Source organism: Spermophilus citellus (assembly GCF_964194105.1).
Source record: "Spermophilus citellus genome assembly, chromosome: 15".
Lineage (NCBI taxonomy): Eukaryota > Metazoa > Chordata > Mammalia > Rodentia > Sciuridae > Spermophilus > Spermophilus citellus.
The window spans coordinates 52,499,296-52,642,416 of NC_138195.1; the positions used below are offsets into that span (position 1 = coordinate 52,499,296).

General features: G+C 44.0%; 3 protein-coding genes and 1 long non-coding RNA gene across 8 annotated transcripts; 2 read left to right on the plus strand and 2 right to left on the minus strand.

Moving 5' to 3' along the window:
- Positions 1 to 1,711: 1,711 nt before the first annotated feature.
- On the plus strand, positions 1,712 to 47,288 carry ANXA11 (annexin A11). Of its 4 annotated transcripts, XM_081268850.1 has the most exons (16): positions 1,712 to 1,934; positions 25,645 to 25,768; positions 29,530 to 29,592; positions 31,266 to 31,378; positions 32,852 to 33,238; positions 34,772 to 34,859; positions 35,116 to 35,210; positions 35,922 to 36,035; positions 37,906 to 37,996; positions 38,359 to 38,438; positions 38,558 to 38,614; positions 40,481 to 40,574; positions 43,698 to 43,793; positions 45,014 to 45,072; positions 45,270 to 45,392; positions 46,485 to 47,288. In XM_081268850.1, the coding sequence occupies exons 2-16, from the start codon at positions 25,714 to 25,716 to the stop codon at positions 46,542 to 46,544; spliced, it is 1,575 nt and encodes a 524-aa protein (XP_081124976.1). In that variant the 5' UTR covers positions 1,712 to 1,934; positions 25,645 to 25,713; the 3' UTR covers positions 46,545 to 47,288. The 4 variants fall into 4 exon arrangements, with proteins under 4 accessions (XP_081124976.1, XP_081124979.1, XP_081124977.1 ...); XM_081268853.1 differs by lacking the exon at positions 25,645 to 25,768 and having other exon boundaries at positions 1,751 to 1,934; XM_081268851.1 differs by lacking the exons at positions 1,712 to 1,934; positions 25,645 to 25,768 and adding an exon at positions 5,407 to 5,758.
- A 6,274-nt stretch (positions 47,289 to 53,562) lies between these two features.
- Positions 53,563 to 64,646, minus strand: PLAC9 (placenta associated 9). The gene is made up of 4 exons (XM_081268856.1): positions 64,407 to 64,646; positions 55,507 to 55,604; positions 54,181 to 54,304; positions 53,563 to 53,686 (listed from the first exon to the last, which is right to left on the minus strand). Exons 1-4 carry the CDS (start codon positions 64,468 to 64,470, stop codon positions 53,676 to 53,678), a joined length of 297 nt encoding a protein of 98 aa, XP_081124982.1. The 5' UTR covers positions 64,471 to 64,646; the 3' UTR covers positions 53,563 to 53,675.
- On the plus strand, positions 57,547 to 112,578 carry LOC308634779. Its single transcript, XR_014019085.1, has 3 exons — positions 57,547 to 60,107; positions 109,768 to 109,961; positions 110,960 to 112,578. It is a non-coding gene; the product is annotated as an uncharacterized lncRNA (long non-coding RNA).
- TMEM254 (transmembrane protein 254) lies at positions 88,285 to 98,087 on the minus strand. 2 transcript variants are annotated; one of them, XM_081268855.1, is made up of 4 exons: positions 97,796 to 98,087; positions 95,621 to 95,724; positions 95,355 to 95,414; positions 88,285 to 89,869 (listed from the first exon to the last, which is right to left on the minus strand). In XM_081268855.1, the coding sequence occupies exons 1-4, from the start codon at positions 97,883 to 97,885 to the stop codon at positions 89,749 to 89,751; spliced, it is 375 nt and encodes a 124-aa protein (XP_081124981.1). In that variant the 5' UTR covers positions 97,886 to 98,087; the 3' UTR covers positions 88,285 to 89,748. The 2 variants fall into 2 exon arrangements, with proteins under 2 accessions (XP_081124981.1, XP_081124980.1); XM_081268854.1 differs by lacking the exon at positions 97,796 to 98,087 and adding an exon at positions 97,419 to 97,789.
- Positions 112,579 to 143,121: the final 30,543 nt, after the last annotated feature.

The window sequence follows — 143,121 nt, forward strand, 5'->3', positions numbered from 1 at the left end:
CTCAGCTCTGGGGGAGTCTTTCCTGTTCCCTTTGACCTTCTCTGTTCCTGGAGGCGTTTTCTCAGAGCTGCTCTGGAGCCTTTAGCCTGAGTTTCACCTCTCACCCTCCTATTCAGGTCCAGTCCCTAAGAAGAGCCCTCCTCCACCTGGAGGGGTGCGCGCGTGTGCGCGCTTGTGTCCGCGTGTGCGCGCGTGTGTGTGAGTACTGACAGACCGCAGAGAATGAATGGGCCCCGAGGGTACGATGTGTGTGGCTCAGCGGCCAGGCTCTGGAAGGTGCGTTCCCGAAAGGCGTGCTTGCATCAGCACCGCTGCCAGCGAAGGGCCAGCGCAAGACAGAGGCCAGAGCCTGCCAACAGCCCTCTCCCCGCCTCCCTCTCGCTCGCGGTGGTCCTTCTAGTTCTTGTTGTCTGTGCGCTCTCGAAATGCAAATAGGATCAGCTGCTTGTTTGCATCAGTCAAAAATATGCAAAACATAAATGTCCTTCAGTAAGGAGCTAGATAATAAAGAATGATGACTGTGTGATGGCGCACACTATTCAATCCTTAGAAATAACCAGGTCGATTCAGGTATGCCTGCCTGGAAAGACCCTCCAAGATATAGTGAGTGAAAACAGACTACTGTTGTTGCAACTATTCCAACACCGTTTTATAAACAATACAGTTATGTAAGTATGCATGTGTGCACTCTGAGTGTTTTAGGGAGATTTGGAAGGACGCACGAAAAAATGGGGAGGAAGTGAAGAGCAAATATTTTTTAGTTTTGAATATTTTATAATTACCATATATTCATATATCACGTGAGTGACTTTTTTAACAAATAACTTTATTTTTAGAACAATTTTAGATTTATAGAAAAATGAGAATATAGAGAGTTCTCATAAACCAGGATTTCTCCCATTATTAACATTTTATCTATTAGCATGATGCTTTTGCTAAATGGATGAGCCAATATTGATGCATTATAATTACTTAAAAGCCACACTTATTCAGATGTCTTTAGCTTTTTCCTAATGTTCTTTTTCCAGAATTCCATCCAGAAAACATTTAGTTTTCATATTTCCTCAAATTCTTCTGGCTGTAACAGCTTCTCAGACTTTCCTTGTTTTTCAGATGATCTTGAGAGTTTTGAGCGGTGCTCCCATGCATTCTGGGGACTGCTCCTCAGTTAGGGTTCCTATGATATTTTTGCATGTTATGTATACTATAATATGATTTATCACTGTTGATGATAACCTTGATCCTTGGCTGAGGTTGTCAGTTTTATTCACTATGAACCTACCTCTTCGCCGTTCCATACTGGTTGTAACCAGTATGAATAACCAGTATGGATATTTTTCAAATATTTACTTATTTTAGTTTTAGGAGGACACAATATCTTTAGTTAATTTTTATGTGGTGCTGAAGATCGAACCCAGTGCCTCATGCATGCTAGGAGAGCACTTTACCCTTGAGCCACAACGCCAGCCCTTGAGTGTGACCTTTTTGATGTAGAAAGTTTTCTTCCTCTTAGAGGCATTAATGACCTACACTAGGCTGAAGAGGGCATTGGGAAATGCTTTCCTTCTTGGACACCAGTGCGGGGCGGGGCTGGATCGGGTCAGGAGCGCAGCTGCCGGGCTCCAGGACCTGTCCTGGCCTCGAGAGGGCCCAGGCTTCCGCCTCCAGCTAGCAGAGGCCATTTTCTCCGTCCGCTGCGAGTCCTGGGCCTCACCTGGGGGCGGGGCCACTGTCTGAGAGTCTCCTCCCCCGGGCGCGTGGGGACTGCCGCGCCCGCGGAGTTTTCCGCCTAGTGGGCTCCTCCTCCTGCCCCGCCCAGACGGCTCGGCGCCCGCAGATCCCCGAGAGTGCCGGAGAGCGAGAGTGGGACGGAGCTCCAGGGAGAGCCCAGGTGCTCGCAGAGAGAGCCGCTGTAGCCCGTGTCCCCCTGCCAGGTGAGAGTCCGGGGCTGGCCGCGTGTCTGGGGCGCGGGGGGGTGGGGGGCGGCAGTGCGCTGCGTCCCCTGGTGGAGGCCCAGAACTGCCCCGCGTGCGTCCCGGGTCGGTCTCACTCTTCCTGGTTGCACCGCCTGGGGCAGGAGTGGGTCCGGGTCCCCCGGCCGCGGTATGGGGAGGGTGTTGCCTTTCTAATGAGTTTGGGGTACACAGGCCACCCCCCACCCCCGCCAACCAAATCGGCGCACGTGATTATGCAGCGTAGTCGGTTCAGTAGCTGTGCCTCGGCTTGGTAGGGCTTAGGGTCGTGAACCTGCGACCAGAAGACAACTGGATGGTATGAGGGATGGCTGGTGGCCCGGCTCCTGGGATTCCAACTGAGTTCTCCAGAGTGTGGGTGCCCATCCGGACAGGGCTTGTGCGGTGGAGAGCCAGTAGAGAAGGCTGCCTTCAGGAACTTTCCTCCGGAACTGGGAGGACGCAATTCCTGGGAGCTGCCACCGTTGCAGTTTATTTATAAGGCACTCTCCCAAGTAATTGAGAGAATGCGGGATCCAGCCTAGGTGCTGTCCCCACAACCCGCAGTCCTTATGCCAACTTCGGGAGGGATTATTGGACTTGACTGTCCCCTGGGGCTCAAGCCAGCCCTCTGAAGGCTAAAAATGGTAAAAGCGGTTCTGTTAGTTTAAAGGAGAGAGTGAAGTTCCTCATTTAGAGACTGAAGGGCAAAGCTAGGGTAGCCAGAGCTAACTGAAGCTGAGAACGTTCTCCTCAGGACATTTGTGTCCCCGCCCTCCAAATCTGTGACCTCTCTGGGGAGATGAGCATCTGTGGGCAGACCCTGACTATCCTGGTAGCCTGCCCCTCTGCTCCTTCCAGTGGCCTTCATGTGCGGTCCCTGCAGCCCTGCCCACATAATAGACACTACAGGCTTTCAGGGCAGGGCTTTCAGGGCAGGGCGGATTATCTTGCTCACCAGGCACTCATTGTGTTCCTTCATTCCTTCCTTGCTGCACTCAGTTGTTGGGGATTCCAGGATTAACAGGTCCTCTTCCCTCAGGGCACTGTCTGTGCTGCAAGGTGTTCCTTGACGAGAGAGGCCAGAAGAGGTATTGCCCTTGCCTTGTGTTAAAGGAGCAGGCATCTGATGACTAGCCCACCTTGGGCTCCTGCTCCCCTCCCAAATCTCTCTAGACTCTGTGCTTTGGTTTTCTCATCTGTAAAATGGGGATCATTCTGATTCCTTCCTGACAGGCTTATTGTGGGGATTCAGTGAATTAATATTTTTAACAACTGTGGAGTGCTCATGTCCTGACCCGTCAGAACAGGTGGAAACTGGTGCACTGTACCTGTGTGTTCCAGGTAGGTGTCACTCAGGCATAAAGTGTGCAAAGTAGGGCCTAGCCGAAGTAATCAGATCTAGGTGCTGTTGAATAATATAATAATAGCTATTACTGCCATCATGCAGTGGACGGTTCAGCTAAGTTGAACTGCCTTTCTGATGTGCCTCCCTGTCTTCTGTCTTGGCTCATGCATCTCTGCTCTCTTGAATGCCCTCCTTCCCTGATTTTGCCCATTATTCACTAGTCATTAGATGCCTGCTCCCCAGCAGACAGGAGAGGACTGGCTTGCACTTTTCCTCCTCTACTCCTCTGACACTGAGTGAATCCACGCTGAGTTCTCTTCTCATTTGATCTGGTACATAGTATTTCTTTGGTCCTGAATATTGAACCCAGAGGCATTTAACACTGAGTCACATTCCTACCACCCCCCCCCCCCACTTTTTTAAAATTTTGAAACAGGGCTTCACTAAGTTGCTGAGACTGGCCTTGAACTTGCAACCTCCTGACTCAGCCCCCCCCCCCCCCCCCCCCCCCGAGTTGCTGGGATTACAGGCATGTGCCATTGGCCCTGGTGGTAGATAATATTTGTATGACCATGTGTCTTACCCTTGCCCTGTTCTGTCTTTGGAGGGTGGGGACTGTGTTTCTGATTCATCTTTTGGTCTCTGGTAGCACCCAGGATAGGCCTTGCCTTATTAGGTGCTCAGGAAATATTAGTTGAATGAGAAGCAGGAAGGAAGTAGTTTCTCTGTGGTTAAAGTACTGGATATACAGAATAGGTAGAGAAAAGCAGGGAGGGTGAGCTGGCAGGAAATCCAGACTGAAAGGTGGGAGAGAAGCTGAGAGGCCAGCTTTGACCATTTGACCCCTTTATTTAGCCAGGACAAGGTTAACAGAAAGGGTCCATCCTGGTTACTCTATCCAAAAGGACATGATTGAGCAGTGATGCTTTGGTCATATGACTCAGGAAAATAATCTGGAGGTTGGGATGATAGTAGGAACTTTGTGCAGAACAGAGAAGAGGAACCAGTGCTGGCAGAAATCCACGCTGAGTTCTGAGTCTTCAGGGACCCAGGAGCTTGGCTTCCTCTCTTCCTCGATGCCTTCTTCCCTCTGAAACCTGGTGCAGTTCCTGGCAGTTGGTCGCACAGGGAGTCCTGGGGGAGTTTGGCGTGAGTGTGCTTTGCAGTCAGGGGAGCCGACTCTGGTCTCTCTGGGCCTTTCTTTACAACACCCCCTGATTCCATTGTTCCTAGAGCATCAGGAATTTGAGCCATATCTAGATAGGAAAGTTCTTGGGGTAAATGAAGCAATAGGTGGGAGTTTGTGTTTGTAAAAGGAGTTGTTGAATTCCTTATGGAACTGTCTCATAATCACTGACACCATTCCACAGTAGACTTACTGGCCCTAATCCCTGTAATACATGTTGTTTGTTATAGGGATGATCCTACAGCCTGGGTAGTGACCAGAGCCCCAGCTGGCCCTGCCCCTGCTGATGTGAGAAAGTAATGGAACCAAGGAATTAGGGGACAGAGTTCTCTTCTGGGCTGGGTAACCTGGGACAAACCATTTAGCCACATGGCCCCAGTGTTCCCGATGACAAACTGCTGCCTCAAGTGGAGAATCAGATAACAAGAGGTTTGAAGAAGGGGTTTGAGATCAGTCAGGGAGTGGCAGTGATCTTGTTGATATAGTGGGTGTGTTACAGCCAGAATTCCGAAGCTAGGGCATCAGTGTGTGCTGATGAAGCCTGACACTTATCACTTGGTGCTAGTTTTCTGGGGGCTTATGCTCCTGAGGATTCCACTGCTAAGCAGAAAAGAAACAGGTGATTAAGGAGGAAATCAGAGTCCCCTCCCCCTCACCCCTGGGGCAGGGGGCAGCTGGCTTGGAGGACAGTGGGGAGAGAGCAGTCTGGGTGAGGCCAGAGAAGCTGGAGGCTGCTCACAGGGAGGCCAGGGGCGTGGTACTCTGGGGTGGGGGGAGCTTGGGGCCAGCTGGTGATAGCACACGTGAGCTTGTTGTGTCCACCACAAAGGTCATGGCTATTTTTACAGAGTAGGTGATAGGCACGTTTCTGTTGAACTCGTCATTAGTGAATCCCTACTTGCCTGGGCTTGTGCTGTGTCCACAGAAGGAGAGGCCCCTACTTCCCACCTGTGTGCTCATCCTTCTAGATGTCCCCAAAGCTGGGTGCTGGGTGAGAACCCAGCTTGCAGCAGGGGAGGTTTGAATCAGTTTGGGCTGTGCTGTGTTCAGGGTGCCTCTGAGACACCAAGTAGGCTGGTGGGTCTGGGGCTCAGGAGGTGTCTGGGCCAGACAGATGTTTTTGTCTAGGTTATATTTATATTTGAAGTCAAGGACACAGTGATATTGAACTCTAACAGCCAACTAAAGGAAGATGAGCCTGTACTGGAGATGGCAAGAGAGCAGCCTGAGAGGGGACCTGAGAGCCAGGTAGACCTGTAACACAGGATCCAGGTGAGCCTGCTTCAGTAGGAGCAAGTGGACAGTGGTGGCATTGCTGCCCTTGTCAGTGGCGGTAGTCTTAGCAGCTGCTGTTTGGTGGGACTATGGGAATAGAGGCCAGATTGGAACAAATGGGTGAGGGAAAGAGGAGGTGAGCATCCTGGGGTGTGGGTGTAGGTAGACTGTGAAAGGTGGGCTAGCACAGAGAGTTGATTCTGCCTCCTCAACTCACCGAGGAGTTGGCATGTGGCTGTCAGCAGCCTGGATTGCTCCCTTCTCTCTTCCTGCCCCTGCGTCATGGGCACCCACAAAGTTTTGCTCCGTTCACAAATTGAATTTGTGCTGTGCAACTTATTCTCTATCTTATGTGTGTGACTTGTTTATTGCTGACAGTAGCTCTTGGTTCCTGGGATGCCAGGTCAGCAGCTGTGGAATGTTCTATAGTACGGAATTACCATAATTTATTCAACCTTGCCCTCACTGAGGGTACTGAGAGCATTTACTATTTTTTTTTTTTTTTTTTTAGAGAGAGAGAGAATTTTTCAATATTTATTTTTTAGTTCTCAGCAGACACAACATCTTTATTTTTATTTTTATGTGGTGCTGAGGGTCAAACCCAGCGCCCTGCGAATGCCAGGTGAGCGCGCTACCACTTGAGCCATATCTCCAGCCCCTCATATACTGTTTTTATTGACTTGAATCAGTATTGGAGTAAACAACCCAGAAGGATCCTCCCTGCTTGGAATGTTCCCACTGTGTTTACTTAGGAAGAGTTGATGTTTTTAACGCTATTCCCCAAATTGAGGCCAGACTGCAAGCCTTGTGGTGTGTTCTTATTATATGTTATGAATGGGATTCTAACAGGATGTGCTGGAATTTAAATGTATCATTACATTAATTTTTTATTCTTTCTGCTTTTCTCCCCCCATTCATTGACTATTAACTCCGGCCTTTGTCCATTTCTTCTTACTTGTACTGTTTTGTGGTTCTACTTTCACTATAAATGATTTCATTTATTTTTGGTCTTTTAATCTAAAAAGCATATAATGTTCAACATCTTCCTTGAGTATAGTTGTAGCTGGTGGGCTTTAGAAGAAAGTGCTCATTTTTCCAATATTTTCTGGTCCCTTTCTAAATCACTTTTGGTCTGAGAATTATTTAGCAGGTAGGATCCTGAATTTCCAAGTGGATCGTGTTATGGAGAGTATCATGCTGTCTTATTGTTGAGTGCTAGTTTTCTTGGGTTAGTGAATGTTATCTGCAAATATTCTCTTCTTATGGGACTTTATTAAATTTCCTTTGTGGCGAACTATACCATCCATATCAAAGTGGGTGGTGAACTTGAAAGAAGAAGATCTGTATTCTCTGAGGGACATAGACTTTAGAAATGTCTTTTAACTTGAGCTTGCTCTTTATGGCTGTGCTTGTCCATCTGTCAAATTCTGAGCAATGTATAAAAAATTCTCACTATAATTTTTTTCTAAGCCAAGTTATATTTGTGTTGGTGGGAATCCCAGCTCTGTGAACTTGGCTTTCGTGTTTGGTGCTTACAGGTTTATCATGTTTACCTTGTGGATCATACCTTGTTTCATTTTTTTGCTTATTTAATGATTTGGTCTTTTGACCTTAAATTTCATCATCTGTTTGGGGAGAATGTTCAGGCAAGGATCTGGGAGAATCCCTTTTCTTTACAGTCCTAAAATTAATAAGTAAGTACACTTTATAAGACATTAAGGGCCAGAAATTGAGAGGCAGATATCAGTGGGAAGGCATTCAAACCCTGTCTGCTCTTCATGTGGAGTAGTTGGTGATAAGGTCTTGCTTATAGTCATGGGCTCCCCTTCATGGCTGTCCCAGTGATCTGCCAGGCTTTTAGGAGGAATTAAGATGAGAATTGCCTGCAACCTCTATTGATGTGGCCTAGTCTATTCTGTTACTATAACAAAATACCTGAGGCTAGAATTTTATAAAGAAGTTTATTTAGCTCACAATTTTATAGTTCCAAGAGCATGGCATGGCATCTGCTTGGCTTCTGCTGAGGGCCTCAGGCTGTGTCACAATATGGCAGAGAAAAAGCAAGCATGGCAAAGAGGAGGCATGCATGGGGGAGAGAGTGGATAAAAGAGGCTGATCTGTTTTATAACAACCAATTCTCGCAGTAACTCATCCAGTCACCTGATCTAGTCACTTCCCTCTAGGCCCCACTTCTTAAAAGGTCCCATCACCTCTCAATACTGTTAACTTTAGCACCACATGTGAACCTGTTAGGGACGAACCATCTTCAAACCATGGCAGAACCTCTTCTCTCCCTTTGCTGCTCAGGCCCCTTCCTTAGGTTCAAGGATTTGGGCAGCTCTCACTTGCACTTGATATTTCTGTCCTCCTTTGAGCCACCAAGATGGGTTGTCTTTGTTCTTTTACTTGGGCCAGGGGAGTACTGGAGATTGCACACAGGGGCACTTGGCCACTGAGCCAAATCTCAGCCCTATTTTGTATTTTTATTTAGAGACAGGGTTTCACTGAGTTGCTTAGCGCCTTGCTTTTGGTGATCCTCCTGCCTCAGCCTCCTGAGCCTCTGGGATTACAGGTGTACACCCCTGTGCCCAGCTGTTTTGAAGCAGTGAATATGCAAGAATTTATGAGGGACAGGCGTCCCATATAGACATTCAGACCTTAGTGTGCTTCAGGTTTCATAAACAGTCTCAACCGACTGGAGTCGTCTCAGCCTTGTTGGACCTTCAGAGCTTAGTGGTTTTCCAAGTCCTCTGTTTCCAAATAAAGGCAAATGACTGAAAAGAAGTCCTTGGCCTGCTGAGTCAGGGTTATCAAAAAGTCCTCAACTTATTTATTTTTTAGTTTTTTGGTATCAAGGATTGAACCCAGGATTCTCAACCACTAAGCCACATCCCAGCATTTTTTGGTGTTTTATTTAGAGGCAGGGTCTCACTGAGTTGCTTAGCAACTCCCTGAGTTTCGGAGGCTGGCTTTGAATTTGCGATCTTCCTGCCTCAGCCTCCTGAGCTGCTGGGATTACAGGTGAGCATCACTGCACCTGGCCTCAACTTACTTTTAATATTAATACTTCCACCTCAGTTTTTTCTTTCCAATCTTCCTTTGCTCAGCCTTCGATTTCGAGTCCTTCTCACTTAAAAATTTGTTTCTCTTATAATCAGCACGAGGCAGGAGCAAACCTGACTTGGTGCTTTCCATCTTTGACGGAGGACTTGGACTGCTCACATGGGGGTTATGCTTGACTTTATTCCTTGTGTCTTCCTTACTTAGTACCCTGGGAGGCTGTTCTCTCCTCTAATCTTTGCTTGGTGGCTGAGTTTCTTTTCGTCCCTCCTCCCCAGCCCAGCTGGATTAGGATTTGGGTTTGGCTGTGAAGTGAGGGAGCCCCTCCCCTGCCTTTAGAAACCAGAGCCAGGCTCCAAGAGTCTGTTTCCTGAGGTTTCCAGGCACCAGGCCCCTTGTGTCATGTTGCTCCTGGCATCCTCCAGTCTGTGCTTCTCGGACTTGAGCAACACGTTTCCTTTTAGTGAGACCCAGGCTCAAAATAAAAAGTGCTGAGTGTAGCTCAGAGGTGGCTTGCTTGACGAGCATCACATGCTCAAAGCCCTGGTTCCATCCCCAGTTCTACAAAACAAACAAACAAAAATAACCCAAGAAACAAACAAAAACCCCAGTTTCCCAAGTCCCTGTCCTAAGGGTTCTGATCTGGGAATCTCTGATGGGGCCTGAGAATTAGCTTCTAGTAGGCCTGGGATGTGCCGATGCTGCCAGTATGGGGGTCACGCTTAGGACAGCACTGTCTAGGTGCCCCCCTTGTGGCCCAAGACAGCCACAGATAGGGCCCTGCTGAGCTGGTAGGGAGGCTGGGGACGTGGTCCTTACTCGGGGCTTCTGTGTGCCAGGCTACAGCAAGTATTCTGTTACTAAAGCAAGCAGGGGCAGAAGGTTGAGGGGAGGCAGCCAGAAGTTTCCAGAACACCACCCACTACTCTCCTTCATTTGAAGCTGTTCCTGTGTTTATCAGCCTTTCCATTGGCCGAGCCTGTATTCCTCAGGTTAGGAAGTGGGACCCATGTTTGGTGGCAGTGGCAAGCTGGCAGGCAGTGTGTGCAGGGCAGCTCTGTCCCTAAGGATTCCTCTGTACTCCAAATGCCAGAGCACAGGGCATTGAGTTTTTATTTCTAAAAAGTGTCTTTCAGAACCTGCTGGCTCAGGTTGGGGCTGTTGGTCACCGTGGAGACTACCCGAGGCCATTCCTGGCCTGCTTTGCCTTGAATTTCTCCAGGCTGGGCTGCCCCAGGTGCCAGCCTTGGGAGGGCAGAGTCTGAAGCACAGCCTGGCTAATGATTGACAGAGACACTACTGTTTTTAATTCCTGATGTGTAGGTGGGAGCTGAATGCTCCACAGCACCTTCTGTAGGCTTTTTTTGTAGTGCCTGGGAAAATAGGGTCCTTGTTGGTGAGATGCTGTCCTGGGGCTCTCTGGCTGGCCTTGGTGACTTAATATTACCTGTGACCCACCAGGGCAAGGCCTGGGGCTCTGTAGCCCCTGCCCTACAGTCAGGGCCACTCATACGCCCTCTCACCTCACATCCTGCTTGGGGGTAGGAGGGAGAGGGAAATGTCCTAATGTGTCTTCCCTGCCCCCAGAATTCCTGAAACCTACACACCAGACACAGGCAGCCATCTGGGCGTGGAAGAGATGAGTCAGGGTACACTGGTCAGGGTACAGGTGTTCCTGGTGGGATTCTGTGTATAGAGGACCTTGTGGTGCCAGCCCCGTGCCTGGTGGTGGGGAACAGAGAGGAGAGGCCTGTCCTGCGGCCTGCAGCACTGCCTGTCTCACTGGAAGGCTTAGAAAAAGGAGTCCTGGTTCTGACCTCACTGGGGTGTGACCTTTGAGTGCTAGCTAGGTCCCTTGCTGAGCCCTAGGTCTCTTGCTTATAAAATGAGGTGATGATGCATCTCCAGCAGAATCGCTGTGTAGGTTGACGAGGTGATGCGGGATGTGTCATGCCCATCCTGGAAATGAGAAAAGGGGGAGCATGATTGGAACAATGGAGGACATTTTAGGCCAAGTGTTGGGGGGATTCCTGGAAGGGTCTTCATTGTGGGTGGGGAGACCAAGGTGGGTTTACTAAAGGAGGTGGGACTCTGTCTAGCCTCAGGCAAGGCCAGGAGACCAGAGGAGGGATAAGCCACAGGGTCTTCCAGACAGAACTTTAAAGATGGAAGTTGCTGGGCTTGGCTGAGTGAAGGGCATGTATTTCCTGCTCTTCTTTCTGTCACACACATTCCTTGGGGGGGCCTCCTGTCTTGCCATCCCTCAGTGCCCCAGTATAACTCTTGGTACAGGTTGCTTTGCCATAGCCCAGGATGCCAACTGAAGGGCATCAGCCCATGCCCGGGCCCTAAGAGAGAATCTTTCTTTCCATTGTGACCTGTGGGTTCTCCAGGGGTTTCCTTTCGGCTTCCAGCATGCATGACTGGCTGGGGGCCTTCCACAGTTGGAAGAGGGGCTGTGGATCAGGGGCATTTGAAGGAGAGGTTCCCAGGCTTCTAGGCAGGGCGAGAAGGCATCGGCCCTGTGGCCCTCGGGTCCAGCAGGCCTGAGGACTGGGCGGCTGCAGTTCAGGGCCTCCCTGCTGCCTGCAGACTCCATTCTCACCCTCCACCCCTCTGCCCTCAGCTGTTTCGAGACTTCTGTGATACTTTCCTGTGAAGGTGAGGTGGCTCGCCACCTCTTACCTGGAGTGCCCCTGTCCCTGCTGTTCCCTTTTTAAAAAGATCTTAGTCACAGTCTTTCGTAACCCCTGTCCTCCAGCCCCCTCCAAGGAAATTACTGTGTGTGAGTTACAGAATCTTCCTGTTGTGACCACAAAACCTTCGTGGGACCCCAGGTACCAAGAAAGGTGAGGCGGAGAAACCTGGGAGAGGCTTAGAGCGAAGCCAGTTTCCCCAGCGCCCCTGGCTCAGCTTCCAAGACCACCTTTCTCACTTCTTAGTTCTGCACCTCCTGGGAACTGCTCTGGAGTATTGTTGTGTGTTTTCCGGAAGTGCACAGGCCTTACCTCCCAACGGAGGGAAAACCTGCTGCAGGCTGGGGCCCTACTGTGATCTCCTCTGTCCTGGGGAGTCTAGACCACCCCCAGGGCCTCTGTGACTAGGCACAGCACTGTGAATGCTCAGGCCCCAACCAGGCTATGGGAAGGGCCCTGTCAGTGAGACCATAAGTCATCTGGCTTTATAAAGTTTGCAGAAAGCAAAGTGTTTTGCATTCATTTTCTTTTCTTAATGAATGAATTAAATGAATACAAAATCTCATGACCCACAAACCTTGGAGCTACCTCGATGGATGATGATTAAAAACAAAAACACCCAGAGACTTGTTGGAAGAAAGCAACACTGGAAGCAAAAGGTATTTCAACTTTTAGAAAAAAACACAAAGTTAATTTTTTTTTCCACAAAGTAGTTGATTTTACTATGACCAATAATAACAATAATCTATTTTTTGTTTGTTTGTTTTTGGTATCAGGGATTTAATTTAGGGGCACTCAACCACTGAGCCACATCCCCAGCCCTATTTTGTATTTTATTTAGAGACAGAGTCTCACTGAGTTGCTTGGTGCCTTGCCATTGCTGAGGCTGGCTTTGAACTCACTATCTTCCTGTCTCAGCCTCCTGAGCCGCTGGGATTACAGGTGTGCGCCATGTCCCTGGTGTAATTTGTTTATTGGCTAGATGATAAAGGGTGCTGATTTTATTATTGTGCTTTTTAACTCATACACATGTTGTATTTAAAATATCATGAATATTATAAAATCACAAAATACTATAAAATATTTTGTAATTAAAAAATGAGAAAAATGATGGGCTGGGGATGTGGATCAGTGGTAGAGCGCTCGCCTTGCACGCATGAGACCGTGGGTTTGATCCTCGGCACCACATAAAAATAAATAAGTGAAGTAAAGGTATTGTGTTCAACTAAAAAATAAATATTAAAAAAATGAGAAAAATGAAATATAATGATCTGAAAGGCTATAATAAAACCAGTTGTCCTTCCCTTTTTCTAACTCTCCACAGTTTTCCTGTCTTTAAGAAGCTCTTTATCTTTAAATAATAGGTTCCTATTACTGTTTCTTAATTTCTTAGACATTGTGTATTGACTTCCTGTTTGGATTCATAAGAATCAATACATATTATTGACCATAAATTATATTGGTCAGTGTTGTGCCAACTAATCCACTGTGGTTAGACATTCAGGAGTTCAAACCCTCGTTTTTCCTTATTCCTGAAGTGAATAGTTTTCCTCTTTTTTTTTTTTTTTTAACTTAGTGTTCTGCGTACCTGTTGCTCCATACTAGACAAGTTGTCCCCAGGTCTGCTGATCAGCTGTCATTTGAGAACTTCCTTTTACAATTTCTGTTGGTTTTCTATGCTAGATTCCCCATGTTTCTGGGGTCCTTATTTCATTTCTTTTTAAAAAACTTTTCCTTTTGCTGGAGTGCTTTAGAAGTTCCTAAAGAGTGCATGAAAGGTCGGGGATTTTGGTTTGTTTTTGAGTCTTGTGGAAAAGTCTGTTCCATTTTCTCCATCAGCAGATAATTTAGCCAGGTATGGAATTAACCCTTCATTCAGAATGGTGAAGGCATAGTTCTGTTGTCTTCTACTTTCCAATGTGGCTGTTAAGAGGTTCAGTGTCATTCTGCTTCCCCCCAAAAGACTTTTGTTCCTTTTTTTTTTTCCTGAGAAATTTCAGTGTCTCTTCTTTGCCTCTCTCAAATTTCACAGTGATAAGCTTTGCTGATGGTCTTTCTCCAGCCATTGGACTGCCACTAGGTTTCACAATATTTAATTATAAAATGTTTTATAATGTAGCAATAACTATAATAATCAATATGGAAGTTTATTTCAGTGTTTATCAACATACTTGTATTTTAACTGAAAATTTTCCTGCCTCTGTTTTTACTCCATCCTTTCATTTTTGATCATTTTTTTTTTCCCAGTGCTGGGTGATTGAATGCAGGGCTCATGTGTGCTAGCAAGCCCTGTGCCACTAAGCTGCATCACGGCCCTTTTTAAAGGTTTATTTTCAGGCAGGGTCTCACTCAGTTGCCCAGGTTGGCCTCTATCTTTGCAATCCTCCTGCCTCAGTCACCTGAGTAGCTGGGATTACAGGCATGTGCCACCACACCTGGCCATTTTCTAATTCTTTTTTTGATCTGTATGATTTTTTGTTTGTATTTCTGTTTTTTTTTTCTGAATTTTCCCTGACTTGGTCTTTAATCTTTCGGTTGCCTATTTTATTTCAGTCCTCTGTCTTCAGTTTCTGAAGGCACTTTACTGCTGGCTAATTGTTCCACTTTTGAACATCTTTTTGTTTCCTCAGGCCTCTGAGGATATTGATTGTAGTTTTCCTCTCCTGCCCACAAATGTTTCTGTTCCCTGGTCCTTTTCCTGTGTGTTCACCTCGCCCTTTCTTGCTGGAGACCCTCCCGGGATGATCTGGCATCCTTGGTATGTTAATACGGAGAGGGAGGGGGGAGGCTGGTGAGAGGCTCAGGGTCCATAGTTGGAGTGGCAGGAGGAGGCGGGGATTTTACGACACCTCCGTCTCCTCTGGTTTCTCCTGAAGGCTGTCATTCCTGGTACTGCAGAACTCATCTCTGCTCAGCCCTGAACTTCTGTCCCAACATTGCCTCAGGCAGCGGGCCAGGCCAGAGCTCCCTGGCTGCAGAGCCCCTCTGCAGAAGGATCCAAAAGACGCATCCTGGAGCAGGGGGCTTCCGTCCCCTGGACACCCTTTGCTGTGCCGTGCCCTGTCTTTGGGATGTCGAGCTCTTGACATAGGAGGTGGGAGGCTCTGGGGCAGCCACCCTAGGATCTTGCTGTATCACCTTGGCCTGCCAGTCCCCCTCCCTGGCTGTCAGTTTCCCCACTGAATCAGGAGGAGGTGGGTGGGTGGGTCTGGGCTTGCCCACCTCTCCTGGGCATGCTTGGCCCATCAGGCATGACTGCCCGGCCTGTGCCTGGCGGAGCGCTCACCCTTGCCCTCCTCCAGAGTATTTGCATTGCTGCCCGGGTGTGTCTTGCTTAGCCACACGGAAACTATCCTTGGGCCCGAGTCTCACCATGGTGACTCATGGTGACCAGGGTGACCATGGCAACCATGGCGACCGGTTTGACCTATAATACAAGTGAGCAAACCTTTGTTGAGCCTTTCCCCAGATGCATGGGAGAGCGAGCACCTGGTCCCTCTTCATTGGGGAGTGCTGTTTTGTAGTCTGGTGGTTTGATGCTTCCTCATCACAGAAGGCTGCTGAGCGAGGCAGGCTGGTTTATGGCCGTCTCTCACACAGGGCAGAGGCTGCTTCAAGAACCCCATGGAAGGCTCTGGGGGACGGAGAGGAGGAATGGTCACTGAATAAAAGAGTTTTCTTTTCCTATGGTAACCGATTATAACAAACTTGTGGCTTACAGCCACGTGACTTTTTGTGAAAAATTATACACAACCTCAAATTGACACTCTTAACCATTTTTAGGTGTGAGGTTCAGTGGCATTAAATACATTCACAGGGTCATACGACTGTCACAGTCATCTGCCTCCAGGATTTTTTCTTCTTCCCCAACTGACTGTGCTCACTCCTCTCTCTGGCCTCTGGCCTCAAGATGCGCCTTCCTGTCTATGACTTCCACCACTCTAGATGCCTCGTATAAAGGGAACCCTGCGATAATTCGCATCTGTGACTGCTTATTTCACTTGGCATGATGTGCTTAAGGTTCATCTAGGTGCTAGCAGGTGTCAGAACTTCCTCCCTTTCGAGGGCTGAGTAGTATTCCACAGTGTGGGTCTCTGGCACATTTTGTTCCATCCAGGGACATTGACGTTGCCACCACCTTGGTTACTGTGAATAATGCTGCTATGACTGTGGGTGCGCAGGTATCCATTTGAGGCTCCCGTTGCCTTTGGGAATGACAGTGGGATTACAGGGCATCTGTAGCGGTGCAGTCAGCTGCTTGAGGAGCCCCCAGGGTTTCCCACGCCAGCTGACCATTTAACCCAGTGACTTTCTCATCTTACAGTTCTTCTCATAGTCTGGTGACAATGCTGCGGTCGGTCAGGATGTTGGCAGGGTTGTCATTCCTGAGGCTCGAGGGCTCCGTGTCCTCTCCTTTTCCTGCCTCAGTGGTGTCTGCATTCCTTGGCCAGGTCCCCTTCCTCCCCAGGGGTGCCCCCTTGGCCAGGGCCTCTTCCTCCCAGGAGCCTCCTCCTGCCTGTTTGATGCACCCCACCTGAAGGACTCCTGGAACTGGCCGGTTCACCTGGGAGTCCTTCCCGCACATGGTTCACCTTCCCGCACATGGCTGGTGGCCTTCATTCCATCTGGATGGTCCCTTTTGCCAGTCGTAGGGTCACACGTTCTTGGGTTCTGGGGACCAGGGTGTGGACCATCTGTGTTTTTTCCAAGTGTGGAACCCGATGGTGGCTTCATCTCGGGCTTTGGGAAGTCCTCCCCTCTACCCTTCCTGACCAACTTGGTCCCGAGGCCCTGTGACCTTGGCAGTTGGTTCGGCACGGCCCTCACTGCATGGATTGGTCAACTGGAGGGCAGACACTTGGCATCTCTGATCCTTTTATTCCTCTCCAAATGTCACAGCCTGCCCTCTTTGGCCACTTGAGAGAGAATGGCACTTGGCAAGCTGGTCACAGGGAAGATAGCTATTCCAGTACTTTACAAAGTTCATTCTTATTACTACATTTAATCATCATAGTAATCCAAGGTGAGTGGACTAAGTCATTTCTAGGCAGAAAGCATGGAGTTTCAGAGACGTTAAGTTGCCCAGGGAGGGTCATACAGCTAGGGGCACAGTTAGAACCTAGACCTTGGTTCCCAAGCTAATGCTTTTTAAGGAATGAGTTAAGATTATTAACATATAGTGCCTACCAAATGCTAATCAGCTATCATGGGGAGTAGCTTTATATATGATATTAATTAGTACCTGACTCCCCACAGCCAGAGTAAGATGGATGTGTTTTCCCCTATTTTGCAGGTGAGGAGAAAGGCTCAGAGAGATCCAGCAGTGTGCCCAAGATCACACAGCCAGTGAGGGATTGAGCTAGAATTGGAGTCACTGTGTTTGGACTCCAGACCCTGTATGTCACTGTCACGGCCCAGCAGCAGTGTTAGATGATAACAAAGTTGTGTGGGCTGTGGGGAAATTTCATTTAGCAGAATAGAGAAGTCTCTCGTGACAGTCCTGTGACTTTTGCGGCTCTTGATGGGGGATCATGGGCTGTGTGAAGGTGGGGGAACTGGCTGAGGGTGTGGGAGGAATAAGTGGGGGTGGTTGAAAGACTGGCAAGCATCTGTGGTCGGGTGTCAGGAGCCATTTTGGTGACACTCAGGCTGCATGGCCTGGAATGAGACTCCGCTACCCTGTCCCCACCCAGGTGAGGGCAGGGTCTAGAGGAGAGGTTCCCCTCGGTCCCTTCTCTCTGAGCCTCTGGAAGGGGTGCTTTGTGCAGGCTGAGTGGCTGCTGCAGGGTTAGGAGTGTGGAGCGTCCCTGTGGTCAGGCGACCTGGAGAAGCCAGGGTGGGCTTGGCAGCGTGGAGAGCTGTGGTAGCCACTGGGCCCGACATGTGGGGACCTGTGCACATCACTGTCAGCTGCCACTTCTGCTCGGTGGTCCCGTTTATTGAGCTTCTCCAGCTGTTTGGGCTCTGCTTGTGCAAAAGGTGATGACACAGAAACAGACCTCTCTGCCCTGGCTGGGCGGCGCAATCTCCCTTTGGGGGGGGGGTGTCCTTAGGTCATCTTACCAGCGTGCACTGCTGTAGCAAAACACCATGGGCCAGGTGGCTTGGACAACAGAAATCTGCTGCTTCCGGTTGGAGAGCTGGAAGTCTGAAGGTCAAGGTGCCAGCAGATTTGGTGTCTGGTGAGGGTCCGCTTTCAGGTTCACAGACACACCATCTCCCTCTCCTCCTGTGGTGGTCTCTCTGGGCTTTCTATTATAGGTGATTAATCCTGTTCCCGAGAGATCCACAGGACTTCCTCAGATCCTCCTCCATCAAGGAAAGGTTAGGTGAAATAATGAGAGCGAACTTGACATTACTAACTATTTCCATTCTTCAGATCTGGGAAACTGAGGCCCAGAAAAGTTAACCTGCCCAAGATCAGAGAGCTAGCAGGGAGCGGAGCTGGGGTTTGAACCTGTGCAGTCTGGTTTCAGAGGCTGTATTCTTCCTACCAACCTTCACGGCCTTCGAGGAAGTCCAGGGTTACGCTGTGACAGCTGGACGTAGAAACCAGCTTGCTTGTGCTGATTCCTGTTCCCATGCTGTTCGTCACACCCAGGTTTCCAAAGCTCAATCCGTGAGACACTGTCCTGGGGTCACTGGGCTCTTGAGAGGGAGATGGCATGGTGGTGAGTGCTGGGTTTTGGTGCTGGCCTGCCTAGGTGTGAATTCTGCCGCAGCCACTTGCTCCAGGGGGCCTCTGTCTCCTCTGCAAGGAGGAAGCTGGTGGGAGCTCCTGTCTAGGGTTGTCGTGACCTTAAATTCCACATAAAGCTCTTGCTGCCGTACCTGGCTCGTGGTTAGTGTAGGCAATGGGTGGCTGTGACTATGGCCTGCTATGTTTGGGAAGTTGGAGGGTGGAGACAGGCAGGCTTCTTTGTCACGGGGCTTCTCAGAGCTTTTACTCTGTGCTCCTGGGAGTCAGCGGTTTCCTGGAGGGGGAGGTCTTAGTGGCAGCGTAACTGTGTGTTAGGCAGCATTTCCTGAAGTGTTTGGACAGTGAATCTGTCTTCTGAAGCTGCGATCTGGCTGACTTCACAGTTTGCAGGATGCTAAGTTGGTGAGAACACAGTTGGGGCAGCGCTGAGCTGCAGGTCACGCTGTCCGCTTCTGCCCTTGGCATCCTTGGCTGGGGACGGTGGCCGGGTTGGACCTGAGAAAGATGGTGGATGATCAGAAGTGAGCAGGTTTACAGTGAAAATAGACTCCATGCCTGGAGGGAAGATCAGGATCAGATGGCTCTAGGTCCCTGTAGCTGTGTGGCTGCCATCAGTCAGCGGTGTTACCCGCCAGACAGGTCCTGCCCTACAGAGCACTGGGATGCAGAATTCGAGTCAGTTTATCGTTTTTGCCAAGAGCCTTGGATTAATTGTGCTGTTTCTTGCCCTGCCTGTGCGGGCCACATGCCTCTTATTTGATGCTCACACGGTCTTAGGAGCAAGTGAGGGAAAATGTTATAAAGGAGAGTCTAGGTGGAGGGGTATTGGTGGCGGGGCCAGGCTCACTCAGCCACCAATCAGCAGAGCACATGCCGGGCCCCAGACCTCATTCAGCCTTCCACCCACGCTGCATTTATGGGGTACACATTAAGCCAGATGCAGGATGATGGGGGTGAACAAGGCTGCTGCCGTGTGTCTACCGGTGCCAACCTATGGTTGGCAGCATTGCCACCAGGTAAGAGCTCTCTGGTCCAGGGACTGGGAAAGTCCTGGGGAGGCTGTTTTTGGGGACTCCTTATATTGACAGGTGTCTTCAAGCATTCCAAGCTCTACTTCTCCTAGGATGAGTTGGTGCCTGAGCGCTGTTGGCACAGAAACCTGGTTATTACTGGAGAGTTCCGCTGATGCGTGCATGTGTGTGTCTACTTCAAGTTCATGGCATTTAGAGAGGTGAAAAATTACAGGTGAAGTAATATACAGTGTCTGGGCTTTTCTTCTAAATAATACAGGGGAGCAGGCAGGGTCCAGATGAATCAGGATTGGCCTCGGGAAGGTGCTTCACGGAATCCCAGTGGTGAGCGTCTATGCACTGTTCTGCTCTATGCATATTCTCCACAAGACAAAGCTGTAAAGGATGCCAGTCATTGTCCATCAGTGTTTTCCCTACTCTGGTTTACTCCTGGGAGCGCTCTTGCTCACAGGGTGAGCTGCAGCTTGCTTGAGTGAGTGTGGCAGGTGTGAGCGGAGTCTGGCCCCCTCCTGCCTGGAGCCAGGGCCATGGGTGTAAGTGTTGACAGTGTGGGGTGGGGTGAGCTGAGGCCCTGGGGCTCCTGGACCCCCCAATAGGAGGAATGGCCTTGCAGAGCCCTTTCTAAACACATCCGTGCTGTCTCTTGCCCGTGGAGGAGGGGTCTTCAGACTGTCATGGCAGGAGCAGCTGCAACCACTGAACAGGCTGGCCAGCTTGGGATGGGGCAGGAAGGAGCAGCAGTGCAGGGAGGAGGCAGGTTCTGTCTCCAGCAGGCCACGTGGTGCCACGGACTGCCTCCAGAGCGCCTGCTGGACCCAGGGAGGTGGGACCCACATAGTCTCCAAGATCGCCTCCAGGGTGGAAATCATTTTGTGAGGCTTCAGGGTAGAAGCTCTTCAGAAGTCCTAAGATCCAAGAAGAAGGAAGAGCCACAAGAGGCGACCCCCTCTCACCACCCCCATAGGACAAGTGAGAGGGACTTGCCTCTCGGTCACTGGGTGAGGTCCTTGCTGCTGGGATTCTTGGGCTGGGCCCAGAAGACATTTCTCCTAGCCTTGGGTTTCTGTCTTGCTGCTTGGGCTCCAGCCCCACCTGCCCAGGCTCTGGGTTGCCGCCTCCACTCCCCTGCCCACCCACTGGGGGCCAGTAAGCACCCACTGCTCCCAGGTGTCACATGGACGCCAGGAGTTTCTCAGACGGCTCAAGGCCAGATCTCCATCTCCTCAAACCCCACCAGAAGGCCACCAGGTTGGAAATGTGGCCTGAAGAGAAATAAAAGCAGACTGTTTCCCTCTGGACTCACACCACTCTCCTCTCCGTGACCAGGTTCTGGGCCTTTTGTACATGACCTTTTCTCCATCCCCAGCCGCCTGTTCTACAGTTCAGCTCAGCTCAGACCCAAACTGGAGTTTGGCAGACCCTGTTGTAGGGACAAACGAGGCAAGGCACCGAAGAGAGCAGGAAACAGTTTTATTTGGCTGCAGCCAGGTTCAGAGGGCACAGCTTTTGCTGTAATCAATCAATCCATCCCCTGAACCCGAGTTCAGGGAGTTTCAGAGTTTTATACCCAGCATGTAAGGGGAGGGGCTCAGAAGTTCACAGTCTGCAGAAGTTCACACAAAAGCAGCTTTTTCTTTCACTGTTCTGGGCAAGTTAACTCTTCAAGGATAACACCTGAGAAGGGGGGAGCTTCTTCTCCCCTTTCTTTCCTCCCCCTGCCAGCTGTTACCATGGAGCCCAGTTGTAACTTATCTTAAAAATGTAGACATCTCTGTGAAGCCCAGCTCAAGGCCAGAAGCCTTGTTTGTACATTTCTTCAAAGTACTATACTGGATATGTTTGTGAAAAACTAGTAAGGGGGTGTCCAGCACCTGGAGTGCTGGTATCTTCTCGGCCAGTGGCCAAGTAAACAGGGCAACACGAAAATAGGAAGTTTATCTACAATGGACTCTTTCTCAGAGACTCTTGCTGACAGTCCTAAAATCAGCCATGGTGAAGAGGGCTTTTCTGTGGAGAAAGGGGGTGCCACTTCAACCCCACAGGTTCAGTGCCACAAGTTGCTGGAAATGTGTGTCTGGTTGTATGTGACAGTATCGCATGGACCAGAGCCTGACTTTGTTCTGGAGTGAAGAGAGTTTGCAGATGTGCAAACACATCTTTCCTGTTTCCAGATCAAATGTACATAGGAACACACATGAATTATTGATGCTTGTTCATTTTTATATAAATATACGTGTGTGTGTGTGTCTTTTGACCCAGTGGAGCTTTACCACAGAGCCACTTCCCCAAGCTCCCCCGCCTTTTTAAGTATGTTTTTAGTTGTAGATGGACACAATATCTTTATTCATGTTTCTATATGATGCTGAGGAAGTGCTCCACTGAGCCCCAGCCCCAGCCCCCCCAACCCTTTTTATTTTTTATTTTAAAACAAGGTCTTAGAGCCTTGCTCAGTTGTTGAGGCTGGCCTTAAACTTGCAATCCTCCTGCCTCGGCCTCCCGAGTTGCTGGGATTACACGTATGCGCCACTGCTCCTGGCGTGTGTGTGTGTCTTGGACTGTGCATTTGTGTGTGTATGTGGTTGGGAGAGGAGATAGAGGTGCTCTGTCATTCTGAATTTCCGTACAGTATGCATATATTCCTTTTATTTATTATTATTTTTTTATTGGTTGTTCAAAACATTACAAAGCTCTTGGCATATCATTTTTCATACATTTGATTCAAGTGGGTTATGAACTCCCATTTTTACCCCGAATACAGATTGCAGAATCACATCGGTTACACATCCACGTTTTTACATAATGCCATACTAGTGACTGTTGTATTCTGCTACCTTTCCTATCCTCTACTGTCCCCCCTCCCCTCCCCTCCCCTCCCATCTTCTCTCTCTACCCCATCTGCTGTAATTCAATTCTCTCCCTAGTTTTTTTTCCCCTTTCCCCTCACATCCTCTTATATGTAATTTTGTATAACAATGAGGGTCTCCTTCCATTTCCTTGCAATTTCCCTTCTTTCTCCCTTTCCCTCCCTTTCCCTCCCACCTCTCGTCCCTGTTTAATGTTAACCTTTTCCTCATGCTCTTCCTCCCTGCTCTGTTTTTTGTTGCTTTTCTTATATCAAAGAAGACATTTGGCATTTGTTTTTTAGGGATTGGCTAGCTTCACTTAGCATAATCTGCTCTAATGCCATCCATTTCCCTGCAAATGCCATGATTTTGTCATTTTTTTAGTGCTGCGTAATACTCCATTGTGTATAAATGCCACATTTTTTTATCCATTCATCTATTGAAGGGTATCTAGGTTGGTTCCACAGTCTAGCTATTGTGAATTGTGCTGCTATGAACATTGATGTGGCAGTATCCCTATAGTACGCTCTTTTAAGGTCTTCAGGGAATAGTCCGAGAAGGGCAATAGCTGGGTCAAATGGTGGTTCCATTCCCAGCTTTCCCAGGAATCTCCAAACTGCTTTCCAAATTGGCCGCACCAATTTGCAGTCCCACCAGCAATGTACAAGTGTACCCTTTTCCCCACATCCTCACCAGCACTTTTTGTTATTTGACTTCATAATGGCTGCCAATCTTACTGGAGTGAGATGGTATCTTAGGGTGGTTTTGATTTGCATTTCTCTGACTGCTAGAGATGGTGAGCATTTTTTCATGTACTCTGAGAAGTGTCTGTTCAGGTCCTTGGCCCATTTGTTGATTGGGTTATTTGTTATCTTATTGTCTAATTTTTTGAGTTCTTTGTATACTCTGGATATTAGAGCTCTATCTGAAGTGTGAGGAGTAAAAATTTGTTCCCAGGATGTAGGCTCCCTATTTACCTCTCTTATTGTTTTTCTTGCTGAGAAAAAACTTTTTAGTTTAAGTAAGTCCCATTTGTTGATTCTTGTTATTAACTCTTATGCTATGGGTGTCCTATTAAGGAATTTGGAGCCCGACCCCACAATATGTAGATCGGAGCCAACTTTTTCTTCTGTCAGACGCAGATTCTCTGATTTGATATCAAGCTCTTTGATCCATTTTGAGTTAACTTTTGTGCATGGCGAGAGAAAGGGATTCAGTTTCATTTTGTTGCATATGGATTTCCAGTTTTCCCAGCACCATTTTATTATTTTTAATTAAAAAAATGTGTTTTTTAGGGCAGTTTTAGATTTCACAGCAGAAGTAAGCAGAAACTGCACAGTTCTCACGTGCTCTCTGCCCCCATGCATGCACGGCCTTCCCATTCTCACCCCGCAGTGGCACAGGATTAACAGGAGCACGCCATTACCACAGCCCTCAGGCACATTAGGGTTTGCTGTGGTGGTGTGTGCTCGGGGGGTCCTGACTGGTGTATAACGGCGTATTCGCCATGCAGGGTCACTCAAGGCCTCTGCGTCACTCCCTCCCCTGACGGCTGCCAGCCTCTCATCATTTTATACCTTGGTCTTGCCTTTTCCAGAATGTCTTATATTTTGAAACATACGATACGTAGCTTTTCCAGAATGGCTTCTTTCACTTAATAATATGTGTTTGGCGTGCCTTTGTCCACGTGTTTTATGGCTCGATAGCTCATTTCTTTTTAATGTAGAGCACCACTCCACTGCCTAGTGGCACCAGTATGGGCTTATCCATTCACCTACTGAGGGACATCTTGGTTCCTTCTGAGTCTACCAGTTTTGAGTAAAATACCATAAACATTGCTAAGTTGGGTCTGAAATTATCCCCAAAGGCCCCTTTGTCCCAGCCTGTGGCACTGCTTTAAGAGATGGGGCCCACTTTGAGGAAGTTAGGTCATCAGAGATGTTCCTGTGAAGGAGGCCTTGGAACCTGGACCCTCCTCTCTCACTTTCTGCTTCCTGGTCACCATGGGTGAGCAGCTTGGCTCCATCGTGTGCTCCCCACCATCATGTCCTGCCTCACGTGGACGGGAAAGCAATGGGCCAATAAGCCATGGACTGGATCCTCTGACATCATGAGCCAAAACAAACCTTTCCTTTTTATAAGTTTATCTCAGGTATTTTGTCACAGTGTGGAAAGCTAACACAAGCATCTATGTGCAGGTTTTTGTGTGTGGCTAAGTCTTCAGCTCATGTGGATAAATATCAAGAGCATCATGAGGCTGAATTGTTTGTAAAATTATGCTTGGTTTTGTCTCTTCCAAAGTGGATGTACCATTTTGTATTCCTCCCAGCAATGAACAAGCTGTTAACTCCACATCCTCTCCAACATGTGGTGCTGTCAGTGTTTTGGACCATGGCCATGTAACAGGCCTGTGGTGGCATTGCATTGTTTTAATTGGCAATTCCTTATTGGCATGTTGTCTTTTCATATCCTTCTTTGTCATGTGTAGATCTTTCATTGGTGACGTGTCTGTCTGTCCAGGTCTTTTGCCCACTTTTTAAAAAATTATGTGTTTAGTTTTCTTGTTGAGTTTTAATAGTTCTGTGTATATTTTGGCTAACAATCTGTCAGAGGTGTCTTTTGCAGATATTTTCTGTTGTTCTGTGGCTTCTTTTTCTTTTCTTTTTTGAGACAGGGTCTCTCTGTTTTTCCAGGCTGGCCTCATACCCCTGCGTTCCAGGGATCCCCCTGCCTAAGCCTCCTGAGTAGCTGGGATTAGGGGATGTGTGCTGTTCCTTTTCTTTTACAGAACAGAGCATCGAGGATTATCAGAACACTATGGTTTGAACTATCCATATTTAAATTTTGTGTAAAAGCAGGTTAAAGATTTAATATTTAAAAAACAAATGGATAAATGAATATTCCCACAGGCCCAGGAAGGTCAGTGGAGGGTCATCCCAGGAAGGCATCCCTTCTCGTCTGTCCGGGCCTCTCAGCATTAACCCAGTGTAGGTTCTGTCCTGTGTGAGCCTTTGCTGCTCCTCCAGGCAGGCCATCTCTATACTCATGCCAGGCAAGGTACTGCCACCACATGATGTGCACAGGCCAGCCCTGCTGCTGGCTGGAGGCCTGGTGTCCATCTCCCCATTGTGGGGGGGACGGCCAGGAGTGGGAAGCAAACTCCCTCTGGGTGGTTCAGCCTCCTGCACAACATGCATTTCTGGCTTCCTGTGTATGAGGACTGGAGAGTGTCTGTGTGGGGCCCTTGAAATTTACTGGTGTACTTGAGCACCTATTCACAGTTGCAGGGAACAGGCCCTTTGCTAGTCCCTTCGACGCCCCCAACTCTTTCCTTCGACTTTCACGAGTGCCCTGGAGTTTGGTTCTGCTGGGATGAGTGTGTCTTCTCAGTCTGCTGCTGGAAGAGAAAGCACATGGTACAGGCCAGAAAGGTCAGGTACCTTGAAGGAAGGAGCATTTTCCAGCATGTGGACCACAGAACCAACTCATCAGAACCTGGGGCTTCGGGTTGGTGTGTGCATGTTTACATTTCATATCCTTGGGCCCACCTCAGGTTCAAGGGCCCCGGGTGCCTGGCGCGGAGGCACCAGTGTTTCCCGAGTTCTCCTGGTGATGCTCACGCATGGGGAAGCAGTGTCGCTCCAGTGTGGCCCATGGTCCAGCAGCATCACATGGAAGTATGTCTGTCGCACATGCAGCTTCTTGGGCCCTGCCCCAGACTTGCTGATGCTGGATTATGGCAATGGGACCCAGCAGTCGGGGGTGGGGGTGGTGGTAACAGGCCCCACCGGTGACTGTTTTATTGAGGCAAACTCTTACCTACAGTGGCCACAGCTTAATGAAATCAGTGCACAGTTGCAGGAAGGAAGGGGGTGTTTGTGCTGCAAAGTCCTCCAGAGAGTCAGGACCAGAGGCTGGAGATTTCCCAAAGGCAGGTTCTAAAAATTGGAGCAGTTCTGCCAGGCGTGTTGGCCCACACCTGTAATCTCAGCAACTCAGGAAGTTGAGGCAGGAGAAGTACAAGTTCAAGGTCAGCCTCAGCAATTTAGCCAGACTCTCTCTCAACATAAATAAAGAGGACTGGGCCTATAGCTTAGTGGTAAAGAACTTCTGGGTCTCCAGGACCAAAAAAAAAAAAAAAAAAAGAATTGAAGCTGGAGGTCAGCCTCAAGAGGTCAGCTGCCTGGTAGGTGGGAGAACCTCTCCAGTGAGGCCCCATGTCTGGGTGCTGTGATCATATGTGGGCATATAGAAGGAGGGACCTTCCCTGGCTAGCAGACTCACTCAGTAATGTGAAGCATGTCCCCAGGTTCATGCACCTCCCTCCCTTTCCTTTCTTCCCTACCCCTCTGCCTCTTCTTCCTCCTCCTCCTCTTTCTTCTCCTTACACTGGGGATTGAACCCCAGGGCTCACTCATGCTAGGCAAGCACACTACCACTGAGCCACAGCCCAGTCCCCAGGCACCTTTTTTCTTTGCTCAAGGACAGGAGAGAGGCCTAGGTCCAGGAGGCAGGGTGATCCTCATGAATGTGGGAGAGAGGCAGGTCTGCTGCTTGGAGCTCACAGTGCTGTTTTCTGTGGCTGTCCTCTGAAACGGAGACTGGGGGCCAGATGGGTGGGAGGTGAGGTCCAAGGTGAGGCCTAAAGGCCACCCCAGGCCATCTGGCCACTTTATGTTTCCCCTGCTTCCCCTGCAACTGTCAGAGAGATAAGCTGCTACAGCCTTCATCTGAACGTGGTGGGGATGTGGGCTGGGTTGTGACACCTTTAGGGGGGCACTGGGTCCCCGTGTCTGATACCATGGTGGGGAGTTGTCAGCATGATGGGTCAGGAAGTGGCTGGCCCCTGTTCCTGGGAAGAAGAGCACAGGTGCCACTCCCATCAGATCTGCAGCTGGGAAGTGAAGGGAGCAAGAGCTGAGGTGTGATGTGGGTCAGGATGCAGGGTTTCTCAGTGGACTGGAGCCATGGCAGGATCTACAAGGGAAATTTAACAGGAATCCCGTACGGGCTCCATCACCCAGGAAAACCCATGCATGGCCATCCAGAGAGGTGGGCAGTGCTGTGTGGCTGACAGGCCTGGAGTCCTGATGCCAAGTCTGAGTGTCCCTATGTGAGTTATTTTAATCTTGGAAGAACAGCCATGAATCTGTGTGGCAGGAAGGAGTGGCCTGATGTGTGGTCAGAAGTGCCCGCCTGCATTAAGCCCTTTTCAAAGCTGTGTTTTGGTGGGTAGTACATGTGTGGCAGAAATGCAGAGGGTGCGTGCGGGAACAGCAAGCCTCACTTCCAGTCCCCGCTTTCCCCTCCAGAGGCAACCAGGGTTCCCAGAGTCTTGTTCATCACTCCAGAGGTGGTCTGGGTTCGTGTACTTACCGGCATCACTTAGTTTGTGTGTTTCTGGTTTCTTGATTACCAGTTTGCCCTGTACCTTGGTGAATAGTGGGGACATGAAATGATCCCCATAGAGAGACAGCTGGCTAAATCTGAAGGGTGTGTTGTAGGACTCTGTTGTGTTTTATGTTTGACCAGATGTTGGGTGGTGAGGGGTTTTCTGTTGTTACAGGTAATACCACAGTAAATCCATGGCCCTACATCATTTCCTACAGGGCCAAGTGCTTCTGGGAGATAAATGTCTAGTGGAATTACTGGGTTAAAGCAGGTGCTATTTTTAATTTTGGTATCTCTGCTGCTTTTCTTAGCACCTTTTGAAGGCGAACGCGTTTCATCCACATCATTTCAATTTTTCTAATGGTTATTGGTCTCTTCTTTTTTGTTTTGAGATGGGGGTCTCCTGTGTTTTCCATGCTGGCCTTGAACTCAAACCACAGCCTCCTGAGTAGCTGGCTTTTTTTAATTGTATAACTTCTCCATAAGTTAATCATTTATTATGTCTTTAGGTTGTTTCTGATAATGCAGAAGCTCTATTTTGTGACTTTGGGATTTAGGACTGCTGCTTACGGTTTAAATCTCCAGCCTAGTGAACATTTATTTGGTGTAAGGAAGAGGAATAGAAGAATACAGTTGTGCTTTGGTGCCCTGAAGTCCTGTCCAGTGCTATCTCTGGAGGGGCAGATGCCAAGTGACCATTGCAACTCATCCTGCTGCAGGCAGCTCCTTACAGTCAGAAGGTTCCTGGGTCACCTGTCCCCACCCAGGCTCCCTCCTCCCTGGGAGGCCTGAGGGTCCCATCAGAATCTGGGTTGAAGGAGCAGGTTGAAGGCAGGACCAGCGGGGCTTCCTGCTGATAGGTCACCTGGCTGCTGGGTGATGACTCATACCATGCCCCAGGCAGTGCATGGGCCAGATGTTCAGAGAGATGGTAAACTGCACGGGGAAGGGTCATCTGGACCAGATGGTAAACTGCAAGGTGCAGGTAGCAGTTCCAGCTCTCTCCAAGACCTCTAAAGCACCACCTGACTTCCCATTGCTTTGCCTCTGGTCACTTCTGGACCCACTGAGCAAATCAAGCGACCACACCCAATGGCTGAGAACCTGGATCGCCTTCTGGGGACCCGTGGCACCTTGAGAGCCCTTCAGTTCCTTAAAAACAGCATGTCTGGTTCTTCAGAGTGGATAAAGGGGAACTGAGTCTTTTGAGTGGCTGGTGTGGCGGCTGATCTGTGTCCCTCCTAGGCAATGGGCATTGCCAAGGGTCTGTGTATGGAGGGGCTGTGAGAACAGGTGTCCTGCAGCTGTCATGGGTTCCAGACTCTCTCCTCCCCTTACTATCTTATCAGCAAGTAAGTCACTTACTCGAAGTGACCTGCAATGGCCTCATCATCATGAACAGAAGGGCATTGTCCCCTCTGCCCTGATTTTGGGCTCCACAACAGGTAAAATCCCCGTGCAGGGCCCTTCTGTTTCTAGGAAGGACAGTTCTGTACTGGCCAGGTCCCTTGCCTGATGAACTAGTGGTTGGAAACTGGAAGGTGTAGCCTCAGTCAGACCCAAGATGGGAGTAGCAGTGGACAGCTGGGGGTTGTAGGCTGGCCACAGGGAGACGGGGTCCTCTGACTTCCCCTGTTGCTGGAGGGATGGTGATAAAGGCACAGGAAGAGGAAGACACCTGGACCTGGAGCCCTGAAAAGGAGACGGTCTCTTCTCTGTCACTTGAGGTCAGAGGACAGGTCCAGACACACGCTGCACCTTTGTCCCCTGAGGCTGGAGGGAAATGTGGGTGAGAGGGCTGTCCAGGATTTGAGAAGATTCCAGGTGGTGAGTCTTCCTGTGGCCTAGGCTCGGGGCCTGGCCCACAGTCCGAGCTTGAGGCCCAGCTCTGAGGCCCCACAGGGAGCGAGTAAGCTGGGTTGTGCCACCAGCCTGATGCAACTCCTGCAGCTGTGGCCATGGCTGCTGTCCTCTCGTAGCTGACCAGCAAGCCTGCTTGGTGAGGACGCCCAGGACACACCTGAGTGTGCTTTCTCTTCTCTTTCAGATCTAGCCATGAGCTACCCAGGCTATCCCCCACCTCCTGGTGGCTACCCCCCAGTTGCACCAGGTAAGAGGGGCGGGGTGGGGTGGGCCAGGAGTGGGGAAGGAGGAATGGGACTTTCCTCACTCCCTGTCCTCCCCTGAGCACAACCTGCAGGAGGCGAGGACAACAGAGGGGACCTCCCCAGGGCGGGCAGGGCCTAGAGAGGACCCACGCTGAGGCTTGGGGAAGCCTGGGTTTGAAACTGGGTCTGGAAGGCCCTGGGCCACACCAGGACTGTCTCTAACCTTATTAGCTGATAAAGACAAATGCCTTTATTTTTCTGAGACTCCATTTTCTCCTTTGCAAAGTGACTTCAAAGATCTCTCCTTCTTTTGGGGCTGGGGATGTGGCTCAAGCGGTAGCGCGCTCGCCTCGCATGCGTGCGGCCCGGGTTCGATCCTCAGCACCACATACCAACAAAGATGTTGTGTCCGCCGAGAACTAAAAAATAAATATTAAAATTCTCTCTCTCTCTCCCTCTCTCTCTTAAAAAAAAAAAAAAAAGATCTCTCCTTCTCTGGGCTACTAATGACAGACTCACCATATACCCAGTTGCTCATGAGCCTGGCAGGCAAAGGCTCTGGCTGGGTGCCCTCCAGAGCGTCCACCCTGGCTGGGGGAGCATGGTTTTGCCCTCCCCCAGGGAGGAAGTAGGGGCTGTCTCCTGGAGGCAGATGATGGGGGTCACGGGTCATTCCCTGCAGCTGCCTGAAGCCTTGTGTTATAGGGTGAGGCTGCCCCACCCAGTGGGTGATCTGAACCCTGCCCCAGAAGCAAAGCTTGTCTTACACTTAGGGCTCTTCTGCCCTGGCCCTGGGCCCTCATTTTCCTGAAATGAAATTTGGTCCCCACACTAGAAAAGGAGATGTGGGAGCTTCTGGAATGAAGGGGAGGCAAGGGCCATTTCAGGGACATTCCCTCAGACGGAGTCCGAGCTGTACTGCCCCTTGCCCCAGGGGACACAGCCCGCATCACACACTTTTGGAGCTGAGGTCTAAGCATCAGAGGAACCTGGAGGCCATTTGTGCCCCTCCTCCCTCCTCCCTCCCATTCAACAGGTGAAGACAAGCCCAAGGGGGAGGAGACTCAGTCACTTGTCACTTTCACCTCAGGGCTGAGCCGGGCCACTTCTGCTGAAGCAGCTGCTCACCCCCAGCTTAACCACACTGGCCCCGATCTCCTCCGCAGAAATCCTGCCGTCCCCACCTCTGTCAACATGGCTGCTCAGCCCGAGCAGCAGGAGGGAGAGTAGGCGGGTGTCTTAGGGCAGGATGGTCCCTGGGTATCCCACAGCCCTGGAACTGAAGAGCCGGACGCGAGGCCGCCGTGGGCAGGAGTGCACCTGCCAGGCAGCAGCCTCCACCGGGTCCAGTGGCCACATGTAGCCACTGCCCAGGCATTAGCTTATTCCCCATCGCAGCAGCTGGACACACACACTGGGCATTGTGCCCATTTTTCGGCAGAGGAGATGGGCCCAGAGTGGTTGAGAACCTTGCCCTAGGACACACAGCTGGCTCTACTATCTCCTTGTGGATACTGGTTAGTGTCTGTTAGTGTCCCGCGATGCAACTCTATCTCCTCCATCTTGTCGTCCTTCTTGTCTCTGCCATTTATAGACTTAGAGCAAAAAGCCAAACCCGCAGGACCCCTCACCCCCGAGCCTGCACATCACTGTAGACATTCGGTGTTGTTTTCAGGTGGTGGTGCCTGGGGCGGAGCTGGCTACCCCCCACCCAGCATGCCCCCCATCGGGCTGGATAACGTGGCCAACTACGCCGGGCAGTTCAACCAGGACTACCTCTCAGGAATGGTGAGTCCAGCACCTGAGGCCGCTCCTGGGGCTGTAGCTGTGTGTAGCTGTGTGGGGCTGTAGCTGTGTGGCCAGAGGGCTCAGGGCACTGGCCCCTTGTGGCTCCTGAGCTGGAGTGTGTTGAGCTGTATGTTAGAACACGCGGGTTTTCCTCAGCGTTCTGCCACCTCCTCACCGCCTCTCTGGGCCTCAGCGTCCCCCTCTGTCAGATGAGTGGAAGGGCAGCACAATTGGACTGATGGTCTCTCAGGGTCCTTTCAGCCCTGGGGGTTGAGTAAGGGCCATGCCTTCATGGAAGTTCGTGGAACACCTTCTTACGAGCTCAGCACAGGGCCCAGAGGGAAGGGTGTGTGTGCGCGCACATATTTGTGCATGTGTGTGTACATGAGAGTGTTGTGTACAGGTGTCTGCGTGTGCATGCGTGTGTGTACACGTGGAGATCTGTCTGGTTGGTCCTGGGTGGATGTATGGCAGGAGAGTGGGCAGACACATTACTTTTATTTGTTGTTTTGCTTCTAAAATATATTTAAAAAATTGACAGCAGGTGTAGAAACGGCAACCAGCGCACACCTAGATCTGCTGAGGCCCAGCTCTAGGTACTAGGGGTGTGCAAATAAAACAACAAAAATCGCAGCCCTGATGCACTCAGCATCTGTTGGGAAGACACAGACATTGACGTAACCACGTGATGATATTGTATTGAAGGGTTTTGGAAGCAAGAAAAGCCAGGAAGAAGGGTTGGGAATGGGTAGGGTGACGTGGGATACGGCTTATAAGGTAGAGGTTCCATCTTTTAAGGTGGGTCAGAGTGGGAGCGGGTATTGAGCAAAGATCTAAGCAGGGAAGGGATATGCCGTGTGGATGTTAGGGACTGTAGATTCTGAGCTGCTGTGGCCTGATGTGCTCAGGGACAGTGAGCTGGAGAGGAGAGGTGAGTGCGGGGCGAGAAATGGAGGCGGGCCCAGGTCTCAGGACACAGGTGTCGGGGATCCGGGCTTTTATCCTTGTGAATACACATCCTCCTGGGCCTCATTTGCAGAGCCGGTGGCCAGCCTGCAGGAAAGGGCCCTCTTGCTTTCTGGGGCTATGAGCTCTTACCTTTCAGCCAGTGGGTCTGGCTGGAAACAGAAGGAAGGCGTCTCTCTGCACTGGGGGTGGCAGGTGTCTGGTTTAGATGTAGACCTTCAGGTCAGAGCCCCAGCTGCACCACTTGCTGACTCTGTAGCTTTGAACAAATGTGCCCGTCTCTGAGCCCACTTTGTGGGTGTGATTATCCGTCATGTAGCTGCGGTGGAGGTGCTGTATTAAGTCGGCTCAGGTATGAGAAGAGCTTAGGTAGCAGGGCTTGGTGGGAAGGTCCTGAAATGAGGCTCCTGGGAGCCGGCAGGGCCCAGGCCAGGGAAGGGTAGACCATCGGAGCGCCACCAGACTTTGTGGGCTGGGGGTCTCAGGCTCTGCTTTGTGTACTTGCAGGCAGCCAACATGTCTGGGACATTCGGAGGAGCCAACGTGCCAAACATGTACCCTGGGGCCCCTGGGGGTGGTTACCCTCCAGTCCCTCCTGGGGGCTTCGGGCAGCCCCCTCCAGCCCAGCAGCCTGTTCCTCCATATGGAATGTACCCGCCCCCTGGAGGAAACCCACCCTCTGGGATGCCCTCATATCCACCATACCCAGGGGCCCCTGTGCCAGGCCAGCCCATGCCACCCCCTGGGCAGCAGCCCCCAGGGGCTTACCCTGGGCAGCCACCAATGACCTACCCTGGGCAGTCACCAATGCCACCACCAGGGCAGCAGCCTCAACCAAGCTACCCAGGATACTCAAGCTCTGGGACTGTCACTCCTGCTGTCCCCCCAGCTCAGGTGAGTGCTGATTGGGACCTGAACCCCAAAACTGGAGACCTCCCTGTGGCCTCTGGCAGCAAGGCCAGGAGGTGCTGGAGGGCTTGGGCCTTTGCTGCTGCTTATTTGAACAGAGTATCACTTTGTCACAGGCTCCCCTGGGGCCATGCCTTAGGCCTGTGGGAGCTGCCTGCTTCTCTCAGTTGGCTTCAAGTGCAAGTTGGGTGCTGTTCATTCCTCCTGTGATTTACTGCCTGGGCTGTGTGAATTTTTCAGAACTACCCAGGCCACCGGTCTCCAGGCTCATGCCCTATAGTCCCCTCGATGGGCCCTCCCAGACAGGTTTTGGAGGATTCTTAAAATCCCCTTTGGGCTGGGAAAATTGTTGGCAGTTCCTCCAGGGTTGATCTTGGCTCATTTTGGAGAACGGTTCATGTTTGCAGAGCCTAGAGTTCATTGTCATGGTTACGTGGCAAAGCAGCCAAGCACAGGGCTGGTGTTATGTGCTGGGTGACTATTTTTAGACAGAGGGTCCCCTCTGCTCCCTGTCCACCTCCATGCCACCCTCCAGCCTGCCTCCCCGCGTCCTTCCCATCTCTTCTCTGAGCACATCTCCTCACTGTGTCATAGCCGTCTGTCTAGCCCGCCTGGGAGGACGGCTCATCAAGAGACAGTTGAGCCTGTGCAGTAGCTGTCATTTTGGCAAATACCTGTGACGAGCAGCTTAAAGGAGGCCGGATGTATTTGGACCCCCGGTTTTAGTCCATGGTCACTTGGCCTGTTGTTGGGGCCTGTATCAAGGCAGAGTGCTTGGAGTGGAGCTGTCACCTCGTAGTAGCCAGGGAGCAGAGAGGAAGGGGCGGGGCACACCTTCACTGACCTAACTTCCTCCCACCAGGCCCCGGCTCCTCACGGTGCTGCCACTTCCCACTAGTGCCGCAGGCTTTCTGCAAAGTCCTTTTAACACAAGAGTCTCTGGGAGGCATTTATAAGTCAAATAGCAACTGGGAAGTTCAATTTCACTGGGGTTGTACAGCTGCTGGCTGTGCAGGCAGTATAGTAGTCAGGCAGCATGGCCTCTAGGGACAGGGACAGGGAATGAATGCTAGTCCCAAGAAGCAGTTAAGAGGCCACCCACCATTGTGAGGGCTGGGTGCTGGCATCTCCAGGGTCACGTGGACTGGCCGTCCATCAGGACTGTCCTGATGTGTGCTCCATGCGTGATGTGATTAGGCATGGAGGAGAGGCCAAGGGCCCTTCTTCAGGACCTGGGCCCAGCCCTGGAGGACCGGGGTGGAGGGCAGATTTTCAGCGGCAGGACCCAGTTGTAAGGGCTCCTAGCCACAGAAGCCGGGAAGAAACCTGTACCAGAACACAAGGACAGGTGACATCCACTTGAGGGAGACTCAATGTGGAGCCCTCTGCACTGTTTATTTTGGGCTCCTTGAGCTCCCCCAGGTTTAGAGAGAAGTGGTACCAGAGTCTGGGGTGGGACAGTCTTGGCACTGGACAGCCAGAGTGAGTCATCTTACCTGCAACTCTTTGTCCAAGTAGTTTGGAAACCGAGGCACCATCACAGATGCTTCTGGCTTTGACCCCTTGCGAGATGCCGAGGTCTTACGGAAGGCCATGAAGGGCTTTGGTGAGAGACCTGGGGAGGCTCCAGTCCACACCCCACCCCGTGCCCCAAATCCCTGAGCAGTTTCACGATGGTTCTGTGGGCTGAGGTGGCTGGCGGGAGGCGAACCTGACCCCAGTGGTGTTGGAAGGAAAGGTGGGCTTGGGAGTGTAGGGGTGTCCAGGAGAATTAGCGGCCCCAGGCCAGGAGTCAGTAATCACAGAACGTCCCTATCACCTGCAATGCATCCCGTGTCCCACTCCCACCTTCTCATCCCCAGGGACTGATGAGCAGGCCATCATCGACTGCTTGGGGAGTCGCTCCAACAAGCAGCGGCAACAGATCCTCTTGTCCTTCAAGACAGCTTATGGCAAGGTGAGTTATGGGGTGGGGGGTGGGCGAGGACAGTGGGCCCTGGTCCCTATAGAGGCAAGCATGGCCTATAGACCCACTTTTCCTTGGGGCCAAGTGGACCTGGACATCTAATGGACAGTGAACTGCATTAGGACATTTCCTGATCTTCCCCAGCCGGTCGTCCCCAGATGGTAACATCTTTTAGAGGTGAAGGATGCCTGGAGAAAGCACCCCCAGAGTCCATAGTGTAGTGAGGCTTGGTGAGAGGCATGTGGACAGCTGGGTTGCAGCCTTGGCTCTGCCACCACTCACTGACACCATGCATAGTTCATTTCTACCCCAGCCCTACCCAGCCTCAGGGTCCCTTCCCCTCCCTCTTCATGACACCCTGGGAGGTTTAGCTGACAAAGGAGTTTTGGAAGAAAAGATTTGTGAACTGAACAAATGCAAAAGGGGGTATATTTTCAACTTCTAGAACTTTGAACCTTACAAAAATAATCATGTTTATATTGGATGGGTGAGTGCCCGGCCCAGCGCTCCCCTTGGTGTGCCCCCAGTGGTGGGCATCCTGTATAATTGCAGGCTCTGCAGCTCAGTCCTGTCCCTGAAAACAGGCTTTTCTTCCCTGTGATGTCCATGATGTGGCTGTCCCATTTGGGATTCTGTTCCTGTGAGTCACCTTCTGTGGATTCTCAAAATGTCCTTGTCTTGTTTGTTTGAAAATGCAATCAGGATTTGATCAAAGACTTGAAGTCTGAGCTGTCAGGAAACTTTGAGAAGACAATCTTGGCTCTGATGAAGACTCCAGTCCTGTTTGATGTGTATGAGATAAAAGAAGCCATCAAGGTATGTACATGTAGGGCTGTGGGAGGGGTATGGAGTGGAGTGTGGGTGTGGACACACAGCCCAGAAGAGAGCTGGATGGTGTGAAATGTGGCTTTCCCCTTCCTCGCTGTTGCTCAGTGCAGCTCCTGGGCCCTCCTGGGTTGGAGTCAACATGCTGTAGAAAGCACATCTTCCGGTAATTTCCCCAAGAGACACATGGCATGCCATTTGTCAGAGGGAGTATCCAAGCCTCTTTCCATCTTAAGTGTCAGGAGCTGGGGGAATAGAGGAAGGTGGTAATGGAGTGAGAGAGGGGGTCGAGGCCGTGGTTGGGGAACTCTCATCCTGTGGGTCTCTGCCACTAGCAAATGGCAGCCACCTGCTTGAGCTGAACCAAAACAGAGGCAGAGAACTGGTCGTGGGGATGAAGACAGCTTGGCACAGAGAAGGAGGGCCAGGGCCAGGGCATGTAAAGGGCAGGACCCAGATGTAACTTCTGTGTCCACTTCTTCTGGGGTATCTGCTTCCAAATGATGACACCCTGTACCCCTCCGCCATCTCCGCCACCTATCAGATCCAGCTACAGAAGAGACCAGCTGTCCCTTGTCCAGATTCCTAACGGGGTAGATTCTGATGGACTTGGCTTGGGGTCACTGTCCCCCGCAGGTCTAGATGGTTCCGGCTGAGGGGCAGGTTCCATCCATCCATACAGTCCTGCACCCGTGTGTGTCCTGGGGCTGAGAAGGGACAACCCCTCAGAAGGGGGTTCCTTGTGGGTGGAGCATGCATCCCGGAAGGAACTGCTCACTGGGGTCTAATGCCTCCCCCAGGAGAAGTAGAGATTCAGTGTGGTGCCTGGAAGGGGGAGAGGATTCTGTTGGAACACACACTGCCTTGTGTTGGTTCAGGGAGGACGCAGGAGGTGACTGGGGAGGGCAATGGTCCCTAGGCTTCTGCCCCGCACCCGCCTTCAGCAGCTTGATAAGGTGGTGGTGATGGGGTGCTGGGAGCAACACAGGCGTGGCTGCAGCTGTTGCTGCCCAGCTGTGTATCCTTGAACATAAAGGAAGTAGGGACAGTAGATGCTGTCAGGATGTGCAGTGGGCACTGGGTAAGTGACGAACACAGAAGCCCATCGTAAACTCCAAGTAATCTGATAATTGCAAGGGGGTATCAGTAATGGTAAAAGTAGCTCACATAAGCTACTTTGTTTTTACAATTCAGGGTCACAAAGACCCTGGAGGAGGCCATCCTGCCTGAGCAGCACTGTCTAAATGCTCTACTTACATTAACCCAGCCACCTGAGGTACAGAGAAGTTAAGTAACTCATCAAGGTTGCATAGCTGGTGAACCACATGGCCAAGATTCAAAGTGACATAAAAGCAAGGCTGCTGACTCTGTCTTCTGCCTTTCTACTGTCCCTGGTATATTCATTTTTTTTTAATCCTCATTGCAGCCTATTCTAAGATGTCCCCAGACACTCTACATTCTACTTGGGACTCCCACACACCCACTCTGATCTCTTTTACTTTTAGCCCATTTTCTCAGTTATTTGTCATCTCACTCATAGGCTGACCTTGGAATAAAATAGACCTTGGTCCACATCTCACCCTTACTAAGTACTGTGTAGCCCTGGACAGTCACTGTACCTCTCTGATTATTTCTTGTCAGTGGTGGTGACCCTTTATGTGGTCTGTATTCATCTCTATTGACATTGTTATCTAGTGCTTACCTGGGCCTGAGGAAGTGGGGTGAAGGGACTGGCTCCCAGGCCCAGGAGCAGTGCCACAGGTATGTCTCTGGGGCTGCTATTAACAGTGTGGCACCTGCTGTCTTTTGAGGGTGCTGGTGAGGGTAACTGTGTGGTCTGCTGTGTTCTGTGCCACTGTAGGGGGCTGGCACTGACGAAGCCTGCCTGATTGAGATCCTCGCTTCCCGCAGCAATGAGCACATCCAGGAACTGAGCAGAGCCTACAAAACAGGTGAGCCTGGCCCAGGGCCTCTGCCCTCTGCAGGTGGCTCTGCATGCCAGGTATGGGCCACACCCTCTCCCAGGGCCTCTTATTCCTTCCTGGCCTCTTTATCACCCCATTTCCTGCCACTCCTAGCACACTGGGCTTTGACCCAGGCCCAACCCTGCCTGTACTTCACACATAGAGCAGGTGACTAAGGGAGGGCTGTGGTTAGAGCCATGCCTGTCAGAGGCCAGGGCAGCCTGGGGGTCACAGGGTTGCATTTCTTGAAGGGCCATCTGGGCCTCTGTCCTGTCCCATTGTCCACTGTTGATCGACCCTGCAGTGGGCAGCTGCAGCTGAGAGTTGATTTCCTTGTGTCTCCCTTTCAGAATTCAAAAAGACCCTGGAGGAGGCCATCCGAAGTGACACGTCGGGGCACTTCCAGCGGCTCCTCATCTCTCTCTCTCAGGTACCTTCCCCACGACAGACAATCAGAGCAGTGGGGTTGGAGCAGTGAGGGAAGGGGAGCAGTGAGGAGCTCCGTGCCTTGACGGGGTGGGCCTCACCATACCACCTGCTTCCTTTCAGGGAAACCGGGATGAAAGCACCAGTGTGGACATGTCCCTCGTCCAGAGAGATGTGCAGGTGAGCGTGATGACCAGGCCAGGCTTCCTAAACCAGGGGTGTCCCCCACTTTCTTCCTTCACAAAGAGATGCTCTGGGAAGAAAAGAGCAATGGATACAGAGAGGGCTGCAGATGCTTCAGGTTTCAGCCGTGCTCTGCCCTTTATTAACTATGTGACCTTGAGAAACCACTAGTCTTCTGGGCCTTAGTTTCCCCATGTATAAGGGGGGAACATGCAAGAAAATAAATGATGCAATGATTGATCGATGAGTTATGGATGTGGGATTTCACATGGCTTGGGACCTTTCCGGTGTTGAGGTGTGTGCACCAATATGTTTGCAAAGGGAAAGAATTAGCACTTGCCTGTTAAGCTTTTGAGGCTTCAAGTCTAGAAACCAGCTGTCAACCCAGTTGTGCTTCCTTAGAATTCCATCCTTGTTCCTCTTGTGATTTGCAAAGCAAAAGGGGAAGGAAGCTCAGGTGTCCATGCTTCTCTGGAAAAGTCGGTGTGTCCCACTATTGCATTCAGACCCTGGTGTGCTAGCTGCAGAGAGCCCCATCCTGGTGGGAGGGAGCGGCCATACCTCCCAGCAGACCTCTGTTGAAGGCAGAGGTATCATGCTCTTTCTCCTCCATGCCTGACCTCCTTCAGCCTCACCTTGACCTGCTCATTCCCTTGGGTATCAGTGCCCACAGGTCTAAGAGCTGCTGCTTGGGACTTGCAGGCACCTTAGAGGCCATCTGGAGCAGGGTTGCAAATTGTCGAGTATTTAGGACTCAGACCTTCAAAAGTTTATTAACAGGTGAAAGCAAATTCTTCCTCTTTGCAAACATAATGGTATACATAATAAACAGAGGAAGAACAAATTATGAAATCCCTTACTCATGATTGCCATCTATCTGCTGTTGTAATATTGATTGTCTCACATGTTCCTTCTTCTTTTTTTTTTTTTAATACTTTATTTTATTTGTTTTTATGTGGTGCTGAGGATTGACCCCAGGGCCTCACATGTGTTAGGCAAGGGCTCTACCCCTGAGCCACAACCCCAGCTCACACGCATTCCTTCTTATAGATACGGAAATTGATTTTCAAGGCTAGGAAATTACCTTTAGAAATCTGGATTTCAGGCTTCTGAAGAATGGATCTGGCAGCCTCAGACCGTGTCTCTCTGTCACAGGACTCAGCTGCTGCTGAGAAGCACTGTCCCTCGGGATGGCTAGCCATGGGGCCCTACTCTGGGCTTTAAAGCTGACCTACTTTCATCAGTTGTTACCCAGCTGGCCCTCTGGGGCTCTTGACTTTGCAACCTCAAATCAAACTCACCCTTGGCATTTTAGAGATGAGAAACGGACTTGGAGAGGCCTGCCTTTAGCCCAGCCCTCTTCTTCCATTCCTTCCATTTCTTCTCTGCATTGCTGCTCCCTTGGGCCAGTTAAGGATGCTCTTTGGGGGCTGGGGATGTGGCTCAAGCGGTAGCACGCTCGCCTGGCATGCATGCGGCCCGGGTTCAATCCTCAGCACCACATAAAAACAAAGATGTTGTGTCTGCCGAGTACTAAAAAATAAATAAATAAATAAGAATCTCTCTCTCTCTCTCTCTCTCTCTCTCTCTCTCTCTAAAAAAAAAAAAAAAAAAAAGGATGCTCCTTGTCCAACGTTGGCCTCCAGTTGGCCTTGGTTGCCTGATCTGAGTGTCTCCCAGCACCAGCATTCTCTGTGCCACCCCAAGGGGTGGAGCACAGCAGAGGATCAGCAAACCTTTGCTCCAACTGCCCCATTTTCTTCTCCTGTGGGGTCACAGGGCCAGACACTGCCCTGTTTTCTAGGTGACCTGAGCCAGGGGTATGAAGTAAGCCCTGCGTTGAACATGTACCTTTCTCTCCAGGAGCTGTATGCGGCCGGGGAGAACCGCCTGGGAACAGACGAGTCCAAGTTCAATGCAATTTTATGTTCCCGGAGCCGGGCCCACCTGGTGGCAGGTAAGGCAGTCCTGGGCCTCCCTGGGACCAGTTAGATGAGGGCATTGTGGGAAACCAAGCATGCAGGACCACTGGGTGGCTCATCCCTGCCTGGGGCCTTTGCTTTCTTAAAAGCGCCCCCTGGTGGTGAGTTAAAAGATGCTCTTGAGTGTTTGCTGAGTCAAAGCACCGGTTCTGCAGGAAGCGAAGGGAGACATGAGGAAATGGGCTCTGGTTGGCTGTGCTGGAGTATGGATTGGAGTTGGGAGTGCCCTCTGGGGCTCCTCATCGGGGTTTTCCAGGGTGGCATAAGACACAGTTATAGCAATGACTCTGGGCAACTTTGTTTACTTGGTCAACACATCCAGTTGGAACTCTGGCTGTGTTCCTCTTGGGTGGTAGAGTGGGTGCGGGGCCTGGAAGGAACAGAGGCCAGCAGAGTCTCAGTTCTCATGGGCTTCGCCTTATTCAGGATACATACTGTAAGTAAGTACTGAGCAGAGCCTGTGTCAGGCGATAAATCCTGTAGAGAACATAATAAAGCCGGACATGGGGCTAGGGAGTAATGGAACAGAACCCAGGGGGAGGCTGTGGGGCCAGTCTGTTCAGACAGAGTGCCATTTTACTGAAATCCTAAAAAAGACACAGGCGCAAAGGCCCCGTGCAGTGGCTAAGACTCAGGGAAACGGGCTGTGTGACCAGAGCAGTTGGAATGAATGAGGTTGGAGGAGGCCTGGCTGACGGTGCATGGGGTTAGGTGTTTATCCTAGTGGCCTGGAGGCCCTGGAGGGTCCTGAGGAGGCAACTCGCAAGTTCATTGGAGAATTGAGTGTACTCCTTACCCTTGGGGTGTGCCGGGCCAGACTTGCCCAGGTTTCCTGGGGGACCTAGACCTAGCTTGTGTTGAGAGTGCAGGGTTTGTGGCAGAGCAGAGGAACCTGTTGCAGTGACCCCAGGGAGAAATGAGGGTGGCCTGGAGGAGGGATGGGGTGAAAGGAGGTCAGGTTCCGGCCCTCCTTGCTGATGACTGGGGGACACGCAGGTTGGAGAAGGAGAGGAGCTGAGGATGATAGAGTTTGGTTTTGGCTAAGCAAGTGGAAGAATGGTGTGGCCTTCCACAGAGATTGGGAAGCTCTGGATAGAACAGGCCTCATCAGGAGGGAAGGACACTAGGAGCGTTGGGGCAGAGAAGCCAGGACGCCCGCTTATGAGCCTGGTGCTCAGGAGAACTGTGGGCCGGAAGTGGGAGTTTGGTAGCTGGCTGCAGGTGGTCAAAAGTGCTTTGGCCTCTGGACTGTAAGATGTCCCCTTGGAAGGGGACAGAGAGAGAATGGTGGTTTGAGGTCAGGGCCCTGGGGGAGGACTCACGGAAAAGGACAGTCTTGGAGGCCAGCTGTGTTGGAAGGACTGAGAAGGGACTGGGAACCCTGAGTGTGGGCAGTATGGAAGGGCACTGGCCAGAGATGCAGGGCTGGCGGGAGGTGAAGGCCCAGCACACACTGAGTTTAGAACGCAGGCGCCAGGAGCATGTGCCCTCTTGGCTTCAAGAGGAGGGAACAGGCTGTTGGGCAAGTGAGTCTGGCCACGCTTGGATTTGAACCCAGGCCTCTGGCCTTGGGACACACTTCTAAGCTTCCTCACTGCTGCGTGGAGTAGGAGTTAAGGTACTTTCCCCTTCGGTTTCATTTTAATAGCGAGATATCATACCAGAGTAGCTTCAGCAAACCCAGGATTCCACAAACGTGGCTTGGGGGGAAATAGCAGCACCTTAAGAAAATCTGAATTGCCGAAGTCACAGCTTTGCTCGGTAGATGGCACCAGTTTGGAGCTGATACTGGGGAGCAGGCTGGGTGAGAGAGAGCAGCATGCAGTGCAGAGCCTGGCTCCAGGCCTCCATCCCGCCCCGGCTCTGCTGGTCCTGGGGAGCAGGGCTGTGGGGAGAGCATGGGGCGATGCTGGCCTTGCTGGCCGGGCCTCAGCTCACTGTTAGGCTGAGCAGATGGAACTGACGGGGAATGACTGAGGAGGAATGCTTGGGCTGGGGGTGCAGAAGAGTTGGTGGGAGGGGACCCTGGGTGTGCCAGGGTGGGTTGGTTGTGATTGGGTAAGCAGATTAGCGAGGACTGTCCTGGTAGGAGGACTCCATGAACAAGGAATACTGGGCAGTGCCCATGACGTGGGACACTGTGGCTGCCTTGAGAGCTGGCAGGCACAGTCAGTGGGGCTGCCCAGGGCGCCTGGAGCAGAGCAGGAGAGGCAGCTCCTGAGGGCCAGAGGCCTCCTCTTGCGCGTCCTTAGTTTGCTCTGACAAAGACTATAGACTGGGTGACTCAAATGACAGGAATTTATTTTCTTGTAGTTCCGGAGGCTAGAAGTTCAAAGACGAAGCTGCCGCAGGGCCCCTTCTAGGGCTTCTCTTCTTGGCTGTAGTCAGCCTCCTTGTCACTGTGGCCTCACGTGGCCTCTCTTCTGTTCAGGTGCTCTTTGACTTACTTACGATGGGCTTATGTCCTATTAAGCTCATTGTAAGTTGAAAATGTTGTAAGTCAAAAAGCATTTAAATCCTGGTGTAGTGGCATGCACCTGCAGTCCCTGGGACTCAGGAGGCTGAGGCAGGAGGATTAGTTGAGCACAGGAATTTGAGACCAGCCTGGACAATATTGAAAGTCCATGTCTCAAAAAAAAAAAAAAAAAAAAAAAGAAGCATTATTTACTACTTAACTTACTGAAAGTCACACTTAGCCTAGCCTGTCTTAGGTATGCTCAGGATGCTCATGTTAGCCTACAGTGGGGCAAAGTCATCTGACACAGAGCCCGGATGTCTCCTATAATTCAGCGAATACTGAACTGTTGTATGGGGACCTTTGTAAGCACAAAAATATTGTAAGTTAAATCATCATAAGTTGAGGACTCTCTGTGCATGCACTTCTCTCATCTTCCTTTGTCATGAACTCCTCTTCTTATAGATACACTGGTCAGGTTGGCTTAGGGCCACTGAACAGCCTTGTTTTCATAGAGGTACCTCTTTAAAGATCCTATCTTCAAATACAGTTCTGTTCTGAGGTACTGGGGTTAAGATTTCACCTTCTGAATTTGGGGGAAAACAGCTCAGTCCATGACATGTCCTTTCTGTCTTCCTGTTAGTTTTCAACGAGTACCAGAGGATGACAGGTCGAGACATTGAGAAGAGCATCTGCCGGGAGATGTCCGGGGACCTGGAGCAGGGCATGCTGGCCGTGGGTAGGTGTCTCAGACCTGCCCCTCTTCCCAGGCAGGGGCTGGCACGCACAGCAGTGGTCAGGGTGCTCACCGTCCTCCTGCTGAAGGGTGGTGGAGTGCAAGAACCAAGTGTCCAGGGTTGCTAAATCCAGATCCACACAGTGGGAAGTCCCGCTTCCCGGATCATGGCAGAGTGAGCCCCGCTAGCCCGGTCAGGGGTGTCTTGTTTATATTTCCAGAGCCACTCTGGACAGGGAGCTGCAGTGTGGGCATTAGTGGGAGAGCATCCAGCTGCTGTCCCGGAGGAAGGTGACTCATATCCTGCCAAGTTTCCTCTAAAAATACATCCCTGCAGGCAGTTGTCAGATGTTTGTGATGGAAACACGTGGAAAGATTTTACTTGCAATAGCAAAACAGGCCTATGCCAGAGGAAGCTGGCGGGGCTCCCAGGATGGTGGCTGCTTCTTGCAGGGCTTGTGGCCTCTGAAGCAGGCCCCGCCTATCATGCAGAGTTGGGTCCTCCCCCTTTGGCTCTCACAACTCTTTATACTCACTGGGAAAAGCAGTTTGCCTTCCCCATCCCTCCCCCGCCACCAGCCCACTGTGCTTTCCTTGGAGCTTTCTGAGTGGAACAGACAACAAGTCCTCATTTCCTTACATGTCCCCATGTGTGTCTCTTGCTTGAAAATTCTAGAAGGACACTAATTCTGCTCAGCCATCTTTCTTTGTGAGGTTCATAGGGCTCTGATGCGCCTCTCCCTCCCCTCCCTACACAGCTCCCTGCATTGCTCAGGGGCCACTGGTTCTCATTCCTCTTTTTTTTTTTTAACAGTACTTGGGTTGAACCCAGGGGGCTCCACTGAGCTATCCCCAGCCTTTTTTATTTTTTATGTTGAGACAAGAGTCTCACTAAATTGCTGTGGCTGGCCTTGGACTTGAGATTCTTCTGCCTCAGCCTCCTGAGTGGCTGGGATTACCCGCGTGCACCACCGTACTTCATGTTCTCACCCCTTTTATCTGGGGAGTTACAAGGAGAGAGGCTGGGTTGGTGCCAGACTCTGTGTTCCTATTCCAAAGAGCTGGAGTCAGGATCATGGGGTGTAATTGGGCCTGGAGGAGAGGAAGATGGAGGCAGTGACAGGTTTGATCTCTGGAGCCTCCAAGGAGGACACCTGGGTAGTCTGTGCCTTTCTCGGGCTGAGTGTTCTGCCGATCTGGTTATGCTGTGTTTTTTCTTCTAGTGAAATGTCTCAAGAATACTCCAGCTTTCTTTGCTGAAAGGCTCAACAGGGCCATGAGGGTATGTAACTCCCATGTGCAAAAGGCCCAGGTCATCCCTGCATTAGCCCTACCTGTGCCTGGGACCAGGGGCTAAGCATAGAAGTCATGGAGAAAGAGACCTCAGCCTGGAGCACCCAGGGGCGGGGGAGGGGCAGAGGGTTGGGGAGTGAGAGGGTAGAAGGCCTGTTGTTCATGCTTTGGGTGGACTCTCTTTAGGGAGCAGGAACGAAGGACAGGACCCTGATTCGCATCATGGTGTCTCGCAGCGAGATCGACCTCCTGGACATCAGAGCAGAGTATAAGCGGATGTATGGCAAGTCGCTCTACCACGACATCACGGTACGAGGCCCTGGGGCTGACTGGGCTGGCTCTTGGCATCCCACTCACCTGTGCCCCTGTTTTCACCTTGCCCCCTCTGGAACAGCCAGGTACTTGGGCACTGGACCACACGTGTAATCTTGTGGCTGGACCTCAGACTTCAACTTCCACTGGTTCATCCAGTTGCCCCTGAACAACTTGTAAGCTTCTGAGATCCAGGTGTGTCTGGACCCTGCATCCTCAGCTCCAGTGCACCTGCTCAGTCAGTCAGCGCGTGGAAGTGATCACCCAATGGCAACTGTTGTGTCACTGTGCCCCAGAGCCAGGCTGACAACATTTATTCTTGTCTGGGTGACCTGACAGTGAAATTCCAAACTCATGTGAACTTTAAAATTGAAATCGCCAGGACCAGGTCCTGAATTGGACTCACTAGCATTTGATGTTGTTCCTTGAGAGAAACTCATCTCCATTTCCATGCTGTAAAGATAAGACTGTGGAAAAGTTCCTGAAAGCCGGGAACTAGCAATTCCTGACAGCATCTCCTGTGCGCCAGCAGACTGGCATCCGGAAGAAGCCATGGGCCTTACTCTCAAGGAGCAGACAGTGGCAGGAAATGATTAGAAATTAGCAGGGCCTGGCCGGCACTCCTGGAGCAGGTGCAGAGGAGTCAGACAGAGGAGAGAGCCTGGGAGCTGGGAGGCCTGTGTAGTAGCAGCATCTGACATTGTGTGGTCATGGAGATCACACTCCCTGGGCAGGACATGGTGCATTATGGCAGAACCTCAGTTTGGTGCTAGGTCAGCGCACTGGGAAAAGAACAATCTTGGTTAGCCCTGCATAGTGGTTTTAGGCTGATTTTAATTTTGTTGCAGTTGACTTTGATAACTGGGGTGAATGCAGCTTTTTTTTTTTTTTTTTTTTTTAATGGGGACCCGGGAAGGCTGAACTGCACTAAGGACTGCACTTGCTGCCTGCTGTAGGACCAGCAGGGTGGGACGTTTCCCAGGAGGGCCCTGCTTCTCCTCAAGGGGGCTTAGAACCAAAGAAAGTCAGGAACCAGGAGGCTGGAAGTGCCTTGCCTCCCTTAACGGATGCCTTTGTTTCTGTGACCAGGGAGACACTTCAGGGGACTACCGGAAGATTCTGCTAAAGATCTGTGGTGGCAACGACTGAGGAGTGACCACTGAGCAGTGACGTGGCTCACTTCTGCCCCCTGCAGGCAATGGTGATGCCCGGAAAAGGCCAAAGGAGCACCCTTTTGTCACAAATCCACAGAATAGCCCAAAGGTGCACTGTCTGTCCCTAGAGCCTTGGCCCTGACCTTCCTGCTCTTCCCACTCCACATATTATGTCGTGCTGAAGGGCCTGGGTGGGGCTAGAGCTCTCTCAAGGTGCCTCCGTCCCTTCGCCTCTTGCTCTTAAGGTAGATATTTTATTTCCTGATTCATGCAGTCATTCCTCACTGCTTGTGACGAAGACTCCTAGCTTCATTTTAGTCATGTGATTTTGTATGTCTATTTGAAGGCATATTTTCTTTCTTTCTTTTTTTAACTGTCATTGCCAGACAGATGCATACGAGTCTGTTTACTACACACACATTTCTGGTGAGAGCGATGGGGTGGGTAGAGAGCACCCTGCCCTCACCAAGGACAAAAGGGAGGACCTGTCAGGGTAATGTTTGCATCTGGTGAGAATGTGTCATAGGCTTTGTTTTTGCCAAACTCACTCCTTTTTAGAAAAATAAAAAGGCCAGAAAGTCATTTGTTCCATCATCCATGTACAACCACAAGAACAAGGCTGGTTCCCTGCCAGTGACAGGGCTCCTTGTAGTTTGGAATGTGCCTTAAACCTGAATGTCTGTAGCCAAAAACTGTTTTAAAATTAAAGTTAGCAAGCTCTGGAATGTTCTGGAAATGACTTCCTGGGGCCAGCCTGGTTTTTTTTCCTGCTTCGTGGCTCAGGGATTCCTATCTTATTAGCCAGTGAAAATTTGCTCAACTTGAAATAGAAGTTTGTGAGCATAAGCTAATTTATAGGGACTGAGTTTTAAGACTGTGACCAGGAGGAAATGGGCCCAATTCAAGGTACCTGTGGGCTAAAGGACTGTGTGATCTCATTGAAATCTCTCCAGGGGCAAAGATACTTACTTCCTTGCAGAGTTACTGGGAGATCTAGGTCAACACTGTCAGTTATGCTCAGGACAAAAGAGATGGGAAGAGATGCAGCCTTACAGGCCTCTTTCTGAAGACAGGTGCCCTGGGCTGTGGCTGTTTTCTGGAGACAGTAGTCAAGGCCAGTCCAGGCTACACATGTAATCTCACTTCTGAAAGGGCAACTAGAATATGAAGCACGAGCTAGGCATGGTGACACATGCCTGTAATCCCAGCTACTTGAGAGACTGAGGCAGGAGTATTGCAAATTTTGAGCCAACCTGGGCAACTTCGGAAGACCCCGTTTCACAGCAAAACTAAAGAGATTGAGGATGTAGCTCAGGGCTTTCCCGGCCCTGGGTTCAGTCCCCAGCATCATCAAACAACAACAGAAAGATGAAGCACAAGGTGAATTCAGCTCTTAGTGAGTTTTCGTATCTGTAGGGCAAGTGGGGCACTTTTCTTATTTTTACCTATCAAACCTGAAAGCTCTCTGTGCCTGTGTTCCCAATAAGAGACAGGTACATCATTACTCTGTCCCCCATCAGACCCCATGCAAATCTCTTCTCAGTAAAGGAGTCAGTCATTCAAGTCTCCCAGCTCTGATGGAGACCATAATCCACAGCTCCTGCTCCTAGGAAAGCTGCTCCTTGGTCCAACACTGGTATTCACACTGAGCCCGTTTCCTTTTGTAGTTAGAGCCTATATCCTGAATCAGAAAACACTCTGAGCTGCAAGTCGAGCATCCCTATTCTGATGTTGGCTCAGACACTGATTTGCCTTGTGACCCTGGAGAAGTCACATCTGTCTTTGGGCCTTTATAAAATGAGCAGTAAACTGGAGCAGAGCTTTCTAAAATTTAGTGTGCTCAACAACAATGGTGAGATAGGGAAATCCCAAAGTCTACTCACAAAACAAATAAGCTGGCAAAAACTCTGAGTCAACTTTATTGGAAATCTGGAAACAGAGTTCACAGCAACCAAGTGAATGCTTAGGGAAGAAAAAGGTGAATTCAGTATGAATTTTGTTATATTAACTTACCGTGGTACCATTCCCCACTCCCCAGCTTGACAGTAGCATCAAAAGCAATATTCCTCATTCCCTGTAAATCTTTGTAACACTGGAGGGAAGAGAATAGATATTATCCTCAGGAATAATTATGTCAGGTTATGCCCTAAAAGACTAACTCAAATAACTTTCTTTTGTTTGGCCTAATTTGGAACTTTCCCAGGGTGAAGGTGGCAACTGGAGACGGGAGGGTCATTTAAAAGGCAATCTTTTAGCCACTGATGCCTAGGGAGAGGTATAATAGTTGGGCAAAGAGGAGACAAATTAGAAACTTTAGAGAGGAAAGGCTAGGGAGTGAGGTACTTTAGGAAATGACATGTTTGAAGAGCTTGCACATGTCCTGGGAATTTAGAGGATCACACACATGTCCAGTCCTGGGTGCATGAGAAAGACTTGAGAAAGTCCTGAGCTCCCACCTGTGGCTCACAAGCAGGAAGAGAAAGCTAAGGCAGAGTTAGAAGCTGCCTGAGTGACAGGTATGGCTCACGCATGGAAAACACCCACAAAGACTGGGGGGACTTTTTTTGTTCCAGATGTTTAGGGAAATCTGGTGACTGGCTACTAAGCTAGCCAAAGACTGAGATCACCCTTGGACAAAGAGTACAACTTTAAAGCATTAGCTCAAGAAAGTTCCTGAATAAACTACAACGTATAGTAATAACAAGCTGGTAAAAAGGAGATTTGGTTTTCTAAGTGACCATATTATACTGTTCAAAATGTTCAGTTTTCAGCAAAAATATTAGGCACACAAAAAAGTATGGCTCACACATGAAAGACTTACTAATAGAAACAAGAAAGCTCAGATGTACTTACCAAAGACTTTAAATCCACTGGAGAAAAACAAAAGAAAACCCCCAAAGCTCAAAGAGCTAAGGAAACCATGAACAAAGAACTGAAAGAATCCAATAGAACCAAATAGAAAATTTCAATAAAGGGAAATGAGAAAAAGAATGAAATTGAAATTCTAGAATTAAAAAGCATAAAAATAAACGAGAAATTCAATAGAAGGGTTCAAGAGAAGATTTGAGAAGCCAGAAGAGTGACCAAACTTCAAGATAGGCCACTTGGGGGTATCCAGTCTGAGGAGCAGAAAGAAAAAAAAAAATGCAGTACTAACAGCCTAAGAAAATTGCTGGACCTTAGCAGGTATACCAGTGTACACATGGGAAATCACAGGAGAGGAGAGAAATGGCAAAAATACTTGAAAAAAGAGTGAGAACTTACACATTTGGTGGAAGGCATTGTGCATCCAAGGAACTCAGTGCATTTTAAGAAGGATAAAAGAGACGCATTGAGACCAAACCCAAAGAGACAGGGATCCTGAAAACAGCAAGAGAAGCAAATTTGTCATGTCGAGGTTATCATCAATAAGACCAGCAGCCAGTGGCTCATCAGGAAGTCATGGGGATCGGAAGCCAGAGGGGTGATATGTTTAATATGCTCCAAGAAATGTCAGCCAGGAATCCTTTATCTGGCTTGGTGCAGTGGCGCAGGCCTGTGATCCCAGTGGCTCAGGAGGCTGAGGCAGGAGGATCACAAGTTCAAAGCCAGCCTCAGCAACTTAGCGAGGCCCTGTCTCTAAATAAGATGTAAAAAAAAGGTTAGGGATGTGGCTCTGTGGTTATATGCCCCTGGGTTTAATCCCTAGTACAAAAAAAAAAAAAAAAAAAGATCCTATATCTGGCAAAATAAACTCAAAAAGAGAATAAAACATTTGGGATAAACAAAAACAAAATTGTTGCTAGTAGATATCACACATGGATTGTCAAGCCTTTCCAGCCAAAATAAAGACTACTGGACAGTAACTAAAATCCACATGAAGAATTAAAGAACACCAATAACGGTAATTGCAAAGGTAAATATAAAAATATTAATGTATTTTTTGGATGTGTAACTGCTTTTTCATTTTCCTCACATGATTGATTGATTGCTTTTGATACCAGGCATTAAAGCCAGAGGTACTTAACCACTGAGTCACTACATCCCCATCTTTCCCCCTCCCTTTTGAGATAGGGTCTGGCTAAGTTGCTTATGGCCTTGCCAAGTATCAGAGGCTGGCCTCAAACTTGTGATCCTTCTGCCTCAGTCTCTAATGTCACTTGGATTACAGGTGTGTGTCACCATACCCACCATTCCTTGTATGATTTCAAAGACAACCATACCAAACAATAACTAATATTGATGGACACAAAACGTATAAAGATAATTTGTGACAGTAACAACATATGGATGGATGGTGAAGTTGTGTAGAAACAAATTCTTGTATACTATTAAAAAATGATGTTCATTCAAACCAAATTGGTATGAAGCAGGTGTTAATTGTAATTCCAGTGAAACCACTAAGAAAATAACTAAAACAGTAAAAGTGAAAAAGGAATAAAAATGATATGCTTTTAATCTGTAACATAAAATATAGCATAATGGATGAATTGACTCATTTCTTTAGTAATAAGAATTATTATTAATCACTTTAAATATAAATGGAATAAATTCTCCATTTAAAAGGAGGGAATTGTAGTACAGATTTTAACACTGTTACAAGAGAAACAAGGACATTTTACCCTGATAAGAGTCAACCTATAAGAATATGACAATTATAAATACTTATGCACCAAATAGTAAAGCCCTAGAAAGTTTGAATAAAAATTGACCGAAAGTGATGGGAGAAATAGGCAGTTTAATAATTGGAAGACCTGGAATGTAGCCAGTGGTAGAACTCTTGCCTAGCATGTGCAACACCCGGGTTTTGTTCCCCAGCACTGCAGAAAATAAATAAACATAATAGAGATTTCAACATTCCACTTTCTCTATTGGATAGAGCAATTAGGTAAACAAGGAAACAAAACTTGAACAATCTTGTAAACCAATTAGAGCCATGTAAAACACTCCACTCAGCTGATAATAGACCACAAAGCAATCTAAATTTTGTAAAGTTCTATAAAAATATGAGCAAAATTGATAAATCTTTAGACAGAGAAGGAGGGAATGCTCATGAGGAATGAGAGTGACACTACTCACAACCTTACAGAAATAAAAGGATAAGAAGACACTGTGACCAACTCTGTGACCACAAGTTGAACATTCTAGAGGAGATAGATAAATTCCTAGAAACACAGATTATCAAACTAATTCAAGAAGAAATAGAAAATGTAGATAGACCTATACCAAAGGGATTAAATCAGTGATCAAATAATTTACAGTGGGAAAAAAAAGCCCATGGTCAGATGACTTCATGGTGAATTCCATCAAAGATTTAAAGAAAAATCAACTCTTTTTCAAAAAAAAGAAAACACTTCTTTCTTAATCCATCCTATGAGACTAGTATGACCTTAGTACCAAAGCCACACAAAGACATGACAAGAAAACCACAGACTAATATGTCTTACAGGTACAAAAGTCCTCAAGAAAATCCACTAGCATATATAAGGACAGTACACCTTGCCAAAGTGGGATTAACCCCGGGAATGCAAGGCTCATTCAGTATACAAAGATTAATCAATTTAATGTGTTATTAATAAAACGAAAGGATAACACCCCACTTCATCTTCTCATTTGATGCAGAAAAAGCATTTGAAAAAAACCAACACCCCCTTTGTGATTTAACAAAAAAAAAAAAGCACTCAAGAAACAGAAGGGAAATGTCTCAATCTGATAGAAGGCATCCACGAAACGTCCGCAGCTAATGTTGCTGGTGGGGTTGGAAAATAGCACAGCTGTTGTGAGAAACTGGCAGTTCTTCAAAAAGTTGAACAGTTACTATTTGGTTCAGCAGTTTCATTTCTATGCACATACTCAAGAAAACGAGAACATATCTACACAAAAACTCGTAAATAAATAAATTATAGCATTATTCATATTTTCCTGTAAGTGAAAACAACCCCAAATGTCCATTTATTAATGCTTGGATGAATAAAATGAGGTACATCCATTCAATGGAACATCATTCAACCATGAAAAGGAATGTACTGATAGGTGTACAACTTAAAAACATGCTCAGTGAAAGAAGCCAGATACAAAGGGCCACTTATTGTATGATTCGTTTATATAAAATATTCAGAGAGAGAGAAGTCCATAGAGAGAAAGGTTAGAGGTCTTTAGGGGACTGGTGGGAGAGGGAATGGGAAGTAACTGCCTAGTAATTGCAGGATATGATGAAAGTGTTGTGGAATTAGATGGAATTGATTGTATAACATTGTGGATATGCTGAAAGCAGCTGAATTTGTAGTTTAAACTGGTTACAATGGTGAATTTTATGTAAATTTTATTTTAATAGGAAAAAACATTTTAAAAGGGCTGGAGGTAAGGCTCAGTGGTAGAGCCAGAACTTGGTGGTGGTGGTGAGTTTCATCCCCAGCACCAAGGTGGTGGGAGTGGGGTGTCTTCAGTGAACACAGAAATCCCCTGGGGAATCTCATTAAGATGCAGATTCTAATTCAGGAGATCTGGATGGGTCCAAGAGCCTGCATTTCTTGTGTGTGTTTGTGTGTGTACTGGAGTGGGAACCGGGCCTGGCCACACACTAGGCAAGCACTGAACCATCCCCAGCCCTTTTTAAAAAAATTTATATTGAGTCAGGGTCCCACTGAGTTGCTTAGGATGGCCTCAAACTTGTGATCTTCTTGCCACAGCTTCCTGCGCATCTGGGAGCGCAGGTGTGTGCCACTGAACTCTGCTAAAATCCTGCATTTCTGAGGAGCTCGGGGTGGTGCTGTTGCTGTTTTTCTGGGGCCTAAGTTTGAGTAGCAAGGCTACTTACAGTGCCCTTCTGCTGTGTCCCTGTTATGATTCTGGGCCTCAGGAGTCTCACCTCTGGGTACCACTCCTGCTCAGTCTGTCGCTATAAGTAAGGAGGGCTGAAGCACAGGGTGCTCTCCCAGATCTGAATCTGGAGGGGGAACCAGAGCCTCAGAGCATGGAAGAAAAGGGAGAAGGGACTGTGGCTGCAGGTGTCACTGTCCACATACACAGAGGGCATCAAAGGAGTTGCTTTTATTTCATACAAAGGTAGGGAAAGGTAGAGGCTCTGGTCTGAGTTGCCCTCCACGAGGTCCCACCTCCAGCTGCTCAGCTACTCCACCTCGGCGGCTCAGAAATGATCTGAAAGAAAGGCGTGACCCCAGAGTGAGCTGCAGGGGGTACTGAATGGTCCCCTCATCCTCACAATGTCAGCAGTTTACTCCCCCATTCCCTCCTCAGTCCCCTGGACGCACAGGCTCAAGAAGGAAGCAGGCGACAATCCCACCATGGCCCCATCAGTGACGTGCGGGTCTTCCCTGGCGGGGATTTGGGATGGAACAAGAATGGATGCTGGGAAGGAGATGAAAGAGGACGGGGGATCTCTGAGGCGTGCCCAAGGCCAGCGTCGGAGGGAGACGCTCTCCAGGTCGGGGTAGTGAGTACACCTCTGCAGCGGTGCCCGCGGTGGCGCGAGCTGTCCCTTCGGAGCGGCGGAGGGTCTCCCTGCTGGTCCAGGCTGCACTCCTGCGGTGGAGCAGCCACCTCTCTCGCGTGCTTTCCCAGACTCCGCGCACCGAGGCCCTGGGGCTGCCCGCCCTGCCTCCCCAGCCTCCCCAGCCTCCTCCGCCGCTCACCGTCTCCGAGGAGGTCTGGGGCGGGGCTGAAGGGCCCTGGCGGCAGGTTCCAGGCCAGCTCCTCCAGCAGGCCCAGGAGGCCTTTCACTTCTGCCTCCAGGTGCTCCACCACCTTCTCCGCCGTCTAGAGAGGGAGAGGGGGGCGAAGTTAGGGTCAAGAGTGGGGCAACTTCTGCTTAGTCTGCCACGCTCCAAGGACCACTGGGTCCAGCGGGGAGAGAACTGGGTGCTCATTCGGGCTCTGCTTCCACCTCCCTGTTTCCCCACATGACAATCTCCCAGGCGGCTTGCCCTCTAAGGCCCCTCCCCGTCTTCACTCAGCTGTCTCCGTCCCAAGCTTGGCAGAAGCACCCCCTTTCTGCTTTAGAACTTGGCAGCCAGAGTTCATATTCCTTTTATTGTCGCGCCCCCTGGTGGCACAGCTGCCAAATAACAGGTTCGGGATTTTAAATTTTTCTTTATTCAGGATTCTTAACTTTTTTGTCATGGGCTATGTTGGCAGTCTGATGAAACCTACAGAACTTTTCAGAAAAAAATGCTTTAAATGTAAAAAGAAAATTCTGTAGTTTTAACAAGGAAATAAACTTTATTAAATATTATTCAAATGTTAAAAATTTTTGATATAAAATATATGTACTTATTTAATTCACTAAATAAAATGATCTAAAATCGAGCATAACAATTAATGCTATCCTAACACAATAAGGAGTGTAAATGACTTGTGATATTCCTTTTTTTTTCTATACTGGGGATTGAACCCAGGGGTACTTTACAACTGAGATGAACTATATCCCCAGCTGTTTTTACTTTTTATTTTGCAACAGAGTCTTGCTAAAGGCTGATCTCAAACTTGGTAATCTTCCTGCCTTACCCTCACAAGTCACTAGGATTACAGATGTGTGTCTCTGCACCTGGCACATGTTGAGATATTCCCAATGACTATAATGGCATGAAGTTATTTGTGATTTCTGTTGAGGACAAAGTTACCATACAGTTTTACTGTGAATAGGAACACAAAATCTCAATTAAAGGTCTGCGACAATAAAGATGTAAAATTTCCCCCACATAAGCTTATGAATCCCAGGTCATGAGCCATGGCGGCATCACAAAACACAGGGATCAGATTTCTACTTTCCTTAATTCTGCATTCAGCTGGTCACCTGAACCAGCTGCCCCAGTTAGGGCAGGGGGACAGTCAACGAGGTGATTAAGGGACAGGATTGAACTGATTTCCTGCCATTCCAAGGTAAGGTTGTGTCTGTGCCACCAGCCTGGCAGGGAAGTGGTCTTTATGCTTCATGTTCCCCACCTCAACACCTTTATTACCTCTTCCATCACGTCTAAACGATCTTGGACAGCCATGTATCTGTCACAGCCTGTGCTCCAAGCGGGGTCTCCTTGGGAGGGGCTGAGGGGCTCAGCGGCTGTGGAAAAACAAGTCTTGTCAGTGGAACCCTCAGTTTCCCTGCAGCACAGAGACCCCAGACTTGGAGTGAGTTGGGTCTTGAAAGCCCCCAGGGATGAGCAGAGAAATGCTCAGGTGCGAGCTAGTGTGCAGGTTGCCACCACCCTATCACCACTTGTCTCTGCAGCTGCCTTCACCTACAGACCCAAGTGGGCTTCATGAGGATGCAGTGACCGGCCTGGGAAAAGTCAGGAAAGAACAGATTTTAGCCAGAGAGAGGCATGAAATAACAGGCTCCACAGGACACAACCTCCAGGGATTTGGAGTGACCAGAGAACAGAGGGTGGGAGAGGAGATGGGGCAGAGGGATCCTGGAAACAAAGCCAAAGGGTAGATCTTTATCCTAAGGCTTTAAAAATAAATAAATATGTATGTAAGTAAGTAAGTAAATAAATAAACAAACAATTACAGGGCTGGTGTTGTGGCTCAGTGGTAGAAAGCTTGCCTAGCATGTGTGAGGCACTGGGTTAGATTCTCAGCACGGCATTAAAAAAAAAAAAGGAAAAAAAGGTCCTTTGACAAAAAATATTAAAAAGAAAACCAATTACAATGTTCGGAGCTTTATTTTAACAGTCGAGTATTTTAAATACAGATAACAGATTGGAAGGGTAGTTCTTTGGAGGCAGGAGGTAATCAGAGTAAGGAGTGATGAACACAGTAGCAAAAGGAATAGAGGGAAAGAAAATGCACGGGGAAAGCTGGATGAGGTGGTGCATGCCTGTAATCCCAGCAACTTGGGAGACTGAGGCAGGAGGATTGCCAGTTTGAGGCCAGCCTAGGCAATTTAGTAAGACCCTCTGCAACTTAGTGAGACCCTGTGTCAAAAATAAATAAATAAATATAAAGTTTTGGGGATGATGTGGCTCAGTAGTGAAGCACCCCTGAGTTCAATCCCCAGTAACAAGGAAGGAAGGGAGGGAAGGTGGGAAGGAAGGAGGGAGGAAGGAAGTGTTTTAATAGTAGCATTGACATTGGGCACCAGTTAATCATAGCTGGCATTTGACGAGTGTTACCAAGCAGTGTGCCCAGCAATGTGTTAATTCAACATGTTAACTTCCCCTTCCAACAGCCTGCTAAGACACCCAACTTACAAATAGGGAAATTGATGCAAAGAAGGCTGAAATGCCACTGCTGGGAAGAGAAGACCTGAGATTCAACCTTCTCAACTTCGATTCACCAGTTTCCTCCCCAACCTCGTTCTCCTGGCACCACCAACCCTCACACCAGAAGTTTCAGAGCCCTGGTTCTGTGCTCAGGGTTTGGAGGTGGTGACTCTGAGCTGCCTGCGGGGCACCTGGAAGAATACTGCCACTCAGGGTGCTGTCCCAGAGGTCAGGAGAAGTGAAGAGCTTTACAGATTCTACAGAAGGTGACAAGGACAGCATGGTGTAAGGCAGCAGGGAGGGCTAACCTGAAGAGCACAGAAGGACAGCAACAGAAGGCCCTGCCCAGTGCCACCTCACACTTCTGCCAGAGTGGTGCAGGCGAGGCAGAGGGATGAGATGGGCCAGGTCCGGGAACCCTTTTCATGAGGCTTGGGCAAGAGGGAAGGCAGATCAGATCACCAAGCTTCTAAAAGTGTTTCCTGTTGTCCTTTCTGTTTGCTTAAGCACTGGAGAAACAGCCATGCTTGTAGCCAGAGGGACAGGAGGGAAACAGAACTAAAGGAGTGTATTTCCTGCAAATGGGGGGCCATGGGATCCAGAAGGGAGACAGACCACCATCAGAGAAGGACAAAAGGATAGCAGCAGGGATGGGTCCAGGTGAACTGTTTAAATGGCCAAAAAAATTGGTGGGGGGATACCCACCTGAAGACCTCTAACTGCGAAATAAGATGGGACTGTCTGCTGAACATCATGGCCAACTGACTTGTTGACTTTTTAGGAATTCTGTGTCTGGGAGCGCCTGAGATCATTGGGGGTGTGCCCTCAAAGGACTTTGTGGGATCTCTGTCTCTTACTCCTCTTCTTTCTGACTGATGAGGTGAGTGGTCTGCTTTGTCATAGGCCTCCAGCATGATGCGTTGCCTCCCCCCTAGGCCCAGAGCAATGGGGCCAAGCAAGCATAGACTGGAACCTCCAAAACTCTGAGCCAAAACAAAGCTTTTCTCTTTGTGAGTCAATCACCTGAGGTGTTTCATTATAGTGACGGCAAATTGACTAATACAGCACCTCTTGCAGAGAATGATTTGATTTTCAAATTCTCCTTTTTGTTATTTTCTTCTATTGGACTGAGAAAGCCCTCCACAAAAGACAATGGTGGTATTGTTGAATTTGGGGAGGGAGGAGGCTGGTATCCTGGCATGTTGGCTACTTTTATAAAAACGAGTCTTTTAGAAACCCAGACTAAAATATGTACAGCTGAAATGCTATGATATATTGGATTTACTTCAAAATACCCCAGGCTTGGCATGGGGATGAAGGAGAGGCATCAACAGGCCTTTAGAGCAAACCAAATCAGCCAAGGGTTGACCATTGCTAGAGATGGGTGACGGTCACATGGGGATGCATTCCACCATTCCCTCTACATTTGAGTATATCGTTTGACATTTTTCATAAAATAAGCCAGTTGTCTGATGGAGTTGTTAGCAAAAAGTAGAAACTGTCATGGATCGAATGCAGAGGGAGGATTGTATGGGAGACCCCACCGGAAGGGCTGGCATTGTAAGAAAGCCTTTAAGAGGTAGGGGAAGGTCAGGAGGTGACCCTGGTCTCATTTGTCTTAGCTTAAACTAGGGTGCTCAGCCTGGAGAGGAAAGACTTTGCAGAGTGAGAAGCTTTTGCCCACAGTGTAGGCTGTCTCAGGAAGAGGGGACTGTCCTGGTGTGAGCCTGTGTGCACACATACCTGAGGACCTTTGATGAAGTCATTTCCCTGGGTATCACCTGCCTTCTCTCCTCCCACCCTTCTCAGAGCTCATGCAGAGAGGAAGCAATGCAACCCTGGCAGCAGACAGCGGATGAGCCAGCTGTGGATGCTCAAACAACATGCAACTGCTCCCCTCCATTGGCCTCAAGCTCCCTGTTCCCTACGTGCCTGCGATGAGGTCTGACTTGGCTCCAGCATCTCCCTGGGGAAGAGACTGGGCTGAGGTCATTCTCCACACAGCTCAGCACTAATCCCTCACATCTGGACAGAGCTGGGATCTGTGCACCACTGCATAACTGTCCATGAGCTCATCCGGGCCTCTGGGGGACTTCCTGTGAGAGAGAAAACTTGGAGCGGGCCTTGACAACCTCCCTGCCCAGTCAGCCCCACACTGGAGGCTGCTCGTTGCTTTGGTCTGAATGCATTTTGGCCAAGAACACCTTGCAGACCCATCCTCAGCCTGGCTCAGCCACTAGTTATCCCGGACTATGAGAAACTTCTTTTGTCCTCCTGAGCCTCCGCAGCCTCTTGTGTAAATTGGGCTGGGTTAACCCAATGCCTCCAGATGTAGCTCATCCAAGATGCTTCTCTGCCTTTCGGGGCCTGCTAAGAGGCCTTAAAAGTGATCTCCAAAGGAAAAGTTACTTCTTGGAGCAGAAACTCCAACAAGGCAAAAATTGTGTGCCTTCCATTTCTCTCTTTCTCTGCCTTACCCCCCACATGGGGCTGTCAGGGGTGGGAAAGGCTGAAGGATTATCATGGCATAGCTTTCAGAGCCCAAACTGTGGCTTGCCAGTGTCCCTTCCTTCCTTCCTTCCTTCTGCTCTCCTGACCCCACCAGTTGGGAAATGGACCTCCTTGGATGTTGGGTTGTTTTCTCTGGCTCAGCTTCTGCTCAAGGCCTGATGTGCACCCTGGCCAGTGGCCATGGGTGGAGAAGCATCCTGCACTGCCAGAGGGAGTCCAGAAGCCCAGGGGAAGTGCTGGGTTGGCCCAGTTAGAGACCTGACCACCAGGACCTGTCCTCTGGGCTAGAAAGTATGATCCCTTCCCATTTACAGACCTCACAGGGAGACCTTTGGGATCTGGCATTCAGAGAGTAAGGAAGCACCCACAACTAAAGTGATTTCTTGTGCTGGGTGATGACCATTTTCTCAGTAGTGAGTCTAACAGTCGCCTTCCAGATCATCAATGTCACATCCTATTTTTACCATCAGCATTGGTCACTGGGGGGTTAATTATATTTGATCACACTCCAACATAATAGAATGGTAACTTTTTCCACATCTAATACTTGTATAAATATTTGTGATTCATTCAAAATAATCAGTGGCTTTTTTTTTTTTAAGAAGCAGAAAAATAAATACATAAAGCAGAAGAACGCTACTTTGAAGTCAGTGTGTGAGGACTTCCAGTCTGTGGAGCTGCTCTGGCTGAAGCAGGAGAGGGACCCTCCAGCCCTGAAAGAGAGAGTGAAGATCCTGAGAGTGCAGATTTTTGTTTTGTTTGGTTTGTTTTGTTTAAGAAGGGATGTGTCCTAGTTTCCTTGTCCTCTGGACATTTTCTGGATCTGGATGGGAGCCCTGTGGATCACTGTGAGTGTACCAGTGTCATTTTGATGCATTCTTTGGGTTAAGTTAGTACTTTACTTTTAGAAAGCAAGTTAAGCTGCTGTAACAAGAGCCCCTTTCCATTACACCCATGTTTATTTCTCTTGTGTTTTGATTCAGAGCTGGACTGGCTGCTGGCTGGCTGGCAGCTCTGCTCTCCTAGTTGGATAGGAAGCTAGATTACTTCTATCTCGATACACTGTGTTTTTTAAACCACCGATTTATCATGTTAAACACATCCCCAAACCCCAGGATTCTGAGAAGGCTCAAAACCCATCCAGGACAAACCTCTTTCTGTGTGCTGTGGGAAAGAACACAGGGCTGGCTGTTGAAGACACTGCCTTCTCACGGTGTGCTTTCTGCCTGTCACCCAGCTTCTTCAATTGCCCTCTAAGGCCTTTCTAGGTGAGGAATCTGTGACTCAGGGAGAGGAAGGCATGGAACAGGGAGGTCAGGAAGTCAACCAGGACACAGCTCTCTGTGTGGAGGCAAGCGTTCTTTTCAGATCACTCTGACCAGGACTCAAGATGGAGAGGCATCTGTTCTAAGGCTAAACCCATGCAGGGATCAGAGGGTGCAAGGATCCAAGGGGCACTGGGATGCTCTGCTCCAAGCCAGTCCCACTTGCTGGACCTTAGCTTTCTTTGCTTTTTAAAATGGGCATAACAACACTCTACATTCCAAGTGACTATTGATTTGGGATGGCTTGTTATGTGCCAAGCTTTTTTGTTACGTGCTTATTTGCATCATCTCCTTTACATATATCTTGAGGTCTTTTTAATTATTTTAATTTTTTACAGACCAAACAACCAAGGATAAAAAAGTTTGGGTGACATGCTGAAGATTGCATAGCTGTTAGGTGGCGGCAAGAGAATTTGAGTCTCACTGCCTGATACTGTCTATACTGTCCCCTAGCAGTAGTGTGACTTTGTGTAGGTTAAGGGTCTCCCATCTCTGGGCTTCTGCTGCCTCCTTTGTAAAATGAGGGGATAGACAGGTATCATAGGATCCTCACCACAAACCTCTAGCATCTTCCGTTTTGATCCAAAGCAAAAGCAGAATCTCAATGGCAGACAGATATCCATAGACACAGGGAAGGTGGTAGACAGTGACAGTTCAAGCCCCAAGGGGTGAGTGAGAATGGTAATATTAATAAAGAAGACTAGAATTGATTTGGGATTCCTCTGACAGCAAAAAGGAGCTCAGCTGAAGCTTTACCTTAAGAGAAGTTCTCTACAGGTAACACAAAGCAGTTCACTTCACTCAATATATAAAAAAGCTTTAATAGGTTAATATGAAAAAACCTCAATGCCACAATTGAGAAAGTGTAAAGTAGTTTATAAGAATCTGCACCAATGACCAATACACCTTTGAAGAAAAAGTCCAACCTCACCAGTAATCGAATAAATTCAAATTAAAATCATAAAGACTACCTATAAAGTATTATTGCAAAGAAAAATTCTACCTGGAATTAGATAAAGATTCTAGATTTAGGAATCTTTTATAGAAAATAGGAGAGGTAGAGGAACAAATAAATGATACCAACGTGATACAAATAGCAAAATAAATATGAAAAACTTCACAGGACAAACTTAGTTTTTCAATAAAGAAATTTTAAGAAAAAAAAAGGGAGAGAGAGACAGAGACCCTACATATTTGAAGAGATTTAGCAAGCATATCAACCAAATGAAATGTATATCACCTTACCTGGAATGAATGAATGATATATAAACACACATACACAATTAAGGACATTTGAACAGAGTGAATATTCGCTAGAAAGGGATTGTTCATTCTGGGGAGTGTGATAATTGCAGTTATGTTTACTTAAGAATTATTTTTCTTCGACAGGTGTGGTGGTACACACCTATAATCCCAGCAGCTTGGGAGGCTGAAGCAGGAGACGGAGGCAGGAGGATTGTGAGTTCAAAGCCAGCCTCAGTAACTTAGTGAGACTATGTGTCTAAATAAAATATAAAGAAGGGCTGGGGATGTGGCTAGTAGTTAATCACTCCTGGCTTTAATGCCCAGGATCCAAAAAACGAAAAACAAATTATTTATCTTTTAGATATACACAAGGAAATATTTATAGATCTTTATCTTTATAGATGAAAATACAGGATGCCTGGAATTACTTTTAAATAATCCAGGCAGGAGAGAGGATGTAGACTCATAGATAAAACAAGATTGGCCATGAATTAGTACTTAAGGCAGGTTTCTAGATATGTTACACAATATTCTATGTTTATGTACTATTATTTTGTATAGTTTGTGGCCTCATGTTCACATCATCAAAAAATTAAGGAAAACTCTGTACCCCAGAAATATGTATAATTCCAATGCATCAAATAAAAATAAAAAATTATATTTTTTAAAATGTTAAGGAAAACAGTGGGATATTGTCTGAAATCTGAAAGGTTATAAATTAAAATGTGAAAAAGTACATTAACATATTTTTACTTTCTTCGTTTCCATCTGTAGCAATGAGCGTGCATAATCAGAAGGAAAAATAATGCTTAAAAACGAATTTAAAATGTATATATCAATTGTGGTTAAATGAGCCACAAAAAATCACTTTGGGGCGGAGCTGGCTCCTCCCTCAGAGAAGCACAGAAAGGCTTTGTGCCTTTAGCTGTGGGAGCCTGGGCTGAGTGGGAGGAGGGCCCCTTGCCCAGGGAGGTGATGGGGAGGTCATGCAGTGTGGATAGAGCTCGATGCTGGGCAGAATTTCCACCCTTCTTCAACCAGCCTTAAGCAGAAGCAGTTGATTATCTTTACCAGGTGAGGAAACTGAGGCTGGGAGTGATCTGGTTGTGTGAGAGCTAGATTGGATGTGTGCTTCCTGGTGGGCACCTCCTCTCATCCTATCCCTGAAGCCAGCTTGGGGGATGACTTGCTTCTCCTCAATTTACAGAGGAGGAAACAGCCTCAGATGTGTAAAGTGACTTACCCAAGGTGGAAGTTCCCAAGGATCAGGACTGCCTGAGTCTTTTTCCCTGAGTACTCAGTCAGTACACTGGTCCCGAAAGCCACTCCTATACTTCTATGTCAACAGGGCACTTCTGCATGGGTGGGTCCAACAGCCTGCCTGAGGGGGCTGCAGTGCTGGATGCCTGGACAGGGCTCTTTCTTGCATCCATGAGAAATGAGCTTTCTCCTCATAGGGACAACTGGGATGAGCAGCAACTGTTCCCTGAGTAAATGGGAATCTGGCTGTGAACTGTAAAGTGCTGTACAATAAGCAGAGTCTTGGTGTGGAGGGACGTGCCTCTTTGTACAGTCCTGGGTTGTAGGACAATATATGCCTTGCCACGAGTCACCCTGTCTCTTCACTGTTTCGCCTGGGAAGGGGCAGCATAAGACTGCAGGAATCAGTGGGTAAAGGGGACAGTGCAAGGTAAGAAATCCATAAGGCTTCTCCCTCCTGTAAGCCCCCTCCCCCTCCACTTCCACTCTCCATCCACGGTAGCTTGGACCCTCAAGGAAACTGGAACCCTGGAGGCTGGCCTCCACTTGCCTGCAGAACCCCCTCGGGCCACCTGGCATTTGAATCTGGGCCTTGCCTGGTCATTCATGCTGTGGAGCTCAGCTGCCAAAGCAGTGCCCCCTGAAGCCAGACCTGGCCACCCCGGCAGGCCTTGGGGGTGGAGCTGGCTTCCAGAGCTGCCCCACCAAGAAGCGTTGACCTCCATCCCCATCCTTCTTCTCTCTCCCGCTGGGCCCCTGGCATGGGCTTTCTGAGCTCTTGTCCCCTTTGGTCTCTAAAACTTTCTCTTTGCCTCTTTCTCCTGTCTTCTTGCCCATCCAGTTCCTCTTTTTCTTTTCTTCTTGTTCTTTTGTTTGTTTGTTTTTCAGACTCCTTTTTCTTTCTATCCTCCTTCATATCCATTTATCTCCAAAGCCTCTTTCTGTCTCAGCCTTTCCTTCTCTTTTTAGGCTCCCCCTCTCCTTTAGCACTTGTTCTTATCTTCATTTCTCCGCCCTTCTCTGCCTCTTTCTACTTTCTCACCGCTGTCTCTCCCTTTCAGCATCTATCTCTATCTCTCTATCTCTATCTCCTCTCTCTGTCTCTATCTCTCTATCTCCATCTTTATATCTATCTCTTCTCTATCTCTATCATCTCTCTCTCTCTCTCTCTCTCTCTCTCTCTCTCTCTCTCTCTCTCTCTCTCTCTCTCTCTCTCTCCATCTTTATCCTTCTTTCCCTCTATCCGCCTCTTTCTTTGCCTCTATCATTCCTACCTCGCCATCCGCGGTCTCCCAGGGCGCCCCGGGTCCCACTCACCCGCCAAGGCGCCCGCGGCGCAGAGCAGGGCGAGCCCAGCCTGTGCGCAGAGCAGGAGCCCCATGGTGCTGGCCTGGCAAATCTCAGCGCTGTGTCTGCCGGAGGCCGCCCTCCCCAGGATAGCGCCGGCCGGCCCAGGAGGAAATGCTCCAAGTCTGAGCCAAAATTCCTGGGCGGCTCCGGCTTTCTGGCTCCAAAACACACTTCCCCTCCAGAGGCCCCGCGGCACCCCGCGGATCTCAGAGACCCCAAAGGCCAAATCGCTCGAGTTCCAGCCAGGGCGCCACCCCAGGAAGGGTGTTCAGGAGGAGGGGATTTGGGGAGGACATGTAGCCCTAGGAGGCTGCCTCGGGAGTCTAGAGGTTCGTTAAGAGCCCATTTCACAAATAGGCAGACTGACTCTCTGAGAGAAGTGCTTTCCTCTGTGTCACCGCAAGTTGTTGGCACAGGACCTGAAGCCGGACTCCTAGGAAGCTTTTCTGTCTACCCAAGGACAAGATATTAACGCTAATGCTGTCTGACTCCATCTGACCCTGAGAGGGAGATTCAGGCAAGGTGTCTGCCCTCCACAGAAACTCACTGCTTTGGTAAAGAAGTAGCAGCAATATTAAAAGACGCCTTTCAAAAGAAAATAAATTCATGGCTGTCATACAGATAGAAAATGAGCATGTGCCAAAGATTTTATTTAGCTCCTTGTTAAAGAGGGAACAAGTAGATGTTACAAGCAGTCCTAAGAATGGACTTAGATTAGGAAAAGCGGCTTGCAGGTGCAAAAATAATTGAACTGAACTCTTGCACTCCGGGAGGGATGGGAGCCACTACAACCTGTAGCAGACAGAATTACAGATCTGTAGACAAGAATTTTGGGGGGCTGAAGGCACAGCTCAGTGCTGGTATGCTTGCCCAGCATGTGCAAGAACCTGGGTTCAATCCCTGGTAGTGGCCCTCTACTAGTGTTAGGTAGACTGTAGGGAAAGAGGAAAGGGAAATCACATATTCACACATTGTGTCTAACCTTTAAGGAGTTCATGCTCTAGTAATTATTGTGGAACTAATAAACAGCTGCTGAGCTTTGGTTGGTTGACTTCTACTGTTCGCCATCTCCGATCCTTACTGCAATCTCACATGGAGCACGTCATTATTATCCATTATGCAGATCAAGAAATCGAGGTTCAAAGAGGTCAAGAACCTTGCAGATAACTTGCAGATAAGTCACACAACTGGCACAAAGAGGGGTCAGGACTAGAATTTTGTTTGTCTGCCTCTGCACAGCCTGGTTCTTGGATAATAACACACCACATCCTGTTGTCTTTGTGCTAAGCAAACTGGGTGGGTTTCTTCATTTCAAGAGCTGGGTGAGTTTTTCGGTGATCATCTAATCATCCCCTACCTTCCTCCAGTTTAGAACACAGAAACTGAGACAAGCGCAAAAAAAAATAATAGTTTTAGTGAAAATACAAATTAAAGGTACAGCCCTGACATTTCTGAGAGCCCTGAGTACCGGAGGACCCTGCTTGCTGCACGTGGAACACCTTCATTGCCAAGCCCGGGAGAATGACTTTATCCATCAGGAGTCCCCATCCAGTTTATTTGGAGGAGCCTCTGCAGGCCAGGTCTGTCTCTCCGCCTTCTCTGTTCCTTGCAGTGGTAGTGCAATTGTCCCACATAATTACCTAACAATTAATCCTCACATCCTATTTCCTCCTGAACAGCTTCAGGCACAGACATTCTGAGTCCTCAGATCTGTCATTGAGACTAGGATCTAATTTTTTAAAAGCCTACATGGGGATTATGATGCCCAGATGAGCTGGCCTAGAAGGGTGGGTTTATTTTAAGAATGCCAAGAATTTCTCATACTTGGTTGGATATTCCACAGTAGCTTAGCTGGGTGGGAAATTATCAAAGAATACTTAAATCCACAAAGATTCTTTTAGCTCAGAGCCAGGGGTTGGTTGCCTAATATTTTGAAATTAAGATTAGACACACACACACTCATACACACACACACTTTGATTTCTTGATATGTTAGAGCATAAAGTAATGAAGCATACAATGCAAAACTTCAAACTCCTCCCTGTCACTAATTTCCTCTGCCCAATAATTCCAGTTCAGTTTCCGTAGTGTCATGGACTCTCCTATTTTTTTTCTACATATTTCCTTTCTATTATATATGGAGAAAAAAAATATAAACATGTTATCAAATAACAAATATTTTGCTTTTACATTCATGTTTACATCAGTCCTAGCATCAATCTTGGGAAAAAATTTGGAAAAAAATGTATAAAAATGTGTACAAATAAATCTACTTCATTCCACATAGGAGCTACAAAAGATCCCATGGATGAATATACCATTATTTATGCAGACAATACCCTGTTGATGGACACATGTGGTGTTTCTTTTTTTTTCCCCAATATAAAACACGCTTCATGAACATACTTGTGCATATATCTTTTTTAACAGTTTATTTAGGTGCTGGGGATTAAACCCAGAGACATTCCACCATTAAACTATATCCCCAGACTTTTTTAAGTTTTTATTTTGAGACAGGGTCTAACTTTCAGAATCCCTGAACTTCCAATCCCCTTGCCCCAACCTCAGAAATAACTGTGATTACCAGCATGTGCCACCATGCCTGGCCTCCTGTATTTTAATAGCAAATTTATAGGAACAGCACAGAAGATGGATAATATTAAAAACACTAGCATGTAGGACAACTCAGAAAGGCATAGTGAGTGAAATCCACTGATTGATCAAAATTCTACAAACGACATTTAGTGGCTGTCAATAAGAAGTTAACTTAGTTTTTTAAAAATCTAAATGTTGGCATGGTCATGGTAAAAAAAAAAAAGCATTTCTTTATAATCATTGTACAGTTGAATTGCCAGAAATTGTTCTCTAAAACATTTTGATCTGCATTACTGCTTTGCATACTTAACATTTATATAAAAAATTCACACACACATAAAAATGGAAAAGCTACCAATACCTGATTCCTCTCCCCTAGTTTTCTACTTATAATTATCCACTGAGGCACCTTTTGACACCTTGGGGACAGAGGGGATGTTTAACATCAGACCTAAAAATAGTGGTTTGGTTTGTTGTTTTTGAGATGCTGTGGATCAAACCCAGGGCCTCATGCATGGGAGGCTTTCACACAGCTACACATACATCCCGCCCCATAGTAGGTTCTTACATAAGTTCTCAATGTGTCAGAGTGCTATTTGAAGGTCATTTGGCATAACTACTGCACGTTTGGCATGGACAGCACAGATCTTATTTGTGTCTTCTAAAAAGCCAACCAGGGAGTCTTCATTTGCCTCCCACCAAGCGGAATAGCTGCCCTCTAGAAGCACAAATCTGTTTTTAAATCGGAGCATTTTGTCACACCAGACGCTGGAAGAAGAGTTAATAAATCTGAAATTTAGTGGACAAACTAGATGTCAGAGCACCACAACACTGGGCCTGTAACTCTGAGTTTTCTTCGTCTCTACACTAGAGGACACTCGTTACAAGCGATTTTTGTAGCCAAGTGCTTCTTGGGGGTTTTACCACTTGTGGGTTTGGAGGTAGTGGGCTTTGTTGGAGAACTCGTTTTGAGACCGTCTTGCTCCCTTCTACTGGAGTTCAGCGCACTAGAGGTGTTAGAGAGGGAGGGCAGCTGTAAATACCATGTTTCTTTTCTTTATTTCTCTCTCCCTTTCTCCCCCTCTTCCTTCCTTCCTTCTTTTTCTTTCTTTCTTTCTTTTTTTTCCCCCCACCCTGTGCTGGGGATTGAACCCTGGGCCTGCATGTGCTAGGCAAGTGCTCAACCACTGAACCACATTCCCAGTCCCCACTTTCATGTATTCTGGAAAGGCTAGATTCCTGGCAGGGCAATCACAGAATGAGAGAGCTTTTATTTTTTGTCCATAAGGCAAACACTGCCCCCAACTCTCACTAAACCATGCGGTAGGGGTGGGGGGAGGGCACTGTGTTCCCAACTCTGACATCACTGTCTGCGTTGGAATAGTGCTGGAGGAGGTGTCATTTATATAAAATACTTCTGGAGGGGCAGGACCTGAGGTCACAGACCCACTTGTCCAGGGCTGTTCCCCAACACCTGATTTTTTTTTTAAATTTTTTAAATAAAACCATCCTATGCTGCAAAATGATATCTTCTTGTTGGTTTTATTTAGTTGCTGTTATTTAGAAGTGAGATTGGGTTGTGTTTGCCTACTTAAATACTTTCCCCCACTATTTCCCCTCTTCTCTTTATATATCCTGATTATTAACGTAAATGCCTTTTATCTGTGATGGCAATGTTTTCCCCAGACCTCCTTTAAACTATCTTTGTGGTGTCTTTGCTCAGGAAGTTTAGATATTAGGTAACCAAATTTCTCAAGATTTTTGTTTTAATATTTATTTATTTATTTTTAGTTGGACACAATACCTTTTATTTATTAATTTATTTATTTTTATGTGGTTCTGAGGATTGAACCAGGGACTTGCATGTGCTAGGCGAGCACTCTACCGCTGAGCCACAACCTCAGCCCCATCAAGATTTTCCTTTATGACTTCTAGAGTTTACAATTTGCTTATGATTCCACACTTCAAAATTATAAAAATGTTTTCCCTTATTTTCTCCAAGTAGTTTTAAATGTTTTGAAAGGTGTAATCTCTATTCCATTTAAAATTTTTCTGTGGTTGTGAAGAAAGAAAAATATTTCTAACTTAAAAAATTTTCCCCAAATGGACATCTAAATATCCTCCTGCTCTATTGTATAGTCTATCCTTTAGCTGCTAATTTTCTTTCTTTCTTTCCTTCTTTCTTGATGTATTAGGGATTTAACACAGGGGTGATTTTCCACAAAGCCACATCCCCACATCCTCGGACTTTTTTATTTTTTATTTTGAAGGTCTTACTAAGTTGCTTAGAGTCTTGCTAAGTTTCCAGGCTGACCTTGAACTTGTGATCCCCTTGTCTGAGCCTCCCAAGCTAGCCAAGTCATTTAGCTGATAATTTGAAAATAAATTGTTGGCTGACTATTTGTTCCCAAATGGTATTCTGGAATAATTTTTGGCTGTCATGTCTGTCCCATGGTTAAAGAAACAAAAAATCAAAATAGCAGTATCACTTCAATAAATACTTAACTATTAAAATTAAACAGTCATTGCTGACTTACAATAATGATAAACTCTGAGGTATAAATAAAGGGACGTATCTCAAACATGATAATTACTTCTATCTTAATCAAACAGTTCACACATGCAAAGAGGATAAGGAGAGCTGTGTTCCTTTTTTTTTTTTTTTTTTTTTTTAGTTTGGAAGATTGAACCCAGGGCACTTAACCACTGAGCAACATCCCTAGCCTTTTTTAATATTCAGAGACAGGGTCTTGCTAAGTTGTTTAGGACCTCTCTAAATTGCTGAAACTGGCTTTGAACTCTCAGTCCTCTTGCCTCAGCCTCGCCAGCCATGGGATTGCAGACACATGCCTCCTTGCATGGCTGTGTGTTCTTTCTTACACCAGGAATGAGGTAGAGATGCTGTATCCATCGAAGCAGTTAATAATCCAAGGGCAGTTCAATGCAATAAAGCACAAATCAAAAGAGGAGGTATTGTGAAGGAGGTAAAATATTGCTATTAGTAGAAGATTTGATTGCTTACCTAGAAAATCTGGTAGGACCAGAACTACTTGAATGATTCCATAAACTGCCTGAATTTATGACAATTGTGTGTTTATTTCCTCATACTAATAGAAAACAGCCCAATGTATATGGGAAATTTCTGGGCAAAAAGAGAGTAAGGTCCCAGTTTACTAAGTTCAACATTCTCTATAAATGAGCCCTCAAATTCAAAATTGGGAAGACTGGCATCATTGGAAGGAATTAACAGAATATACCCACCAGATGCCAGGCCACAAAGCACACTGGTGGCCAGGAAGCAGGAAGTACCATCATTTATTATTATTCTGTCATTTGCTGGATGCCTTCTCTAATCTCGGTGGTGTCTTGGACTGTACATGCCTTATCTCATTTAATCTTTGCATCAGGTAGGTATCTTCATCCCCATTTTTCAAGTAAAATTTATGAAATATATTTACTCTAAGGTCAGAGAGTAGCAGTTTCCAGGTTGGAAGGCACTTAGGTCTGCCTGCGAAATCCACACTCTTCAGCATTAGGGAGCCTCTTAACTCTCAGGTCCCAGGAAAATCATAGATAATGAGGGAATGTGGAGGATGAATAAGGTGAGAACAAAGCTACTGGGATATTTGGGGGTCTCCGCCATGAGCATCCTGCTGCCAGGAAAGAACACTCTTGGCCTGAGCTAATGAGCCACCCTTGGTGCAGGAGCCTCCAGTCTCTCTTTTCTTTAATGCTCCCTTACCCTGCAGGTTGCATTGAAATCCACTCTGAATGCAAGGTGTGTCTGGGAGGATCGAGGTGGCCCAAGGTACACAGAGACTATTTAGAGGTGTAGGGATTTGCCCCAACGGTGACAGGTTGTACCAGTGCCCGCTGTATGTACTCAGGTTTGCAGCCTACTCTGGGGCTTGCTCTCCTCACTCATGCCCAAAGCAAGGGTCCAAGGGAAACAGGAAGCTGAGGAATGGCCCTCTCTCTGAGCACAGTCATGGGGTGAGAGTCAGCCCAAATGGAAAGCCTCCTGGCTGGGAGTGCCTGAACCACACAAGGCGTCCTTGTCTTTGGCTTTTGGCACCAGGAAGGATTTCCAGATCCACCAGTGAGACCCAGCCAAGAGAGCCCTCAGCGTTGCCCCACAAGGCAGCGTGGGCTTTGCCTAGGAGGCTGCTAGCCCAAGACCACAGCAAGCTATAGCCAGAGAAGAGAACCAGGACATCTGGGGCAGGGTGGGGAAAGGAGGGAGAGAACTTGGAAAGTTGAGATTTAGGAAACTTTTTGGTTGTTTATATTTTGTTTTTAAGCTACCATCTTTTTAGTGTGCATTCCCATCCTCTTGCCAGGTGGGAAAAGATATAAGAGGAGAGGAGGGTCTGCTTGGTACAGGGAGAAGTGAAATGCAGAGTACGGGTCAGATTTAGTATCAATAATTATTGTAACAGTAACAACAGCTCAAATGCCACGATTCATCCATTCTGACTTTGTGTTAAGCTCCTGTGAAGTGGTGTAGAGTGTTTCTCAGTCCATCCCATCAAGGGCTGGGATGTAGCTCAGTGGTATGGCCAGCTCCCCTGGGCTCAACGCCCATTAGTGGGGGGAAGGAAGAGGGTGTGATAAAGGGGATGGCTCCATGATCTCTCTACTGTACAAAATTCCTTTTGTAATAAACATCTCCTGGGAGATACTTTAATTCTATGTAAATATCTGATCACTTTGTTTTTACCTACTAACCCTTTCATTCATTGCTGACTCCCGGCTCATTGTTCATGGACACTGTGTTTCCAAAGGGTGGTTTTTCTAGATGTAGAAGGGCTTAGGCAGTCAGGGCAAGATGGTGAGTGGGGAGGTCGGGAGTGGGGCCAGAACAAAGGAGCAGGGAGAGGGTCTTCTGATGAGGTCAACTTACTCCTTGATGAAAGTGCTCATAAAGGATACAAGCGAGGGACCCAGTCAGACAAACACTTCTGCATTCATGCTCCTAAGTGGGGGATCCAATAGAAAAACTAAAACAGACACATGGTCAGAGAGGGACACCAATCAATAATAGTGAAGAGCATGTGGACAGGAGAGGAGATAAGGAAAGGAGGAAATTCCAGAGATCACAAAAAGAACAAGTCAAAACTCCCCCATTGAGTTCCCAGCTCTGGGGCCCCTTCTTTTCAGAGAAGCCTATCTCTGAAACTCTGTAGCTTTTACAATAAGCCTACTTCTTGCTTGCTATCTCTGTGTTCCGTTCTGAACCCAGCACTCCTCGCCAGTAACACATTCAACAATTCCTTATGTATTTATTCGTTTAGTTTTGTACTGCTTGGGATGGAACCCATGGCTTTGCACATGCCAGGCAAGTCCTCTACCATTGAGCTATACCCCTCAGATTTTTAGATTTTATTTTGAGCAGGGTCTCACTGTGTTGCCCAGGTTGGCCTCAAACTTGTGATCCTCCTGCCTCTGCCTCCTGAGCTGCTGGGATTACAAGTGTGCACCACTGCATCTGGCCTCTGCTTTTGTTTCTTGGGGTTCTGTTTGTGCTCATTGCAACTGGAGTGCCATTGATCCCAGGCCCTCTCAGCAGACACAGCTAGGGCATACAGGTTAGCAGTTCTGAAATTATTTTATAGGTTTCTATGATTGAGCAAATAATAAGCCTGCTATATTTAGTAGGAGCTAGTTTTCTCACTATTGATGAAATGAACTACAAATAAAGAAAGGAAAGGGTAAAAGGAACCTAGTTGTGTTTGATTAGATCAAAGATTCTCAAGGTGAATTCATGTTTTAGACAGATGGAGAAATAAATGTGACTTAGCAATTCTACTCCTCGGTAGAAATTGCATGATTGTGAAAATATTCCAATGGGAATGTTCATAAATGCACTATCATAATAGTCCTAAATGGAGTTACCCAAATTCCAATTGACATCAGATGTGGTAATGAATATTCTACCACTTTATGCAAACTTGTGGCTGAAAATATAATCAGTGAGAGGAATTTTCACAAAAATGCTGTGATTCACTTTTTATGAAATTCAAAAATTGGTAAGATTAATCCAAGCTTGGAGAACTCAGTGTCAAGTTCTTTTGTGGGCTGGGGGAGGGTAGTGATTGTGAGAAAAACCAGGGAGTCCCTGATATTGTTCTGTCCTTTGACCTGGATGCTGGTTACACAAGTGTGTTCATTTCTTTTATTTTTTTTGTATTCAAGATTGAACTCAAGGGGAACCTGGCCACTGAGCCACATCCCCAGTCCTATTTTGTATTTTTTAAGAGACAGGGTCTCACTGAGTTGCTTAGCGCATCGAAGTTGATGAGACTGGCTTTGAACCCAAATTCTCCTGCCTCAGCCTCCCAAACTGTGGGATTAAATTCTAGCAAGCGTGCTCAATTCTGAAAATGTCTTGGTTACTTTAAAGTTTTTGCAAAATCTTCATCTCCTGGTCTAAATCTCATGTTACCTTCATTTCAATTCAGGATACAAAAGCCTCATTGAAAACAATAGAACAATTCTGAACAAGCCCACCCTACTTCTTCTTCCAGTCCAAGTTGCATAAGCATGATGATAATCCTTTCATGACTGTCACCATCTCTAATCCAGGTGAAGGGATTATTGTCACCCCACCTACCTAGGAGCACAGTGTAAGGAAGGGAAGTGACCTGCCCAAGGGTTACCCCCTGCAGAGAAAGAGTAGGAATGCAGAGCAGTTGGGGGTTAATCCAGCTAGCCATCTTTTCTTCTAGAATTCTCCACCTAATTAATGCCTTCTAGGGATTTCCCACCAAGGTTAAGGGAGAGAATTAAACTCTAAAGCCTAAGGTTTGCCTTGTTTGTAATTAACATTTACCCTATGCATTGTTTGAAACCATATATTTTTAAAGGTCAAATCATGACCTTCAAACACATATAAAATGAACACGTGCTAGGGATTTTCATTGAATCAATGAGGAAACTAGGCAGATTATAACTGACTCAAAGGAGAAGTCAAAAACCACAGACTTATATAAAGCAAAAGAAAGTTAAAGAAGCACAGATAACGCTCAAATAAACTTCTTCAAGAGACAGAAAGGGAAGTTAGCTGAACCCGTCTGCTACAGCAGAATATACCTTTGTAGAGATGAGGGTTATTTTGCATTGCTAAAGTTTTTGTGATTTTCAATGGGCTTTCATGTTAAGCCCAGCTATCATTAGTTTTATTCCACACCCTTTGTTTGTTTGTTGGTACTGGGGATTGAACCCAGGGACACTAAACCAACTAATCTACATCCTCAGCCCTTTTATATAGTTTACTTAGAGACAAGATCTCACTAAATTGCTTACAGCCTCTGTAAATTGCTGAGATTGGCTTTGAATTGCTATCCTCCTGCCTTAGTTTCTGGAGCTGCTGGAATTACAAGCATGCACCACCACGCCAAGCCTTTTATTCCACCTTTAGGACTGATTTGAGGAAGGTAAAAATCCAAAACTGTTCAATGTGAACCCTTAATTCAGAGCCTTGGGTGCTTGAGAAATAACATTGTTTTCCTCTTTGAAGGGGACATTTAAGAATAAACCTAGAAAGTGACAGGAACTGTAAAGTTTAGCTCTCTCCTCAGTGAGAAATTTTATTTTATTAAATAATCAAGGGCATAATAAAATCAATGTAAAAGTTAGAAAATTATTCTGGTGAAACAAACCCAGAATCTTTCAACATAGATAAGTTACATAGAAAACAGAAAAGCCCTTTGTATCATAGCTGAAGATGGCAAACAGCAAATCAAGGGAATGAGGCCATCAAAATTACACAAAATATTATAAGATTTCTAAAGTATTTTGTAATGTAAAAAAGTGGATGATACATTTTATTCATTTATTTGGTACTGGGTATTGAGCTCAGGGGCACTTTACCACTGGGCTAAACCCCATTCTTTTTAAAATTTTTTATTTTGAGACAAGGCCTCACTAAAATGCTGAGGCTGGCCTCCAACTTGTGAACTTCTTGCCTCAGCCTCTCCAGTAGCAAGGATTATAGGCATGTACCACCTGGAGTGGTTTTGCCTATGATGCATTTTATAAGCATTGCATGTTATGTGTTATAAATATTATTATATACCATGTTGATTTTGCTTGATAAAATTCATAGTGTGATAAAACAACCTTTCATAAGATTTTTAACATTTGTCATCATATTTAACACATTTCAGACTCTGGTATTATAAACAAAGCAAATAAATTGTTTTATTTAATTAATTTTTTTCCTGCTGGTGATTGAAACCTGGGCCTTGCTCATGCTGGGTAAGTGCTCTCCTACTGAGCCACATTTCTGGCCCCACAACTTGTTTTAAATTCTTCATTATGCTTTTTCATATTCTATAACAAAATGATTCTTTCCTTAGGATTAATTTCTTTTTTGTTTTTTTACAATTTAGTTTTTTGGTACTAGAATTGAACCCAGGGGTGCTTACTACATTCCCTGCAGTTTTTTTAATATTTCATTTAGTGACAGGGCCTCTTCTAGGTTGCTGAAGCTGGCTTTGAATTTGTGATCCACCAGCCTCAGCCTCCAGAGCCACAGGGATTATAGGTGGGCCCCACCACGCCCAGCCCTAGGACTAATTTCAAGGGCTCCTGAGGTTGAAACTAATTTCTGTGGAGTGTATTCATTGCAATTCACTCATTGTTGTTATTTTGAAGTGAATTGTGAGAAAAATCATTCAAAAAATTTCTGTTTCTATTTCTAACATAGTAAACATAACTATCGATAATATATAAAATCTCCTTTATATCCTCAATATGTTTGAAGAGTGTAAAGCATTTCAACAAACAAACCAATATAAATGTTTGCTGACCCTTTATGGACTCCAGGATTAAATCCTCTGTTTTAAGACTTATAAGTGGTGAAGGCCAAGTTCACTAATGAAGGCTAGGTTCTGCAAGGCAACCCTGCCCTCAATCCTGCAATGTCACAAGATGATTGAACTTTGCCAAGTTCTTGGCCACATTCCTTTGATTGTCCCACCCCCTCCAATCCCAAAAGCTTCTTAACTTCCATCTTGGTCTTGCATGAAGAAGCTCCATCTCTGGTTCACAACCTCTGGAGGTTAATGTCCATTTACTGATCTGCTCCATCTAGTTTGGGTGTGTCTTCACACTGGAAGTGGAACCTGGTGGCCAGTTCAGAGGAGCCACCACTCCCACATCAACCATGGAAGAACAGGTTGTGCACCTGCTCAGGGAAGGAGCCTGGCCACACCCACCCAAAGCCCTCAGTGCCACTGCCCAGAACTTGGATGGATGCCCCATGTGAACCCTGCCACATAGTCTTGTGCTCCTGAGCGGGCCTCTCCTATTCCTCCTCTTGAATTAATAACTTATGGTGCCAAATCAGAATTAGCATTGGGGTCTTTTACAATGCCCAGATCTGTTGTGCAGCTTCTGTGTGGCCTCAGAGGATTCTCCTCTGGTCAGTTCTTGCTCAGACTCATGTTAAGTCTTCTCCTCCTGGATGCTATTTAACAGCATTTCAATTGGACCCCTTGCTTGAAGAAGAAATGGGGTAATTTCTGTATAACAAATTAGATGGTAAAATCAATATACATCCATATTTCACAGTGAATATATTGATACCAGGTGGAACTAAATTACTGGCTACCTTAGTAATTTACAACTGGTTGTCTCTGAACAGGTTACCATCATAGGCTTTGGAACTACAGGGATTTAGGTTTGATTCCTGGTTCTATCACTCACTGTTTTGATTGCAAACAAGCTACTAATCCCTCAGGCCCACTGGGAATAATGGCTAGCAGAATCTGTCTCCTAAGGGTCAAGGTGAGGATTAGATGAAAGAATGCAAGCTAGGCTCTTAGCACAATGCCTGGCCCACAGTGAGCATACAGTTGATGTTTCTCCTATTATTATTAATATTAAAACTGTTCTATGGGATTCGTGCAGATGCAAAGGACACCATGGGATGATGTAAAGAAAGCTTCCTCTTCAAAAAAAAAAAAAAAAATCCCTCCTCTGGTCAAATTTTTGCTGCAGGCATGACAGAATCCAGGATAACATTAGTGACACATTGAGCTTTGGAATTTCATAACATATTTATTTTCAGTTTCCTGGGAAATACTCTAATACCCAGGACATAAACCCATAAACTCTGATTGTGCAGATGGCAAAACTTTACAAATGTTATAAATACCCCCATCCTGTGTACATGTGCCAAGTATTATTGCTGCATCTTTAATGGAGAGCAAGAAGAACTCTAGGTCTGCAGGGTGTTTGCAATATTTGAGCATTGCCATGGATACAGTACCAAAGTCAACCACAAGTAATGTAAATGGGCCTCAGCGGGTTAAGGCAGCTAACAGTGACAGAGACTATTCTCTCTTAATGAATCATTCTTGGAAGAAATTTACAAAATATTTGGGAGGTGAGGCATGCTGCTGAATGTTACTTTGGATGCTTCATCCAACACTGCTAACAGGCACTTTGGCAGAACAGCAAGACATGAGGGACCCAGGTCTGCCACCCAATTGGCTGTGGGATGTTGGTGTTTATTTTCCTTAGTTTCTCCCAGTGTAAAACGAGGTGTGTGTGTGTGTGTGTGTGTGTGTGTGTGTGTGTGTGTGTGTGTTGAGGGGAGTGTTTTGCAGTTATTGCCAGGATTCTGATTAGAAGTGGATGGGAAACATGATTTCATCTCATATCCAGTGTGGTTGAATGCAACTCTAGCTAAGTTAACCAAAATAAAGATACTTTTTGGAGACATCCAAGATGAGCTACAATAATTGGTTGGACAAAGATTTTTTTTTTCTGTTTGTCTTGTTCAAAAATTATATAGATTTCAGTTGGTTCTCATACTGTCTTAAAGACAGATTTTCCCCTTTAAGAGAGCAACATGAAATGTAAGTGACTCAGCTCTTGTTGGCAAATTGTCAAGAATTAAATGAAAATCAGATAAGTCAGTTACCAAACTCAGAATCCACAGAGTCCTTTCCAGATGCCAAAGTTTAGTTGCAATTGACCTATTGCAACATGAATGGGTCTTGCGGTTACAAATATATTACAATACTATTCATTTATATTAAAAATACAGTCAGAAAACAACGATGTACATTTTTGCAAGAATACAGGCATAGCAAACACATTGGAATTATTGTCCAGGATTGGGGACAGCAGGGTAATGGGGATAATGGAAATCAAACAAAACAAGAGGGAACAGACACTGAGACTCAAAGAGAGAATATAGTTTACCCAAGGAGAGATAGCTAATAAGTGTTGGGTGATTGAACAGAGCTGTCACTGAATGACCCAGGGCTGTCCCTCCCTCTGCCTCTTGTGCTCATAAAGGCAAACAATAACAACAAAGGATTACAAAGGGATTTGTTCCTTATCAACTCTGAGGGGTGTAATATTGTTATTTTTTCCTTGTGAATAAAGTACCTTTAAGATTCATGCAAATCTAGTCTTCCTTCTTCAGGACTTTCACTTAGATCAGACCTCTTCTTGATTGGGTAATTTCATTTCTCAATAGCAGGAAAGGGAAGGTAAATAAATTCATCTCTGGTGTTCTGAGGTCTCGGTTCATGGAGACTGTAGAGGGCTCTAGAAAGTAGAAAGTTCTTGAACATGGGGCTCTTGGTGGGATTAGTCACTCTCTGAGGATGAGCAACTGAAACGCCATGTTGGATGTTTTGTGAAAGCGCCTCTGCTCATTTTTTTCTGGGGAATCTACTTCATGGTGGGCATCTATTCCAGGAACTCACACACAAGATAAAGGCAAATTCAGAATGTTCGTGTGTATTTGGTTTCATTTGAAAATTACACAGGGATAAACCTGATGGCAATTATGTTTTTTATGTGAGGGTAAATAAAAATAAGGTTTTTTAAAAAATTTTTATAAAAAAATAGAAGGAGAAGAAGAAGACTTCTCCATTTTACCTTTTTACACAGTTTTTCTTTTTGGACCTTGTCAATGTCTTATATGTTAAGGATATAAGATAAAATTAAAAAGCATGGGGGAAAGAACCTCTCAAACTGAATGCCAATTAGCAAGTAAACCTGAACACCAACAGCATATTCACAAGGAGATAAAAGGTAACTTCTCTGCTACAAGGATAAAAAGACTTGCAAAGGTGATTCCTTGTTGGTGGTGACACTGGTTGAGAAGGTGTGATTCTGCAGTGGGGGTGTATGTGCCAGAGGACTGAGGGAGGGAGGCCATTGGAGCTGGGATTCTCACAGTGGGAGCAGGAAGTAGAGGAGGAAGAAGAGCCCTGGGGTATCAAACTGGAGTCAGAAGGCATCAGTATCAGTCCATGATTTAAAAAAAAAAAAAAGAAAAACAGAAAAGAGTAAAATATTTTTCTTAGCTCTGTCCCCTGAACAGTTTAGCTAAGCAATGATACCTTGAGCTTCAGGGACACAACAGATCTAGGTTACTAAACACCTTTTACTAATAAAAGAAAGTCAGACTGCTCAGAGAATATTGAGGGACGTTTTGCAACATAACTTGAACAAACTCTTTAAAAACACCAGTCATAGAAAGTCTGTAATCCCAGCAACTCAGGAGACTGAGGCAGAAGGATCCTTAATTTGAGGCCAGCCTCAGCAATTTATCAGGATCTTACATCAAAAATTTAAAAAAGGAGGGTGTTGGGGGATGTGACTCAGTTGTAAAGCCTCCCTGGGTTTAATCACCAGTAAAACGCGCGCGTGTGTACAAACACACACACACACACACACACACACACACACACACACACACACATCATTACAGGCAAAACCAAAAACAAAAATGGTAGTGGAACCCAACAACTAACTGCTATGTGTGATCCTGGGTTGGGTCCTGGATCCCCTTAACCCTCATCCTCAAATACCAAGAGGCTGTAAAGACATCTGCACCATGAAGAAAATTTGAACCTGAACTTCATATAAGATAATATGAACTCTCCCCTCCCCACCCTCTTGCTGGTCCTATCTCTCACATCATTGCTTGGATTTTTTCCCTCTTATTATTTGAGGTCTTCTTCCAAACATGTTTTCAATGTGGGTCTTGTCTGGCTCTTTATAAGCCCTTTCAAATAAGGTCAGTTTTTAGAAATATTTATTCAAATATTTCCTCTACTCTTATTTTTTTCTTTCTTTCTATCTGCTATTAGTATTTATGCTTGTTCTTCATGTTATGAAGTGTTTATTTTTCTTTTCTTTTTTTTTTTTTAAAAAAACAGGGAATGAACCTAGGGGCGCTTAACCACTAGCCACATACCCAGCCCATTTTATTTTATTTTGAGACAGGGTTTTGTTAAGTTGCTTAGAGCCTCACTAAATCCCTGAGGCTGGCTTTGAACTCATGATTCTCCTTCCTCAGCCTCCTGAGCTTCTGGGATCACATGTGTGCATCACTGTGCCCAGCCCAACTATTTCTTTTTTGTACTTGATATCTTTTAGTCCTACTGTGGGACTTCTACAATCTTATATTCACAATTTATTTTTCAACTATATCCATCATATTTCATTTGTTTTGTTTCCATTTATTATATTATTTCAACTGTTTTATATGCCAGATATTTTCACATTTTTTTAAACAATTTTTGTTCTTTTACATAATTTTCTCTTATTGCCTACCTAAAGAACACTTTTAGATTCTGGATCCTTCTGTTCCAACACATCTGTTTTGGAGGATATCTGTTCCTCCGTGTAGACTTCTTTTCCTCACTTTCCAATGAATTGGGTTGAGAGCTCACCTTCCCTTGGGGCATCAAACTAGGTCATCCATAGTACGCAGTGGAAGACGGCCACAGCCAGGCCCTCATCTCTGCTCTTCTTACAAGTGTAGTTAGTCCCCTGATGAGGAAGATCTGATTTTTACAAGTTTCTCTTTGTACCATCTGCTCTCTCCTCAGGATAAACTGCCCAGTAAAGCATTTTTTTTTTCTTGTAGATGGAGACAATATATTTATTTTTATGTGGTGCTGAGGATTGAACCCCGAGCCTCATTCGAGCTAGGCAAGCACTCTAATGCTGAGCCACATCCCCAACCTGAAGCTTTTTTTCTTATGAATTAACTGAAGGCTCAAGTGAGCTGGGAATGCACAAAGCCATCTTCCAGAGCACCCTGTTACCAAAGAAGGTCACACCTGGAAGGGTGCTTGCCAGGAACCTTGATCACAACAAAACCCAGAAACTTTGATCATCGATGTCCTCTTTGGAAATCGATTCTGGATAGCTCTCACAGACCCGTGTGTAGGAAGACAGACGCATACTCAGCCTGCGCACCAGGAGAGGCCACCTTCTAAAGCTCAGGACAACTGAGGTACCCACCCATCTGGGACCCATATACCTTCCCTCGAAAAATCATATAAAGATTCTCCCTTAGGGCAAAGGTTAAGATGGTCATTTAAAAAGTGACAGTTGCCGTTTTCCAACACATGGCTTGCTATCACACTGCTTCCTGATGCAGTGACTCAATGGGGGTAGGGGGTGAGGGCAGCAAACCCAGCCTAGAACGGTTTTGAGGTAGGAGAGAAGAAATAAAAACAGGTGGGAAGGAGACAGAGAAGGAAAGTAGGACTGTGACTTTAAGCCTAACAACTCCTCCAGTGCCCTCTCCATCACGCCCTGGCCAATGTTTCCTCTAGGCCTAAATTTTTAAGAGGTTCAGTATACTTTAGAACACTGTAAGTCCAGTTAATTTGTGCTTATATACCTTGTTAGCTTACAGAATATATTTTTAGATTGATTAAAGGAAGAACAATTGAGAGATTGCTACAGAGCCACAACATGAGCACAGTCCAAGTGCTGTCTAGAAACTAGATAATGTCACCATGAAAATTATTTAGAACTAGACCACTGTGGATCACTGTGCTCCGTAATCAAAAGAATAAGCTTATCAAGTTCCCACCAGCCTATGTACTTCTCACACTCACCATTTACAAAGTGGCCTTTAAAAGAAAAAACCTGAATCCCAGGAGCTCTGGAGGCTAAGGCAGAAGGGTTGGGAGTTCATAGCCAGCCTCAGCAATTTGGCAAGTTCCTAAGTAACTTAGCAAGATCCTGTCACTAAATAAAATATAAAAGAGGGCTGGGATGTGGCTAAGAAGTGCCCCTGGGTTCAATTCCTGCTACCAAAAAAAAAAAAAAAAAAAAAAAAAAGAAGGCTGAGACCCCAACAGTGAACACTCTTGAGGCCTGCACTCCTCTCCCTTTGAGTGTGCATCCTGCTCTAGTGCTTGCTATCCTGGCTAAATCTCAGCTTGAGCCACGGTAGATGTGTCCTGACATTCTTCTCTGAAATTTCGAGAATCTACTGGGACTGAGTTAAAGTCCCCTTTTTCCTTTTGGGGGACCTCCATGAACCTATCTGGTGACATTTCCAGTCCTAGTGATTATTTATAGAGTGAGAATCCAAGGACTACACAATTCTTAATCCCTGTTTAAGGCCAATCCACTAGCCCTTTCTTTGGCTAGGGTTTCACTTCTAAATTTAGGAAGAAATAACAATCTAATCCACTAGCCTGGTGATTTGGTTGGGAGTGTGGTGGAGCAAATGACCTGTTATGAACTATTTCCCACACTGCCCACCCTCCCCCCATTGCTGACATTGATGGGCCCTGGTGCTATTGTGCTGAAAGGGTCCCTGCTGGTGACTGTCTTAAGGCAACTTGAAGGTATGAGAGCAGAGTGTGCCAAGTTCTCCAACCTTGTTTCACAAGCTGTCCAGACTATAGCTATTAATTAGCTAGCTCTCCACCCCCATAGACTGCAGTCCACTTTGGTCTAGACAGTGGGGAGAGTTCTCAATCCCTCCACTCCTTAGTTTTAGGAATCCTGGCTTCTGTGTGCTTCTGTTGTCTCCTTCAGGGCTAACTGTTGGGGAGGGAGTCCATCTCCTGGCCAGTCAGTCATCTTGGCAAGAATTCTCTGCGTCTTCAACTACAAGATGGGGATGACATGACCGGAAGGAGTTGTGGATTTGAATATTTTACATCAACGTCTAGAATCAAGTAAATAATTGAAAGGTACTGGATTCCTTCTATTTTCAAAAGACCTCAATCCCCAAATTTCAATCAACTAATCCAATCAGGCATTTTAAGGCCTTGAACAATGTTCTTTTCATTTGCCTCCAAATACTGTATATAGTGAGTGCTGAGCTTACAATGAAGCTTTTATTATTGATAAAAAGATGTTGGCTGGGCTGGGGATATAGCTCAGTTGGCAGAGTACTTGCCTCATATGCACAAGGCCCTGGGGTTCAATCCCCAGCATCACTCTCACACACACACAAACACACACACACACAAACACACCCAAACACACACACACCAACCCATGTTGGCACATACAGAAATTAATCTCATCCTCAGGGAACCATGATAGAATCATCTGACTTCTAGTTCTAGATTTTTTTTTTTCCTGGCTACTCAAAGTGCTGTACATCATAGAGAGCCTGCTAGACCTGTAGAATCTCCTCTATACTCTACACTTGACGCCATCAGTCTTAACATCATCACTAATGTCTCTTCTCTCCACTAAGAATTTCATTTGCTGTGCAGAAGCTTTTTACTTTGATGAAATAACCTAATCATGCCTGGCCTAATCGAGCATGATTGCTGGATTCAATCACTTCTACTTAATCAAGCTTAAATTACAACCTGCATTTTTACAAGATCCTACTTGATCCATCTGAAGAATCAAGTTTGAGAAGCACTGGATGCATCATGGGGAATTGTAGACCTTTCAGAGCAACTCTACTCCTGTTGCCTGCGTTGTATTTTTTTTTTCCCCCAGTACTGGGGATTGAATCCAGGGCACTGCACATGCTAGGCAAGCCCTGTAACTCTGAGCTATGTTCCCAGTCCCTTGCCAGCATTATAATCAGTTTATCTAAATGACTTTAAATTTGCCATTCTGTTTTCATCCTAAGGATGTGGAATTATTCTTGTTCTTTTTAAATGATAAAAAATTGGGCACACGTATGATGTGTAGCATAATGTTTTGACATATGTGTACATTGTGAAATAACTATATCAGGCTCAATAAAATCACTTTATATAGAAATTTTTGTTGTTGTGAAAACACTTAAAAATCTATTCTTTTAGCAATTTTCACATACCTATATATTGTTAAATAACTATATTCACCATGTTGAACATCAGACCTCTTGAATTTATTCCTCCTTTCTAACTGAAAATATGCTTCTTTTGACAAACATTCTCAGCCCTTAATAGCCTTCAAGGTTCTCTGAGTTTAACTTTTTTTTTTTTTAAGATTCCACATATAAATGAGGTCATGTGACATATGTCTTTCTGTATATTGTTTAATTCACTGAACACAATGTCCTTCAGTCTTTCCATGCTGTTCTAAATGTCAGAATTTCATCTTTCAAAGGTTGTATAGTATTCCGCTATGTAGATACACCACATTTTCGTTATACATTCATCTGTTGATGGACACATAAACTGATTTCATACTTTGGTTACTGAAAACAATACTGCAATGAACATGGGAGTGCAGATGTCTCTTTGACATGTTGATCTCATTTTCTTTGGATATATATCCAGTAATGAGATTGCTGGGTGATGTTAGTTCTATTTTTAACTTTTTGAGGAACCACCACACTGTTTATCATAAATGGGTTACTGATTTACATTCTCATCAGCAATGTACTAGGGTTCCCTTTTCTCTGCATTTGGCTAACACTTATCTTTACTCCTTTTGGTAATAGCCATTCTAACTGGTGTGAGAAGACGACATTTTAAAAATATTTTATTTTTTGTTGTAATTGGACACAATACCTCTTGTTTATCAATTTATTTTTATGTGGTGCTGAGGATCGAACCCAGGGCCTCACACATGCGAGGCAAACACTCTACCACTGAGCCACAACCCCACTTCCAGGATGGTATCTTATTGTGGTTCAGTTTGCATTTCTCTTGAGTATTAGTAACCTTGAGCATTTTTTTGTACATCTGTTGGCCATTTGTTTGTCTCTTTTTGTTTTGTGTGGTTCTGGGGATTGACACTAGAGGTGCTCTACCCATGAGCTACATCCCCAGCCATTTTTAAGTTTTAATTTTGAGAAAGTCTCATTATGTTACTAGCGCTGCCCTTGAACTTCTGACCCTCCTGACTCCAACTTCTGAGTTACTGCAATTACAGTCTTGTGCCACCATGGGCAGATTTTTTCTTCCTCCTTTTGGTTTTTTTCTTGTTCTGGAGATTGAACCTGGGGTACTTAACCATTGAGTCACATCCTCAGAAGTTTTATTTATTTTGAGACAGGGTCTTGCTAAGTTCCCTAGGGCCTCCCTAAATTGCTGAAGCTGGCTTTGAACTTGTCCTCCTCCTGCCTCAGCCTCCCAAGTCACTGGGATTACAGGTGTTATGCCACTGCACCTGACTTTTTTCTTCTTTTGAAATTATCTGCTCAGGGACTTTCCATTTATTAACTGAGTGCTTTGTTTGTTGCTTCAGTTTGAGTTCCTGGTATGTTTTGGATATTAACACATTATCAGGTGTGTGGCTTTGCACATATTTTCTTCCACTCTGAAGGTTGTCTCTTCCCTCTGTTGAGAACTTCATTTGCTGTGCAGAAGCTTTTTACTTTGATGAAATCCTGTTTGTCTATTTTTACTTCTGTTGCCTGTTCTTTTTGGGGTCATGTCCAAAAAATCATTGCTCAGATTAATGCCATGGAGAATTTGTATCTTCTTCAACTTCTTTCATCTTGGTTTTTGTTTTCAGTGTAGAGACCTCTCATTTTTTTTTTTTTTTGTATTCCTAAGTACTGAAATGTTTTGTTTTCCTAAGTACTGAATATTTTAGTATGGTAGAAGCCATATTAATATGTTTCTTAGAAATTGCAGATACACTACAGGGCCTGCTGGTGCATGCCTGTAATCCCAGTAGCTTGGGAGGCTGAGGCAAGAGGATTGCGAGTTCAAAGCCAAAGCCAGCCTAGCAACTTAGCAAGACCATGTCTCTAAATAAAATATAAAATGGGCTGGGGATGTGGCTCAAGAGTTCCGCATCCCTGGGTTTAATTCCCGGTACCAAAAAAAAAAAAAAAAAAAAAAGCATATTTAGTGGCAATTGATTAGCATTTTCAAATGTTCACTGTGGAACAGTATACAAATCTCTTCATAAAAAGAAAAAAATTTTGGAGAATATACTTTCATTATATATAGTGAGTTAAAAAATATTTAGATGGGGTAAAGAACTACATAAAATTGTACATAACGAAGAGTAAGTTTCCATTTCATCTTTTCTTATTAGTTCTTTTAGTTATACATGACGATGCAATATACTATGACACAATTATAAAAGCATGAAATATAATTGTTCTAATTCAGTCCGTGATATTTCCTCCTCTTCTCCCTTCTTCCCTCCCACTGTTCCTTTCCCTCTACGCTACTGATCCTTCTGCCATTTATAGTTTTTTTTTTAAATTAGTATCTTTTGGATGAACATGATGGTGAGATTCACTAAGGCATATCCATTTATATACATAGGAAAGTTATGTCAGATTCATTTCACTGTCTTCCCCTATTCTCATCCCTCCTCCCTTCCCTTCATTCTCCTTTATCTAATCCTCTGATCTTTCTTCTTTTTTTTATCCTACTTTTATTTTCGATTAGCTTCTTCATATCAGAAAACATTAGACCTTTAACTTTTTGGAGCTGGCTTATTTCACTTAGTATGGTAGTCTCCAATTCCATCCAGTGACTGGCAAATGCCATAAAGTCATTGTTTATGGCTTGTGTATATACTCCACATTTTCTTTATCCATCCATCTGTTGAGGGGCACCCAGATGACTCCATGGCATAGCTATTGTGAATTGTGCTGCTATAAACACTGATGTGGCTGGTCACTACAGTGTGCTGACTTTAAATCTTTTGGATATATATGGAGGAATGCAATAATTGGATCAAATGGTGGTTCCATTCCTAGTTTTCTGAGGACTCTCCACAAATTTTTCCCGAGTGGTTGCACCAATTTGCAGTCCTACCAGTAATGCATCCCCACCTCCTCACCAATATTTGTTAATTGTATTCTTCATAATTGCCATTCTGACAGAGGATGAAATCTCAGTGTAGTTTTAGTTTGCAGTTTCCTAATTACTAGCAATGTTAAACATTTTTTCATATATTTTTTGACCACTCATATTTTTTTCATTTGAGAAGTGTCTGTTTAGTTCCTTTGCAGGGAAATGGTATTTATTAACCAAGTCATCAAACTTAGAGCTTGAATTAATAAAACTCCAGGAAGGGCCTCAGCAAGATAAAATTGCAGTTGCACTCTATCCTCTAACTTCTTTTCTTTTGTGTACGTTCAGTGTAAAGACATAAGGGCCTTCTGAGAGGGCAAATTGTTTTCCTAAAAAGCCTCAACACATCTGAAATTTAGCTTCTTAAACCTAAAGCTTGTTAACACCATGACTTATAAAACATGTTCAGACTTGGATTCATAAACATGTGAATGGAGGCCATGTTAGTTTATATGTTGATCCTTCTATTAAGATGTGAGGTCGTTTTTTTTCTTTTTCTTTTTTGTTCTTCCAAACTATACATACTCTGGAAATCTTTTGGGTTTATGAGAAAACAGGTCAGTCTCTTCATCTTCCATGTTTGCTTCCATGAAGATGCCTCTGGCCTTTTCTCATTCATCTCAACATAGATCTGTTTCTCCCATATCACCACCATGACTAATGCAGAGTCAAGATGGCTCCATTTTTCTGTTTACTTTTTGCTTCACAGACTTACTTCTAAACTCCTGGGTTGTGTGGGAAGAGGAAATACAAGGCTCATGGTTCTGCCTCTCTCTGGAAGATGTTGGGTAGGTCACTCTCGCTGGGATGCAGTTTATGGTTCTATAAAATGAATGACCTGCAGCACCTGTTAAGATCCCCTTTGGTTCTAAGCCATAATAATGCCACAAATAAGATCATAGGATTTCTTTACGTTTGGCATTTTAAAAATGCCAGAACACTTCACCTGCTGCACAGATCTTATCAGGTGTTGAATGAAAACAGAAACAAAGAGGAAACAACCATACAAAAAAAAAAAAAAAAAAAGAGACACTGGTGTCCAACCCAGAGACTCATCGAGCACACAGGAATGGAGAACCACACACCTCACAACCAGGGCATTCTGCATTTCTTAATCAGTGAACGCCAAACTGATATTTGAACTGTGCCAACAGTTCCATTTAGAGCTACCGAGAAAAAGAATAAAATGTGTGATAATATCAACACTGATCAAAACAAAAAAATCCATTTCATTGTAGAGAAAGTCACAGCATTTTATTTGAGTTAGTCTATTTCATTTAATCATCTGCCACATTGTTCTGGGTACCATTATTGTCATTATTAGTGTCATTTGGAGACAGCTATGCTTTAAAAAAAATCTTGGTTGGATCTCCATGATGCTTAATTCCTGGTCAAATTTTTTTCTTTACTCAAAAGTAACCCCTACTCCAAGAGGAAGATCAGGAAAGACTGAGATATATTTGCAAAAAATGTATGTCCGCTAAAAACAATTCATAGCTCATGATGTCTCATGGGGCTTTCTTTTGGGGGAGAGCTGTTTCTTATAAATGTATGCTGATTCAACAACCTGCCCAAGGAATCACAAAGGGAAATGAGAAATAGCTTCCAGAGAACAAGCAGATGCTCTCCACAGAAGGAGCCCTAATCCTAAGTGTGATGGCACCATGTTTCCAAGGTAAAGGGACAGAGATAGGGGACCTCTCTCCCCAAAGGCCAGTAGAAATAAAGCACATTCAGGTTAATCAGTGAGGTAGAAACCAGCTGGAAAACCCATAGATTAGCATCTCTAGAGGGGAATGTGGGTGTGACTGAGTAAGCTAGGGCTGGATGAAGAAAGCCACAGACAGCAGGAGAGTGGGGAACAATCCATGTTTCCCCAGAGGACCCACAGAAAGGTGGCACCACTACTGAAGGTGTCCTGTGCTGTTCTAGGAGATGAGGGCACATGGAATGAATGATACAGAACAAGTGGAAGCGAAGTACTTCCCTCCTTTGTCAATGACACTGGAGGAGAACCACCTGATGCACAGGTGGGAACAGGTGCCCCAGGGAAAAGGACAGCTGCCTGAGTTGTGGCAATCTAGCAGTGGCCATCACACTCTGCCTACCACAGAGCACTGTGTCCCTGGGGCAATGTGCAGGGAAGGATCACTGCTGGCTGGCAGCATCAGGGAGACCCTGCCCTGGTCCTCTGCTCTGGGTTCTTGGCAGGTCCTTTGGGCCTTTACACAATTGCTTAGTTGAGGAGATAAGATCCTGCCTCACAGGTGTCTAACAAATGTATTATGGAAGTGTCATTTCTTTTGGTTCAGAAAGGTGAGAACAAATTTAGAAGAGATGCTTTACTCAGAAACAGGGAGCACAGGCCCACCAGCAAGCAAATCTAGTACTCCTTTCAGCCCCGAAGACAGAGAGGAACCAGCACAGCCAAGGGCCTCAGAGGGGGAGGCTGCAAGTCTGTTGCCATTCAAGTTTTCTGTAGAACTTGGAAAACCAGAGTTTTTTCTTATTTCTGTCTTAGATAACAACTAGTCTACTCAAGCTCAACCCGAGCATATGGAAGAAAAATGAACATTGAGAGGGTCTTAAATACCTTTGTAGGACAGACACTTTTAGAATGTAGAAAGATCATCAAGTAAACAGAGCACCCCCCAAAAGAGAGTCTGGATGTGAAAGCGGAGAGGAAGTTTTGGCTTTCTCCTTTAACTGTGTTTTTGGCGCTTTGGCCTGTAAGCAATCAAGATGGAGAGAGATGCTATCCCAAAGAGGAAAGTCTGCAAGAACCAGAGTAGTTGAGCCCGACTGTCTGTGATTCCTTTATACCTGAAAAAGAAAGAACAAAATTCAGACACCAGAATTGTCATTTTAGGGGGTTACTGACTTCTCTATTTTTTTCACTTAGCACTTCCATCTACTTTCAGGTTTATTTTGCTGTTTTTCTCTGAAGGTGAAAGATGGGTTCATTTACTTTTCATCTCTCTTGTTTTCTGATAAATGCATCTTAGGTGGCACACCTCCCTGGGAACCAGTCTGCCTGCTCTCTGGGTACAGTATTGTACAACTGTTTCTCATGTGATTCTGATCAGTGGATAGGTAATCAGCACTAGCAGGGCTTCAGAGCAAGTGTCTTGAAGACAGACCAGAAGAGAATCCCAGCTTTCCACCCACTAGCTGTGACATGGAAAATCACTCAGTTTTCTCATTTGAAAAATAGGATAGTAGTTTCTAACTCACCAAATTTTGAGGTGATTGGTAAGATAATATACCCAAAGAACTTAGGAAAGAGCTTGGTGCATAGTAATAATAATCACCTGCTCACAGAGTCTTTCAAATTAAACTGCCTAAAACAAAACTCCAATTAATAAATAAGAAAAATGATCTAATTGAAGGAAATTTTAGTCTCATCTGTAATATTAATCTCATTTGGATGACTTTTTATTTAAAACAAACATCACATATAAAAGCATATAATTTTCTACACTAACAGATTTAAAAGGACCATAAAGAATCTTAGTAAATTCAGAAGCATTTGATAAATTTTATCATCTATTCTTAATAAAAGTTCTCAAACTTAGAAATACAATGGAGCTTCCTAAATTTAATAGAGGTATACAGAACTCTAGAAGAAACAATTCCTGTAACATGATACACACAGAGGTTTTTTTTTTGTTTTTGTTTTTTTTTTTTTTGTACTGGGGATTGAACTGAGGGCCACTGAGCCACATTCCCAGCCCTATTTTATATTTTATTTAGAGACTGGGTCTCACTGAGCTGCTTAGCGCCTTGCCATTGCTGAGGCTGGCTTTGAACTCGTGATCCTCCTGTCTCAGCCTCCCAAGCCACTGTGATTTCAGGCTTGTGCTACTGCGCCTGGCAGAAGGCTTTCTTTTATAATGTCTACTACCACCACTTTCAGTTGACACTGTAAATACAGCCAGCACACAAAGGGAAGAAACAAACGAAAGGTACATAAAATTGAAAAGAAGAAGTGCAACTATCTAGACACAATTGTATATGTAGAGACTATTAGAATTAATAAATGGACTAAATAAATAAATGGACTTAGCAAGGTTGTTAGACATCAGGGTGATATATAAAAATTGATGATATCCACAGAGACTACCATCGAACAGTCATTTATAATATCATATGAAAGTAGAAACAGCTGGCCATAGTCAATAAATGAATAAACAAAGATGTGAAATACCTCCTAAAATTACAGAACTTTATTGATATATTATAGGAGATTTTAATAGATGGATACGGATCATTTCATGTTTAGAAGATGCAGGAATGGAAATGTCAGTTCTCTTCAAATTAATTCACATGGTGAATACAATAAAGATCTCAACAGGTTTAGATTTTTGCTTTTGCAGCATATGACAAGGCATAAGAATGTGTAAAAGTCCAGGAGCAGCCTCCTTCTTGAACAAGAAGGCAAGAGGATGTGCTTTATCAGGTGTCAATGATCATAAAGCCACTACTACTGACAGAGCCATGTTGTCCCAAAAATGAACACTCAGACCAATGGAACAAAACAGGAAGCCTAGAAACAGCCATACACAAATATACATATGATATAAGACAGGTACATCAATGGAGATTGAAGACAATCACAAATGGCTCTGGGAGGACTGAGCATCCATATGGAAAAAGGTGACATCAGAAACATCTTTCCCACTCACAAATCAGTTCCAGGTACATTAAAGGCATAAATGTGAGAGGCAAAATTGTAAAACTCTTTTAGAAGATACTGTTAAAGAATACTTTCATCATTTCAATACAAAGAAAAAAATAAAATACACTGATCAACTTCTATTTTTCAAAAGATCTACCAGAAGAAAAAGACCCAGAGAAAGAATATTTGCAAAACATCTAAGTGGCAAAGTAGTTAAATTAAAGGGGGAAAAGAAAAAAGTGCCTATAGATGGATAAGAAAAGGGCAAATACCCAATTACCATAGTGTTAGTGTGGGTGGTGTAGGCCAAATGTACTAAAGACATATTTATTGCAATACAGTTTATAATGGCAAAACAATTTAGAGACTTAAAAAGTTGATCATAAGGGGACTTTCTTCAATACATTAAGGCAAATTCACATAATAGAACACAATGCACTAATATTAATGGATGGAGTAAAATTCACATGAATAGACACAGAAAAACAGGGATATGTAACAATGGAAAACTGTTAATAGAAGAAGTTCTATGTATGTGTAAAATTATTTATAAATGCATAAATCGTAATGATAAATATTAAACTTTTAATAATGACTATTTTGGGGGATTTTAGGAGACCTTTAAATTTTCATTTCATTTAATCTTTTTTTGCAGTACTAGTGATTGAACTAGGGCTGTACCAGCCCTTTTAATTTTAAATTTTGAGACAGGGTCTTGTTAAGTTGCTGAGGCTGGCTTGGAACTTAGATCTTTCTGCCTAACCTTCCCAGTCACTGGGATTACAGGAGTGCACTACTGCATCTGATATTACCAAGAAATTGATTTATTTATTTTGATTGCTGAAGATTGAATCCAGGGCCATGCACATGCTAGATAAAAACTATACCCCTGAGCCACATCCCTAGCTCTACCATGCAATTGTTAAAAACATGGAAAAGGTACTTAATATTATGATTATGGTTGAATATAAAGACAAACATCGTCCAATCTTATCTCTGGTTAAGAGGAATTTACAAAAAATGTATTGAATTTATACCAAGGTGCCAGATGCTCAGTAAATTTTAATTTTCTGCCTCTCATAATTATCTAGAATCAAGGATATTGTCAGCTGGGTGCAGTGCCACAGGCCTGTAATCTCAGCAACTCCAGAGGCTGAGGGAAGAGGATCTCAAGTTCAAAGTCAGCCTCAGCAACTCAGTGGGACCCTAAAGTGTCCTGGGTTCAGTACCCACACTGTTTTGTGCATACTACTTATTCAATTAAAAAATTCACATGTATGAGAAAAGGAATCCACCAAAATGTTACATGTAGCTATTTCTGGGTAGTAGAATTTGGGAGGCTGCAATTGTACTACAGGTTTTCACTTATTTATTTATTCTTTCATTTATCTTATAATTCAAAAGGAGTATTTATTATGATTTACATTCCAACAGATTAGGCCACGATTTTAAGAACCAACTTCTCCATGTCTAACCTTCCTCTGCTCTTCAAAAGACTGATAAAAGAATGTTAAATTGAGTCTTTAGGTTTTCATTAGAGGTTCCAAATGCCATTACAAAATAAGAGTTTTTTCAAAATACACATAGTTAGTTTCCATACCCAGAGATTCTGATCTGGTATGTGTTGCTTCACACATAGGAATGTTCTTTCTTAAAGTTATACAGATAATTCTGGGCCACAATGCAAATTTAAAGCCCCCAGACTAGACCCTATTCAGCAGATACCAGTATAGGTTAATACCACATGAGAAAGATCTCTTTAAAAATTCTCTTTAACCTGTATTAGAAAAAGATTCTCTGCATATCTGTACTTTGCATAAGCATATACAGAAATTCTGATTCAAAGGATAAGATGGTTATAATAATGCCATCTATACTCTGGCAGTCTAAGTTCAAGGACTAGGCCAAACAACTCCAAGGTAAGATTTCACTAAGAAGCTGAAGAGGCCACTGTAAAGAGGTACCTGTATGCTCTGACATTTTCTGTGTCAAGTCCAGAGAATGGCTTCAAGAGAACCAGTTGGAGAGATTGACATGAGCCCTTGAGATGTGAAGAAAGGATTAGTATCTGACTCAAAAGTATTAAGACTGTTTTAGTCTGCTGGGTGAAAGAGCAAAGAAACCAGCTGTACTGGGAACTGTACACACTTGCAGATTATCACACTGGAAGGATAAGGAAATCAGCCAGACAGATTTTTTTAGAAGGGTACTGGACCTGGTGTTTTGAAGGAACCCTGCCTGAAAGGCCCAAATGAAGCATAGATGTGATCTCAATAAAAGGGTAAAAGTCTTTCTCAAAACAGGTCCAGAGGTAAAAGTGCAAAGTGGCATGCTGGAGGAGGCACCAGGAAAAACCATCAAGGGAAATGCAAAGGGAGATCCACAATGATAAGCAATTTCCCCCCAATTCACCAAAGGCCCTCTAGAGAAAAAGTGTCTACACTGAATTTGCAACATAGATAGCACCCAAAAAACTGATCAAGCGACTGGGCCTGTTTCCCTAACCATTCCTACCATTCCAAGGAAGCCACAAGTAGGCTCCTGAGCCATAGCTGGATAGGAGCTGACATTTTTAATTAGAAGAAGCTTATACTTTTAACAAACAGACTAGATGAGAGTGGACAATTACAGATAGTGACTAAAAAACCCACAGATCTGTTTTGAGTTTCATCCAGGGCTATAGTGGGGGTGCGGGGGAGACGGAAAAATTCATGGGGTAAATTTACTTGGAGAGGGGTGAAAAGAACATAGTTGCTTTCTGCTCCTTTGGTAGAAAGCCCCGTGTGTTTAATAACAAGAAGATAGAATACCATAATCTATACTTAACAGTTTCTTGCATGGTATGCACCCAATCAATGTTAATTATATTTATTATTAAAATATAGTGGTAATACAGTGTCCCACTTTGCACTTTTAGAAGTAATACAACAATAATAGAAGTAATAATTAATCTGGGTCATACAAAGATATTAATTTCAAAGCAATTAAGCATTAGGATAATCATCTTATTCTCTGTATCATAATTTCTGTATTTGCTTATGCAAAGCACAAACATAAAGAGAATTTTTTTTCTAGTACTTTCACACTGTATTAACCTACACTGGAATGTGATGCATTGGGCATTGTTTAGGGGCTTTTAACTTGTATTGTGCTCCAGAATTATCTGTGGAACTTTAAGAAAGATCACATTCCTATGTCTGAAGCAAGACCTACCAGATCAGAATCTCTGGGTCTGGAAACCACACTTGTATATTTCATAAAGGCTCCTCAGGTGACTCAGTTGTGACACTAGGACTGTGAACCATTGGCCTACATCAATAACTTAGCTCTTTTTTCAAATTAGAAGGAAGCCTAACCTTTTGTTCTAGTTGGGGCCACACAGTTTTGAAAACATAACAAAAGTCATCTCAATTAGATAACTAAATAATTGATTCATTAATAAACAAACTGAATTTATTCATCAAACATTTACTGAGTACTCCATGTCAGGTTCAGTACAAGGTATGGGAATTCAGATCTAACCTGAGAGTGTTCTCATCCTACAAGTATATAAATTATTGAAATGTGGCTACTCTCATCTTCCATTAGATACCATGAGAAAGGTGACAAAGACCTATTGCAAAGACTTACTTGCACAATACCATGGCATATAAGGACTCTCCCACGTGAATCAGCCAGGCAAGCCAATACCTGAAACAGGGAAAACAAAAACATTTTGACTAGTTTAAGGTGATAGCTACCAACTGATGAAATCTAACACAGAAATCTTAAAAAGAAAGGTGTCTTAATGTGAACTAGCAACACTGTTAGATATCTAACGACAATTGCAGGCTTTTCAGGTCTCCAGTGAGACCAGGGCTGTAATGTCCACAACTGGCTTCTGCAGTTCTCCTTACCCGTTATGCAGGAGGGTGTGATGGTGGTTCACCAAATACTGAGTAAAGTAGCCCAGAGGTCCAAGGCTCTGATAAGGCACACTCTGAGGCCAGAGGACAACACACTGAAAGAGAAGCAGAAATACAAAGTATCTTTTAGATCATTTAAAGATCAGCAATTATTTATTTTTGAGAGCAGCTATGAAATAATACTGATTCTACAAAACAACTCAGACTGTAAAAACTCTGAACACCATTATTTGGACCTCCATTTTTTTTTTTTTTTTTGTGGTGGTGGGGATTGAACCCACGGGCTTGTGCATGCAAAGCAAGCACTCTACCAACTGAGCTATATCCCCAGCCCTTGGTCCTTTATTTTTTTTAAACATTTATTTATTTATATGTGGTTTTGAGGATGGAACCCAGGGCCTCACACACTGTAGGCAAGCACTCTACCACAGAGCCACAACTCCCGCTCTGGTCCTCCATTTTTAAATTTTAATTAACAAAAGTGACTATACTGCGATGTTTAGGCAGAGGAAACTATGTGGTTATCAGACTCAGTGCCCAGGGTGGCCAACTCCTAATCTTATTAATGAATTTCAGCAAAACATTATTTTACAGAGGTCATTAACATTTTTTTAGTTTATGTTCCTTGACTAGCTTTTTACTGAAGAAACTACAGTTTGAGCCAAAGCCCCATTTAATGTAAAACTTCTGTCTCTTCCTTCACTTTTGTACTTTTAAAACTGGAAATGATCCACTGCACAAAGATGAAAAATAGGTAAGATTCACTTTGTTAAGTTATAATAGCAACTGCTTAAACACATGAGGTTTCTATAGTAAAATTATCAACTTTTCTTCAGCCTATGTTGTAATCTCTACCAGCTTAGTTTTGCTTAGTTTTTTGAGAATTGTCCACAGTGTCAAAGTTTCTTGTCCATTCATCTCTGTCAAGAGAAATGCTATTTCTCCCAAGATGCTCTTTTCCATATAAAATGAAAACAAAGCATGAATTATCAGGCCAAACAAAAACAAATAAAAGGAAGTATACAGCTCCATGATAGCCCCATGTGAAGTCCTCAAAGCTTTCCCCCCTTTGGATTCCACCTAATCAGAGAGTCAAAATAGCACAACAGAAATGCACCTTTGAAAAGTTTCAATTCAATGCCTTCATTTCCCATATGGGGAAATCAGGACAGTGGTGGTCACACGTGACACCAAACAACACCGTGGACATGAGGACTCCCCAATCTTCAGAATCCCTTCTGGGCAATAGTCAAATAGCTTTGCCTTCCTTCATATTTACATCAATTTAGCTCCCAGTGTATTTCCTAGCATTTTTCCCATTAAACAAACTCTCAGCCCTACAAAAGATGTGCTTCCTCTGTAGAGCTTTCTTGCTGCCACATCTATGCCCAAACAGATAGTTATATCCTCTTTATTTCTTTTGAGCAATTTAATCCTGCCCATTGTTCAGCTTTATCCCCATTTTCCAAGCCATTCCAACTGCTTCAAACATTCTGCTTCGGAAGTCCTATCTTGAGCTGACAGGGCTATGGAAGTCTGACTTCTTTACTCTTTGTGAGAGGCTCAGACTCTGTTAAGCCTGAATAACCAACCTTACAGGGAGCCAGAGCACAAGGGCAGAAGCCCTCAAAAAGCAGAAGATTTCCCAAGAGCCCAGGGAACTTCCGCTTACACCAGTAACGTAGGCAACCGTCAGGAGCGCGTGCGCAGAACCTCATTCCCACAGCAACCCTTGCCCTACCAGGGCCTGGCCGTCCCAAACCGATCTACCGCCCGCCCCAGGACTCACCGAGAAGTATCCCAGCGTCAGGGCTGTGACCAGCGAGGGCAAGGGTCTGGCTACACGGAAGTAGGAGGTAGCATCCCTGCCGGCCTCTGACTTCCCCTCCACCATCTTGAAAGACCCAGGCATTGAGTTCCCGTGTGGGGAGCGTGCTGGCGTCCACATAGGGAAAGCACGGCAAGCCGGTTTCGCAGAGCCTTGAGCACCCGCCCAAGGCCCTGCTGAGGACTAATTCTTCAGCATCTCCTCCCCAGGTCTTGGCCCTCCCCACCCCATCCAAACGCGCTAGAGCCAGGACTGCGCCTGCGCGGACCCCCTGCAGGCAAGTCCTGAGACCTTGCAGCACTAGCTCCGCTCCCTGGGTGGGTGGCCCTTGCCCTTACCGTGTAGTAGCCAAAGGAGAGGGTAATGACTGTGAACCAGAACAGACTGCCCCTCCGGAAGTAGGCTGCACCACCTGCTACGGTCGCCATCGCTGCAGCATCTCCAGAGGAATGAGCGGCCACCCAGTTCCGCGCGGGGGTGGGAGCTGGGTCGGACCTGGGCTGGGCTAGGGAGAGGCGTGCGCCACCGCGCGGGATGAAGACGGAAATCAGTCTCTCTAGTGCATTCCCGCCTCCTCTCTCTCTTTTTGGCACCTGGGATTGAACCCTGGGGCGCTCAACCTCTTGGATCTTCTGAATAAGTATTTTCTCAGCTTTCCTTTTACTTCTTATCCCCCAGATTCAAGGTTGCCTGTGTTCTCTGTGCTGTCTGTACGTTTGAGATTCAATTTTCATCTCCTTTTTCATGACTCTAAAATGCTCTTTCTAATCTTGACGTCTCCCCAGATACTGCTAGTCGCTTTCACCAAATAACCTGCACACATCAAAAACAGAGTCTACGCTCACTATTCACAGTCAGTTCTGACTACAGCTCCCCTATTTATGTAAATAGCACTCTCGTTCTACCCTGTACCCCCATACCTAGTTAACTGTAGAGAATCCTCTTGTTGGGGTAACATGACATCTCATTCTTTTGGATTAAACCATGGTTTGTTTAATCCCCACTCTCTCTGGGTCATTCCTTTCTGATTTTTTTCTCCTTCAACAACCACATGCACACCATTTATCAAATCTACAAATGACAGGGTCATCTTCAGGTGTAGTTCTGATTAAGGTTTTCATTTTGCTTTTCGGGAACTTTTCTAATGCTTATTTCTTGTTTGAAAACATTTTTTCTTCAGATATTAAATCTGAAGCAAGGGAGACATTGGAGAAATAATTCACTTTAGAAATAATTCAACAAAATGGCTTGGGTTAATGGACTAGAGAGCTAAATTTTAGTTTTATAACGTCTGAAAACCAGGAATTGGTGGGAAGAGTGAGTGCATCTCACATTCGAAGGATCTTATTGCCTATCATGCACACATCAGCAATCCAGATACCATATAAGATTATTACTTAGATGTCAATAGTTTTTGTCATGTTCAGAAAGGCTTCCTCTCTTCTATCCAATTTGACTTTTACACGGGACAGGGAACTTGAATTGTGTAACCTTAAGACATCCTGCGCTGTTGTCCCCTCTGGGCTGTGGTCCCCTCTGGGCTAGCAGAGGACTTTCTTACCCCTGGACACTTCTCCTTTCAGGATGGTTTGATGACCTAAACATGGAAAACAAAAATTGTTTCTTTTTCCCATAAGATTGGCCTACAAGGTATGAAGACACACTATAAAGGACTGTAGTAATAAAAACTTTTGGTATTTGACATGCAAAACCAACAAATAGATCAATAGGAAAAAATACCCACTAATAGAACTCATATATCCAAGCACTTATTTTATGATGAAGGTAATACTTCAAATTGAGGAGGAAAAATGGGCAATTAGCAAAATTATTGTGGGACAATTAGCTAACTATTTGGGTCTCACTAATTTGCTAGGGCTGACTTCGAACTTGTGATCCTTCTGCCTCAGCTCTCCAAGTTGCAGGGACTATAGGCACAAACCCACCATGTCTGACCTAGTTATCTTTGAGGGTAAAAATGTTTTAAACTTTGCTCCCATCCCCAAACACAAATTCTCAGTGCAGTATCACAGGGTACAGAGAAAAATAGTACCCTTGGTGTTCTGATGAGATGGCTAGAGAGTAGAATAGCCATGTGCCATGATGTAGCAAACCCCTTCTTCCACGCTTCTTCAGGAACATAATGGGGGGAGCATTTAAATAAATTTTTAAAAATAAAAACCAAACATCATGTGTCCAGAAAATCAGGAGCAGTATTTTTATTTCATGTTTTTGGCTTGAAGAAACAAATGTGAAATTGAGTGAAGGAAGATGAGGATGGAAAAGCAGGAAGGGTCCTGATCATGAATGACACTGGGTAGCAGCCTGTTATGATCCTACAGCCCAGGCAAGTTAGGGAAGGTTTTTTGTTTGATTGTTTCACATCTGGGAATTGAAAATGTCTGTTGTACATGGGATGAAGGTGAAGTTGGAAGCAGGGGAAAAGAAAAATTAACAAAGCTTTACATGATGGGAATGGAGGAAAGATTTCATCACTCCTCAAATATGGAAGAAATATTTTTGTGGGCCCATTTAGTGCAGAGGTAATGCTTCATCCCAGAGATACAACAGTGAAGAAAACAAATGCAGCCTGGGGCGCTCAGGTTGGGTACAATGTAGGTCAGCTGACAGGAAAATCAGTAATAGGGATTAACTAGAGACAAGTGTGTCTATGTTGCATTGATCCTGTATTCAGGGATTGTGACCAGGAATGTCCTCAGGACATTGGATTAAGTAAAGAACAAAGGAGGCAGGGATAATCAGTAAGGTGTTGAGAGTTTGTGGAGTGAGGGAAGGCACCAGAGGATTATTTTTTTGACTAAAAATTTTCAAATTTCACCTAGAATCCCAGGGACTTGGGAGGCTGCAGCAGGATTGCTAGCTCTAGGCCAGTCACAGCAGCTTAGTGAGACCCTGCCTCACAATAAAAAAAAAAAAAAAAAAAAAGGACTGAGAATGAGGCTTAGTGGCAGAGTGCCCTTGGGTTCAAGCCCAAGTACTACATAAGTAAATAAGAAAAAAACTCTTCAAATAATGATGATTAATGATGTTGAAAATTAAACTTTGTGCATGATTTTGGCCTAAAGAATACTGGTTTACATATATCCTTGAAAAAAAATTAGAGGTGGAACAAAGTAAGACTAATAAATGTTAGCAATTTTTCTTAGCATTATTACAGTTGAGTGAACTATAAAAGCTGTGATGTGGGAGAATGAGGCAAGCAGATAAAATTTTGGTGGAGAAAATACAAACTCGTGAATGGGCAATTGATATCAAATCATCTCCATAAAACTCATGTCCTAGAAGCCAATTTGCTGAGTCATCAGTTTGCCAGATTCACCCAGTTTATGGGATGTGGTTTTGAGACTTCAACAGGAATGTTAAATATTCTTATTGAACATGTTCACTTTTTGTCATGGACAAAAGAACTGTTACTTTTTTTTTTAATTGAATATCGAACCCAAGGGCAATTTACCACGGAACCATGTCCCCAGCCCATTTTTTTTTTTTTTTTTTAATTTTGAGACAGGGTCTTGCTTAGTTGCTGAGAGTCTCTCTAAGTTCCAGACTGGCCTTGAACTTTGAAGTCCTCCTGCTTAAGCCTCTGGAGTAGTTGTGATTCCAGGTGTGTACCGCGTGCCATACAGGGATTATGTATTTTTGAAAGTTCACCTGAATGTTTCTTAGCCTGCGCTGGGCTGTTCACAGCCCCATAGTCACATAGCTCCATCCACAGGACCTGGTGTGCGCTGGGCTCTTTCAGTCATGGGCGTCTGTAGCAAGGATGAAGGACTCAGATCACATACTCTGAAGCCAAGCTTCATATAAAGAATGTGAACTAGGAAAACAAACAAGAGATTGGCCAAGTTTGATGACTTAGGAAAATTACCCATGAGATTGGGCCATTTGGAGCTGATTCCTTGGTGTAAATCATGGAGTGAGCTCTGAGGAGATCCTGACTGGAGGGGAGGAAAGAATGAGAACAAGGGAGTGTGGTAGGGTGCAGTGGGGTGGGGTGTGGGGATGTGTGTCCAGGTGGTTTTTGGAAGTAGCTTGATGGAGGAGGGGACGAAAGGTCACTTCCTGGTGTGAATTCAGGCTACTGATAAAAGAAGGAAACAAAGCTGATGGGAATGTTGAATTATTGGGGAAAAAGTGAAAGCCAGAGAAATCAATCTAAGGCCAACCTTTTAATTTGACAGTTAGAAGAACTCACCAAAATAAAATTCTGGTATAATATTGGATAAAATGTTTCCACACCAATGCACCAACAAATTAAAAATAGATAATGATTTTATAGACAATAAAAAAGAAAAAAAACCTCTTATCTTTGACCTTTAAGAATACCTTATACAAACCATCTTAATTGTAGTCCAGCTCAGTACAGAGACACTATAGTTAATGTAATGCTGGGAATAAAATACTTCCTGTCCCTTTGCTCCTGAGGAGAGAACCAGGGGTCACTAACACTGAATGACATCCTAAGACTTTGATTTTTAATTTTTATTCTGAGACAGGGTCTGGCCATATTGCCCAGGAGTACTTTGGATGCTCTGCCTCAACCACCTGAATTGCTGAGGTTACAGGTTTGGGCCACTGCAGCCACTGTTTTCATTTTTTCCCCTCCTTTGTGATTATAATGAACATGGTCACACCACAATAAAATCAGAACTCTCTGAAGGCTGGTTTGGTTATCTGTGATCATTAAAAATGCCTGACCCTATGGAAGTGTAAAAAATATAAAATACAAAATGTAAATTTTCCTTTTTAAGGTATTTTGAAGGAAAAAGAAAAAAAAGGTAGGACCCTTCTGTATTGCAATTCACATTATGGTTTTGGTTGAATGGTGGCAGAGCACATTATTACATCTGCTGGTTTGCTGACCAAACTGTGGGAGTGGGCTTCTCTACAGGGAAGTGACCACCTTTAGATTAAAACAGCAAGTGAAGGATGACCAGGTCATGCAACTTTTAAGATTTTTTAAAAACTTTTCTTTTTTTATCTTTTTGTTTTTCTGGTTTTGGTGCTGGGGACCTGACTCAGTGGTGCTTTACCACTGAGCTACATCCCAGCTCCTTTTCGTTTTCTGATTTTGAGACATAGTCTCACCATACTGCTGAGTCTTGCTAACATGTGAGGCTCCAAGTTGTGATCCTCCTGCTTCGGCCTCCCATGTCTCTGGGATTACAGGCCTGTACCACCATGCCTGGCTTATTTTTCCTTTCCTTGCTGTCTTGGCATTCTCATTGGTATCAATGTTGCCATATCATATACATGATTATACAGATGAGTCCTGAAGCTCAGAGAGATTAACTAATTAATTTAATTCAAACCCTGAGGAGACTGACTACAACATAAAGCAGATGAAAATAAGGTTCACAGTGTGTAGATAGGTACATATAATCCCAGAAGCTTTGGAGGCTGAGGCAGGAAGATCAGGAGTTGAAAGCTAAACTTAGTAACTCAGTGAGGCCATACACAACTCAGGAAGACTCTGTCTCTAAACTGTTATAAGCCAGTATATCCCCATAGGGCTGCTAGGAGATAAAGCAGAAAAAAATCTGTTCCAGCTGCAGAGTTAGCCTTCATACATTTGTAGGTTTGGTCCCCAGTACCAAAAAAAAAAAAAAATTGTTAAATTGCTTCAATAGAAAGAGGGACATGTAGATTCTCTGATTCAGGAAGGAGATAAACTATTAAGCATTGGTTGATTTTCTACACAAGAAGTTCAAAAAACCTTTCAAGAATTATTACCTTCTCCCACACATTTGGGAAAATACAAGTTCCCAGAGTTGTGAAGAAAATGCAAAGACATGCAGTTTCTTTGTGAAATGGAGATTTTTGTTCTATCAAAGGACTGTATGAAGAACAAGATGAATTAAAGGGGCACCATGGTGCATACCTGTAATTCCAGTTACTCCAGAGGCTGAAACAAGTGAATTCCAAGTTGAATGCCCCCATCAGCAAATCAGCAGGACCCTGAGCCTCCACCCTTACCCCAAAAGGAAGGTCTTGGAGATGTACCTTAGTGGTAGAGTGCGTCTGGGTTCAATCCCTAGTACCGAGAAGGAAAAAAAATTATTATTGACAAACTATTGATAAACCCAGCCTGATTCCCTCTAAAAATTGGGAGCCATCTCACCACAAAGCCATGAAAAGCTATTTTCCGCTTTACTATAAATGACTGCAAATTCTGATCTTGGTTGGAATGCCTGCCCGTGCCTTGAACTCACCCATGCTTGGTTCTCTGACCAGATAGCAGCTCTATCTGAAACTTTAGTGACCCCTCACAAATCTTGGCCTTCCCTGGCCAGATAATGACCCTCTATGAGGCTCTAATGACCTTCATAAATTCTGATGTTGGGGCCAGCAAAAATATAAACTAGCATTTGTGTTATGCTCATCAGAGTTTTGTCATCTGTTAACTCCCCCTTTGGGTAACTTTCTGGGCTATAAAGCTGGGCTGCAATAAAGCTGTGGTGCTGTCTTGTTCCTGTGGTTTGTGTTGGGAGAGGCAGCTTGGCCGGTTGAAATAATAAGCTTGCTTTAATTTGATTTTAATTGGAGTCAGTTGTCTTTTCTTTGCGTCCTAAGGCTCTTAAAACTTTAATCTGATGTCTTATAATATCTTTATGCAATTTCAATCTGTGGTCTTTCCTGCTTCCAAGCTCAGTACTCCTTAATCAATACCATATCAAGTGATGCGGCTCATCTTTGAGTCGAAACTGTTCTGCCTCATAGTGTGGGTTGTGATAGTGTGATAGAGAGGAGCGCAAGGTTTAAGGTGCGAGGTCAGGGGCTCACTATGACCTAAACATGTCTGTTCCCATTGTCCTCAAGTTCAATTGGGGATTAAATAGTACCAGCCAAGATTAGTTTCAGGGAGTGCTAAACAGAAGATAGGATTTGAAGAGATAGGTTAGGTTCAGGTAAACTGAGGTGTTTAGGGTGTGGTGTGGACTAGGGTGGGGCAGAGTCTTCTGCCCCAGGGCTCTTGTTGGGGATAGCGCAGGATTTGGGGGGTGTTGACTGCCTCTGTCTGGGGAGGGGCCGCCTGTGGGCGTGTCTAGGGTTGGCTATAGTAATGAATGAGGCTCCAGAGTTCCTCACTTTACTACTGAGAAGGCCTGAGGAGCAGAGAGTCAACATGACTTCCAAAGGTGAGGCTCTTTGCAGGAAAACTGAGATGTGTGTTTTCAGGGCAGTCCATGGACTCATGCACTAGTGTTTGGAAGTGGGGATGTTTGAGCCTTCACCTTTCAAGGGTAGGCTTGTGTTCCAGGGACAACTTCTGTCACCAACGAAACTGTCTATGGATTCTGCACACTGGAATTGGGGAACAGGGCTTTTCCAAAGGCTCTTATATTTAAAAATAAGCTCATGGTTATATTAAAATGATTCCTTATATTTTAGAGATGTATAGGAGTATTTTCAGGTCAAGAGATACATCTGGAATTCCTATCAAAAAAATGAAGGGACATGTCAAAGAGATGAGAGAATGATTGGGTAGATCAACTAAAATTGACTAGGTATGCTCTGTGTTAAGGTGGAGGGATAAATTCTTTGGGTTCATGTATTCTTTCTTCTTTCCTGTGAGTTAAAGAGTTAGCTGGTATGGTAGTATGTACCTGTAATCCCAGCTACTGGGGAGGGAGGCTGAGGCAGGAGGATCCTGAGTTCATGGGCAGTCTAGGTGTTTTGAAAGTTTATGGGGGGGGGGATGGGCTTGTGGATCAATGTTAGAGCACTTGCTCTAAAACTGTGGGGCATTGGTGAGGCACTGGGTTAGTTCCTTAGAACCACAGGATAGGCTAAGCTGTGGCTCAATAGTAGAGTACTTGCCTAGCTTGCCAGAGGCCTGCATGCAGGAGGCCCTGGTTTCCATGTGGCTTCTTCCCCCACAGAACACACAAAGAGCATGGGTATAGCTTAATTGCAGGGTACTTGCCTATCATGCCCCAGATTCTCTAGAATCTTAGGAGTGGGAGAGGGGTGAGAAAGTACACTCAAAATTTAATGAGTGGTCCTAGGAATTGTTTTTTCCAGTTCACAAATGATTTTTTTTTAATTCTGTGCAATTCAGAATTAAATTGTGAACTTTCCAAGCCTAGGATAGTGGAAGAGATTTTACATGCAAGTTTTTGATGAGGTGGACTTGCAAAAGTCTTGGTTCTGTCTCTGATTTCTTTTTCTAGAGGAGCTCTAGTTCAGAGGACAAGGTTTAGGAGTCAGCTGTCTTGCAACTTATACATGACCCTCCTCCCAAACTGTACATAGTGACTCAGGAGTCAACTAGCCAGAGGGTCTCAGAGGCAAAATTGTGCATCAAAGGGCCTTCAAACAGTGATGACTCAACTGTAGTCCCTTTGGGATGTGAAATCTTTCACAAAGCCACCATGGATCTCAGCTAAGTAGGTGCCAGAGTTCTTGCTTCTAACCATGGGGCTAGAGCAATCTAAAGGACTTGTCTTTTGGTTACTGCTTGTTACTACTGAGCTTTATTTGGAAAAAACTCATGTCTTTCAAACATTTTCAGTGTGCACATTTGCATTTCAGAAATGCTGGGAACATTTCATATTGAGTTATGGAGTAGGGAGTGGGATGAATCAAGACCAGAAGCTCCCCTGGAATCTTGGCTGTGATGAGCTGGCCTCCCCACATGTGACATTTGCTGTGAATAGAGTGCTTTATTATTATTCTTTTAATCCAATTTTAGGTGTTATTTCTGAACATTTGGGGAACTTGCATCTCATGGCTAGTATGTCATGCTCCATGCAGCTCATTGATGGTTCTCTAGGATGAGAGGTAGAAAAGTGGTACTGCATATGAATTGTTGGGGAGATTTCTGCTAAGTGGCATGGTTGAAAGCACTGCCTCCTTTACCCTTCTCACCAGCCCCTCCTAGACAGGGATAAGCCTCCCCTCCTATGTACTCTCAAGAGCTCACTATTAAGACTACATAGTATGTTGAATGTGTTCATAAAGGAGATTATCATCCTTTGTTTCATAAGAGAGAAATTAGTATGCCTGTATTTCAGGGAGAACTGTATTTCTCGTACTAAGAAATATCCAAAAGCACAAAAAATGATTCCATCCAGGTATTGTTTAATGATTTGAACTAATTCTGAGAAACATATGAGGAGACATTTGTTGTGTGGACACCATCGGGTGCACTTACATAAACTAATATATCTCTGATAACTTGATGACATGCTCTGTGTCATCACCATCATATATCCAGTCCATTCTTGACCACAGCATCGTTTATTTGGTGCATGACTGAGAGTAAAACATCTCTGGGCTCAGTCCAACTGGAATGGAGCCAATGTTGAAACACTTGATGTTTCTGTGTGAAAAACTTAATCCTGATGGAACAGCTTTGGGAGGTGTGGTCTTTAAGGCCAGGGAGGCTCCACCCCCAGAGTGAGTTAAATCTGTTCTATGGAGTCGGTTAATTATCCTGATGTGGCTTTGCTATAAGTGAACTATGTTTATCTAAGGTGAATAAGTTCAGGTGTTCTCTCTTGGGATGATTTCCTTGAATTACTTTTTTATTTCATATTTACTAAGCTGATCCTCTGTGCCAGTCCTGGGTTCTCAAGACCTTCTCAACATCCCAAGAACCATCCTTTGGATATATAGTTGATGTATAACTCACCCTCACTACCATTTTTAATGTGCAGTTCAGTGGCAACACCACATTATCCTGTAAACCTTACCACCAACTGTCCACAGTGCTCTTTTCATCTTGTAAAACTGATATTTTTGTGGGCTGTGGTTGTGGCTCAGTGGTAGAGCACTTGCCTAGCATGTGTGAGACTCTGGGTTTGATCCTCAGTACTGCATATAAATAAATAAATAAATTAAATAAAAGATCCTTTCACAGGTAAAAAACATATTTTAAAAAGGGGGAGGAGGAAAAAGGAGAGCTACTACTGCCATTTACAAGTAAAAAAAATAAAAAAAAAGAAAACCTGATACTTTGTAATCATTAAACCATAATTCTTCATTCCCTACCCTGCTCCTTAGCCCCTGGACACTATCATATAGTACTTTTGGTTTCTATGATTTTGACTCTCTAGGTACCTCATACAAGTGAATTTCCTGGATAATAGAGTCATTTTTAATTATTTTTTTGAGAAACTGACATGTTGTTTTCCACAGTAGCTACACCATTTTGCCTTCCCAGCGACAGTGCATCAAGGGTTCCAGTTCCTCACCTCCTGTTCAGCAGATTCTTTACTCTGGTTATTTGGTTTGTGGATAGTAGCCACCCTAATGATAGTGAGGTGTTATTTCCCTGCAGATTTGAGTTTGGCTTCCCTAATGATTTGTGATGTTGACCATCTTTTCACATGCTTAATGACAATGGGTTTTTCTTCTTTGGAGAAATGTCTATTCAAATCCTTTTCCCATTTTAATTTACAGTTCTGTGTAAGTTATGGTTCTTTGTCTTGATATCAACACTTTGTCAGATATGATTTGCAAAGGGATTGTTCCAATCTGTAGACTGTCCTTTTCTTTACTTCATTGTATCCTTTAGTTCTTTATTTAGATGTAGTCTAATGTTCTTGTGTGTGTGCTTTTGGTGATGTAGCTAAGAAATCATTGCCAAATTCAATGTCAAGAAACTATCCTCAAGTTTTGTTGCAGCAGATTTTATGCATTTTTCTAGCTTTGTTTATTTCCATTGAGTTAATTTTTCCCTGTGGGGTAAAAGGCCCAACTTGATCCTTTGCATGTGGATATCCAGTTTTTCCAGCACCATTTGTTAAATCCTGCCTAGTGTTTCCTTGGACTCAGAAATAAATGTTCCATATTTGTTTTCTATGGAAGAATGGATGCCTTCCAAATGGATTAGGTCACCCAGAGAAAAGGAGAGGACAGAAAGAGTGAGTTGTGTATGAGGGTGTTGAGAGTGTCACCCAGAATCCCATTTGTCAAATCACTAGTAGCAGAGCATGAGATGCATGCCTGTCATTTCAGTGACTCCTGGGGCCTGAAGCAGGAGGATCTCAAGTTTGAGGCTGCTTAGTTGAACTCTGTCTCAAAATGAAAAATAAGAAAGGGTTGGGATGAAGCTCTATTATAAAGCCAGTGGAACAGCTACTGGGTTTATCTATTACCCTTCTGAAAAATGCTGGAAAAGCAAAGCCACTGGAGTGAGAGTGAAGTGGAAGGAAGAAAAAGGAAGGCTACTACTGCCATTTTTTTTTGTTTGTTATGTCTTACATGTGTGTGTGTGTGTGTGTGTGTGTGTGTGTGTGTGTGTGTCCCTAGTTTGTTCTTACTGCTTTAACTTGGGTTTTTACTTTCCTTTTGATAGGGGCATGTTTTGACTCTCTCCTCATTTCCTCTCATGTCAATTCTATGTATATTTTTCTTACAGTAAATAAAAGTAATATGACAATATTTTATTTTCATCTTAATAATAACTGCAGTCTCATAAATCTCTATTCGTTTACAGTTCAATCCCCCACTTTAGGCTCTAATCTTTCTTTCTTTCTTTCTTTCTTTCTTTCTTTCTTTCTTTCTTTCTTTCTTTCTGTCTTTCTTTTTGTCTTTCTTTCTTTCATTTGTTTGTTGTGCTGGGGATTGAACCCACAGGTGCTCTACTACTGAGCTACATGCCCAGCCTTTTAGCTTTTTCTATTTTGAGTGTGATCCAGTGGAAGAGTGCTTGCCTAGCATGCCTGAGCCCTGGCTTCAATTCTCAGTACCACCAAACAATCAAAGCCCCCATACAAACACTTGGCGAGCCCTTGGCACTAGTGTTTTAAGACTGCCATCACATTGCAGAGGGGGTTAGGAAAGGGTCATGTATGCAAAAACTTCAGTATCCTTTATTTGATTGTTATGTTGAACAGTAAGCTCACTTTGAACTTCATATTATAGAGAAAAAAATGAAGGTGGTCATAAAACATCAATACTTGTATCATCTGAATGCCTACTCCCTAGTTTATTTAATCTTATTCCTTCTCTGCTCTACTGAAACCACTTAAAGTGTTGGGTGTGAGATTGATGTGAGCTGATTTATTTGTACTTTCTTTATGGCTGTGCATTGCATTAGTCACTTTCTTTATATTTTTGAATTTTTGTTAGACCAAAATCCTTTCCCACCCTGCAGATCATAATATCATGGTATCCTCATAGTTTTGAAGATAGGCCCTTAATCCTTTTTTTTTCATTATGAATAAAGTGTGAGGCAGAGATCCACCTTTAAAAAATCTTAGTCAACAAATAATCTTTTCTTTCTCTGGATGCCTCTAGTATTCCTAAATTCTATTCTTTATGTTACCATCTTTTTCAGCATCTTCAGTTGAAGATAGTCATGAGGAAGCAGGAGAAACAAATCAAGAAAGAGGAAAAAGAAAACCACGGCACAAATTTACAAAACATGATGTGGAGATTCTTAATCTATCATTTGAACAAAATCCATACCCAAATTTTAGGATCCGGGCGGAGCTGGCCAAGCAAATGCATTGCCACATATGTGAAATCAATGTAAGTCAAAAGTCCAAAAATTACATGAACATATATTTTTGTAGATGACACAGAAAATAGAATTTTTAAAAAGTTTCATTTCAGGTAGTCTGGATGTGAGAAAAGAGCACCCGCCTTTTGGTTTAATTTTTGTACCCTACTTGCTAACTTCTCAGTCACCGCTGACAAATTGTGGAATCTTGCATGTCATCTTTCTGTTATAATTATGTTGGAAAGAGAAAATGAGAACGTGTTTTTAGAGGTCCCAGTTGTTATGTATAGTGACAATTTAAAAAATCTTAAGCATGTATGGAAGATCATTTCCAGCTCTTAACCTAAAGCTATTCTGAACTTGGGAATGGGTTCCAGGAGTGATCAAATATCAAAAGGCTTACAGAAACTCTTGCTGTGCCCCTCTACAACTCTAGCTCATTGAGTTGCATAGTCAAAAAAGCATTTTCTCATCTCCACACTCTCACCTCTAAACTGTGGGGACTACGGCTGGCATTGCAGGTATCCTCAATTGATGTAGGAGAAAAACATGAAGACTAGAGTTGTTCAATGCAGTTGTTCAAATCACGTGTACAATGCCCTGCCCAGTTGTGACAAATTTGGCTTCTTCTGTATGTGTATTTTAAATGCAATAAATTTAAGAATATTCTTACAATACACTGAGTCATGACTGTACCTTGATGGGGCAGGTTGAGAAAAATTAAGAAGTTGTGGGAATGTGTGTAGGGCAACTAGGGATCTGTTCATTCTAAATTCAGAAGTTGCAGAGAGGTTGCTGGGAGACTTTGAAAAGCCTGGGTTCTCATGGACAGCAGGGCTGCTGTAGACTGTGGGGACAGTTTGGAATTTGGAATTGGGCACCATTCACAACCTCCATTATATGGAGAACCCAGGAAGGATTTTCTTTTTTTGTGTCTACTCCAGGTCAAGAAGCAAGTCAGTGGTAATGCTGAAACTAAGGTTACCTATACAATATTTGATTGAAAGTAATTTGTCTTTCTTTTTAGAATTGGTATCAAAACAAAAGATCCAGACTACCAGCTAGAGAGAAACAGAAGATATTTGCTGCCAGGAAACAACAAGAGTCCCTTGTCCAAGGTTATCAGGTTTTCCACCAGCAAGATGCCCAGAGGCAATCTGACAAGGGCACCACTGCACAGCCCTCTCGCCCCCAGCAGGCTCCACTGGAAAGACCTGGCTACTCTGCTATGAAGACACAGGGAGGTCCTAGTGAACAGGATAGCTCATGTGACTGGGTATTCCCAAGCATTGGAGAGTGCCCTGGAGAAGTTTGGACTTATGCAGACCCTCCACAACAACAGAAACAAAGAGAGCACTTGTCAAATTTAAACAAACATGTGCAAGACACTTCTTGCCCTGCCCTGCCTCAGACATTTTCTTCCACTTCGAGGTAAGATCCTCTAAGGTGCCAGTGTATGGAGGGTTCTGAAGACTGCTGCTGTCCTCCGTGGACCAGCACAGTATCTTCAGGACACAGAAGAGCTTTCTAGGACAGCCTGGACTCTCAAAAAGCTGTCAGCATCATTGATATCAAAATAGATTTCCTTCAGTGTCAAATCTATCAACAACACAACAATAAAGACCTACAAATAGACAAGATAGGACATTATGAAGGAAGGTATCTCACCCAGGATTGCCAGAGAAAAGTTCACAACATTTTGCCATAATGCAGCCTTCTAGGAACAGACTTCTGCAAGGAGATCTTTCCATCAACTGTATATTTATCTTTGATCTCACATAATCTTTGTGATTAATCATTGTTGCCTAGAATTCTTGTTTTGAAATTTCTTTTGTACTTCTTTTTAATATTGCCTTTAAAAATCTTCCTCAGCCCTTAGCTCTCCCACTGTGCTCATAGTGAATATACTCAAGCATATGTGGCAGGTATATGCCTGCCTACTATACTGTGGCAGGCATGTGGCTATTACAGTGTCATTCCATTTCCAATTTATATTCTTGAAAGCACCTTTCTCTGTTATTTAAATAGACAACTCCATCCACCTAAAAGGCACAGCACTACCTGAGTTTTCCCCACCAAAGACATGGCTTCTATTGAAGCTGCAGCTCAAACTACTGAAATCTCAAGAACACCTGGAACCTCCTGCACTGGGGCAAGAGTCCTTGTTGGGATTCCATTGCAATTTGACCATCACCTGGGCATGTTGGTCTCAGCATGCCCAGGTGAGCATTCAGATATTGTCAATTTGAGTTTTTGAGACAATCTTCAACGTGGGGGGTACCTGGGAATTTCCCACTTGGAACCATTTTTATAATTTTGGTCTTTAGGACTCAGAACACTTTGAAGTATTCCAGAGTTTCCTGTTTCTTCCACAGCTCCTGCAAAAACAGCTCTGCAGGCTACATCCCTCAAACCACTAGGGGGCACCATTCACACAATGCCAGTGGAAGAGAGGAACAACAACTTTTGAATTTCCAGTTGACTCCTGGGGTGTTTTGTGTAGAAGTAGACCAAGGCCTGAGCTCTCTTTGGTAGCACTTCCCATTTTACTCTAACAATATTTAATTGCAAAATGGTGTATACTGGTTATGATCATTTAGTAACACTAGGACTTTTAGAGAAACTTTGCTCTTGTGTTTATTGTACTTTGCCTACCTCCTCATAGCCATTGTGAATAATCTGATATGCTATGTTTGTCATGTGTCTCATATTTATTAGATTGTGCAAGTAAAAAATACTATAACTATTAAATTACACAATAAAGCACGTTTTGTATGAATTTCCAAGTTGTGTAACAAAAACCTAAATTTTGAAAATATTTTCCTTCCTATAATGAGACTGAAAACAGATGAGGAAATAGCAACTCTCCAACAGGGAAATCTGTTATTTACACAATCCCTTTAGGTAGTCACTTGGAAAGTTTATTGAAATTGCAGATGTCTATCAAGTCTGCTACTAGATGTTTCCATAGGAAAATGATGGTCCTTTCTTACAGAACACAGAACCCCCAGATAAGAAGTTTCATATAAAGTAATCCAGCTAGCTGTGTTAGATTTCCAGCAGTGTAATTCATATCTGTGACAAGGCTTATTTGACTTTTTTTTTTTTAAGTTGTCTGGGGATTAAATCCAGGGCTTTTTGACACTGAGCTACTTTCCCGGATGTTTTTATTCTTTGAGACCTATTCTCACTAAGTTGCTCAGTCTGGCCTTGAACTTGTGGTATTCCTGCCTCTGCCTCCTGAGTTGCTGGGATTATGGGTGTGGTTGACCAGGCCAGGCTTGGTTCATGGTTTTGGAGGTTTCAGTTCATGGTCAGTTGGGCCTGAAGGGAGATAATGCATCAGGGTAGAGTAAAACTGTCTACCACCAGGAAGACATAGGGAGAAAGAGGGAGAGGCCAGGCCCACATAATCCCCTTGAAGATCTGCCACTAATGACCTAAAATTCTCCCCATAAGCCCCACCTCTTAAAGATCCCAATATGTCCCAGTAGCATCACTAAACTTTACCACATGTAGCTTTTTTTTTTCCAATTCTATGATTTATTTATTTATTTATTCATTTTTTATCATTTTTTTTATTGGTTGTTCACAACATTACAAAGCTCTTGACATCATATTTCATACATTAGATTGAAGTGGGTTATGAACCCCCAATTTTACCCCAAATGCTGATTGCAGAATCACGTCGGTTACACATCTACAATTTTACATAATGCGCTATTAGTAATTGTTCTATTCTGCTACCTTTCCTAACCCCTACTATCCCCCCTCCCCTCCCCTCCCAACTTCTCTCTCTACCCCATCTACTGTAATTCATTTCTCTCTTTGTTTATTTTCCCATTCCCCTCACAACCTCTTATATGTAATTTTGTTTAGCAATAAGGGTCTCCCTTCATTTCCATGCAATTTCCCTTTTCTCTCCCTTTCCCTCCCATCTCATGTCTCTGTTTAATGTTAATCTTTTCTTCCTACTCCTCCTCCCTGCTCTGTTCATAGTTGCTCTCATTATATCAAAGAAGACATTTGGTATTTGTTTTTTAGGGATTGGCTAGCTTCACTAAGCATAATCTGCTCTAGTGCCATCCATTTCCCTGAAAATTCTATGATTTTGTCATTTTTTATTGCTGCATAGTACTCCATTGCGTATAGATGCCACATTTTTTTAATCCATTCATCTATTGAAGGGCATCTGGGTTGGTTCCACAGTCTAGCTATTGTGAATTGTGCTGCTATGAACATCGATGTGGCAGTATCCCTGTAGCATGCTCTTTTAAGGTCTTCAGGGAATAGTCCGAGAAGGGCAATAGCAGGGTCAAATGGTGGTTCCATTCCCAGGTTTCCCAGGAATCTCCAAACTGCTTTCCAAATTGGCCACACCAATTTGCAGTCCCACCAGCAATGTACAAGTGTACCCTTTTCTCCACATCCTCGCCAGCACTTGTTGTTGTTTGACTTCATAGTGGCTACCAATCTTACTGGAGTGAGATGGTATCTTAGGGTGGTTTTTATTTGAATTTCTCTGACTGCTAGAGATGGAGAGCATTTTTTCATGTACTTGTTGATTGATTGTATATCCTCCTCTGAGAAGTGTCTGTTCAGGTCCTTGGCCCATTTGTCGATTGGGTTATTTGTTATCTTATTGTTTAATTTTTTGAGTTCTTTGTATATTCTGGATATTAGGGCTCTATCTGAAGTGTGAGGCGTAAAAATTTGTTCCCAGGATATAGGCTTCCTATTTACCTCTCTTATTGTTTCTTTTGCTGAGAAAAAACTTTTAAGTTTAATTAAGTCCCATTTGTTGATTCTAGTTGTTAACTCTTGTGCTATGGGTGTCCTATTAAGGAATTTGGAGCCCGACCCCACAATCTGTAGATTGGAGCCAACTTTTTCTTCTATCAGACGCAGAGTTTCTGATTTGATATCAAGCTCCTTGATCCATTTTGAGTTAACTTTTGTGCATGGCGAGAGAAAGGGATTCAGTTTCATTTTGTTGCATATGGATTTCCAGTTTTCCCAACACCATTTGTTGAAGATGCTATCCTTCCTCCATTGCATGCTTATAGCCCCCTTATCAAATGTAAGATAGTTGTAACTTTGTGGATTAGTCTCTGTGTCCTCTATTCTATACCATTGGTCCACCCGCCTGTTTTGGTACCAGTACCATGCTGTTTTTGTCACTATTGCTCTGTAATATAGTTTGAAATCTGGTATCGCTATACCGCCTGATTCATACTTTCTGTTTAGAATTGCTTTTGCTATTCTGGGTCTTTTATTTTTCCATATGAATTTCATGATTGCTTTATCTATTTCTACAAGAACTGCCGTTGGGATTTTGATTGGCATTGCATTAAATCTATAGAGAACTTTTGGTAATATCGCCATTTTGATGATGTTAGTTATGCCTATCCATGAACAGGGTATATTTTTCCATCTTCTAAGATCTTCTTCTACTTCTCTCTTTAGGGTTCTGTAGTTTTCATTGTATAAATCTTTCACCTCTTTTGTTAGGTTGATTCCCAAGTATTTTATTTTTTTTTGAGGATATTGTGAATGGAGTGTTTTTCCTCATTTCCATTTCGGAAGTTTTGTCGCTGATATACAGAAATGCCTTTGATTTATGCGTGTTGATTTTATATCCTGCCACTTTGCTGAATTCATTTATTAGTTCTAGTAGTTTCTTTGTAGACCCTTTTGGGTCTTCTAGGTATAGAATCATGTCATCTGCAAATAGTGATAATTTAAGTTCTTCTTTTCCAATTTTTATGCCTTTAATTTCTTTCGTCTCTCTAATTGCTCTGGCCAGTGTTTCGAGAACTATATTGAATAGAAGAGGAGATAGAGGGCATCCCTGTCTTGTTCCGGATTTTAGAGGGAATGCCTTCAACTTTTGTCCATTCAGAATGATGCTAGCCTGAGGCTTAGCATAGATAGCTTTTACAATGTCAAGGTAAGTTCCTGTTATCCCTAGTTTTTCTAATGTTTTGAACAAAAAGGCATGCTGTACTTTGTCGAATGCTTTCTCTGCATCTATCGAGATGATCATATGGTTCTTATCTTTAAGTCTATTGATGTGGTGAATAACATTTATTGATTTCCGTATGTTGAACCATCCTTGCATCCCAGGGATGAATCCTACTTGATCATGGTGCACTATTTTTTTGATGTGTTTTTGTATTCGATTCGCCAGAATTTTATTGAGGATTTTTGCATCTAGGTTCATTAGAGATATTGGTCTGTAGTTTTCTTTCTTTCTTTCTTTTTTTTTTTAAAGAGAGAGTAAGAGAGAGAGAGAGAGAGAGAGAGAGAGAGAGAGAGAGAGAGAGAATTTTTAATATTTATTTTTTAGTTCTCGGTGGACACAACATCTTTGTTGGTATGTGGTGCTGAGGATCGAACCCGGGGCCGCACGCATGCTAGGCGAGCGCGCTACTGCTTGAGCCACATCCCCAGCCCCTGTAGTTTTCTTTCTTTGAGGTGTTTTTGTCTGGTTTAGGGATCAGGGTGATGTTGGCCTCATAGAATGAATTTGGAAGGGCTCCCTCTTTTTCTATTTCCTGAAATAACTTGAAAAGTATTGGTATTAATTCTTCTTTAAAGGTTTTGTAAAACTCCGCTGTATACCCATCCGGTCCTGGGCTTTTCTTGGTTGGTAGTCTTTTGATGGCTTCTTCAATTTCATCCATTGATATTGGTCTGTTCAGATTGTGTGTATCCTCCTGACTCAGTCTGGGCAAATCATATGACTTAAGAAATTTATCGATGTCTTCACTATCCTCTATTTTATTGGAATATAGGTTTTCAAAATAATTTCTAATTGTCTTCTGTATTTCTGTAGCATCTGTTGTGATATTGCCTTTTTCATCCCGTATGTTAGTAATTTGAGTTCTCTCTCTTCTTCTCTTCGTTAGCATGGCTAAAGGTCTGTCGATCTTATTTATTTTTTCGAAGAACCAACTTTTAGTTTTGTTAATTTTTTCAATAGTTTCTTTTGTTTCAATTTCATTGATTTCCGCTCTGATTTTAATTATATCTTGCCTTCTGCTACATTTGCTGTTGTTTTGCTCTTCCTTTTCTAGGGCTTTGAGTTGGAGTGTGAGCTCATTTATTTGTTGGTTTCTTCTTTTTTTGAGGAATGACCACCAGGCGATGAATTTTCCTCTTAAAACTGCTTTCATTGTGTCCCATAGATTCCGATATGTTGTGTCTGTATTTTCGTTTATCTCTAAGAATTTTTTGATTTCCTCCTTTATGTCTTCTGTAACCCATTGATCATTCAGTAATATATTGTTCATTTTCCATGTGATGTAGGATTTTTCCTTCCTTCTTTTATCATTGATTTCTAGTTTCATTCCATTATGATCAGATAAAATGCATGGTATTATGTCCACCCCTTTATATTTACTGAGGGTTGCCCTATGGCATAATATATGGTCTATTTTTGAGAAGGATCCATGTCCTGCTGAGAAAAAAGTATATCCATTTGATGATGGTTGATATATTCTATATAAATCAGTTAAGTCTAGGTTATTGATTGTGGTATTGAGTTCTATAGTTTCTTTATTCAACTTTTGTTTGGAGGATCTATCCAATGGTGAGAGAGGTGTGTTGAAGTCTCCCATAATTATTGTGTTGTGGTCTATTTGATTCTTGAATTTGAGGAGAATTTGTTTTATGAATGTCGCAGCACCATTATTTGGTGTGTAAATATTGATAATTGTTATGTCTTGTTGGTGAATGGTTCCTTTTAACAGTATATAATGACCTTCTTTATCCCTTTTGATTAACTTAGTCTTGAAGTCGATTTTATTCGATATGAGGATGGCCACCCCTGCTTGCTTGCGAGGACCGTGTGCGTGGTATATTTTTTCCCATCCTTTCACCTTCAGCCTGTGTATGTCTTTTCCAATCAGATGTGTCTCCTGGAGGCAGCATATTGCTGGATTTGTTTTTTTAATCCATGATACCAGCCTATGTCACTTTATTGGAGAGTTTAAGCCATTAACATTCAGAGTTACTATTGATATGTGGTTTGAACTTCCATCCATGTTTGATTGTTTATCCTTTTTTTAAAAAAATTTTTTAGTTTGTTTCTCCATGATTGTCTTTCCCCTCACCCTCTGTCTTTACTGAGGCACTTCCCACTGATGGTTTTGGTTATTGTTTTTCATTTCTTCTTCTTGTAGTGTTTTGCTCAAAATGCTTTGCAATGCTGGTTTTCTGGCTGCAAATTCTTTTAACTTTTGTTTATCATGAAAGATTTTTATTTCGTTGTCATACCTGAAGCTTAATTTTGCTGGATACAGAATTCTTGGTTGGCATCCATTGTCTTTCAGTGTTTGAAATACATTGTTCCATGACCTTCTTGCTTTCAGTGTCTGTGATGAAAAATCCGTTGTTAACCGTATTGGTTTACCCCTAAATGTAATCTGTCTCCTTTCTCTTGTAGCTTTTAATATTTTCTCTTTGTTCTGTATATTGGATATCTTCATAACAATGTGTCTTGGCGTTGGTCTACTGTGATTTTGTGTGCTCGGTGTCCTGTATGCATCTTCAATTTGTATATCTGTTTCCTTTTTTATTTCTGGAAAGTTTTCTGTAATTATTTCATTCAGCAGGTTTCTCATTCCCTTGGTTTGAATCTCTGTACCTTCTTCTATCCCGATGACTCGTAAGTTTGGTTTCTTCATGTTATCCCATAACTCTTGGATGTTTTTCTCATGATTTTTTACCAGCCTTTCTGAGTTGGCTAGACTCTTTTCAAGATGGTATATTTTGTCTTCATTATCTGACGGTCTGGTTTCTACTTGCTCCACTCTGTTAGTGATACTCTCAATTGAGTTTTTAATTTGGTTTATCGTTTCCTTCATTTCTAGAATTATTGTTTGATTATTTTTTATAATCTCTATCTCCTGATAAAGATGCTTAACTTCTTCTTTTATCTGTTTATGAAATTCATTCTCAATGTGTTCTTTCACTGCTTGGATTTGCTGTCTTGTATCCTCTTTAAGGTTCCATTCCATCTGTCTAAGGTGTTCCTTGAGTTCTTTATATGACCATTTTTCTGATGACTCTAGGTCCTCCTGAATATTTAGGCTGTCCTGCATTGTTTGTACTCCTTTTCTTCCTTGTTTTTTGAAGCTTCTCATGTTACTTCTTGTTCTGTTTGACTGCTGAGTTACTGTTTACTCCTGTAAATTAATTTGATGTTTGGGAGGAAAGGTATTTGAAGGGAAGGGAAGAAGTCTCTAAAGAGAATGAGAGTAGGCAGGTAGAATTCAAGGAAAGGGGGGATAAGAAAAATGAAAAGACTAAAGAAGAAAAAATAGGAAATAAAAAAGAAAAAAATTAACAAAAAAACCAAAACAAACAAACAAACAAAAATAATAATAATTAAAAAAAATTTAAATTAAAATTAGTAGAAAAAAAATTAAAAAAAATATTTAGTAAAAAAAAATTAATAAAACAACAAGAAAGAAAAAAATGAAAATGAATGAAAAACCCAAATCAAAAAAAAAAAAAAGAAAAAAGAAAAAAAAAACCTAATAAATGCCTTCTTAGAGTTTGATTAACTTCTCTTCCAGTAGATGGCGCTGTGCCCACCGGGTCAAGTTTCTCCTGTCAATACGCAGGAACCAATCACTGTGCAGCAGCTCCTCCCAGACTGGGCGAGTCTCCAATCCTGAGTGTCTAGGGCCTACTCTTGTGTCTAGTCACTTCCCACTTTTTCTTTAGCCAGGCCCCTCTCACCACAATACTGGCTACATGCCAGGTCTGCTGCTCCCTGGAGCCCTGTTTTCATGAACGACTGGGCACACTCTTCCAGTTTGCCATTCCCTCAGACCTTAGGTTTGTAGAGCTTGGGGCTGAGAATCCTCAGCGGATTTTACTTGCCCTCCGGTATCCACTTCCCCGTAGCTGGTGCAAGAGACCTCAGCAGTCAGCCCTGGTGGGAGTGGTAGGCGGGTCCGCACCACCTCTGATTCCCTTGGGCTGGCTGTAGCACTCATGGGAGAGCTGGGAGGGGCCCTTAAGATTTTCCTGATGTGTGGAGAGGGAAGGCTATGGGATCACACACCTTTAGCTGCCGGTTTCAACGAAGTTATCTCCTCCGCAGCAGTCTGATGACGTCGTTTCACTTTGCCGGGCGACCAATTCAACGGGTGGGTCCTTTTCTCCCAAGCCCCATTTCAAACCTGTGGCCACTACTTATGAAGGCTCGGTAGGCATTTACCTTCGTATGATGAGAAGGGCTGACCAGTTGTTTCAGCCGGATGAATTAATGCCGAGTCATAGCTGTTTGTCTGCGGGAAGCAGGTGACCGGGAGTTTGAATTCAGCGGATCAGGGCTCAGTGCGTGTTCTCGGATCACTTGGATTTTAAATTGTCACTCATCTTATCAGCTGTTTCATTTAATTCGGCAGCTCATTCGCGCGGTGAAGAGTCTGCTCTATGGTGCTCCGAGGGAGGCGGCGGCGGCAGCAGCGGCCTTCGGAACCCCCGGGGAGGGGGTGTGGGTTGGGGGAGGGGAGGCGGCGCCTCGGGGCCGCGCTGGCTGGGTACCAGACACGCGGGAGAGCGGGCGGGGTGGGGGAAAGAAATTGAGATCTAGATTTAGAGACTGAGCTTGGGAGGAGAGACAGCTGGGGAGAAGCAAGGCGGAGAGGCGGAGAGGAGAAGGAGATGGGGCCGATAGAGCCGTGCAGCTGGGGCTGCAGCCTTACTGCTCGAGCTGAGGTCCTGATGGACTCCCTCCACCTTGGCTGGATTAGTGGCGGATTCCCACATGTAGCTTTAAGGGATGTTTAAAATCTAAGATTAGCACAGCACAGTTAAAAATAACAGACAAATGCAGTTATTTTGAGAATGTTTAGGATATAATGACCAGTGAAATATCAAGTTTCAAAATTAGCTTTATAATATGATAATTCTGAAAATGAAAGAAGAGCTGAAACAGTAATGATTATTCTTGAATTTGCACATAGGCATTCACCCAGTAAAAACACATGGACTAGATTTATATGCCCTATATTTTTAAAATATTTATTTTTTTAGTTATAGTTGGATGCAATATATTTATTTTATTTATATGTGGTGCTGAAGATAGAACCCAGTGCCTCACATGTGGTACATGGGTGCTCTACCTCTGAGCCACAACACCAGCCCCTGCCCTAAACTTTCGAAAGTTGCATTTGGACTTGGGCAAAAGCATTTTTTTTACACCAATATTATGAGAAAACTCAACTGGGTTTGTTTTTAACTAACTAGCTAACTAATTCATTTATTTATTTTTAAATGTTTTTTGGTTGTCAATAAACCTTTATTTTAGTGATTTATATGCAGTGCTGAGAATAAAACACAGTGTCTCTTCCATACTAGGCAAGCACTCTCCCACTGAACCTCAACCCCAGTCATTAACTGAATTTATTTATGCTTTCCCTTTCTGTAGATTTTGAATTTTCAAATGCTGTCTTCATTGATTGCAAGATTATAACCCAGTCCTAGTGATCTGCATAGATTTTTCTTAAAGAAAAATGTTTTTCTTTGAGAAAGCCTAGTAGATCATCACACATGTATCCTATTTATGTGTTTCTACGTTAAGGTACCTAATACTTCAATTAAAATTTTTTTCACCTATTTTCAGGAATTTCCTGATACTCAGGTTTTTGCCAGCACTATCTTCAAGGGTTTGTAGCTTTAGTATGAATTAGATATGTCATCTCTGTTGTTATTCTCTAAAATCTTGTGCTAATTTACATGTATAACTTTATGAAATATTTGGATTTTTTTAATGACTGAGTCTGACCTTTCCTTTACAGGAAGATTTTTTATGACTGATTCTGTATTTTTCAATGATTCCCAGTGGTTCTCCTTGAGTCATTTTTGGAAAGTTGAATTTTTCCAAGAATATATTTTTGAAAGGTATCAAATGTACTGACATAGAGTTGTTCAAAGAAGCCTGGTAACTTTCAAGGCTAGAGCAAGTGTAGCGGTGTGTTACTTTCATTGTATATGGTTATAACGTCTATGTTCTATTGCACAGGTTGTTTTCACCGGCCAGCGTCTGTGACAGGCTCTGGGGTCTGCTGGGTTGGGGGTCCATGTGTTGGGGGCGGTGCTAAGCTAAGGGCTGGTTTCCATCAGCAGATCTCTGTGGGTCCAGGTGGGGTTTCATCAAAAGGCATCTGCAAGCTCTCAGGACACCCACTCTGGACTCAGCCTTTGGTGTCCAAGCTGGAAGAGGTTGCTGGGTGAGAGGCCGTGGTGGAAAGTTGGGTTTCAGGGCCTCTGCAAAGTCATCCGCCTACAATCAGGATTAGCTTGGTGACCCCCTGCCAATTCTTGAGCCTGAAAACTGAGATGCTGAAGTTCCCAGGACCAGGTCACATTTCTTGCCTGTCAAGTCCTGTTTTATTTTTTCTTTTTTGGATGCCAGGCACTGGCTGGTCACCTCCTCTAAAGCAGGGCGGAAGCCATAATTGGAAGAAGCTGGCACAGTTCTGCTTCTGGAGGAGGAATCAGGTTTCAGCCCAGCGAGGCGCAATGAGATATCTCTTGACAGCTCTCAGGTGGGATTCCCCCACTGCCAAGCAAAGACCAAGCAGGGTTTCTGGCTGGAGCTGGGGACTGAATCCCTAGCAGGGCAGTTGACACTCCACACAGGACAGGAGTCATCAGTTTGTGTCTGGTCACAAACTAAAGATGGTTACACTGCCTGGTGTCTCTGAGGGGCTCCATTCAGCTCTACCAGGGGACCAAGGTTCACAGGGATAAGGAAGCCATAAGATGAGTCAGACCTGATACATCAGGATCCTGACAAGGGCACTCTGCTACTTTCTTGTCACCCCAGACCTATTCTTAAAGGTCTTTTTGTGCTCCAGGTGGCCGGGACTATTCTAAGATCTCCCCTGTATAAGAGGAACCCAGGTGGGTGTATGTAGAATTTTCAGGTGAATAAAGGCTTCAGTCTTTGAAGTGTGTCATTGTTTGGGTCCTATAAGGTGTGTTCAAAACAAATTCCCATATAAAATTTCACAGGTATTCCCATCAATTTCCAGTTGCTCCATGTACATTTTGGTTTATTTTATTTTATTTATTTATTTTTGGTAAATGGGGTTCTTGTAAAAATTTTTTAAAAAATTATTTATTTATTTATCCCCATTAGGTACATATGCCAGCAGAATGCATTTTGATTTACTGTATAGAAATGGTACACAATTTTTCGTTTCCTGGTCATACTCTATGTAGCTTCGCACCATATCTGCAGTCATACATGTACCTAGGGTAATGATGTGCTTTTCCTTTTTTTTTTTTAAGAGAGGGGGGAGAGAGAGAGAGAGAGAGAGAGAGAGAGAGAGAGAGAGAGAGAGAGAATTTTTAATATTTATTTTTTAGTTCTTGGCGGACACAACATCTTTGTTGGTATGTGGTGCTGAGGATCGAACCCGGGCCGCACACATGCCAGGCAAGCGTGCTACCACTTGAGCCACATCCCTAGCCCTAATGATGTGCTTTCCATTTCATCATCTTTCCTGCCCCCAACCCCCTTCCTCTTCCCTCCCTCCCTTTTGCCTAATCAAAGTTCTTCCATTCTTCTCATCCCCCCACCCCCATTATGGATCAGCTTCCACTTATCAGGGAGAATATTTTAGTTTGAATCCATCCCATTTATCGATTCTTCAGTTTATTTCTTGCAGTATAGGAGTCTTATTAATGAAATAGGGGCCTAATCTGACATGATGGAGATTTGTGTACAAGGTTTCAGGCTTTATTCATAGGTCATTGATCCACTTTGAGTTGATTTTTGTGCATGGTGAGAGATAGAGGTTTGATTTCATTTTGTTACATGAGGATTTCCACTTTTCCCAGCTCATTTGTTGAAGAGGCTATCTTTTCTCCAATGTATGTTTTTGGCACCTTTGTCTAATACTAGATAACTGCAGTTACCTGGGTTAGTCTCTCCTTCCTGTATTCTGTACCAAGGTCTACAGGTCTGTTTTGGTGCCAATAACATGCTTCTTTTGTTACTATTGCTCTGTAGTATTGTTTAAAGTCTTGAATAGTAAAGCTACCTGCTTCACTCTTCTTGCTAAGAATTGCTTTGACATCCTGGGTCTCTTTTTTTTCCAGATAAATTTCACAATGGCTTTTTCTATTTCTATAAGAAACATCATTGGGATTTTGATTGGGATTGCATTGAATCTGTACAGTGCTTTTTGTAGTATGGTCATTTGACAATATTAATTCTGCCTATCCAAGAACAAGGTAGATCTTTCCATCTTCTAAGGTCTTTTTTAAATTTCTATTTTGATATATTTATTTATTTTAGTGTGCTCTAGTTTGTATTGTAGGTCTTTCACTTCTTTCATTAAGTTTATTCCAAAGTATTTTATTGTTTTTGGAGGCTATTGTAAATGGGGTGGTTTTCCTAGTTTCTCTATCTGAGGATTTGTCACTCAAGTAGAGAAATGCCTTTGATATAGGTGTTCATTTTATATCCAGCTACTTTACTGAATTCATTTGTTAGGTCTAGAAGATTTCTGGTGGAATGTTTTGGGCCTTTTAGGTATAGAGTCATATTTTCTGCAAATAGTGATAATTTGAGTTCTTCTTTTCTTATCCATATCCCTTTAATTTCTTTTTCTGTCTGATTGCTGAGTCTAGAGTTTGAAAAACTATGTTAAATTGAAGTGGTAAAACAGGGCTTAGAACTAGATCAAAACAAAAAACTCAGATACCTCTCAGCCCCCATCAATCTATAATAATTGCCAAGATATGGGGCCAATGTGTCAATCTTGCAGTGGATACCCAAGCAGAATACTCTGTCCTGAACTCTCTAATAAGCCCCACAAACTCCAGGGAAAATGCCACCACACAAGGCACAACAGAACTCAATTTTAAAGGAGAAAATTCTCCCTCAAATTTGAACTGTTACTCTGATGGAAGCAGGCTCCCTTGCTGCTTCTTTGGGAAATCCATTCAGGGAGGGTGTGGACACAGCCTTTGTCTATATTCCCTTACAATGAAGAAAATCAAAATCCTTCTTTCTCTGAGTTCCCACAAGCCCTCACTTCTTTTATTAAATGCTTTTTACATTTGAGGGATACATCAGGCCAGACACCAGGAAGGCTTTTATAATTGTACATTTTTTGAGCTTATAATTTTGATCTGGCCTGCAGAGGATAATGTATTTTTCTGTTCAGTCCTATTTTATCCAACTATGGAGGTTTCATTTTTACACAATGTTTTGTTCAGAGACCAATTTACAAGGGTTAGCCCTCAATGTAAAATGTTTTTAAAAATCTACAAAGCCTTTGTTTATTGTTTTGTTTTGTGTATGTATGCACACCATGTGTTTGCATGTCTGTATGTATTTGGTAAATAATACAGGTTTAAAATTTTTGTGTGTCCTCACTGAAAAGAATTGTACTAAGAGTTAAAAGTCCCAACAGGTATATTTAAATTTCTAAAAGGTGACTCCAAAGTGTTTACCCCAGCCATGTCATTTCAATTCCCCTTTTCTTACAGCAGTAGGCATACCTAAAATTAGAGGGGGAAAATGAAAAGAAACAATTAAAGGCAGTTAGTGTAGTTGCCTGGTGAAAATATTGGTAGCACTATCTAAGAGATCAGAAAAACAGGTTTAGTATCAGATTCGGTCAGATCACAGAAATGGAAGCCAGCTTAGATCCAGAAATTGGGAGACCACCTGTTTTAGATTAAAATATTAATTCCTCCAGGGCCCTACATCCAGCCTTACCAAAATAAACTGCTTCTACTCCAAACTGTTGCTAAGTCTCTCCAAGAGGTTCAACTTAAAGCTCATTAATTTCTTTGAAGATAACCAGTCCTGAGAGACTGTGACTTCCAACACCCATTCCAGCCCACAGAATATCCATCACACCTGAGTCAAAAGAGAAAATGTGTGTCCTAAAAAAGAATGAAAGCCCTCATGGCCCCAGCCACCCTCTAAAGAGAAGACTGAAAAAAAAGTTCATCATGATTTTTTCTCTTTCTAGGACTATGTTAGGCCCAAGCTGGTAGAAAAACCACATTTCACCAGTCACATTAATGTATTTACATGACCATTGTTAGATGCAGGGCAGGCTCACCTAAGTTGTCTTCAGGTCAGGCTGAACAAATGTTAGCTGCAGGATAACCCATTCACTCAAACCCCGCTCTGTCGGGTCCTTTATCACCTGTTTGCATCAAGTCTGAACACTGAACCCCACTCAAGGCTGAATACTGCACCCAAACATGTCTGGTGCAATGGAAACCCACATCTAGCCCCTGCCCCTTCTGTCTGAAGGCAGCAAATGACAATACTGTATGATCCAATCACTGTACACCACCAAGGCAGCTTGCAGCCCCAGAGACCCCATTAGATTTGGGCTATAAATACTCCCTCCTGCTGGGCTCCTCTCTCTTGCTCTTTCTCTCTCTGTCTCCCTCTCTTGCTCTTGTTCTCCTTCTTCTCTCAGTCCTCTCTCTCTCTCTCTCTCTCTCCTTTCTCCTCTTTTGCACTACTACAATAAAGATCTCTTGGTCATTCCAATTGTTGTGGTCAATTAGGTGTAAAGGTACCCTGCCTGGTGCACAGTGTCAGAGGTTGCAGAGGGGACTTGCTTGCTACACTTCTCACGTGCCATGACAAATAAAGTTTCATGTCCTGCTTCAAGCCTGACCAGTGATTTAATTAAAATGTGCCACAACAATGATTGCCCCACTGGAAGAAATATTTCTGAGGGCCTGTTTAGTGCCAGGGGGAATACTTTGTCCCAGAAGTATGATGAAGGTCAATGCAGTCTGGGGCTCTCAGGTTGGTACAGTGTAGTTCACCTCTCAGGAAAATCAATCATAGGGATTTAATAGGGACAAGTGTCTATTTTGTATGGATCCTGTGAGATTCTGCATTCAGGGATTGTGACCAGGAATGCTCTCAGGTCATTGACTCACTAATGAACAAAGAGGAATGGATAATCAGTGTGGAGACTTTGTAGGCCACAGGAGACACCAGAGGATAATTTTCTGACTAAAATCTTCAAATTTTACCTAGCATTTCAGGGACATGGGAGGCTATCACAGGGTTGCTAGCTCTAGGCTAGTCACAGCAGTTTAGGGGGACCCTGCCTCAGGACAAACAATAAAAAGGATTGGGAATGTAGCTTAGTGGCAAAGCGACCTTTGGTTCCAGTACAAGTACTAAATAAAGAAAAAAAAAAGGACTTTAAAAAAACTTCAAGTAATGATGATTAAGTATGTTGATAATTTAAGTTTGTACTCTGTTTTGTCCTAAAGAATACTGGTTTCTATGTATCCTTGAAGAGATTAGAGGTGGAACAGAGAATCTACTAAAAAATATTAGCTATTTTTCTTAGGATTATTATGGTTAAGTGAACTAAATGGTGTGATGTGGGAGAATGAGGCAAGCAGGTAAAATTTAGGTGGACAAAATAAAAATTCAGTGTATGGTCAAGTGATATCAAATCATCTCCACAAAATTCAATGTTCTACAAGCTAACTGTTGAGTCATCAGTTTTCCAAATGCACCAGTTCATGGAGTGTGGTTTTGAGACTTCCACAGGCATGTTAAATGGCCTTATTGAACACGTTTATTTTCCATCATGAAACAAAGAAGTGTTATTGTGTTGTTGTTGTTGTTGTTTTTAATATTGAACATAGGGACACTTTGCCACTGAGCCTTCTCCCCAGTCCTTTTTATTCTATTGTAAAACTTTTAGACATGATCTAATTTAGTTACTGAGGTTCTAACTAAGATTCATACTGGCCTTGAACTTTAAATCCTGCCTCTTCAGTCTCCTGAGAATTTGGAATACCAGGTATGCAGCCCCATACCATGCAGGGATTATGTACTCTTAAAAGTTGACCTGAGTGGTTGGGATTTTGGCTTGATGGCAGAGTGCTTGCCTCATGGTTGTGGGGCACTGGGTTTGATCCTCAGTACCACATAAAAAAAATAAATAAATTAACATGTTTATCTACAACTAATTAAAAAAAACAAAAAACAAAACCGGCAACAACAACAACAACAACAAAAACTGAGTTCACCAGAATGTTGTTGTTTCTGAACCTGCGCTTTGCTGTTAAAAACTCCATTATTGCAAGGCTCCATCTGGAGGACCTGGTGTGTGCTGGGTTCTTACCTTCACAGGCATTTGTAACAAGGATGAAGGACTTAGGTCACATGCTCTGAAGCCAAGCTTCACATACAGAGTGTTAACTAGGATAACAAACAAAAATGATTGGCTAAAACTTTTGATGACTTAGAAAAATTAGCCATCAGATTGGGCTATTTGGAGCTGATTCCTTGGTGTAAATCATGGAGTGAGCTCTGAGGAGATCCTGACTTGAGTTGAGAAGATAATGAGAACAAGGCAGTGAGGGTGTCTGTCCAGGTGGATTGAATGGAGGAGGGGAGGAAAGGAGGTCACTACCTGGGTTGAATTCAGGGTACTCAGAAAGGAATGAAACAAAGTTGATGGAAACTTTGAGTTATTGGGGTTAAAAAAGAAAAATACAGATAAATCAATCTAAGGCCAACCTTTATATTTGACTGTTAGAGGACCTCAAAAAAAAAAATAAGCCTGGCTTATTTTTTCTCTCCTTGCTTGTCACTGGTATCAACATTTCCACCCATATGTGGCAGGACAGAACATGTCAGCAGTTGGTGGTAGTGACCACCAAAATTTTGGTGTAATATTGGACAACATGGTTTCATACTAAACCACCAACAAATTTAAAAAACATCAAATTTGTAAATAATAAAGGAAAAGGAAAAAAAAGGGATGTTTAATCTCTGACCTTTAAGATGATCTCATACAAACCATAAAGTTATAGTCCAGGTAAGTACATAGACACAAAAATTTCTGGACTGAGAATAAGATACCCACTTCTACTTTGCTTCTAGGTGTGAACCAGTGGCCACTAATACTGACTTTTATAGCGAGACTTTTATTATTTATTTATTTATTTATTTATTTATTTATTTATTTATTATTTGGCCAGTGCCTGGCTCCATTGCCAGGCAGATTTTGATCTTCTGCCTCACTCACCTGAGGTACTGAGGTTACAGATTGTACCACTGCAGCCATATTTCTATTTTGACTTAAAATATATATATATATATATATTTTTTTTTCTTTTTTTTTTCTTTTTTTAAGATTATATTGAACATGGTCAAAGTACAATAAAGGCTCTGAAGGTTGGTTTGGCTATTAAAAGTGCCTGACACCTATGAAATTGTAGAAAAAATTAAAATGAAAATAAAAACTGCAATTTTTTCTTTCTAAAGTACTTTGAAGAAATAAAAAGGAAAGACCAGGTCATGGGACATTTATTTTTTTATGTAACACTTTCTCTCTCTCTTTTTGGTGCTGGTGACAGAACCAAGTGGTACTGTAATACTGAACTTCATCTCTGCTTCTTTCCACTTTCTGATTTTGAGACAAGGTCTCACTATACTGCTGAGTCTTGCTCAAATTCTGAGACTGAGGCTTGAATTTGTGATCCTCCTGCTTTGGCCTTCCATGTTGCTGGGATTACAGGCCTGCACCAGAAAGACTGGCTTATTTTTTTTCCTCCTTGTTGCCTTGGCATCCTCATTAGTATCAACCTTTCCATCCATATCATCTTAAGCTGCCCATTTTATCACCACCACCCCATCCACCTCCTTGACATCTCTATCCCTGCCTCACAATCAGCTTCCTGCCTCTCTTCACCTCCCTCATTGTTGGCCTGACATCCTGAAACTGTCATCCTCTTTAGCTTTCTCATTAGTCAGGCCTCTTCCCATCTGACTCCTTCACAATTTCCCGTTTCTTATGAAGTCCTTGTTGGGGACCTCAGAGCTGGTCTACATGGCCGCCTATCACATGGTGGTTAAGTTGTGATCCCATGCAGAGTCTTCCAAAAGAAAGCATGAAACCTGGAATTTGGAACTAGACCTGCCAGAGCCCATGGGGGCAAAGAAGGCCATCAGCAGAGGGGGCTGTGGCTAGGGGGAGTGGGATTCTAGAACAATGCAGATGGCTTTGGGGAAAACTGATGGCTCAACCCAATTTTGGTTGCTCTACTGTCTCAGTCTCCAATCTCCTCCAACCCTTCTGGTTCCTAAAATATTCCCCCATGTGCCCCAAAGCACATGCAGTGCCTCAAATGGCAGATTGTCCTAAGCAGACAGCCTGGGGCCCACTTGCTGTCATAGCCTGTGAAAGGCCCTGCATAAATTTAACTGCCCATCAGTCTGTTTGTTGGGCCTCTTCGTGATTTTTGGTTACAGAGAAACTGTCTATGGTGGAGTTAAGTTAGAAAACTGGATTCCTTCAGCTTTTTTGGTTTTAAAATTTTAATTTCTGCATTATTGCCATTAAATTGCCGAGATGAAAACATAAAATAAAACAATAAAAAAATGGCTATGGGTGTAGTTCAGTGTAGAGTGCCTGTATGTTCATGTTGCCTTACTGAGAACAAGAATAAAAAGTGTTTTTTTTAAAACAATGATCTAAGTTTCATAAAATATTAGTCTATGTCTTATAGTATTCTTATTCAATTGCAGTGTATAGTCTCTTCTAATTGTAAGCTCAATACACTTTAAGCAATACTATATCCAGTGATGTGTCTCATCCTTGAGTCAAGACTGTCAGAACACATAGTGTGTGTGGGCTGTGAGAGCGTGGTGAGAGGAGGTTTGAGGTCAGTGGCTCTGAAAAGCTTAAACAACTCCATTCCTGGTATTCTCAAGTCCAAATGGGCATAAAGTAGCACAGACATTTTATGGGTTTTGTGGAGATTAAATAAGTTTAGTTTCAGTGGGTGCTCAATGAAGGGAAGCCAAGATTGGAAGATGTAGGTTAAATGTCATCAAAGGAGTCTAGGCTATACAGTGGGCTAGGTCGGGGATGAGTCTGCATCCCCTTGGAGCCTGTCTGGACCTGGGGCATGGGGCGTGGTATGGGTATTGGTGTCATCACTCAGGGGTGGAGCCATCTGTACGTGTGTCTAGCATGGGGTATATTAGAGGATACTGCTGCAGAGTTCCTCAGTTTACCAGGGAGAAAGCATGAGGAGTAGAAGTGCAACATGGCTTCCAAAGGTGAGGTTCTTTAGTGGAGGGTTCAGTTATGATATTTCATGGTAGGTTGTGGACTGGGTGCAAGAGGTTTCTTATACAATTTAGAGGTATTTGGAAATGTTTCCAAGCCAAACCATATATCTGGTAGTTTCACTTAAAACACACACACACACACACACACACACACACACAAATTAAGCGGCATGCCTAGAAGATGTGCAGCATTGGTGAGTAGATCTAGTTAGACTGGCAAGGTACTGCTCTGGGTTGAGGTCCAGGGATAAGTCCTTTGGGTTCTCATTCTCTTTCTCCTTTCCTGTGAGATGAAGAGTTAGCCAGGCATGGTGTGTGTGTGCCTATCATCCAGCTATGTGGGTAGCTGAGGTGGGAGGATCCTGACTTCATGGCCAGTCTAGGAGTTTTTAGATATTAATGGGGACAGAGGTGGTAAAGGGCTCAGAGTGAAGAGAAAAATAAAATTAAATCAACAGGATAGGCTGGGGTGTGGTTCTGTAGCAGAGTGCTTGCTGAGCAGGCAGGAGCCCATATGTATGAAGCCTTGGTTCTTTCTGGCTTCCTCCAGCACAAAACAAAGAAATCAAAAGAAAAAAAAGACATGGGCATAGTGTAAATGTAGGGTACTTGCCTAGCATGTCCCAGGTCCTGAGTTAGATCTCTAGACCCAAGGATGGGGGAGGGGCAAGAAAATATACTAGAAGAATTTAATGAGTGATCCTGGGGATTGCTTATCAAGTTCAGTTTTTTTTAAATATTCTGTGGAATTTAGAAATAAATTTAGAAATAAATTGGATAGGGGCTGGGGATGTGGCTCAGGTGTTAGCCCTCTCGCCTGGCATCCGTTCAGCCTGGGTTCCATCCTCAGCACCACATACAAAGAAAGATGTTGTGCCCGCCGAAAACTAAAAAATAAATATTAAAAAATTCTCACTCACTCCTTCACTCTCTCTCTCTCTCTCTCTCTCTCTCTCTCTCTCTTTCTCTCTCTCTTAAAAAAAGAAAGAAGTTGGATAGTGGAAGAGATTTTGGCACAATCTTTTGTGTGCATAGTGGACGTTCAAAAGTCTTTGTTGTAGTTCTGATTTCTTTTTGTAGATGAGCTCTTGCTGAAAGGTGAAGGCTGTGGGTTCAGGTGTAGTTGTCTTGCAACTTACATGACCCTCCACCCAAGTGTACATAGTGGACTCAGGAGTCCACTGGGCACATGGTCTCAGAGGCAAAAATGTTCAGGAAACTCCCCCTCCCCCCAAAACAACAGCAGTGTTGAATTACTGCAGTCTGTATGGGATGTGAATTTCTCCACAAAGCCATCATGGATCTCAGGTAAGTAGGCACCAGAGGCCCTGCTTCCACCCATGGGGCTATTGCAGTTCACAGGATGATATCTTTGGTTGCTGTTTTTACTATTGAGCTTTGACTTCCAAAAACCTCACGTTTTTCAAACATTTGAAGGATGAATATTTGCTTTTCAGAAAATCTGAAACTTTTGTATATGAGTTTTTGTGTGAGGAGTGGGATGAACCAGACCAGAAGCTTTTCTGAAAACTTGGCTGTGCTCACCTGGACTCCCCAAGTGTGAATAGATGGTTTTGTTGTTGTTGTTTTTAAATTTTAAATTCCCATTTAGGTGTTTTTTCAAAACATTGGGTAATTTGCATTCTCATGTCCAGTACCTCATGCTGCACATCTTTGATGGTTCTCTAGAATGAGTGGTTGAAATGTGGTACTGCTTAGGAAAAGCTGAAGAAACTCTCTGTCTCCTAGGTCCCATTATTAAGAGCATTGCTTCCTTTACTCTTCTCAGCAGCCTCTTCTAGACAGGGAGAAGCATCAAATGCATTCTCCTTAGCTCACCATGATGACTAAACACTATGTTCAAAATTTTTTTCTATATAAAATTGTTTTTTTTGCTCCATAAGACAGAACTGAAAATGCCTGTATTTTAAGAGTAATTGAATTTCTCATATAAAAATCATCAAAAAAAAAAAAAAAAAGAAAATAACGTTTTCAATCAGGCATTGCTTAATGGTGAGGATTGTTTCTGAGAAACATATGAGGAGATTTTTCTTGTGTGGACATCATAGAGTGAACCTACAAAATCTAATATAACTCTGATGTCAACAGTAACTCAATGATATGCCATGAGGCATCAGCATCATATATCCAGTCCATCCTTGGCCACAACATTGTTATTTGGTGCATGGCTGAGAGAAAATTGCTCTGGGCTCAATCTGACTGGAATGGAGTCAACGTTGAAGCCCCTGAAGTTCCTGTGTGAAAAATGCATGTGCCCTGCAACTTTATTTGTAGGTTGGGCTTTTAAAGCCAAAGAGGCTCCACTTTGAGAGTGAATTAAATCTGTTTTCAGGCACAGGTTATTTATTTCATAAGTGACTTTCCTGCCAAGTAACCTATGTTTGTGTAACATGTACAGATTCAGATTTTCTCTTTTGGATCTATTTCCTTGAGTTATTATTATTTTTTTTAATTTTAATGAAACAGGTAAAATTTACCCTCACCACCATTTTTAAATGTACACTTCAGTGGCATCACCTACATGTCATTGTCCTGCAACCATTACCAGCAACTCTCCACATAGCTCTTTTCACCTTATAGAACTGGTACTTTGTGACAATTAAAGCACATCCCCCCAGAGCCCCCTCTCCAGTCCCTGAGGAGTATCATTGTACTTTTGTCCCGATGACTTTGACTACTCTAGGTACCTCATAAAAATTATATTGCTGGAGAATATAGTAATTTTTAATGATTTTTGAGCAATGACCATATTTTTTTCCATTGTAGCTACACCATTTTGTCTTCCCACCCACAGGGCATCAGGGGTTCCAGTTCCTCTGCTCTCCCTCTGCAGTTGTTTTGTTTTGCTTATTTGGTTTGTGGATAGTAGCATTAGTGATGGGAGTGAGGTTAGATTTTCCTGTGAATTTGAATTTGCCTTCTTAATGATTTGTAATGTTGACCATCTTTTCACAGGGTTAATGACAATTTGTTTATGTTTGTTGGAGAAATGTCTATTCCAATCCTTTGCCCATCTCAGAGATATGGTTCTTTATTTCTTGATATCAACACTTTATCAGGTGTGGTTCTCAAAGGGATTCACCTGGTCCACAGATTGTCCTTACATTTTCTTCCTTGTGTCCTTTCATGCACAGTGTTTATTTAGTTATAGTCTAATAATTTTTTTGTTTGTGCTTTCAATGATATATCTATGAAATCATGGCCAAATTCAATATCATGAGACCTTCTCCCAAGTTTTTTTTGCAGCCAGTTTCATGCATTTTTCTAGCTTTATTTATAATTCTTTGAATTTTGAGTTAATATTTCCCTATTGGGTAAAAGGTCCAACTCTATCCTTTCCATGTGGATATGCAGTTTTCTCAGGACCAGTTGTTAAATTTAATTTCTTTTGAATCAGAAATGAATGTCTCATTTTTGTGTTCTATGGAAGAATGATAAATACTTGTCCCAACCCAATGCTTCCTATCTACTTTATATAATCTTATTCATCCCCTACTCTTCCACCAACCATTTAAAGTATTGGTTATCAGATTGATATGATCTTGTTTATCTGTATTTTATCAATTATTGTTATGACTTAACACTCTTTATTTGTCTCTTTTTATATATTTTGAATTTTGGCTAGACTAAAATTCTTCTCTACCATGCATATTATAATCACATGTTCTCCTCATATTTTTAAGGATCAGCAGTTAATCCATTTTTGGTGTTATTACCATGAAGAAGTTGTGAGGCAGAGCTCTGCATTGTTAAAATCTTGGTGAACAAATAATATTTTTTTCCTCTGGATTCTACTGGAAATCCTCAATCTTTTTCTTTCTGTTTCTGCACTTTTAGCATCTTCAGTTGGAGATAGTCCTATGGAAGTAGAAGAAACAAAACAGGAAAAAGGGTTAGGAAAACCCCAGCACAAATTTACAAAACATGACTTGGAGATTCTTAATCGATCATTTGAACAGAATTCCTACCCAGATTTTGGGACCCAGCAAATGCTGGCCAAGGAAATGCATTGCCCCATCAGCTCAATCAACGTAAGTCAAAATTTGGAAAACTTGCATTAACATATCTTTTTTATATAATACAGTAAATACAATGATTGTTTGAAAATGTCTCATGTCATTTCTTCACATAGGATATTGTTGATCTTTGTCACAGTTTCATTTCAGTGTGGGTGTGAATTTATTATGTTACTTTTATGAAAAAGCAAGAACTGTGAGGCAACTTTGGGAGTAGGCACCCATTAACATGCTCCATGATTATTCAGAATAGGAACCGTGCCAGTTTTTAATCATGGTGCTGGCTATGGAATTATGGAAAACTGGGAAGATTGGATATTTTAAAGTTGGGACAAAGAGTTTGCAGAGATGTTGAGCATTCAGTGATAAGATTTAAGGATGGCACTTCAATTTGTCCTGATTTGTTTTTTGGCAGAGACATTGAAGGATTTTATTTGCAAACTGCTCAATATGGTATGCCAATCTAACTCCCAAGAGGTGATCGCCCAAGGTGTAGGAGAAAGACTTGGTTCAATTATGTCCCACATGTGGCACCTCATAGCATTAGTAGGCACTTGTAGCCATTTGGGACATGAGCCAATATTTTGTTTTGGGAATTTCTGATATGATGATTTTTCTGAATTATTGTTTATGCTGCACAGAGTTTTACTGTATCGGGATTGCCCTAATGTATAGTGAATTGGGTTTGCATATACCTCTCTTCTATCAATATCCAATGCTTATTGAAAATATTTGTTGTGTGAGACTAGGAGAAGGTTTTGTTAGAGAAAATAAGAAAGGGAATGTAATAACAGTGTTGCAAAATAAAAGAATAGCAAATTCTCTGTCGGCTATGAAGTTATTGTATTTCAAATGTTCCATGAACTGGAAACATTTCAAACATCCTGCAAATCAATGATGCTATACAAAGAAGTAGAAAATCATAACCAGATAATGTCAGGGAGAGGAACTGGTTTTAAAAGCAGTGCAACACTTTAGGATAAGCCCATGTGATGCGGAAGCAAGCATGGTCAGGGAGAGGATCCTAGGGAGTCTGGAAATGAGAAAGGGAGCATCTGCCTTTTGGTCTCATCATTTTGAACCCACCTGCTAACTGTTGACAAATGATGGATGCTCACATCTTATTTTCTTTGTGTTTAATTATGTTGGAAGGGAAAATGAGAGCATGTATTTAGAAGAACCAGTTTTGTTATGTAGAGTTATAATTTTAAACCTCCTTAGTGGGGATCAAAGATTTTCCTAGATGTTAACCTAAATTCATCCTGATTGGGAGATGGGTTTCAGGAGTGATCAAATATCAAAATGCTTCCATACACTCTTGACTGTGAGCCTCTGCTACCCTAGCTAAATAAGTTACCTAGTCTAAAAAGCATTTTTTCATTTTTAAACACATACCTCAAAGCTTTGTGGACTCTTGCCAGCATTGCAATTATCCTGAATTGATGCAGGAGAAAAAAAATGTAGATTAGAGTTGTTCTATTCGATTGTTAGGATCACATGTATAATACACTGTCCAGTTTTGACAAACTTTTGTTTGTTCTGTTTATGGCTTTTAAATGCAACAAATTTATGAATAACCTTACAGGACATGGAGTCATGAATGGGTGTTGATGGGGCAGCTTGAGAAAAATCAAGAGGCTGTGGGAAAGTGTGCAGGGCACCTGGGGCTCTCTTAGGTTGCAGAGAGATTGTTGGGAGACTTTGAAAAGCCTGTGTTTACATGGACAGGATGGTTTGGGTAGATCCTGGGAAGAGTTGGGAGTTTGGAATTGTGCACTGTTCATAACCTCCACAGTAACCTTCATGATTAAGCCTAGGATGGATTGCCTTTTTTGTGTCTACCCCAGGCCAATGAGCAGATCAGTGATAATCCTGAAACTAAGTTTACTATAAAATATTTTATTGAAAATAATTTCTTTCTTTTTAGATTTGGTTTCAAAATAAAAGATCCAGACTACGACTCAAAGAGAAACAGAGAGCAGTTGTCGCCAGGAGAAGACATGAGTTCCCTGTCCAAGGGCATCATCCTGTTTTAGGGCACCAGGAGGCCCAGATGCAATATGACAACAGCACCACTGCACAGCCTTCTTGCCTCCAGCAGGCTCCACAGGGAAATGCTGGCTCCTTTCCTGTGGAGACATGGGTACTCCCCAGTGAAGAGAATGGCTCCTGTGACTCTTTTGTGTTAGATGGACAGCAAGTTGCAAAAGAGCAGCCCAGTTCCCCAAAGCAGCAGGTCTGGGGTGAGGGCTATGAACACTTTGATGGCTTGCCTTTGCCCTGTGTCAGTACTATGCAGGGAAACATGCAGCAGCAGCAGGACATGGACCTGTTTGATCTGTGGGAACCACAGCCGCAGAGTGACTGGTGATATTATAATCTACAGCTGCAACAGCCCCAGAGTTATCAAGAGAAGCTGCCTGTTCAGGACCCACTTCTAATGACTGAGAAGCATGATGTCTTGGGGCAGCAGTTGCCCTCTGTTCCACAAGAGCAGGATGCGGATACTCAAAAGAATGGAGAGGACTCAAGGTCTCAGATTCAGTGCACATCTACTCCACAAATGGGGTTGAGTGTTCTTCCAGTGCCAATGTCTTGGGTGGGTACAAGATCACGAGCCACCACAGCTTTGTAGATTCAAACAGCAATTCTTTATTCCCGAACTCACACTGGCCTCCACACAAGCTCTGGGGCAATCCCAGTTCTGCTGCCACCCAATTCACCTACTCCACGAGGCTTTCTTCCCAAAAATACTCTCTGAATCTCACGAGAACTCGAAGGGAGCTCAGGTAGCAGGAACGCCCTATTTCCAGCAGCAATAATCCTCAACATCGAACTTCCCTAAAACCCATAGTCTTAAACTGGGAATGCCCTAAACCCAAGGACCGGGATACTTCCTCAAACCTGATCAGCTCTAAACCCAGATCCGCCTTCCTTGAGCAATGTCACCTTACATGCAATGTCAACAGCGAAATTCCAAGGCAAGTCCATTTAACATGGGGTACGCTGGCAAGGAAATTTCGATGCGTCATTTCTACTTTGTGATGGCCCTCAGCATCTCCCCCCTTCTGATTAATTAAACAACAAGCAATGTGGCTTAAGGACCGTGCCTGGTAGGTTGTCCAATTCAACATATGGTTCTTACCCGTCATGGGAAAACTGACCTTTAGGCGTCAGATTCCTGTCTAAGGTTGAATCCACTGCAATCAGATCAACCCGTCACTGACTACCGGTCCAGCATTCAGCCATGCTTGTGGATAGGCCTATGCACCAGTGGGGGGGTGAGATTCTTGCCTCACCTCTGTTGGCCACCAAATTTAGCCTTGGTGCCAGTGGGGGGGTGAGGTTCTTTGCCTCACCTCTGTTGGCCCCCAAATTTTAGACCATCACTAGTAGAAGGGAGGAAGATACAGAAATGCCACGACACCAAGCCAATTGATGGCTCCTTTGGAAAAATTGCGTCACTGGTGACACCATCAGCAAAGATATGCCAGCATTACCACAATTAACATGGGGTGAGCTGGCAAGGAAATTGCATCACTGGTGACACCATCAGCAAAGATATGCCAGCAGTACCACAATTCGCTGCACCAGATGATATTTCACAATGCATGCAACTGATATATAGTCCAGGCAAGTTCTGCAGGCAGTTCAAATCGGAGAGTCTATCAATATGTCCATTTCCTCCCAAAGTAAATCAAGTCCTTGATTGAGCATTACTTGTTGAGTTATATTCATTGATGCATCAGTTTATACAGTTTACTGTGATGGCTATCATAGAAGCTGTAGTTTGGTTTTATCTTAGTCTTCACCGGCACTGGGATGGAGATGGGAATTCTGGCAATGATGCTAAAGAGACATTATCCTGAACAGAATTATTAAATATAATGAAAAGGAAAGGTGAAAGTAAACAAACAGATCTGTTAACCTCCTTAAAAAACAATCTTTAACAGCTGTTTACCTAATTTAAATTAGTAAGCAAACAGATCTGTTAACCACCTTTAAAAACAATCATTAACAGCTGTTTACCTAATTTAAATTAAACCATTTAAATCACGTGAATAAAAAAAAATTTCGGATCCATTTTTTCATGAGCGCTCCTCATATATGAAATTTGGACATACACACATACAGACATACAACATAAAACAGTGCACACATAACATACAACACATAAGACAATTAAGGCCTTGTAGTTTTACCTAGGTGAAATCTCCATTGCAATGTTTAAAAACTCTAGTCAAAAAATAAAACACAGTCAAAAAATAAAACTGATCAGAAAAACATTAACCTAGGTTTGTATGAGCTCAAAAAATAAAATAGAACTTTATGATGTGGGAAAAATGCAATAATAAAATAGATATTGAAAAAGGCACCATGGTTAATCACTGTCGAAGATGTAAAAATAGCCAAGCTGGAGCTCTGGATATCAGCTGTTATGAATTTGAGTCAAATCATCTTCTTTTTCTGTAGAAATTGCTTTAGTTAATCTCTCTGGAATCCAAATCGGTTGCTGTTCTCCCTGTGGAAACACACAAAAGGAACCCTGACTCCAGACAATAACTGGATCAGGGCCTTTCCATTGTCCTGTTAGAATATCTTTCCAAAGTACCTTAGGCTTATGTACATTTTTCGGGTACATATGTCTTTCCGCAGCACTAAGTCCTGATGAATCCAAATTTAGAAAGTTTAGAGTAAAAAGGGTTATTTTAAGTTTATCTTTGGGGGATATATACCCCTTCCCAATTCCCTCTTTTTGCTTTAATAGGTTTGTTTTAATAGTTTGATGAGCTCTTTCAACTATGCCTTGTCCCTGTGGATTGTATGGGATTCCTGTTATATGAGTAATACCAAATGATGAGCAAAATTGTTTAAAAGAGGCAGAAGTATAACCAGGACCGTTATCAGTTTTTAACTGTTTAGGAACACCCACAGTGGCAAAATTTTGTAAGCAATGAGCTATAACATCTTTAGTTTTTTCTCCGGCATGAAGGGAGCCCATCAAAAATCCAGAAGAAGTATCAACTGTAACATGTAAATATTTTAATTTTCCAAATTCTGGCAAGTGTGTGACGTCCATCTGCCAAATATGGTTAGGTATCAGTCCTCTAGGATTGACTCCAAGATTAACTTGTGGTAAAAAGGTCACACAATTTTGACATTGTTTTATTACATGCCTGGCTTGTTCCTTAGTTATTTTAAAATGCTTTTGTAAAGTATTAGCATTAACATGAAACCTTTTATGAAAATTTGTAGCTTCTTCTAATGTAGAGAAAATATGTACATCATGTGTAGTTTTATCTGCTAAATCATTGCCCAAACTAAGGGCTCTAGGCAATCCTGTATGTGCCCTAATATGTCCTATAAAGAATGGATCTTTTCTGTCCCAGATTAAACTTTGTATAGTGGAAAACAAAGAGAAAACAGTAGAGGAAGGGGAAATCCTACCAGCATCTTCAAGGGATATAATAGCATTAACTATATATTGACTATCAGAAAATAAATTAAATACAGAATCTTTGAACATCACAAAAGCTTGTAAAACTGCATTAAGCTCTACCTTTTGAGCTGATTGTTTGGGTACTAAAAATGTAAAAGTTTGATAAGGGGTAACTACGGCTGCTGTACCATTATTAGACCCATCAGTGAATATATTTGGAGCATTCATGATAGGTGTTTTCCTTGTCATTTTAGGAAAAACTACAGGATGCTTAGACCAAAAAGACAACAAAGGATTCGATGGCAAATGATTATCAAATGAAACATTAGATTTACACATGATTATTGCCCAAGTATTTAACTCATTAGCTAACTCATCAATTTGATCCATAGTATATGGAGTAATAATTTTATTGGGAGAAATTCCAAACACTCCCTTTGCTGCTCTTATTCCTTTGAGTATTAATTGTCCTACAGCCCCAGGATACCTAGTAAGAATAGTGTTAGGAGAATAAGATAAATGTATCCACAATAATGGACCTTCTTGCCAAAATACTCCTGTAGGAATATTTTTTGTTGGTAGTACAATAAATAATAAAGGCAAACTTATATCAATTCTATCTAGATGCATATTTTCCATATATGTTTCAATAATTTTTAATGCCTTTCTAGCTTTAGGAGTTAACATTCGGGGTGAATTTGGATCTGATGGACCTTTTAGAATATCAAATAAAGGTCCCAACTCTCCTGTTGGTATGCCTAGATAAGGTCTTATCCAATTTATGTCTCCCAATAACTTTTGAAAATCGTTGAGTGATTTGAGTTGATCTACTCGTATTTGAATTTTTGGTGGATGGATCATGGTTGAGGATAATAGAACTCCTAAATAATTAATTGGAAAATTTAATTGTACTTTATCTATTGCTATCTCTAGATTATAATTTTTTAATAAGTTCGTAAGTGTGGCATAACATTCCAGCAATATGTTTTTATCTTTATGTGCTAATAATACATCATCCATATAGTGAAATATTTTTAGTTCAGGATTTTGATTTCTAAGTGGCTGGATTGCTTTATTAACATAGATTTGACACATAGTTGGACTGTTAGCCATTCCTTGAGGGAGTACTTTCCACTCATATCTCTCATCAGGACCTTCATGATTTAATGCAGGGATAGTAAATGCAAAACGTGGACTATCCTCGGGATGAATTGGAATTGAAAACAAAACAATCTTTAATATCTATAGATAAAACATGCCACGTTTTTGGCAAAGCAGACAATTGAGGAATCCCTGATTGAGCAGGTCCCATAATAACCATCTCATTATTAATGGCTCTTAAATCTTGCAATAATCTCCATTTACCGGATTTCTTTTTGATGACAAAAATGGGAGTATTATGGGGAGATACGGAAGGTTGTAAATGTCCTTCCGCTAATTGTTGTTTGACCAGATCATGGGCTACTTGTATCTTTTCTTTAGTCAAGGGCCACTTAGGAACCCACACTGGTCTTTCTGATTTCCAAGTAATTTTGATTGTCTCAGTGGCCCTTTCTGAAAATCCGACCCATGTCTGTCTGTTCCTTGATCTAATTGAATTGGTGCTGCTAAACCTTGTTCTTGTTTTCCTAATCTTTTTTCTTTCCTAACACCTTGTCTAGCCCTAGTAGTGGGCGCATTAGAATTGATGTTATTTGTTAATATCAAACCTAGTTGATCCAGGACATCTCGTCCCCATAAATTAATAGGAAGGTGATCCAAAACATATGGCTGTATAGTTCCTTCACATCCTTCAGGATCCTTCCAATCTAATACCATAGCAATTCTATGGGGATTAGTCGCCACTCCTAGGCCTCGAAGTGTTTGAGTGGCTTGTTGTAATGGCCAATGTTTTGGCCATTCTCGACGAGATATGATGCTAAGGTCAGCACCTGTGTCCAGTAGCCCATTAAACTCGTGACCTTGAATATTTAGTTTTAGCATTGGGCGAGAATCTAAATTTAAAGACAACATAGCCCAATCTACACCTGTGGAGCCTAATCCCTTAGAACCTCTTTCTACATTACTACTAGAGAACTTATTATGTAGGCTGGGTATTATTAACAACTGTGCTATTCTATCTCCAGGTGAAATTACTGATATACCTCCTAGAGAACTAGCTATAATTTTTATTTCACCTACATAATCAGGATCAATAACCCCAGGACTTATCATAAGTCCTTTTAATGTAGATGAACTACGTCCCAATAATAAGCCTACTGTTCCTTGGGGAAGAGGTCCTTTTACTCCTGTAGGAATGATTTGAACTCCCATCTCTGGAGTTAATACTGCTCTGGCAGAGGCGCAGATGTCCAACCCTGCACTCCCTCAGGTTTGTCTGATGAGGGATTTAATGGACAATGTGTCCTGGGCACCACCTTGATGGTGTTGCTGGGTTCCTCCACTGCCCCGTATATTTGTGGTTGTGGGCCCCGGAGCATTGGGCCCCCCAGTCCGTTTTTTGGCAATGAAGCCTGATGCCTTTCTCCACGATATCATGGGTAAATACCTGATCCTTGTCCGTTTTTTGATAATGGAGTACCTTCTAT

Excerpts from the sequence above, each read along its gene's own strand:
- PLAC9 (XM_081268856.1), bottom strand. The coding sequence starts at position 64,470 with ATGGGGCTCCTGCTCTGCGCACAGGCTGGGCTCGCCCTGCTCTGCGCC. Across the intron at positions 55,605-64,406 it reads CGCCGCGGGCGCCTTGGCGG|CCGCTGAGCCCCTCAGCCCC; the intron begins GTGAGTGGGACC and ends GTTTTTCCACAG. Across the intron at positions 54,305-55,506 it reads GTTTAGACGTGATGGAAGAG|ACGGCGGAGAAGGTGGTGGA; the intron begins GTAATAAAGGTG and ends CTCCCTCTCTAG.
- TMEM254 (XM_081268854.1), bottom strand. The coding sequence starts at position 97,577 with ATGTGGACGCCAGCACGCTCCCCACACGGGAACTCAATGCCTGGGTCT. Across the intron at positions 95,725-97,418 it reads TGACGCTGGGATACTTCTCG|TGTGTTGTCCTCTGGCCTCA; the intron begins GTGAGTCCTGGG and ends CTTCTCTTTCAG. Across the intron at positions 89,870-95,354 it reads TATGCCATGGTATTGTGCAA|GTATAAAGGAATCACAGACA; the intron begins GTAAGTCTTTGC and ends TTTCTTTTTCAG.
- ANXA11 (XM_081268850.1), top strand. The coding sequence starts at position 25,714 with ATGGGGAAGCAGTGTCGCTCCAGTGTGGCCCATGGTCCAGCAGCATCA. Across the intron at positions 38,439-38,557 it reads TCCTCATCTCTCTCTCTCAG|GGAAACCGGGATGAAAGCAC; the intron begins GTACCTTCCCCA and ends GCTTCCTTTCAG. Across the intron at positions 45,393-46,484 it reads CGCTCTACCACGACATCACG|GGAGACACTTCAGGGGACTA; the intron begins GTACGAGGCCCT and ends TTCTGTGACCAG.